The 142,473-nt window shown below is 38.3% G+C and overlaps 6 protein-coding genes across 10 annotated transcripts; 4 read left to right on the forward strand and 2 right to left on the reverse strand.

Moving 5' to 3' along the window:
• Positions 1-3,399: 3,399 nt before the first annotated feature.
• LOC128373955 (glycoprotein-N-acetylgalactosamine 3-beta-galactosyltransferase 1-like) lies at positions 3,400-5,003 on the forward strand. Its single transcript, XM_053334158.1, has 2 exons — positions 3,400-4,035; positions 4,839-5,003. Exons 1-2 carry the CDS (start codon positions 3,430-3,432, stop codon positions 5,001-5,003), a joined length of 771 nt encoding a protein of 256 aa, XP_053190133.1. The 5' UTR covers positions 3,400-3,429.
• Positions 5,004-10,245: 5,242 nt separating this feature from the next.
• LOC128373956 (glycoprotein-N-acetylgalactosamine 3-beta-galactosyltransferase 1-like) lies at positions 10,246-15,197 on the forward strand. Its single transcript, XM_053334159.1, has 2 exons — positions 10,246-10,893; positions 15,033-15,197. The coding sequence occupies exons 1-2, from the start codon at positions 10,288-10,290 to the stop codon at positions 15,195-15,197; spliced, it is 771 nt and encodes a 256-aa protein (XP_053190134.1). The 5' UTR covers positions 10,246-10,287.
• Positions 15,198-19,992: 4,795 nt separating this feature from the next.
• On the reverse strand, positions 19,993-48,305 carry col28a1a (collagen, type XXVIII, alpha 1a). The gene is made up of 34 exons (XM_053334161.1): positions 48,179-48,305; positions 46,740-47,305; positions 45,790-45,810; positions 45,636-45,695; positions 44,484-44,537; positions 44,342-44,386; positions 43,225-43,251; positions 42,911-42,955; positions 42,758-42,802; positions 34,472-34,525; positions 34,304-34,372; positions 34,126-34,194; positions 33,943-34,011; positions 33,663-33,731; positions 33,493-33,561; positions 33,326-33,394; positions 32,183-32,251; positions 32,012-32,083; positions 31,509-31,577; positions 31,072-31,143; positions 29,955-30,023; positions 29,677-29,745; positions 29,378-29,446; positions 28,491-28,559; positions 26,999-27,067; positions 26,826-26,894; positions 26,576-26,644; positions 26,400-26,480; positions 25,393-25,428; positions 25,259-25,295; positions 24,429-24,983; positions 22,473-22,621; positions 20,891-21,167; positions 19,993-20,165 (listed from the first exon to the last, which is right to left on the reverse strand). Exons 1-34 carry the CDS (start codon positions 48,303-48,305, stop codon positions 19,993-19,995), a joined length of 3,531 nt encoding a protein of 1,176 aa, XP_053190136.1.
• A 10,694-nt stretch (positions 48,306-58,999) lies between these two features.
• Positions 59,000-61,081, reverse strand: rpa3 (replication protein A3). The gene is made up of 4 exons (XM_053333797.1): positions 60,918-61,081; positions 60,741-60,815; positions 59,311-59,422; positions 59,000-59,215 (listed from the first exon to the last, which is right to left on the reverse strand). Exons 1-4 carry the CDS (start codon positions 61,014-61,016, stop codon positions 59,133-59,135), a joined length of 369 nt encoding a protein of 122 aa, XP_053189772.1. The 5' UTR covers positions 61,017-61,081; the 3' UTR covers positions 59,000-59,132.
• Positions 61,082-61,529: 448 nt separating this feature from the next.
• On the forward strand, positions 61,530-79,090 carry umad1 (UBAP1-MVB12-associated (UMA) domain containing 1). Its single transcript, XM_053333795.1, has 4 exons — positions 61,530-61,634; positions 61,975-62,063; positions 68,734-68,819; positions 78,681-79,090. The coding sequence occupies exons 2-4, from the start codon at positions 61,982-61,984 to the stop codon at positions 78,960-78,962; spliced, it is 450 nt and encodes a 149-aa protein (XP_053189770.1). The 5' UTR covers positions 61,530-61,634; positions 61,975-61,981; the 3' UTR covers positions 78,963-79,090.
• Positions 79,091-82,551: 3,461 nt separating this feature from the next.
• glcci1a (glucocorticoid induced 1a) lies at positions 82,552-113,731 on the forward strand. Of its 5 annotated transcripts, none has more exons than XM_053333789.1 (8): positions 82,552-83,278; positions 97,730-97,881; positions 105,295-105,384; positions 109,511-109,666; positions 111,134-111,286; positions 111,404-111,614; positions 112,794-112,914; positions 113,003-113,731. In XM_053333789.1, exons 1-8 carry the CDS (start codon positions 82,918-82,920, stop codon positions 113,319-113,321), a joined length of 1,563 nt encoding a protein of 520 aa, XP_053189764.1. In that variant the 5' UTR covers positions 82,552-82,917; the 3' UTR covers positions 113,322-113,731. The 5 variants fall into 5 exon arrangements, with proteins under 5 accessions (XP_053189764.1, XP_053189766.1, XP_053189768.1 ...); XM_053333791.1 differs by having other exon boundaries at positions 113,006-113,731; XM_053333793.1 differs by having other exon boundaries at positions 111,137-111,286.
• Positions 113,732-142,473: the final 28,742 nt, after the last annotated feature.

Here is a 142,473-nt window from a genome sequence, read left to right on the forward strand (position 1 = left end):
AGCAGGTGTGACAGTGTGAACTTGTCTGTGCACTGATCTGTTGTCCTCTGGGGGAAAAACAGAAAAGAGTGCAGCTTGGGTAAAGTATTATTCACTTTTCTTCAGTTGTTTAAGGTTTGTGATAACATGATCAGTTTATCATCTATCCAAGAGTATGTCCAAGTTACCATTTAAATCTTTGTTCTCGTACTTTTAGAGCAAAAGTACGCCTGTATTTAATTGTCTAATCACGCATGTGCCTAACAGAAAAATGAAGAAGAATAGAAAGTCTAACCTGATCTTCAGCATTGGACTGATATTTGGATTCCTCTCCCTGCGCTGTGTGCTGGACTCAGACCTTTCTGCACAGCATATTGGGAGGGAGGTCACAGGTACGCGGCTCACACCAACTTGCAGCCATTTATTTAAGGTTTGATTTACTTCATTAAAGTGGATTCCAAAAAAGAAATACTTAAAATAGTCCTTTGCATCGGTTCTGCAAGTTGAAAATACATTTTGCAAAAACAAAAGGAAGAAGCATCAGAACAGTAACTTGTATAAATGCAAAATGTAGGCTAAAGGGTTTGGTTATATAGCCATGGGACGCAGGGGCCCTTGAGCAGAAAGAAGCCCTAAATGATTGGAGAAAAGTAAGTGTGTGTGTGTGTGTGTGTGTGTGTGTGTGTGTGTGTGTGTGAGAAATATGACACAAGGCTTGACACCCATTCTCTTGATGTTGATTTAAAAATAAACCTAGTAAATACAAAAACAATATATGAGTTAAATATTAGATAAAATATGAGTTACAGAATTTCCAACCAGCAGCAGTGTTATCCAATCAGAATGACATGAGCTTCAGTGCCCAGGGGCCCCTCGGGATACTAATGCAGCCTTGCACATAGCCTAGTTTAAATAGACATATTTAATTTGGAGATGTTACACATGGAGAAGCCATTATTTAAAGGATCTCTGTTACAGTTGAACTAGTGTTGATTCAGCTGCTCATATCGTGCAATGCTGTGGTTTTTATGGCGTTTATGACTGTTTCCTGGTACAATACAAAACAAATGAATAAAACTAATGCCAGGAAGTCTGAGTACACACTGGTCAAAGAGAGACCGGATTGTAACAATCTTTCTGCTCAATGATTTGATCTGGGTCTGAACTAGATGTGACAACTTTGATTTTGATGAGACAGGAAGGTTTCCAAACCACACAGTCATCCCATATCTGACAACATGGTTTGGAAACCTTCCTGTCTCATCAAACTCAAAGTTGTCACATCTAGTTCAGACCCAGATGAGAATCATTGGGTGTAGCTCTGCTGTGGTGCGCTGATGTTGCAAGTGAACAGCCAATTAGCTCTCACTCCTTATCAATGGGTTCTTTAACCAGGGAATGACAGAGTATAGGGACTGCTTCACTGCCTGTTTAAAACACTGCAGACAGGAATAAATCATATCATGTCATGATTAATCTGGGTATAGGATTTAAGGACTGGTTAATACAGTGTGCAAGTGAAACAATGTAACATGTATCTCATATTTGGCTTGAATGCAGCAGGGAGTAGCAAGTATGATACACTCATTAACTCCATCTGCCATCGATTGTGTTTTGTATGAAGGGCCACAGGCTTTTATTTCTCTTACTATGATATTCTACACCATGCAGCACACTTAAACATCTGAATTAGACATCACTAACTTTAATTTAGTGAACAGGAACCAAAATCAGATAACTGCATTGGATGAGATGAATGCAATCACTACTGATCAGGGCTGCATTCCAGAAAGCAGGTTTAGTGAAACCTCTGAATTTGTTAACCCTGAAATGAGGGAAACTCAGGTTTTGTCAGTCCCAGAAACTGTGGGATGGTAACAGACTTTGAACCTAACCTGCTCACTATTCCCTTCAAAAAAACCCTGATCTGTCTGTCACCTCCCTTTTTAACAGAGTTCCATTTCCTCATTCATCTGTGTCAAAGTATGTATCAAAGCACATTCCTTAGCAGAGATTAACTGTCTGTCAGAATCTAAGTTCTGATTGGATATTAGTTTGTAACTCAAGGACATTATAAAGTTACAGCTTTTATGTGCATCAGTCATTTCTTTGAACAGTGTTTTGCCTTCACATTCAAACCTCTGTATGACTTCCTTTTATAACACACCGGTTAGAGCAGCTCCTGCACTAAAATCTTTATTACACATAATGTGTAACCTCAATTTAAATTTAAGCCATCGTTTATGAAGCTTGAGACACGTAGGATCTCTCTCACGATGTGATTGGTCACAGTGATGGAGATCTTTATGTTTATATATCTGAGTGAGAAGGATCAAACATCACTTACTGCTGTTGAGTAGAGATACGAATAGATGACAACACTTTTCAAATCTACTGTATTTTAACCTTGACAACCTTTTGCAAATCATCAACACATTATTACTGGATCAGATTATGAGCATACAGTTATGTCCCCATCTTTGATCTAAATGCTTTAAATCTTAGATTTTTCGTCTTCAGCTGCCTCCCGTGTTTTGTTCCTATCAGATAAAAGCAGAACAAGTACATTTAAAATGTATCTATGAACTAAATAGAATGGAATAATGTGTACATTTAAGAGAATGTTCAAAAACCTATTTGAAAGACACAAAATATGTATACAGAACAAGAAATGACTCACAATCATGATCTCTGTTTTATTGGTCTCTTTTTTTGTTGTTGTGAGGTTTTCTTTATTCTGTTCTTCCTGTGTGTTTTGTCTCACTGCTGTGTTGGGTAGAGTAATGCACAATGACTTTTCTCCAATCACAATATGTTTTTGGTTTATTTTTTTTAATCTAACTTTCATAACTGTATGGTTGGCGTGTCTCCTCTACATCCTTGTGCATGGATGTTTTTGGCAGAGATATGTTGTCATACAAGTTCAATCTGTAATTAAAGCTTTCAGCAAACATAAACATAGTAATTAATGCTTTAAATAAACAGTGTGTGTGTTTTTTTTTTCTTGGTTCAGTCTGGACAGTTATTATAATAGAAGTATCTGATTACTTTAAGTGAAAAACAATATGTATTGATAGAAAAATACAAGGACTATAAAGATGATACAGGTGTCTTTCACCATAAGTTCCAATTACAGCAAGTTTAAAAGTGGACCCAGGTGAGATGGCTGCCGTATGGTTCCATCCCAGAATGGCAAATCATTATGACACACCCATCTAGTGTTTCATATCTAAGATTCAGACATGGAAATAAAATGGTGCTCGGTAAAAAAAATGTGCACTTTATAGTGTAGCGAATGGCAGCATAGGGCTTAGGTGTCTTGGATGCTGCAGATTTAGGTCATAAAATATCAATGTAATACATTTCTGATATTATGTGTTTGTGACACCTCCAGGCGAGATCAGTTCCGGAGATAATTCCTCTCGGCCACTTCGGATCTTGTGTTGGATCATGACGACACCAGACTTCTTGGAATCCCGCGCCAGGCACGTCAAGGAAACATGGGCCAAGCGCTGTGACGTAGTGTTGTACATGAGTTCAGTCGAGACCGACTTCCCGACCGTGAGGCTGAACGTGAGTGAGGGGAGGGAAAACCTTTACTGGAAGACCATCCGAGCATTTCAGTACATCTACGAGCACCACCTGGACCAAGCCGACTGGTTCCTGAAGGCAGACGATGACACGTTTGTGGTCATGGAGAATCTACGCTACATGTTGTCCAAGTATGATCCAGAAAAGCCTTTGTACCTGGGCAGAAGGTTTGCCCCTTTTATCAGTCAAGGCTACATGAGTGGAGGAGCAGGTTATGTTCTCAGTAAGGAAGCACTAAGAAGATTTATCAAAGGGTTTGATACTGGAGAATGCACCCACTTCTCTGAAATTGAGGACATGGCTCTGGGGAAATGTATGGAGACGATGAAGGTGGAACCAGCGGACACACGAGATGTTAACGGGAAACAAACATTTCATGCTTTCCACCCAAAGCATTACCTGGCCAGACAGTTCCCAAGGCCTCGGCCTTGGTTTCTGCTTTACGAGCACTACACTCCAACAGAGGTAAGAACATAATACACAAATTACAGAGAACCTGTATTTGACCCATGCCCAATGAAATAAGCCCAGTGTTTCATCATGCCAGTAAGAAGCCCAGTGTTGCTTGAAATTCTGTACATCTTGGAGATATCTGCACCTAATGATTTGGCCTACATGTCAATGCATGAAGTTGTGAATGTAGAGGTGGGAAGTAAAGATATGGAGTTTAGGCCAGTGTATGTAGAGTGTCCAGCTTACCCTGCAGGAGACAAGAGTTTGTATTCTGACCATCATAGACCTGCAACAAATGTTTACCTTATGTTATTTAGACATGCTAGAAACATGGCTCTAATATTAGACGGACTACTAATTTTGTAAGGACAACTCGAATGACGCAACTTGAGGCAATTTTATCAGATTTTCCACAGTTACCTCTGGAACTCCCAATACCTGAAAACACTTGGTACATGTGATGTCTTCACAAACCAGTTGAAAAAATATTACATGAGACATAATGTTAATGTTTGCAGAACAGCCGGTGTTCTAGTCTGGCTATAAAACAGCTGGTACTAGGTTTAAGTGGTGCTGTGGGGGTTAAAAACACACCTGCCACAGCCTTTTTTCCTCAAATTGACCAACCTGACCCAGCACCCATGTAGAATAAGATGGGGAAATAAAACCTTCATAATTTGAATAGTGATGGTAATGTTAAGTGAAAAAGAATACAGATTAGAAATAAAGGCCTTTGTCTAATAAAAGCCTCTGAGGTAAATAAAGGCCCTGGCCACTATTTGTGAATTAACAGTAATGTGTTTTTCTCTCTCCAGGGTCCAGGCTGCTGCTCAGATTTAACGGTGTCATTTCACTACATACAGGCTGACCAGATGTATGCTTTGGAGTACCTGACCTACCATCTGCGGCCGTATGGATACAAATACAGATTTGATCCAGATAAAAAAATTGAAGTTAATACCACAAAGATGTCTATGTAAAACATTTGTCTGCACTAACTGGAGGAGAGGTCAAGGATATGCACAGTCAGTGTAGTTTCTGTATCATATTTAATCCTTGTATAAAAATCTGTAATTTAATAATTAAGGGTTAAAGACCTGGCAAGGCCGTGAACCTGCTCACATGTTCTTGCCAAGGTCCGATTTCAACTGTGAAAACGTGTCTGGGAGTGAGAATGTTTTCTAAGCTGTCTCATTGTGTGAAATAAGAAAAGAAACTCATTTTAAGATGGTGTCTTCAATCTCTTATTTTTGTAATTAATTAAGATGCAATAGACTTATGCTGTACTTTCACATTATGAGTAAGTTTCTCATATTCAGGTCTCCCCAAATAAATCACTGCCTACAGCCACAGTACTTAAAGGACCAGTGGATTTAGTTCCATTGACTGGTGAGGTTGCAGATCTTCTGATTCAACCAATTGATAACCCCTTCCCTCGCCTTTCAAGCATATAGGAGAAACTATGTTGGCCACAAAAGTTCCCTTCCAGAGCCAGAGTTTGGTTTGTCCATTCTGGGCTACTGTAGAAACATGGTGGAACATGGGGGACCTTGTAGAAGATGACCTGCTCCTTACGTAGATATAAAGGACTCATTCTAAGGTAACAAAACACCATTCATATTTGCAGACTAATCAGTTGTTGTGATTTTATGAGTCATCCATACATTGCTTAATATGTCTGTTGAATGTTATGTTGGCATGCATGTATACATACTGCTGAGTCGTGTGTAGTTTCATATGCATTTTACTGTTCAGTATTAATTAGCTTTTAAAATGCATGAAATGGCATAAGTGTATTATGAAGGGATCTTCTAATGGTCAGTATGAACAGGAGGAATGATTACAGCAAGATAAACAGGTTTCAGTTTTCATTTGGGCTCCTGATTGTTGTCCATCAAAGACATGGCTTTCTTTGACCTGGGACATGTCATGTTTTCTGAAGTCTGTCAGTTAATTTGTATATTATGATCCTATCGCAGTGTGGGTAGAACTGACAGTAGTGCTTATCAATACCAGATGTAAATGCAAGTGCTCATGGGTCACACCAGCAGGAATGATAACCAGCTTTTATGTACTCCGTCTAATGATATGTGTTGAATGTGGGTGGCACTTTTGAAAACAAAATATATTTTACAGTCAAGTGTGTCTTTTTAAAAAAGGTTAAGTTTACAGTCTGTTGGACAGTTCTCACAATGACCCACAAAAACTGAACAACAATACACAATTTAATCCCAGATTTGAATACCCTTAAGTGAAATATATCATGTTTCATATACTGTCTGGGTCCATAGACTACATATTTATTCCAATAAAAAAACTGCATGGAATAGATAGTTTGTTGAATGAGTTGCACTGTCAGAGGCACACTATGGACTTTGACCCTCATCACTTGGACTGAAAGCCCATAAAATTTTAATATGAACAGGAGGAATGATTACAACAAGGAAAACCTCTTTACTGTTCATTTAGACCTGACTGCTGTTTGAAGATAGACTTCAAAATTGTGAACATATACTTTAGTTTCAGGGGACATCATTTTATTGTTGTTTGGTTGTATTTAAAAATGTATCAATCTCACATGTTGCTATCACGTGGCTCTGGCTTTTCTTTTTCTTTTTTTTTTTTTTACTGTTGTCAGGCTGCTAAACTAGTTCTTCAGCTCACTAAAACACCTCAGAGTAACAGCATACAGTGATGCTTCTGTCATTTCTCCTTCACTTGCACCACTTGCCCACGCCTCACCCAGTGGATGTATTATAGACTACCTCTTCCCGCTCTGACACAAGGGGACCTGTTTGTTCTTCACTTTATAAGTAGTTTGATGACGTCAGGTCGTACAGTAGCTATCCTACCTATGGTTCCGTAAATCTGGAGCGATGTAATCAGTGTTACAGTGGGAACACCTGTGTGAGAGCTCATTCCTGTCCGGGTAAAGTATTCACTTTTCTTCAGCTAATAAGATTTATTGTATTATTATCATGTTCAATTTACCATGTAAAGCTTTGTTCTCATACTTTTAGAGGAAGTCGCTGAAGTATTATATTTTAAACTTTCTTCTACGCATGTACCTGATAGATAAATCAAGAGGATGCGGACCATTTCGCGTAATATAATGTTTACCACTGGACTGGTAATGGGATTCCTCTCCCTTCACTATATACTGGACTTAAAGCTCTCCGCACAGTTCTTGATGAGGGACGCCAGGCATGGAAGCAGGATACGCAACTTACAACATGAACACCCAGGTACAACCATGTGGTTAATGTTTATAAGTTTTCTACATAATTTGCTCAAATGTAGGTTAAATTGTCAGCAAAGTCTAGGTTGATGTTGCCTAGTTCAAATGGACATATGTGGAATGCAGATCATCCCTGTCAATAGGCTATGTGTAGTTTATGACTACAAATGGTAAAATGGACTGTACTTACAGTATATAGCTAGTCTTTACGACCACTCAAAGCGCTTTACATTACATCTCATTCACCCATTCACACACATTTATACACTGATGGCAGGAGCTACCACGCAGGGTGCCAACCTGCTTATCAGTGGGCATTTAACCATTCATTCTCATTCACACACCGTTGGCGCAGCAACGGGAGCAATTTTGGGGTTAAGTGTCTTGTGTGCTCAAGGACACATAGACATATGGACTGGAGGAACCGACAATCTTCCAATTGGAGGACGAAAGCTCTACCTCCTGAACCACAGCCGCCGACTACAACTTCAAATTGTCTTTAATAAATTCGGATTTTATTTTTTTAATTCATTCATTCATTCATTCATTCATTTATGTTGCACCCCCCAGTTGCTGTTATGTATCTAAAGCTGGAGTGAGTGTGGACTGCGGTGCGTAATTGCGCACTTGAAATGATCTTGCCAGTTAGAGAGATTATCCTCTCATTTACTAATTTACACAGTTGAAGTTTATCAAAACTAAACAAACGTGTAGAATGTTGCTGTAAACAGTCATAAAACTACAGTAGCCTATGTTCTATAGCAATTACTTATTCAGCAGTTAATTCTACTCTTTGAGATGGTCCAATGCATCTTTAGTAGTAGGAGGAGACAAAGAAGTGAGGGGAAATGTGCACACAGGTAGTATGTACTTATGATCAGTGGTGATTTATAAGTTAAGCAAACAAAAGGTGTGTGTGTGTGTGTGTGTGTGTGTGAGAGAGAGAGAGAGAGAGAGTGTGTGTGATTAGCAGAAACAGGAATGGAATTTAATGGTATGTTGAAACGTTTTTCATGAGCAGACAGTCACTTGACAGCTACTCATGTACAATCAAACGACAATATTACTTAACTAAAACATTATAAACTCAATTTTATTAATTTGATGACACAATGGTAAGACTTTCTCTGACCTGTAAAAGAGGGTCCAGGGTCTCCAGGTACCGTTAACTTCAATGTGAAAATAGCATTTTACAAAAGACTAAAACATACTCGGTTATACTATACTATACTATACTAATTTATAATTACAAGTGACTTTATTTCAATCAGGAGAGACCAGAGAATGAAGTAAAATAATTATTTTACAGATGTTATTAATGATTAGGTATTGTATTTGGTGCTTAGACTCTGCAGGGAGAATCTTAGAATCAAAGGAAGTCAGTCCTGAGCAACAGCATGATAAATTCCTCCATGGAGTCCGGACACTGGTGGTGGTGGTGGCTGATGACTTCAATCAATCAATCAATCAATCTCAGGCCAAATCACATCAAAAGTCATCTTGAGGCACTTTTGCATGGAGCAGGACTAGAGAGATTATCATTTTAAAAATGTTCTCCTCAGGTCAGTGTCATGAGTGTTTGCAGACAAGTGGTTTTAGACTGAATAATTCACATTCACCAAGCCCAGCTGACTGCCAACCATCAATAAACTTGTTTTGAGCAAGGGCTCACTCATATAAAGAAATAAATAAATAAATAAACATAGTCTTTTTCCCATATAGATCATTTAGTGTCTTTTTTTCTTCACCAGGCTTCATGAATGAGCACAGCTATTTAGATGCATGTTGGCTTGAATGTTTTACATTGCAGAAGGAGGCAGAAGTCACGATGGTTTGGAAACAAATGCGCTGGCATGGAACAGGAAGGTCAGAGCAGAAAGATATATATATTATATGGCACTGAAATGCATTGAAACATTTCCAAACACAATGAAGAGGAAAATGAAAGTAGAATATACAGTAATGACATAAAAATTGAAAACATGCGCAATTAACTATGATACAGCTTCAGTGCAGTAACATAGTCCATAGTTCAACAAGGAAATAAAGGTGCAGTAGAAATAAACATACCAACACCATGTGGAACAGCCTGAACTAGCTCAACAAGTTTCTGAATGGGTCAGATAAGTTTTATGAACAAACCTGTGCCAGCCCTCATATTTAACCTGTTGATCTATTTACACCTCAATCAGAGGGTCCTGGGTGTAGTGTGACTGTAAGCCACTGAAGGGTTTGGAAAATGTCCAAAATGCCATTTACAGCAGTTAAGTTGAATATGTCTATATAATCGACACAAAAGTTACTGTCTGTGGCCCCTGGGCAGGTCAACAACTTAGCCAAGCAAAGAAGAAGAGACAAGAAAGAAAAAACATTACAATATACAAACAGTGAGTAAAAGCATTGTCCACAATAGAGTCTGATGGTGATGTACACAGAAGCTAAAGGTTTAGTTATGGCTGCAGCTCTGGTGTTTGAGCCAGAGTTTGAGTTATTTTAAACAGTGAGAAGATTGGGTGGGTTGGATAAAGAAGGCTGGACATCCAAACATACTACCTCTACAAGGAACAACATAGTCCCATCCAAATGTGGACCTTGTGTTTCTGGTCCTTTCTGGCCACAAACTGGATCAGTGGTGGATGGGGCAAGACCATGTAGGATTTTAATAAACAAGGCAGGCATTATTGTAAAAGCCTGAGACTGTCCAAGGTGAGAAGATTCTACTGATGATTGACTTATTCAAATCAGAAATGTATGTCTTATTGTGTTATCACTGCCAGGTGTAAGAATTGTATGACTGTAAAATGACACACTGACCTGTGTGTGTGTGTGTGTGTGTGTTGCACCACACAGTGTAGTGAGTAGTATGATTTCAGGCATCGCATGGGGCTTAGGTGTCTTGGGTGCTCCAGATTTAGGTCTAAAATAATCATATTATACATTTCTGATATTTTGTGTTTGTGACACCTGCAGCCGAGAAAAGCTCCAGAGATAATTCCTCTCAGACAGTTCGGGTCTTGTGTTGGATCATGACGGGGCCCAAAAACTTGGAATCCCGCACCAGGCACATCAAGAAAACATGGGCCAAGCGCTGCAACGTAGTGTTGTACATGAGTTCAGTCGAGACCGACTTCCCGACCGTGAGGCTGAACGTGAGCGAGGGGAGGGAAAACCTTTACTGGAAGACCATCCGAGCATTTCAGTACATCTACGAGCACTATCTGGATGACGCAGACTGGTTTTTGAAGGCAGACGATGACACGTTTGTGGTCATGGAGAATCTACGCCACGTCTTGTCCAAGTATAATCCAGAAAAGCCTTTGTACCTGGGCAGAAGGTTTACCCCTTTTATCAAACAAGGTTACATGAGTGGAGGAGCAGGTTATGTTCTCAGTAAGGAAGCACTAAGAAGATTTATCAAAGGGTTTGATACTGGAGAATGCAAACACTTCTCCACCATAGAGGACATGGCTCTGGGGAAATGTATGGAGACGATGAAGGTCGAACCAGCGGACTCCAGAGATGTTAAAGGGAGACAAACATTTCATCCTTACCCACCAGACTATTACCTTCTCAGACAACTGCCAAGACCACGGCCGTGGTATCTAATTTATGATCACTACACCCCAGTAGAGGTAAGAACATAATACACAAATTACTACTAAGAATCTGTATTTGACCCATGCCAAATGAAATTCCATGAAATAATCCCTGGTGTCTCAATAATGCCATCTTGACACACCTGATGATTTAGCCTATGTACAATTCCAATGCATGACATACCTTTTTTAATTATTGGTAGAAAGTAAACATGTGGCTTGTGGATGTGTACAGTACCATGTCCAAATTATCACTCACTCATTTTATTGTCATTTCTTCACCAAGGAACATGGAAAAAAACAAAACACAGTGCTCAGGTCCCGGTCCTAAATTAAAAATATATAAATAAATATGTTTACTAAAAAAAACATATGAATATGTATATAAATATAAAAGAATCACTAAAAACTAAACATCCAGACTAAGACTAAGAGTTCAAGTCATAGCCCATAGCAGAGCCTCATAAAGGGAATGGACAGTAAAACCATGCAGCAATCAAGGGCGTGGCATTGTTGAGCTGCCTGGCCTACAGCTTTGCGGAAGTTAATTTTATGCAGCGTCTTCCTCACCTCAGCTGATGTTACACTGTGAGGGGAGTCATCAAGTGAGATTTTGAACCTGGTGATGGTGCTGGAGTTTGATGCCTCGAATCGGCCATTAAAGATGTTGAGAGCATCAGGTAGTGATGGGTCAGGAGGGCATTCTGCACTCTTCCTATTGCAGTTCATGATGCCACATGCTGTGTGGGTCATTAGATGAGAAATGACCCTGTATTTGACCTAAGCCCCCCCCTCCCCCATTTTTGGAGGACAACTTGTGTCTGACTAAAAAGTCAGACAACATAAGTTACGTAATCAAACAGAAAGTAAATATTTACATAGTAATACACAATGTGTTAATATTGATCTTTGATGGTAAACAAGTAGGGGGAGGGTTATTGTGTGGCTTTACATATATACTGACAAACAGACCAGCAGGCAGACAAACAGATAGGTAGACAAAACAGACGGACGAACAGTCTGCTGGCGCTAGCCTTTAGCTTGGCTGGCAGACAGGCTCTCTTGCCCCTCTTCTGTTTCCTCGTACACCGCCTCCGCTTCCCCCGGAAGCGGCGTAGTCTGCACCTCCACACCGATGCACTCAATAGCTGCTATCTGTGGAGTTGCGCTTTAAGTTCCGATGTAAGCAGAACTTAAAGAGCTGGCTGGTCGGTATTTAGTTCCAAAAGCAACAACATTAACAATATTAGCACCGAGAACTAGAGAAGCCGCTGCACAGGTCTCACACTGCCATCTTGCTAACCTTATCTTCAGGAGACTGAAGTTGACGTTCTTTACACTTGTAACAAATGTTTGCCTTATTTTATTTAGCTTTGCTAGCAACATGACTCTCATATCAGATGGACTACCAATTTTGTACAGACATTCATGTTCCCCAGACTATGAATCCTCCTGACATTGGTAAATTAAATAACCACAAGATTGACATTCATGACTGTCTCAACTATTGGATGGGTTGCTGGGATACTTGGTACACACATTCATGCCCTCTGACTTTTCATTTGGTACTTTCAGTGCAGTGCTAATTAGCAATTTTTGGCATGTTAACTAGAATGATTAACATGGTAAACACAATGCCTGCTTAGTATTAGCATGGCAGCATGTTAACTTCAACATTCAGCTCAAAGTACAGCTTTGTCTACATACCACCTTACACAGGTGCTAACATGGCTGTGAGTCCTTGACCCTGTTTTTCCATATCCACAATATTTTCCCTAACCACCTGCAACCCTGCGTTCTCATATGGGGACATTACATTTTGGGTTTGCTGGACCTTATACTTCACTTCTTTTAACTTTGACCTGTTGTCCTTGTTCATACACTTTTTTCGTTCCACCTAGTGGTAGAAAAAGCACAAGAAAATGAGATGGCACTCATCAGTCAGACAAAAATGGACCAGGTACAAAACCTTGTCTATTTATGCTTAATAATGTTTGTAGTTTAATATGCTATAAAAATGTCTAATTTTAGTGATAGCAACAATCTATGACACCACTAATCAGGAAGTGCTCATAATAGGACGTTGGGACTTTAAAATGTAAGACACCTGGAAAAAACTTGGTGAATGTCATCACATTCTTCATAAACTACTTGAAAGAATTTGCCCTCTAAGAAAATGTATTGCTCCTCTGACAATTGTAACCATATCATGGTGGAGGGGTTTGAGTGTCCCTGTGATCCTGGAAGCTATGTTGTCGAGGGCAATAGCCCCTGGTAGGGTTTCCCAAGGCAATTTGGTCCCAGGTGAGGGTCCAGACCAAGAACAATTCATAGACCTCAGTGAAGCAGCATTTCAGGCATGTTGGAACCTTGCCCTGAAGAAAGAGAGTGGGGCACCCTCATGGAGCCAGGCCTGGGAGGGAAGTTTGTTGACAAGCATCTTGTGGACAGGCCTTGACCTCTTGGGCCCAGTTGGGCACAGCCCTAAGAAATAACATGGAGCTGCCACCCTGTGGGCTCACCACCTCAGGAATAAAAAGTGGCTGAGCACTACAGTATTGAAGTTCTCCCCACCAAACGAGAAGTTGATCTCCTTGTGGCTATGTGTTGCTGGGATGAAGCCTCTGAGTGTTTGTGCTTATATACCCAACAGCAGTTTGGAGTATCCGGCCTTCTTTGAGTTAGTCGGGTGGGGTCCTGGAGGGGTTGGGGCCTGGTGAGTCCATAGTCCTACTGGTGGACTTAAATACTCACATACAGAATGACTCCCATGTATGAGGAATGGCCTGCTAGATCTGAATAATGAACAATTCTGTCCTGGCTGTGGAAAAGTGAACCAGGTCTTGACCCTTCAAGGAAACTTGAGGGGTCATGGGAGTTCACACACCCAGTCTACAAGGCTTACAACAGTAGAGTTTTATTCCTGGTAATTTAAGATCACTCAGGGGAACAAAGGGCAAAGTGAAGCACCTGATAAAACTATACAGACAAGTCAGCATGGATGAGATGTTCAGTTTATAAACTGGTGGAAAAAGGGATTAGAATTAAAGGCCTTTCTTTAATAAAAGCCTCTGAGGTAAATATCAATCAATCAATCAATCAATCTTTATTTTTATAGTACCAAATCACAACAAAGTTATCACAAGGCACTTTACACATAGAGCAGGTTCTAAACCGAACTCTTCAGGTTTAACTTTAAAGAGACCCAACATTCCCACATGAGCAACAGTGGCGAGAAAAAACTCCCTTTTAACAGGAAGAAACCTCAGGCAGAACCAGACTCAGTGGGAGAACATCTGCCTCGACCAATTGGGGTTGAGAGGAGAGAAAGGAAGGATAGAGGAGAGAAGCACAGTGAAAATCAACAATGAAGCTAGAAGGTCCGGGACTGGAATCTGTCATCCAGACGTCTACAGGCCCAGATTACCTGTGAGACGAGAAAGCACAGACAACTCCGGGGAAGAAGTTTAGGTTATTGAATGCATTAATAGAACATGAATGTTAATGATATAGATAGATGGATGGATAGAGAGAGAGAGGAGGAGAGAGGAGCTCAGTGCATCATGGGAGCCCCCCGGGAGTCTAAGCCTATAGCAGCATAAGCTAAGAGCTCTAGGAGCCCTAACTATAAGCTTTATCCAAAAGGAAAGTTTTAAGCCTACTCTTAAATGTAGGGAGGGTGTCTGCCCCCCGGACCCAATCTGGAAGATGGTTCCACAGGAGAGGAGCCTGATAGTTGAAGGCTCTGCCTCCCATTCTACTTTTAGAGATACTAGGAACCACAAGTAGACCTGCATGCTGGGAGCGCAGTGTTCTAGTAGGTACATAAGGTACTATAAGCTCTTTAAGATATGATGGAGCCTGATCAGAGCTTTGAAGGTGAGGAGAAGGATTTTGAATTCTATTCTGAATTTTACAGGAAGCCAATGCAGTGAAGCCAAGATGGGAGTAATATGATCTCTCTTTCTATCTTTTGTCAGAACACGAGCAGCTGCATTCTGGACCAGCTGGAGAGTCTTTAGAGACTTGTTAGGACAGCCTGATAATAATGAATTACAGTAGTCCAGCCTAGAAGTTACAAATGAATGGACTAGTTTTTCAGCATCATTTTGAGACAGGATAAAGGCCCTGGCCACTATTTGTGAATTAACAGTAATGTGTTTTTCTCTCTCCAGGGTCCAGGCTGCTGCTCAGATTTAGTGGTGTCATTTCACTATATACATGCCACCCAGATGTATGCTTTGGAGTACCTGACCTACCATCTGCGGCCATATGGATACAAATACAGATTTGATCCACATGAAAAAATTGAAGTTAATACCACAAAGATGTCTATGTAAAACATTTGTCTGCACTATAACTTCTGCACTAACTGGAGGAGAGGTCAAGTCAGTGTAACTTATTTATATTCTTTTTAATCATTGTATAAAAACCTGTAATTCAATAAGTAATGGTTGAAGATCTGGCGAGGCCTTGAACCTGCTCACGTGTTCTTGCCAAGGTCCGATTTCAACTGTGAAAACTGTCTTCATGTTTGTGAGTTTGTGAGTGTTTACTGATCTGTCTTATTGTGTGAAATAAGTCTTCCTTAATTTTGTAATTCATGAAATACAACAGACTGATACTGTACTTTCACAATATCTTTGACACAGATAATGTTTACAGGTAAAACTTGAGAAAACTCTTGATGAAGGATTATCTTTCATTTATATTTAACAGAACATGCTAACTGATCCAAATGGCAAACAATGAAAAATCATAAATTAGTCAACACATACATGAGTTAAGTTGCAGTACTTAAAGGAACATTGTGTTGGATTTAGTGGCATTACACAGTCACATATGCAAGCTGTACAGTGTGACTATTTGAATATTCCTGATAGCTTAAAGGACATGTTAATCATTTTCCAACTGTCTTAAAACAACAGTCAGGTGTACAGTGAAAGAGGTTCACTTCAGTGTAATCATTCCACCTGTTCATTTAAAGAAAAAGAAAAAAATACATTTCTGATACACTTGGTTCTTAAGGAGGGAGCAGTCATGAGTAATCTGGTGCTTTTATGGTATGCTTGTTTATGAGTTGTGTTTTGGGCTGCTTTGTGTATATATATGATTAGTTTTATATTACCAGGTATATGTACATATTGAGTCTTGTGCAGTTTCATAATGTATTTTACTTATAATTTTGATGTATTTTAAAAGCCCATTTAGGGATGGGCATTGCAAACTAGCTTGGGTTTTCATTCTTTTAAACCTTCTTTCCTGACATGTAATCCATTCTTCTCGCATTTTGTGCACATCCATCTCTATGTATTTTTGTAATTGTTCATAAATGAAAACAAATACCTGATCAAAACTGGACAAGACAAAGTTTGTTTTTAAATGTCATCACAGACATAACGGTGACGACGGTCATTTACACATGGAAACATTTCAGGCTAAAATGCACTGAATGTTCTCCACACCAGACATACTGTGTGCACAACATACTTCTCTCATGAGCAGGGGAAACTTTTTTGTACCCACAGAATAGTATCTGGTAGCATCAGATAATTTGTATCAGAAACTTTTTTTTTTTGTCCTTGTCCCATTACAGGTGCCTTATCAATATAAGTGATGGAGGCCAACATTCAGTGTGTCCACACATATTGTACAAAAATGCATTTAAAAGTAGATGTGAAGCTTAGGAGGTTTCAGCAGTCGGAGTTAGTCATATCATGTGGATATCTAGCTTCAGATTAGCATCAGATCAATTTTTAAATACATTTTTCCACAGGAGGAGGACTGTGGGTTTAGTCCTCCATCACTTACATTGTAAGAACATTATGAAGGGATCTTCTGATGGTCAGTATGAACAGGAGGAATGATTACAGCAAGAAAAACAGGTTTCAATGTTCGGCACCCATCAAAGGCATTGCTTTCTTTAACCTGACGTCATGCTTGCTGAAGTCTGTCAGCCCTGCCCAATTAATATGTATTGAGATCCTATCAGTGTGAGTAAATCAACAATAGTGCTTATGAATAGCAGGTGTATATGCAAAGGCTCATCAGTCAAGATATCATTAATTGGAAGGAATGATAACCTCCAACTTTATACTTCGAGTCAAATGTCTTATGTGCTGAATGTGAATAGCACTTTTGAAAACTGTTATTGAAATGGACAAATCTTTAAGAAATTATATTTTATTTATTGAAAAAGTTTATTTTGTTGAACTACAAAGTTCTGAATTTTTCTATTCCTTCTGTTAAACAATAAAACAATATATTTTACAGTCAAGTGTCTTTTTTCATACAACATTTGTCATATTGGAGGTTAATATATTGTGTTAGCATAAACTACAGTAACATACAGTAAGGCTTGAGAAATGAACATCAAAGCAGCTACAACATAAAAAGGTTAAGATTACAATCTGTTTAGTTGGACAGTTCTCACAATGACCCACAAAACTGAACAACAATACACAATTTAATCCCAGATTTGAATACCCTAAAGTGAAATATATCATGTTTCATATACTGTCTGGGTCCATAGACTACATATTTAACAGCAGTATATACAGTACAGTAGACTACATTCACATTGCAGGTGTAAGTGCTGCAATTCAGATTTTATTTAAATATGTGATGTTTTTAAGTAAGAGTGTACAAGGGTTTTTCAGATTGATACTTCATACTGCAAAAAAAACAGTATAACTGAAGTCAGATAAATGTTAAATTGAACTGTAATACCTCTTTCTCTATTGATGCACTTTTTAGTTCTTTAGTTGACCTTCCTCAGTTTGCTTGCTGCTGTTATTGTAATGTAATGTAATCCTGCAGAGACAGACGGTGATGAACTAAAGATAAACAGAATGAGCTGCACTTTCAGAGATTTAAACCATCTTCTTATGCAGTGTAAATGTGATAAGTAAAGCCTACTGTCTCATTTTGGTGTTCAGATGTAGAGACACAATCACCTCTTTATATTTCACACGTGTGCACCAAATGACGGCTATTGAGTTTCATTTTCAGGGAATGTTGTGCATTGTGACAGTCTGGCGTTCACAAGACACTAAACAATGAAAGAAGAGAGTGTTGTGTCCTGCAAAAGACTGAATAACACATTGTTTAGTCTTGCTTCATTAGTCTCCTTCTTAACAAAACACCTTTGGAGTTTGCAATGAACGCATGATGGACATGATCAAATATATGAAGACAATCTGATATCTGGAGAATGAACATGAAAAGAACCTCATTTTCATTATTTTAGAATCATGTGGTAGCAGCAGTCGGCTCGTTAAATTGGGAGAAGGATGCTGAGGAAGGAGCTGCATGGCGAGAGGAAAAGAGGAGGATTATGGGTGTGGTGAGGGAGGACATGTAGGTGGTTGGTGTTGGTGACAGAGGAAGCTGCAGAGGACAGGAAGAGGTGGAAATGGATGGATAACAGAAACAGCCCAGACAAGAAGAAGAAGCAGTCAGCTCACATATCACATTTAAAGATGTAGAGGTTTTATAAAGAACTTTTCATCATATTTAAGACATTGAAATGATAAAATTAGGACTTTTCCTCAAATATTATGGCTTAATTTGACTTTACTCTCAAAATATTTCTCTTTTGTTCTTGGAAAAGTATGACTTCCAATAATAACTGTAAAATCATAGCTAAATGTGATTTTTGTTTCATAAATGTACAACTTCATGCTTAAAATATAATGACTTTTTACTTGTAGAATTACAACTTTATTCTTGTAATATTAAGACACATCCACAGCGTTTGGGAGCACAGAAAAGGGCTTGATTTCTCACGATTTTGAAGACTAATTTCATATATTTGGAGATTTTCTTTTTTTTTTACAGTCCTGAGTTTGATTAGAAAGAAGAGGAGTGAATAGATTAGTATCACTGTAGTACTAATGCTGTGCAGGTGGAGTGAGGGAATTTTTCCCCCCATATGTTCAGATATTATTCAGATATTATCAATATAAAAAAATGATGTCACAGAATAGCAGGTAACAGTTCACTTTTTGCAGCATGCTCCAGGTCACCATGACATGACAAGTAACACTTCATTTTTTGGCAGAACACTCAAGCCATGGGTGAATTTCAAGACTCAAGGCCATAGTTGACGTCATGTGTGAGAGAACGGTCGGGGTCAGAGCAGATAAGCTCAACCTTAGATGGATGCACAAGTCGCAGGTTGTCATTTAGTGCCTAGTCTTACTTATGTGATGCACAGTAATCTAAAATTGCATTGAACTCATTGGACTCTTTAAGGTCTTTAAAACAAATTGAATTGTTTAATTGAAAATACATTTTGAGAAGAACCTGAAGTTTTAACCGGCCCAAACTGAACAGGAGCTTAAAATCTTTCCTACCTCTAGTAGTCTCCAGCCACTACAGACACTTTGGATCAGGTTTTGAGATATCTGTCTCTGAGATTTCTTACCACTTAAATACAATGAAATAAGTTGGAATTTTATTTGCACTGAATAATGACATTACAAAAATATCACTAGTAAAAAACCTCTTTAAAGAAACAGTGTTCCTGTCAGGCTGGTAATTCACAATAACAGAAGGGACTGTTTCTTGGGTAGAAAGTAGATCCACTGTAAATCTCAGTAACAGTAACAAGATCACTGTATCTACAAAGTTGACTTTTTAAAAGAATTGTTTCAGTGCTGTGAGCTCAAACCAGTACTATGTTAGAGGCAGATATTCCAAAACTATCTGTGTGAAGGGACACCACTATAGATAAGATCACACTAGTTATATTGGTGACTAAATTGGAATAGATCTTTCAGAGGAAAATTCAATATGTAAAACAAAGCATTTGATGTGTGAACACAGCAAAGCACCAAGTATAAACTCAATTTATTCTGCTACAGATGTGACCAGTTGTCCCAAATAACAGCTGATACATGTGCAGCAGGTCAGAATTATGCAGGAGCACCTGCATTGTGAATGTAGCCTGAGAGACGATGAAGAGCTCTCCATCATCTCCTTCACCCGCAGCCCAGCAGTCCAGAGAGTTGTGACTGCAGTAGCCGCTGCTGCTCAAACAGTAAAGCTTACGTCATCAGTCCACTCTGCTCCTCTGTGACGCTGATGGAGCATGTTCGCTTTGCACACGCCCTTTTCTCCAAACACAGTCTGTTACGTATAGACACATGAATTCTTGCAAGTGGCTTCAGTCTCATAGTTGTTTGCGTTCCCCTGGCAGCCTCCGTACCAGAACTGGGCACAAGCGTTGGCCTCGGGGTCGTAGTACCATTTGACGACGTACTGCCGGCAGGGACCTGGGTCCAGAGTCAGACCACAGCCCTCATCTGAAAGGATGAGATGGGATGACAATGAATGAACGGCTCGTACACGTCATCTTCATTTCAGTGACTCTTTGAACATGAGGCAGGTCCTTGAATCACCAAATATAGTTTTCTTTTTTTCCCACAATGTGTACAATCAATACTGAGGTACTGTACTCTGAAAAGAGGTCTTTCTCTGATATTATATTCCTATCTAAACACCCCCTCACCCCTTTTTTTTCATTTGGTCGCAAATTGGTGGAGTAAGAGCTATCAGACGAATGGCTTAGTACAGGTGCTAATGGAACCACCAGTGTATCTGGTAAATGACCCCACTAATAATGCCTGGATTGTTATCAAACTTCTATAGTAGTACAAATAGAGTCTTTACTCATAAATCTGTCACAGCCCCAGCATTTCTATTGGAGGTGTGTGAGGTTTTATATTATAGAGGCTGAGTAATGACTACGTCTTTCCTATCTGGTTGTATTATCTTTCTATATTACTGTTAAGCTCATTGCGAAGACAAACAAAAGAATAGTATTTGACGAAGGGAGGTGGTAAGATTTTATGGATAAAACAAACACAAGATTACGATAAGACACATGTTGAACAACCTGAGAAAATTCCTGTCATTGATGGTGTGGCTTTAGTGCTGTAAGGAAGTAATCAGGATAATCCTTTTTACTGTATATAAGTATGTGTCAGGCTCTGGAACCTTCTCATTTGTTGCAGTTCTGTTTGCTTACCTGAGACAGGCGAGTCTGTCAGGGGTGGAGGAGAAGTGCTGGCTGGAGACTCTGTGCTCTCTGCCTCATACAGCCAGTCAGTTGGAGTCTGAGGACCTACCACGGACGTCACTCCAGGTCCCTGCTTCCCCCGTCTACCAGGAGAGGCGAACATGATGTCTGTAAGGTCATTCCAGGGCTCCACAAACAGTTTCCTGTCAACCAGGTTCTCATCGATTCGCCCTGACTCAGGGGTCTGTGGAGTCGGCGCTGTCACTGCCTCCACCGGAAATTCCAGCTAGGAAGTAGAAGAGCAGCCCAGATCAGACATAGTCTTATAGTTCAAACTCAAAAAGAGCAGTTGACATGACACTCTTTAATGCAAACTAATGCAGTCTTTTCAAAGGCAGTCAGCGCAGAAACTAACATCACAGTCTTTTACAATACTCCCTTTATTTCTATATGACCTCTACTTTAATATGTGGGGAGGTGAAAGAAAGTAGTTCCACAAAATGAAATCTAATTTTCTAAATATTAAATGTTAACCATTTTTATGAGCTCTCATAAATAACCAGCTAATGTTGGTTTGTATGACAAGTCCATGTAAGTTCACACAAATTTCATGTCTTTATATTGAACAGGTATTCAATAGATTTATTTTTCTTGCCTTTATTCAATCAGTAGGTGGTAGAAAGGCCAACAGGAAACAGGGAGAGAGGGAAAGAGGGAGAGAGAGAATGACCTGCAGCATAGGTCCCTGGCTGCCATTATGTAGCATGCGCTCCAACCACTCGACCACCAGTGTGCTCCAAAATATCTATATTTTGCCATCAAATATTCTACCATGGAATGAAAAAAGTGGTATCCATGGTAGGGTTTGGTGATCACACAAAATTATGATGATTAGTTAGCATCGGAAATAAGGGACACAGCCACAGTCAATGTGTCTGTTGCTAGCTAGCTTACAGCTAATGTACAGATGGTACAGGGGCTGCTCGGGCTAGATATGCGAGGCAAGACGTTGTAATACTACACTGAACATTTAAAATAACTAGCATAAAATCAAGAGGTTGTGAACGTAGCATAACTAGCTAGTGAAGTGTAAAACAACATATGTGCATTGGCATCAGAACTAAAAACGAGGCTCACAATACTTCTCAGTAGAATGAGTTGATTGTTTGTCTTTGTGTGTGAGCTTTGCTGACAATAAGAAATATATTGAAAATTACCAGCCTTATTTTTTAAGGTGGTTTCAGATGAAAAAGGCACATTTTTGAAGACGGCAAGATTGTATACAACGTCAATGGAATGATGTGACAAAGAATGTCTGGAAGTTATGAATCTGCTTCATAAACCTACAGACATGAATGGAAAAAAGATGTTTCTGGTGCACGTTGCTAACTGGCTTATAGCTAATGTACACTTGGCTTCTAACGTAATGTGTTTTGGGAATAAACACATTCATGGGAATGACACATGGCAAAATTTGGATAATTGAAGTAGTGATTTCTACAGTAATATTCACCACCTGAAGACTGAAGCGAACAGTATTTTTGTGTAGTTTCTATCATGTTTGCACAAGAGATGATGGAAGCAACATTACTCCTATGTTTTCTTCCTCTGGTAATTCCTCTGGGCGTCTGTCTTCTGGAGTCTCTGGCTGGATGTCCACAGGTGGAAACACAGAGTCTGGTAGAAACATCATTGTGTCATCCTGCTCACAAATCTGACTCAGTATCTTGCTTTCCAGAGCTGTACATAAAAGAACAAAGACATTATACAATTAGAAAAGGTGTCACAAACACATGAGATAAATAATTAATGTAATCTCACAGTAGTGATGCAGTGAGCATGCATGCAAGTGGCACGCTTTTCACATGTTGGGGCACATTCATCATACTGTTCATATGTTTGTTACAGGTTTAATTTCAACAAAGCCACTTCACTAAACCCATCACAGAAAAATGGTCATGTGACCAATACTGACTGAGAACTCTCATCCTATTTTTTGTTTAGAAATTTGATAGTTTGAAGTCTGAAGTAATAATAAAATGTATTTTCTAAAATGTTGTATTGTTCCTTTAAGATCTTACTATTAAAACCAGTAAACTCAGTTCTTTAAAGGGATAGTTCAAGATTTTGAAAAGTTAGAGGAGAAAATTGATGTCATGTGATGAATGATGAATCATGTGACTGTTAAGTATAGAGATAGTTCAACAGTTTGTGAAATGTGTGTGTGGTGGGATTTGGTTTGGGTCTAATTGGCACAGGTATTAGATGTTATCTGATTAATCTCTTTACTTTTTATTCAGTAGCATGCTGAACCTGACAGACACCCACACAGTTGGAGGAGGTTGGGTGTATCAGGTGTTCATTATAACTGTATATTGACTCTGTACTGTATGAAACTGGACTGTGTACTGTCTGGAGGAGTTAAGAGTGAATCATTTATTAATGTAATACGTGGTCAATGTATTCAAGTGTATGTATTCAAGTGCATACGTGGTCAATACAAAAGAGTTAAGGTGGACAGAATTGCTTTTGGGTGTGGAACCTCACAATGACAAATAATGTTATCTTGATGCTACTTTTCATCTGTGGTCATTAAACAAGAGCCATGTGATGCTAAGTCTAGCTTTATAGAAAAACTAAAAGCCGGTGGAAAGATCTAACCTGGCTTTGTCCAAAGTGAATAATGCACCCATACTAACACCACCACCACTACCACCTAAAGCTTACTGATTAACACATTCTCTCATTTGTTTCATTAGTTTTAGGAGGTGTAACATGCTAGAACTAGTTTTTGACAAACAATAGTGTATCCATCTGCCCAACACTTCTGTGCAGATTTTGGTGATTTTGGTTGGTGAGCACAGGTTTTAGTACAGGTCCAACCAACCACTGACCAACCACTGACCATATCTAAAGCAATACGTCTTAATGGGTTTAAGTCAGTTCCATTGAATTTCACCTTGCTGAGCACCTGTTATTAAAGACTAAGCATACAGTAGTAAGTTGCAGCTGACAGTGCTTGCCCAGGGTGTGTTGACTGAAATGATTACTGTGAAATAACTGCCTGTGATACTGTGTTTCTCAGATGATGGGGGACCTTGGGGGAGATTTTGAGGGGAGGGCGGCATTATTACTGTAGATAAGGTCAAAGGGAGGATGGAAAGGTAATGGGTTTTTGAATGGGGGAAAAGTGCATTATTATACATTACATTACATTACATTATTATATTACTTGTTTTCAAAAAGCTTGTTCAGATAAGGATCATTATCTGTTACTGGTTGCAAACAGGTGCATGTCCTATATGTCTGCACTAGTACAATATGTGTATGCATGTTTCAGTCTGTATTTTTCTAATTGTATGTAACTGTGACACATAAAATCTTTCTATATATGTCTACATGTCTAAAAGAAAGTCCAATTAAAACATGGTAATATTCACAAAAGCACTAATTTCCTAAAATGTTGAACTGTGCCTTTCGTAATATCTCATCATGCCAATAGTCAGCATTGGAGTCCTTTTCAGAAACTGAAACATTGTTTGCTTACTGGGAAGTGTCCTGAAGTCTTCTATGAGGTAGACATGCTCTTCATCAGGATCAGAGGCGATGACGTTCATCTCAGCCAGGAACTCTCTATACAGAGGGTCGGTCTTGTTCACCACCCCTATAACAAACATCTCGATTCCTTCATCGTGGGCCTCAGTTGCTGTTTCTTCAAACTGCATGACGTCACGTGGGTCGGCCTGACCGTCCGTTAAAACCACAGCCACCCTCCTGACGCCGGGCCGTGAGGCTAAGAACAGCTCGTTGGCTCGGTGGATGGCGCTTCCTGTGAAGGTGCCCTCGCCCAGGTAAGGCATCCTCTTGACAGCGGCCTTGATGTCTTCCTGGCTGGACTGCTCGTTCAGGCTGACCACCACCATGTCCACGTGGCTGTAGAGCACCACACCGATCCTGCTGGCTTCCCGGCCCACCGACACACGGTCGATTAGAGCGTTCACAAAGTCCTTCACCACTTCGAAGTTTTCGGGTCCCACGCTCTCAGAGCTGTCTATGACAAACACCAGCTCCAGAGGGCTCTCTCTGCACTTCAATCCACAGCCTGTGTAACAAATGGAAGAGATGAACTACAATGCAAATGTGGATACAAAAACATAGCCCAACCTGGCAACACTGGCCTTGACTCAACTCTATGTTGTAGTCTTGACTATACTACATGGGACTACATTATTTCATACTGGGTTTTTTTCATATTTCCTCTATTTAATTAATTCATTACATTTATCAGAAACATTAGCTGCCAATTAAGCAACACAACAGGATGACTAATGATTGAAGAATAAACAGCTGTAAAACATTCTAAAACTTATACTTTACCACAGATTTCTCTTATTATCCTGATGACCTCTTCTCTCTGTGCACAGAAAAAAGAAGGCACACACACACAAGGCCTTAAAGTTTAATGTTAAGATATACGACTCAGTATCACTTGTGCCCATCACTTTACTCACTGTCAGTCCTGGTTCCCCCTTTTCTCCGGGTCTCCCCTGTAAAATGAAACTCAGATTAGTTTAGTTTTGGGCTAATCTCCTTTGGATGAGTACATACTTGTGTACGGGATGCACCGAATGATGAGGCACCAATTGGTATCAGCTGATATTCATCACAAACTATTTGATACATTTTTGTATAATTTGAGTTTTGTGAGTTATCTACGAAGAATAACTGCGTAAATAAAAAACAGGTGCTACAGGGGGGAGACAGCAGTACTTAAATGAGGGTTTTGTGTCTTAATGGAGAGTTCGGACGAGCAGAAAGCTGCGTAAAATGAAATGTGATCAGGTTCTGGTGGAAGAGGTTAACTAATATATTGAGTTATAACAAAACAAATATTATTGAAAACCATCATATGGGAGATTATTAGTGACAAAGTCAATGCTGTTAGTAAAACCAAAAATATTCCACTCCAAAATTATAAAACAGGTGGAAAAACTCCGTCCTGTGTGTATTCTGTCATTGTGCCTCTGTCTCCTCGTCTCCATAGTAACAGCTGGTTAATATCTGTCCCTCAAACTTATTATTTATAGACACAGTTACTGTCACCAACATTACCTTCAGGTTTGGTAAATCACAATGCGTGTGCTAAATAACATATTTACATTTTCTCCTCCCTGTATTTTACACACTAGGGTTAAAATGGCCCATATTACATACTCATTATGGCAAACGTACTAAATAGACAGCGCGTACTATCCTGCACAGTTGAAAGATGCAAACCTCAGTGCGCTGTGTTAGTAGATCAGCTTGCACATTTTTTTGTAGTACATTTGGTAGTAGTAGCAGTAGTAGTAGTAGTAGTAGTAGCAGTAGTAGTAGTAGTAGTATCATTAGTAGTAGTAGTAGTAGTAGTACTAGAAGTGGTAGTATTAGTATTAGTATTGGTAGTAGTAGTAGTAGTATGTATTGTATGTATTTTGATTTATTTGGATTATTTCCTGGATGACGTGTGTTGTGTTACCATCGGTCCAGTAGTTCCTGGCTCTCCATAGTCTCCCTTGTCTCCTTTCTTTCCACGGTCTCCAGGAATGCCTCTGTCACCCTGTGTGTGTGTGTGTGAAGGCGATCTTTAGTACTGGTAATCAGAGGCAAAATGTGACAGGTCATTGGTACATGCAGAGGGTGTATTGTTTGTACCTTCTCCCCAGGAAGGCCGTCCCCTGATGCCCCTCTGGGGCCCATTGGTCCCTGAAACCCAGGCTCTCCCTAAGAATAAAGATTGATGGATTGGTAACAGTGGTTGGGGTAACACCAGCATATAGACTGATCCCGTCCATGAAGTGGAACACCAGAGGTTGAATGATTTGGCTGTGTAGGCTTATAATGACTCAAGAGGGGAAACATAAATAACACATAATAAAACACAAAAATGCACATAAATTATTACCTTTGGCCCCTGGATGCCCTCTCCTTGAGGCCCAGGCATGCCTGGTGGACCAGGCTGCCCTGCAGAGCCCTGGGAATACAATAGATGACATCACTTATCAGATTCCAGGGCTAATTTCATTTTGATAAATGGATTGAAAGTGTTCAGCTCTCTCCATGTATACACACACTGACCTTTGGTCCATAAAGTCCAATTCCAGGAGGACCTGATGACCCTGGGACCCCTGGTAAGCCTCTGTCACCCTGATACACAAAACAGACAATAAAACTGAGCTAAAATGACTAAATAAATCCTTGATATACACCTCATGGAGCTCATCCATTTTTTCAGCCACAGGGTCAAAGCAGTCAAAGTGTAGTCCGTTCACCTAACCTGCTCTAAATGTTCTAAGTTTTATAACAAATGAATGAGCAGGTTATATGGCCTGACACTGGCACATCCACCTAACTTACTCTAATGGTTAACTTACCAGTGTCACTGTGCAGCGACGCCTGCACTTTATTGAGTTGTTAACATTATAAAGTCATGAAATCTCCCTCGGTTAATCTGTGGCTGTTTCTGTAAACCACCAACACACTCTAACAAGCAGATCCAGCTCTATGAGAGAGCACTGGTCTGAGAAGTGGTCTGTGTTTGCAAGACTGCTGTGTGACAAAGTTTCATTTTCTTTCCAGCGACAGGAGTCTTCACTACTACAGTTTATGCTATGTTGTATACCCCCCTTGTTCAAATGTAGTGCAAGCAGGGAACACGTTCAAACTCCTGGCATAGACTGGAAATTAAAAGAGACAATATTGCGGGGGCACCATTGTTTCTGAGACACACATGCAGGATCACATTCACAGTTGGACATTCTACTGAACACATATACCTGAAAATTCGTTTCCTCCTGATACGTAATGCATTGTTTTTCATACACTGCGGTCAACATTTATGTACTTAAACACATGGCCGGATCTACCATACAGGAATCTGGGCGAGTGGCCAGGGGCCCTTGAGCAGGAAGAGGCCCTCCATGATGGGAGAAATAAAATGCACTGTTTTTTGTAAGGTTTCCACAGAAATATGACACAAGGCTTGACCCATTCTGTTGACGTTGTGAGCTTTAGTCGCTTTTGGAAACCTGGTATGTCCAAAGTGAATGGAGTTACAAGGTTTCCACTTGACATCACATTAACATAAACGTTGTTTGAAGGTAGGGAAGTCTCATGAGTGACTGTTTTATTTGTCAATTTGATTGCTTGGCATGTGATGATTGGTTAGCAGGCCAGATCGCGCTGTGGTTAGTTTGTATTGATGAGTGTTTGGGAAAAATGATCATGTAGCAGAAGGAGTACTGGAGTACTAATCCAGTTTTGCCTAAATAAAAACGACAAAAACAGATTAAGCAGCAATCAAGAACCAGATAATGAACTGTTACTGAATTGACCCAAAATCCCCAAAATGAACGACTCGAATTGAAAAACTGGTCCAATGAAGTCTCAGCTTTTAACCTCAGCCTACCATCAGCCACATGGCAACTGAGCTTTTTAAGATTCCGTGCTGCTTATTGTTCAAAACTGACTATGTAAGTGTAACTATGTAAGTGTTATATCAGGTAGATAGATCACACCATTTTTCCTCTCCTTCACTTCATGAATTCATGATGTAACACTTGTGTCTTACCTTAGGTCCAGGTAGTCCTTTTCCTTCAGGCCCAATCTCTCCTTGCACTCCTGGTAAGCCAGGCAGCCCCTAAAGATCAAGCCAAATATGTTTATTCTTACTTTCTTTCTTTTTCCTAACCCTTTTTTCTCTGTATATGAATTTGAATGTGATGACTTGAAATCATGTTTTTGTTGAAAACATTTTCACTGTGTTTTGGATGAGGAAATGTTGTACTAACCAGCATCTGCTAGCTCTCTCTATAACAGGGGTGTCAAATATATGGCCCTTGGACCAGAATCGGCCTGCCAAGGGGTCCATTGCGGCCCAAAGTATGACAATTGCAGAAAACCAATTCTAATGTTTCAATATAATGAAATACTATTCTCTTATTTTTGCTCACCATTCACAATCAAGGCTTCTGATCTGCCTGTGGACTCAAGATAATTGACTTGCAGTGTGATTCAGATTTGAAGGACAAATTTGCACACATTTTATCTGTACTTCTATCCAGGGTAAACCCAAATTGACACAACTAGCTGCAAAAATGTTGTGCATGTTTGGGACGACTTATGTTTGTGAACAAGCTTTTCCGTGATGAGCATCAATAAAAGGAAACTGCGTTCCCGACTGAGACATCATATTGTTGAAATTGCACTCATTTTCCATCTGTTTGGTGAATAAATAAGTATCGTTTACTCAAGTCTTTGTGTGTGTGTGCGTGTGAGGGGTGATGTTGATCTTTATTACAGTTTTCTAAATTGGGTAGGAGCTTTATGTGGTGTTTGTTGCAAGTGCCTCTATTGTATTGAAGGACGTCAAAAGTCTTTATTTCTTTCTCTTCTTTTTTCTCCCTTACTTTCTTTCATCTACTTCCTTTTGTTCTTTCTATGACCGCACCCTCTCACCTGTGGTCCTGGGAAGCCATCTCCTTTCACCCCCGGTGGCCCCACAGGTCCAGTATTCCCTTTGTTACCCTGAATAAAGATCAATAAAAGAGTCAGAACACTGACAGCGACAAACACAATAAGACAAAGCTGTACAGTTGTAATAACAGTAAACTATTCCACTATTCATTTTCATTACCAGTGTTTTAGTTGTAATGTATATAATGTACAGCATGTCAATATACAGTATGTCTGTACACAATGCACCTGCTATTTGAAGCAGGTGTGATATGATAGCATCTTATCTGTGTTTTTGTCACCTTTGGTCCAATGATTCCAACTCCAGATTCTCCTACAGGTCCAGTTGGTCCTGAAGGTCCAGGATCTCCCTATTATTTATTAACCACAGATTCACTATGAGTCATTCATAACAAAATACCTGACAGACTGTAACATGTAATTTCATTGGGTGCGCCACAGAAAAACTGGGTGTGCCACATTTAATGTTCTCTATACCGACTGCTTGTTTGCACCGGCGCACCCGTGGCTACGCCAGAGAGTGTGTGTGAATGTGAACTTCTTTACTGGATGTCATCACCTTCGGTCCTGGTAAGCCACGGCCAGCAGCTCCAGGTAGACCCACCATTCCTGGGCTGCCAGGCTCTCCCTGAACAAAATGTCAGATATTAGAGAACTGGTTCACAAGTCTTCAAGTCTATCTTAAAACAACAGTCAGGAGCCCAGATGAACATGAAGTGTGTTTTTCTTGCTGTAATGATTCCTCCTGTTCATACTGACCACTAGAAGATCCCTTCATAATGCACTTACAATGGAAGTGATGGAGGACTAAATCCACAGTCCTCCTTCTGTGTAAAACTTTGTTTATAAGTTGATCTGAAGCTAATAAGAAGCTTCAGCTATTTAGTACCATAGTTCCTCTTTTTGTTACTATACTTCCACCACAGCTTAACAGGGAAACACTAAGAGGGAATTTGATGCTAAAAAGACTGTAAATGTGTCAGGTCATCATACAGAAATGTTAGAGCCTCTATTTAAAGCCTCTGGAACACTGAATTTCACACTCTGTTTTATGCACTTAAACAGCAACGTTATCCTGTCATGAATCCTATTATAAGATATTACCCACAGATGCCCCCCTGTCCTCTCCTGCAATGAGGATGAGGATGCAAACCCTATTGTAAAATAATCGAGAGTACTGTAGGTGTACCAGCTTTTTGCTCAGTGGTGTCAAAGAGGCTCAAGATGTTTCAGGCCTAGAGAATGGTGTTGCATGGTGAATGCACATGAATGCACAATATTTTACACTTTTCACCTGAGCTCTGTAAAGTGTTTAAGCCTCTTTTAGCTGTTTAGTGTTTTGGTTTTACAGCCCTCACTGCTTTGGTTGACTCTCTGTGCTTTCATCAGCCTCACTTGTTCTTGTTTCTTCATGTTTGTTCTTCATAGCAAACTGTGGACTTCAAAAGATGAATGTTTTTAACTGATGTGTAGAATTACTCAATCTCAAACTTTATCTCAAAAACTACAAACTACATAACACCTGTATAATTTAACCAACAATAAAATATGACCAGATCTTAAACATCTGTGGTACTGTGAGAGTCATCTGAACTTGACCTTTGCTTAACACCTCCAGTGCTAGATTCTCCACATAAAGCCAGCAGTACTTCTGGGTAACCAAGTATTTAACAGACCTTAGCTCCAGCAGGTCCAACTGGGCCTGGAGACCCTGAAAGTCCTCTCGCCCCACGGTCACCTCTGTCTCCCTGTGGCAAAATATATACACATAACATGACACATTGCAGCACATCTAGTTCTGAAAGACTAGGAAGGCATTGTAAAAAGTTCATTGACGCCACTGTTGTCAAAGTTAAATACAACTTGATACAGCTGGCCAACCTTGTAATTCCGACTAAAGCAATAAAGCCATTGTCAATACAGGTATGTAAATATGTAACAGTTGAATGTTTGGATACACCTTCTAATTATAGCTAGTACAAAATTGTGTGCAAATGTTTGATTGGAGTTGTAGCTACCTAATCCACTTTAAATTCAAACTATTTGCATACATGACCAGGATATCATTTAAGATATTGCAAATGCTGCAGCAGCATGGATGATTAAATAATACCTTTTCTCCTGGGATGCCTTTCCCCAGCGCTCCTGCTAAGCCTCGCTGGCCTGGCAACCCCATCTCTCCCTAGATTAAACAAGAGCAGTTTGTCAACAGCATTAAACAATCCAACATTGTCCAGTGAATCCAGCTTTTATGTGACAATTGTGAGTATCCTGAATGTAGCATAAATGATAAACAGATCAACTGTGAGCTGTCATCAGTGTATGAATGAGTGTGAATGGGTGAATGTGACTTGTAGTGTAAAAGTGCTTTGAGCGGTCAAAAAGACTAGCTCTATATAAGTACAGACCATTTATCATTTACTATAAAGCAAGAAAATGAAGGTATATATATTATAGAGCTAAAGGAATCTGGCTAAATTTGGATTGTGTGCAGAGCAGGAAGCTCAAGCAGTATTTTCAGCTTGGGTGTAGTTACCCTTTAAATTCACTGTGAATCTGATGCTTTGCCTCCTCAATATGGTGTACTGATGCATGCTTTATATCTCAACTTCTTACCTTAGGCCCAACAGCTCCGTCCTCACCAGGAATTCCAGGTATCCCAGAAGCCCCGTCAGGCCCTGGCTCACCCTGGAAATCCATACATATATAAGTTCAAAATGTCTATTGAGATCCATTTGGAGTTATTGTCCATTCTGGTGAATGCACTTAATCAAGTGGCTGAGTTACCTTAGGCCCTGGCTCACCAATACCCCTCTCTCCCTGAGGTCCAGGCTCCCCGGGGAAACCCTGGTCACCCTGGGAAGCAACACAAATCATTGACTAACAACTGAAAGATGTTAAAAATGCTAATTGGTGTCAGAGTCAAGCTGATCACCGCTGAGTGATGAGGCTCAAGTGATAAGACATTACTTATTCTCTCAGGCTTGACATAAAGAATGATGTGCCTAATGAATGCTGATCAGTGGACCTCTTAATGACAACATTTGAATAAAGACAGACATTTAGTGTATAGAGACTATAAAGGATATACAATATGTATGCATGTTTGCTAGATGTGTAAATTACCACTACTATTACAGCTGTCACTGATAGCACTAAACTATTTATATGAAATCTCAATTTACTGCTCACTATGGAGAAAACATATTCTTATTTTTATCATATACAGCAGGGAGTGCTGAAAGAATCAGAGAGGGCCTGCACCTCCTCTGTGGCCCATCCACAGTATCTGTGAAGGCCTACATTATTATATCAGTACTTCTACATCACTACTATGTAACTTTTTCTCAACAGTAGCCACTGCTGTCACAATTACAGGATAATGGCAAAGGCGGGATTTTGAGCGTACATGATTTGCGACCTTTCAAAAATGCAACTACACATTAGTGCTATGATAATTACAGAGATACCACACGGAGACCACAAGAACTGTGATGGGTCAGCTTGGGTTGCTGGTTTCTCCTACAAGTCTCTCATGCCAGTCCAGTTGTTGGGAGCAAAATATATTTTCAGTGCTAAAATGTCGTATAACAGTAGATTGAGTATAGACAAGTCATAAAGTTGGCAAACTGACTCAGTGATGCCAATTATATCTATCTGAACACTAACCAACACAAGCTACTGGTAATACCAGACTGAGTAAGGCTGCCAGAGCAAAACCCCTGATAGTATTAAAGTGATTTGTGGGAGACAGCATGTTATTTCCTCTTTTAAATGTTACATAATCTTGCTTAAAAATACTATATTTTGTCCATATATTTCTTATAAATATCACATAAATCTTACAGATGAATTAATAACTTTTAAACCCATAACTCATTCCTATAGAAAGCCAGAATGTCAACTTTCTACTGATACTCTGCTACCAACCTTTGGTCCAACTATACCCAGTCCAGTTGGTCCTCTTGAACCAGGGGGTCCAAATGGTCCTTGGTCTCCCTAAAGCCAGAGAGAAAAAACAGAATTTAAAATTTAAATAAAAAAACAAAAAAGGATATTTAGAAGAAGCAAATTCCTAACATTTTCATTGGCCTTGCCTTTTCTCCTTGGATGCCTGCCCCTGGAAAACCCACCAAACCTGGCAGCCCGGGGGCTCCTATGTTTCCCTGAGGGTCAGACAGGTGAGGGGTCAGACAGGTCATTCTTTATAGCATCACTGGTTTTTAACTGTCTGTGTGTCCCGGACATATTTAACTCCTAACCATACCTTATCACCTTTGTACCCGATTCCTGGAGGTCCACGGCTGCCCTTGGGACCCTCATACCCCCTGTCGCCCTGGAACACACGCACTGAGCGTAAGGACAAGAAGCCAAACCATACAACCACAATCCTTATGATATCTTCACTCTTTATTTAAAATCTAATGGTTTTGTGTCACAGGTCACCAGGGCAGTCAGCAGTTGCATTAGTATTTGACTTTCTTCTTCCGTTATTAGTACATTAAAAAAATGCTAATCATAGTGAACAAGCTTGTCCTGGAACTTACCTTGGGCCCTGGGAGACCCTCACCTTGAAACCCTGGAGATCCTTGCATCCCTGGTGGCCCTGCTGGTCCCTAACATCAACACAGAAGTAGTCAGTATGAAATACTGAATGAGCAGATATAGAAATGTCATGATAATATCATTGAGTAGTGGCGAGATTAAGTTTTTACACTTTGTGAACTCACCGGTGTCCCTGGTTCACCCATACCCATTGCCCCTGGTGGACCTGGTCTTCCTTGGTTCCCTTTGTCCCCCTGAAAAATACATTTTATAGATCACATATAAACTGGAAGGACAAACACTGGCCTTCCAACAAATAGGTGTTCCTTATTTGATCGAATACTAAACTAAATCTAAATTTACTTTGGAACCAGGGAACCCAACGCCATTATCTCCTGGAGGTCCTTGTGCACCCCTCGGTCCTCGGTCACCCTTTCAGGGGAGGGAAAAAGGAACTTACAAATGTGCCCATTGCTTTAACTTGTGAACATTTACGTGATGTACTTGAAACTTGATTGGCAATGTTCTTACCTTAGATCCAGATGGCCCCTCTGGACCCTGGTCTCCAGCTCCTCCTCTGGCTCCCTGAGACAAATACAGAACAGGGACAAGCCAGCCACACATTAAATTGCATGAATGACACAAAACAAATTAAAAAAATGAAAATGAAATGAAATTTGTGTCAGTTTTCACCATTAATAAATGGTAGATATCCATGGTATCTTTTGGGCTTATGTGTCTTATTTGATGATCCTTGCTCTTAGTTAAAACAAACGTTAAACAGGCAATGCAAGGTATGTGTTATTCCTTTTTCTTTGATTTACTCCTGTAGCCCAACTTGGAAAGGTCAGATCCCCATTTTCTACCATTTCTGTCATTGCCAATTATCTCCTTTGATACACACTGGGTTACTAGCCCATGATCCCTCACTAACAGTGGTCTGTCCTTCCAAAACTTTATGCCATATGCCCAGACAAATTTAAGTTGATTAAACACTACTCTTCTACCACCAGAAGAGTGCACCTTGTACAGAAGGCATCCCTTTACCTTAGCAGATTAAATCCCATTTCAATCTTTAAAAATAAAAAAAATAGCTTGAGCCCCTCCTATAGCCAATAACTATATTTTCATTCCACCTACAATTGACAGGACATTGAATTCACAGAAAAAAGGCTGGTACACACCCTGTAGAAGACATGAACATATACATTTACCATACCTTTGAACAACTGAATAGAAACTACCTCCTTTCAAGTCATTTAAGGAAGATCATCTCAAATGTAACCCTTTAGTTGCTTTTCATAGCAGTGCCGCTTTAAGACCCTTTTTAGGGGGGCTCAAGCACCTCTAAATTTGATCTCAGCACCCCTAAAAAATAAATAAATTACCATTATTTTATACAACTTTAATTGTTGTTGTGAGCCTGTCTGTTAGAGATGGGACAAGCACTTATGCTACAGGTTCAAATGGTTTTATTTGAACAGGTTTAATGTACTTTGGATAAATCTGTCATTACTATTGTCTTTCCCTCAGAGTTCATTAATTATCTTTCTGTAGAAATCTGTGATTGTTTATTCTAAACCATTATTGTTATACACTATAGTAGACCACTCTACTATGTATTAATATTTCTTGTTGTAATTTACGTTATCCAGTGAAATTTGTCATTTAACAGGGGGACACTTGCAGGGTCAAATTCTCATTAGGAGCTGAGCCCCCCTAAAGGTCTGATCCTAGAATCTGTTTCATAGGTATGGATTTAGAAATGGGGTGTTGCAGAATAGTCTCTACCAAATACCATTTTTTTTACCAATTACAAATGATGTTATCATTTCAACTCCACATAATGTCAACAGTGAAATCTATCTGAAGTTGCCAGGTTTGTGTGTTTTCTGCAGAAACATGGGTTATTATGATACAGAATGAAAAAACAGGATATAGGGGATACTTGACCTGATGATCCAGCAACACTCAACTTCTAACAGTACATATCATTGACTAGCTGCAGCTAGGCATTAGTAGTGATAGTTACTAAGTTACTACAGGGGCCTTTTCTGACTAGGGCCCCTTAGTTGTGGAACTTGCTGCCTGACTATCTCAGACAAACAGAATCAGTTCAATCTTTTAAATCACTTGTTAAGGCTCAATTTTATACAAAGGCATTTTTATAGCTTTCTACTGTACCTCCTGTGATCTTACATCCTCATATGGGGACATTTTGGGTTTGTTGGACCTTATACTTCATTCTGCCCAACTTTGACCTGTTGTCCTCATTCATACACTTTTTTTGTGTGCCACCTAGTGGTAGCAAAATCACAATACATCAATCAGTGTAAAAAACTAAAAAGCAAAACAGATGGCAGGCATTTTGGCCAACAGCCGATCAGCCCCAGATAAAAGTGGACCAGGTACAAAACCTTATCAAATTTTAGGGTTGAAACTTGTTTGTTCTTGCTTAATACTGTTTGTAGTTTGATATGCTATACAAATTTGTCGAATTAACTTTTTTTTAATTTAATTTAATTTTTTACATTGTTTCAAGTTTGCATTGTTTCTTCTTTGCTTATCAATAAAAGACTTGACTTCCAGATGACTGAGAAGTGGATCAAGATCAGAGTTTATATATTGTACAGATGGAAATAAAGATCTCTCATTAAGACTTTGCTTTTTTAAACTGAACCAACTAAACCAGCATAAAGCTGATAACGTTTTATCGACCTGATTCACCGGCTTTCTTGTCTGTCAGCTCTCTCTCTTCATTCCGCAGCGTCCGTTGATCCGGTGTTTCAGTTTAACTGGTGACCGTGTTAAGTGGTGACTCTCACATTACAAGATACGCTACGAGAGGTGAATGTGTCTTCTGAACACAATTTAACTTTAGCGTAACTTAGATAGTAAACACAGATAGGCTAAGTATTTAAAAATGATTAAACTACTAAAGAGAACACCTACCTGAAAGTCACCATTTAACACGGTCACCAATGAAACTAAAACACCTGTTCTATGACTACCTCTGTAGCCGCTTACTGGCGGGACAACTCTGTCCCCCGTTCAGTGTCCGGACCTTTTACACAGAACAGTGAGGATGAATAAAGTAGCAACCGAAGAGCAGCCACGAGAAATGACAACAAACTATAACAGAAACTAACGTTAGCCTCTCGACCTCTGCTCTGTCTCAGCGGGGCGGAGCTGAGTCGTCCATGTGAATCACAGACAGAGACACATGGATTATATAGACTGTGGGCCGCCACAGTCTATTGTTAATGGGAAACACCAATAATGTATTTTATTTTAAAGGTGCTGAGATCAAATTTAGGGGTTTACAATGAACAGTGTTGAATTTGAAGCAGTTAGTATCTATTTAGCCTATAGTTTAAACGTTTCAGACATCACAGAGAAACCATCTTCACTGGAGAGAAAACTAACATCACATTTCAATTTCAGGTGTTAGTTGCTAGCTCATTTGTAGGCTAATTGTTGCTCTGATATGTCATTTTGTTAAACAACCCCCAAATGCAAATTAAGACATCTGGTTCCTTTTTAAAGAACCAAAATGTCAGTAGAATGTTCTGGAATCCATCTAAACATTCATCTTTGGCATTAGTGGGAGAAATACTGACTACTTAATGCCATCTCTCCCCTTTTTCATGAGTGGATCAAGCGCAAAAGAGTTATTATTGCATAATGAGTCATTAAGACATGAACATTATTTATTAAAGCCATATAAATAACACACAGCCATAAAATTAAAGCCAGGGGCAGCTGGTTTCAGGCTGAGAAAGGTCACTTCAGCTAGATTAATTTAAAGGAGTGAGATCAAGCACATACTTGTTTCATCATCATGAAGCCTGCAGCATTTCAATAATTGCGCACTCAAAGTTCCACCATTCTTCATCACATCTGAACTAAACTCAGTGTGTATGTTCAGGACGTAGCACATGATGTCTCCAGAGAGTTTAATCAGGATTGCTCAAAGGCATCTGGAGTTATGAACATGTGATAGGCCACTGGGATCATATTTCTTGAGAAGAATATGAACATCATTTCTAATAACACATCCTTTGTAACTATTATGTTTTCTTCACATGTATCAAACCGCTCAATGAAAATATGTTTGAACAAGCTGAAGCTAGGGCTGAGCATGTTTTCATTGAACTGTCGACCATACTGTACATGACAGACATCTTCAACATGTGGAACATTGGAGTGCAGGTGTGTGTGGCACCGGCTGGTGAGATGTGACTGCCCCCTACTGGAATCTAAGAGGGGTGTGACTGCAATTTCATCTGTCTGCTCCACATGAAACTCATAAGACACACAATTCTGTCCTCAGCTAGCAAAGTCCACATAAATTCAACTTTATATCACAAAAAAGTCTCCAAACATAAGTCTGATCATTTATTTAAATTCTCAAAACTATCAGAGCTATTACCAAATGCCCAATTTATTATATATCAAGTCGATTTCCACATCAAATGCCAGATGGAATGACCGCAAGCCACTGGTTATGTGAAAGATCAAAAAATACAGTAAAATACCTAGACTACATGTTGTTATATGAGTTATATGAGTTTGCATATCATTGTTATGAGCAGTTATTTTTTAACCTTGCTATAGCAACATGGATGTCTGTCTCTTTGGTCCAGGCTGAAATGTCTCAACAACTACTGGATGGATTGCCAATCAATTTTTCCCTTAATATTTCATCTGGTGCCATCATCAAACATTTTTAATTAGCTAATCATAATTCTGTCAATGACCAAATACCTGAAGTATGTCTGTGCTTTCATATGCATTATTGGACAATAATATAGCTTGTGATAAGCAGACATGATGTTGACTGTGATAGACTCCAGTACAAACCAAAGACTATGTGAAAGATGGACAAAACACAGTCAATAATCTAAAATACAATTTCATGGAATTTAATTTACTAAGTATTATTAAATAATAAATCAGATATTTTAATTTAATAAAACTTTAAATACAATATATAACAGACTTTTTATAGCTTGTTTGTGATATTATATATATATATTTGTACGTCTGTGTCACTTTTTGGCCACGTGATATCATGCATGAGATAGTTGTGACTGTATGTTCTAAACATTTAGAATGAGTTAGGAAAGGTATGTTGTCTTCTTTATTTAACATTGAGGGTTTTTTAAATACTTAATTTAAACTTTGATAGTATTTTGTACAATGGTTTTATTTTAACCACCATGATGTGATTGGCTAATTGTCAATAGATTTGATGATTGAAGTATAATTACATTTACTTAGTCATTCAACTTATACCACCCATGCTTGCTTGCATGTTTTGCATTGAATTAATTATATAAGATTACTGGTGTTTTTAAATCAAAATAAGAGGGGTCAATATGTAAAACGCTTTATGTTGAGGATCATTCATGTCCAGGTTTTCTTTGAGAGATGAAATGAACCTTATTGTCTTCCCAGGTCTATACCATCCAACTTAACCGTTTCAAGAGGTGGTCAGGTCTAGGGTGTTTGGGCATACACCAATTACGTGACTTACCCACCACCACTCTGGTTTTGCTATTTTATTTTTTGAGATAAAAAGTGAGTTTATTTTTGTCTGTCAGTGCCCATGTTCATCAAATGACAACTTCTTTGTAAAATACTGAGCGTGTCATCAATACTTCAGATGACGAAGACTATAATTACAAACTAAAAGTGTTTACAGCAGAGTAGCAGAGTGACACATCTGTGCTCCCTCCTGCCCTCTGTGGTAAATACAGGTTGTTGTAAGCGAGCAGCTGCTGTCTCCCCAGCTCTCTGTGCTTGTTTTCGGCAAGACCTCTTCCTCTCCCTGCCTGCTCAACCTGCTCTCGGATGGTAGCTTCAGTGTCACTCTCTCTCTCTCTCTCTCTCTCTCTCTTTCTCTCTATCTCTCTCTCTCTCTCTCTCTCTCTCTCTCTCTCTCTCCCTCTCCCTCTCTCTCTCTCTCTCTCTCTCTCTCTCTCTCTCTCTCTCTCCCCCTCTCGACTGCACACTCTCTACACACTGAGCTATTCCTCAAAAGGACCTACGCCGCCAAGTTTCCCAGGCAACGACACAAAGGTCGACTCACGTTTCGGACACAAAGAGGCCCCCAAATGCTACTGACTTCCGAATGAATGGATATTTGGCGTTATTTTTGGCATTTTGAAAAAATATTTTTTTGGCCTAGCAGGGATTCTTACAAGTCTGGCTGCCTGCCAGGCCTGTACAATTATAGGAGAAACACTGAATTTCATGGGAACTGGAGACAGATCAGAAGGACGTGAAATCTAGTCACACTCTAACGACTGCTGTTGTTCTACCGATGCTGAAGGGGGCAACAAGCGTTTAAGGAGAGAGGGAATGGATAACATGTGCCCAAATGTTAATCCTCTGGAATAAGGTCTGCTCAAAGACTACAACCAAACATTGCAAGCTTGGATTCCCCGCTTTAGAAAGGCTACATTAGGAAGGGGATAAGACCTAATCCACAGCTCACATTCCACAAGTGCAGAGCAGAAGATGGACTCAGAGTGTGTGGCTCTCAGCACAGCACTGATTGTTTCAGCGCGGATGTGGATGGACACAGGAATCTTTCAATTTGACCACACACCCATTCAGGTATGAAGGCCCATACAGACATATCTTCACTTTTTGAATGGAAGCATTTCTGTTCCATAGGGGTACTGCAGATGGTAACATCAAGCTTTTTAAGTTCGACAGAGAAGTCAAATGAAAAAGGCCACACATTTACTGTTATGACAAATTACCATGAAACGTTTGTCCACTACTTTAAATGATTATAAAACACACATTTATTAAATAATTAGTTCAACATGGTTAATACGCTTTTCTTTTTTTACCCCAAGAGTGAGACAAGATGATGGATCAGTCTAGCATAAAGACTGGAAGCAGGGGAAGGCTAGCTTGGCTCTGTTCAAAATAAAGAAATATGCCTCCAAAGACTGATTCACTGAAGTTCACTGATCAACACAATGTTCTTTAATCTGAACTCAAACTGAATGTAAAAATGGAAAATCTAGTTTTTATAGAAACTTACTTGCTATAACTATTTCTTAACAACTCTCCTACCCTTTCTCCACAAAATCAATGTGACAAGATTTCACAGTCACTGCACTCAGTTGTTGTTCAGCAAGAAAGTAGATCCATGATATGACTTTCCCTAAATTGGTGTATTAATTATTATACTTATTATTATTTTCCTATATTTCTGTTTGTGCGCAGATACATAAATGAGATATGTGCTATCACATCACAATAAGTCTGAATAGTTTATAATTGGCTTCTTAATTAGGTTGTGAACCCTTTCTAAATCATTAATAAGCTGCTATAACTCATTGGTAAAAAAAAAAAAAAAAAAAAATCTGCATTGCTAAATTTCAGATTGGATTCTTAACTTTGTCTTCATCAGACAGCATCCTTGGTTTCCACTGCTTGTTGAGTGGATTCTCTTCATGTTTCTTAGCATCCGATTATAAGCATTTATTTATGAGTTACAAACTATTTTAACATTAAAAGGGAGTGTAAAATGTGTAAAAAGACCATCACCAATCACCATTTACTAATGATTTATTGATATTTATAACTCCTAAAGGGGAGCATTATTGTAAAGTGTAAAACACATCACCATTTACTAATCTGCTGACTGACAAAGTGACAAAATAGCTAGATGTGATAGCCTATTTAATCTAGATAGATAAAAATGTAGTAGTACAGTCTACCTTCATCTGGCCAAATAGTGATCATGCATTGATGTATGGGAAATTCAGTTATAACTCATTTACAGCTGTTATTCAATGGTTTATGAAGTGTTTACAACCTAGTTAATAACTGACCTAGAACCATTTATAAATCCTTTATAAGGGTAGTCTTATGGTTTAGTGGTACCAATATGTGTTAATGAATCAGCTTTAAAGGTGTTGATTTGTGTTATTTTTTAAACTTTGCTCAGGCTAGCGGTTTGTTACCGTCATGCCAAATTACACTAAAACCGAGCCTGTATTCACTGACTGTATCTGACAACCAGCACTAAGTAATGGGGGGATGGATAAACTGTTGTTAGTAAAGAAATAGTTCCAGCAAGTTACTTTCTATAAAAACCAGATAGCACCATTTTTACATTCTGTTTGAGTACAGATTAAACAAACATTACACCTGGCGGTAATAAGTGAACTTCAGAGGTGTCTGGAGGCATATTTCTTCACTTTGGACGGAGCCAGGCTAGCAGTTTCCCCCTGCTTCCAGTCTTTATGCTAAGCTAGGCTAACCATGCCCTGATACCAGCTCTCTTCACACACAGACATGAGATTAAATTGATATCAGTCTTTTCATCTCGCTCTTGAAAAGAAAGTGACTATGTGTTCTTCCCAAAATGTATTTAATCAATTATTTATATCTCATTGTCCTCCATGTAAATTTCAATTCAGCCAAGTTACTGTGTTCCAGAATTAGGAAAGTGTTCTGAGATGAATTATAAAGACATACAGTTTGTCAATGATAAACTATTATAATCTCAAAATTAAAGTGCCAATTCCAACATATTATTTAATTCATGTTGATGAGATTGGTTACCAAGGTTACAACAGGAAAGCATCCTATATGTCTTATTAAAAGGGGATCAATAACAACATAGACACTTTCAGTTGTACTGTGTGAATATAGCCTAAACCACCATACACCGAGGCTCTCTTTATATGCAATATAAATGTACTGCTCTGCCACTCATGTATACACTATATGCAGAGACTATTGGCTCAAGATATTAAAAATAAATAAATGAATTCAAAACATCACCTGCTCTCCTTTGGGGCCTCTGGGGCCAGAAAGTCCATCTGCACCCTGAGGAAAGAAAGTACAGTATCACTGATAATACAGCATAATAATATAATACAGCAAATAGTCCATGCAGCAATTTCAAAAATAAATACATTAAAATATAAAACCTACTAGTTCTCCCTTTTTACCAGGGGCGCCACATTCACCACTTTCCCCCTAGAACATACAACCAGAGAAGACACAGGTAAGTTAGGCTTCAATCAAACATCACTTTAACTGTCAAACTGTCTGACATGCAAGCTTTATTAGGACTGACTAGTTACATTTGTATTCACAATTGTAACAACAACGATTGTATAGAGTATGTTGGAATGCAAAAAAAACAGAGAAGAGATGCCCCTTTTTATATTTTGAATTTGCATATTTTATCATATTTTCACAGGTCATCATATACTATAAAAATCCAAATGAAAAATAATACATACCTTTTCTCCTTTACTTCCAGGTCGACCCTATGAAAAGAAAATGGTTAAACTTAAGTCAGACAGCCGACTGTCCACCAACACTTCATACGGATGGAAAGTCTCTCAACCAACCACTATCAACACTACTACATGTAATGCACATATCAGCACAAGAGATTTCGAAATGTTATATATTGGGAACTCTTTCATATTCTAGAAAATGTATCAAATTCGCCATAATTTCTGTTGAATGTTCCAAACCTTGTCAATATCTAGTCTGTAGCCACTGCTTTTACAACTGACAAACTAGCAGAGAAACAGCTGCTATAGCTAACTCTGTAGTCTGGATAAATGTTGAGATATTTCAACTGTAATGTGACCTCGACAGTCACATTATAGTTTCATCTGAATGTGAAAAAGTAGTGTAAAGTGTTTCGTGTCTCAAGAGAGAGTTGAGTGAAATCTGAGGAGTTGCTTCAATTGAGTGAGACCTTTGTAGCCCACTTCTCATCTCTGCTTGAGGCTAGCAGCTCATGACTACATGATTTCCCACTATCATAACACCTCAGAATCTCAGCTCATTTACATTGTGGTACATTGCTTTGCAAATGACACAAATGCGTGGTATAAAAAAGATGGTAGTATGTAGCCGACTGTATCTAACCCTAATCTGCTTTAGAGTCCAAATTGCTCCAAAGAAGTGCTAGCTGGAAGGATAAACTGTTGTTTGTCAAGAAATAGTTCCAGAATAGAAGAAGAATAGTCTGTCCGGCACATTGTCATTCTCATATGTATAGATTTCTCAAAAAAGGTACAGAAGTGTTAATTGGTGAAATTTAGAGGTGTTTGCTAGGCTAGCTGTTTCCCCAAGCGTCTAGTCTTCATGCTAAACTAGGCTAATCACCTCCTGACCCTTGCTCTGAATTTAATGCACCATCATTACTGACATTTCATTTCACTAAATTAGTTTGTCAAATGTGAAACAGACATGACCTGACATCTAAAAGGGCATCATCCAGAATAACCAAAAAACTAGACTTGAAAGTTACAACCACTACTGCCTACTAGACTGCACTAGATGGTCATAAAAAAAGAGTTCCAGGAGAGAAATGGATGAGAAAGAATATTTGATTATTACCTCAAGGCCCTCCATTCCTGGACGTCCATTAATGCCTGGTTCCCCCTACAGTGACCGAGCCCAGACAAAACAACACATCAAAAGTCACTTCATGGATTCTTTCTGTTACCAGCGGGGGATTACAGAGACAATAGAGACTTACGCGAGATCCCTTTGGGCCTGGAGCTCCATCAGTCCCCGGCTCGCCTGGCTTCCCCTAGATGAAAGTAAAGGGAGAGATTGTGCAGAATGAGAATATTTGGGCCCCTGTTTAGTTTTGACTGTTTGTGTGTATAGTGAAAGGTTAGGTGGGGCATTCTCAGTTCGACCTGTCTGTAACCTCTATACAACATAAACCTCCACCTCAGTGCAGCAGGTTCTCAGATCATCGCGGCCTATGTGTTTTCTCATGTTTAATCTTCCATCCTTGACCTTTGCTTCTTTCCATTGGCCTCTCTTTAGCACAGCTGCCAGTGAAAGCCCTTTAGCTGACCCTCTCGCCACCTGCTACACTTGCTTTGTGGGAAACATTTCCCGCTCTTTCACATCTTTTTCCCCGTAGTGTTTTGGATGCAGGCCAGATGCACCTGCTGGTGAAGGCCGACAGTCTGGATGCTAAGGCTGGGAGAATGCCTGGCTAACCAGGGATAACAAGGCACTGTGTGGGGGCTACTGGGCTCTGTGTGGCTGTGAAAGTGCCTGGTAAACCTGAAGCAAGCACACTAACACAGTTGGTGGCTAAGGTAGTATAAATATATTGTTACTTTTTCCATAAAAGGTGGAATGTCCCATCATTACCCAAAAGTCTGCAGGATCTCAAGCCAAAACAGTACAGTTGCTTAGTCTCACTACTTTGGTAAGAAAGTGTGGAAAAGTTGTCGGTAAATGTAGCTATCGGCATGGTCTAAGGATTGGGAATATGCCTTTCTAGCCTTTGATCCAAAGCAAGATATCCAAATTGGGCACACATCTATATCAACAGAGTTTATGGTTGAAAGCTCTGGCAAAAGCCAAAGGATCATAAATTGGGAACGCTTTGAAACCTCAAGCCAAGGATGACATATTTTTTTACCCCACTAGCAGTAAGGTTCAAAGAATACCAACATCATGATTATCTTTGTGCATTTTTCACTTAAATATTGCATGTTGTGATGAGATATTCCAGCTTCTAGTGACCAGTAGACTTCAGACAAAATGTTTGGTTTGCTCATCGTTCACTGTAAAAGGACTATCTAGACCCAGTCATACGATTTAAAGCAGTAACACAAACACAATACCTATGTAATACCAAATAGAGACCAAATATATTACTCACTGGGCTTCCAGGATGACCCCTCTCCCCCCTCTCACACAGGCAGGTCTTTGGCTGTGGGCACTAAGCAAAGGAGAAAATATGAACCAAACTCAACAAAACAACATAGATAAATAATCACAGGGTTGATATTTTAAATAAATCTCATAATACTTACCCCAGTTTGAATAACTTTATGCTAAGGGGAAGAGAGGGAAAATTAAGAATCAGTCAAGTTTTAAGTTTTAACACAAGTATTGAATGTTTATGTTCAGTGATTCATATTTTGAGGTACCCTGTGGAGTTGTCACTGTAAAAAGACAGTTTAAACAGATCTTTTTCACAGCAGACAGTTTGACTTGTCATAGTAGAGTTACTTATACCATTAAAGATGGTTCCATTATTTTCCAAGTGTTCCTGTAAGTACCAGGACCCTGAAACTGAAGCAGCTAAATGGAATTCAACCATCATTGTCACTTGCGTCAGTACTTTTCCAACTGTGATTATGTCATAATGTCTTGTTACATTCATTACAAGTACTGCATCAAAACAAACTGCGGTTTTAGTTATACATTTGAGAAATACACTTAACTTTCTGGTAGAAAGTTACATGAGTGAGTTCAATACAAGAGCTAACCTGACTCTGTCCAACGGAAACAAAATCGAAATAAAGCTCACCAATCAACACATAATATCCTATTAAATTTGGACAAAAATCAATACCTCTTTGTGTTGTTTGGCTAACAAAGCTAACCAGCTGCTGGCTCTGTCCTTATAATGAATGGATGAATGCAAGAGTGGAATCAATCTTCTCATTTAACTTATGTATTTCCCAAAATGTCTCGCAATTTTCTGCAACCCCACAATAAGGCAACACACACTTACTAGTTAAGCATCCACACTCTCAGTATAAGGCATGTTTATGTTATCATACAGTTTCATTGTTTTCAGTATGTATTTTTATTTAATCTATTTTACCCGCTCATTCTATCTTTCTGATCATCTTTTTCCCCAACAAATGTGATTGTGAAAGCAACAGTATTATTTCCACACAGAATCAATGAAGTTTTAGTAAAAACACAACATAATGAGCAGACTGTTATACTGGTGCAACCTATAATCACTGACCAGTTCATTGTAGAGTCTGTCATCCAGCTGGCTGTCTGTGAGGCTGAGGACATGCTGATGTGGGGGGGCACTGGCGATGGAGCGCAGCTTTGCACCCATGGGAATGTCCCTGGGCAGGCCTGACAGTCTTATAGTGAACACCCTGATGTTGTGCTGTTTAGCCTCAGCAGCAGCCGTCACAGCACTGGGGCTGCGAGGATGGTCTGCTCCATCCGTCATCAACAGTGCAATCCTCAGGCTGCTGGAGGACGTCTCACGGTTGAACACCTGGGTGGCATTGGTGATGGCGTAGGCGCTGTAGGTGCCATGGCCGATATAGGTCATTGACGCCACCCGGCTCTGGAAGACGTCCAGGTCCTGCCAGTCTCTGAAGTTGTGTTCCACAGACACGGTGCTGCTGTACTGTAGAGCAGCCAAACGGAGCCGCAGGCGCCAGCCGGCCGAGTGGAGCTCCATGAGCTTAGTACTGAAGCGCAGGACGAATGCCTTCTGTTGCTCAAACAGCAGAACTTTGGCGTTCTCTGAGCTGTCCACTATGAACATGATCTCCACCGGACAGATCAGGACTAGGCAAGAAGCAAAACACAGCAAGCTTACAAACAAACAACAACCATTAAAAAAAAACACACAGTTGGTGCATTAGGTCATATGTGAAATATCTGCTTGTTTTTTGCCCCATCAAAGCCTGGATGCTGATGTCAGTTGGTCTTGCCATACCACCAGAGCAATACTGTTGTACTGACCAGTATACATACTATGTACTACTATATACTGTACATACTACTGACTAGATAGCTCCAAAATGTGAATTATCAGATAATGTTTCCTAATGATTCTAGTAAACCTCTGACCTTTCATCCAACAATATCTTTAGTTGAAAAGACCATTTCCATCAAGGTATCTCGAAAACTAATGGTATTGGTTGTAAATATTGGTGGCGCCCAGAGCATTTACCCTAATGTTGAAACTTAGTGACTATAACTCTAGTGCCACTGCAAGAACTAATTTTCAACCTGTATGCAAGAAATATCTTCATGTTGATCAGCAGACTGACATGAAATTCAGCACATTTCATGAACACATTCAGGGGTAAACATGAGGCAGAGCTATAGACTTCAAATCTTATTATCAGCTTTACTGCATAGACTCACTTTCATCTCACTTCATGACCAGATAACATCCAAATTACCAAGAAAGGCTGGCAAAACAACCTTCATATTGAACACAGAACATTAAACATGATCAAGGGACATGAACCCCCAACTGATCTTAACACTTAAAACACAAGGCTTTGCAGGAGTTTAGATATGATGTTAGACTTTAGAGATAGAGAAGTAGCGATTATGGTCCTTTTGCAGACTTCATCAATACCCCATGGAGATCTGTGAAGCTGTGTGGATGGATGTACAACACAAATCCTGTGAAAGAAAAGCTCTTACCTTTTCCCTCATTAACAATGACCTGGTTATCATCTCTCTGTCCTTTCTTCCTTCTTTTCTGGCCTGTGGTTAGACTTGGCAGAGCCAGAAATAGGATCAAAACCTTCAGGAGCCAATGCATGGTCATTGTTCAGTCCAGCTGCTGAGCCCGTCTATAGAGGAGAACATAAACAGAATTATGGGTAAACACGCTTCCATTTGACATCATCAGTTATTTGTTAACTAAAACATAGCATCATTTCATCCACTCAGTCAACAGTAAAAGAGGCATGCAATGATTTTTATTGACACTAGAGGGAGACAGACTGCACAGACAGCTTAGAGACGCATTCCATCAGAGGGCAGTGCATGATGATGGTAATATACTGTTCAGTGAGCAGGCACAGAGGTAACACAACTCTGACTTCACTTCCATAATGACTTCTGTGGAGATGGGATATATGATCATATAACTGTCTCTTTTATATCTCTGCTTGAATTGGACTATTGTGGGCAATGTTTAAAATCAATAAGCAGGAATGTTTTGTAGTGATAATGAATTTATAGAAGATTTTGGCACAATGGCGATGATTTGTCAGGTTTTTCATTTGCTGGATTAGCCTGAAACACATTCCTGTCTGTTCGTTTTATCCATTAAGAATGTATCAACTCATGTTCCAGATGCTGCATTACATCACAATATATTGATATTGTTTTATGGCATTACATATATTGTGATATAGAATTTTATCACCTAAAATTACTACCACTACTATTACTACTAATATAACTACTTCTACTACAACAAATATTATCAAGTACTCTTGTTATTACCAATATAGTACTTATATTATTATATGCAGATATTAGGACATTTAAAATGCTTATTAATATACTGCATTTGACAACAATTATAACTTTATTATCTCTTTATACAGCAGCCTCCACTTATGAGTGACTACAGGAAGAGTTATAGTTGTTGACTAGTACATTCATAAACACTTATAACTGCTTACAACATTATAGAGTGTTATAAAGCATGAATTAAATGATCATATATTGCTTATAAATGCGAAAAGGGGGACTTACTTCCATCAGGACTCTATTACCACAACAGCAATACACTACTACACCATTACACACCAGCAATAGTACTTTAATTTAGAATACAAGTTGTGTATTAAAAGTGAAATACACATAAAGCAGTTACTATCACATCACTCCTGTTCTTATAAACTGTAATGATAATAATAATAATCCTGATATGAGACTGCTCTTGAAAGCTCAACGTTATCTTGATTAATAAACGCCTGTTAATTAGTTTGGTACGTGCATTTGATCATTCTTCAAAGTATTTCAACTACAGTATGATCAATCAACTTGGCCATTAACATGTCATTAGCAGTTTGACTAATTGTCCTCCTTCACTATGAATAGAAGTGAGCCACTGACCTGTGTGTTGGTGAAGTAAGAGTTCCAGGTTAATCCATCAGTGAGATGAGCAGGCGCTGCTGTGCAGACAGAGACCAGCAGCTCTGATGGTCACAGCACACCGGTGACATTTCACTGCATTTACAAGTAATAGTACTTCCTCTCACTGCCTTCAAAATAAAATTTTACTCAAGAAATGAAACCGTAATTCCTTTGTAGGCTGTGTATTTTATGTATATATAAACTTCCTTTTAAAATAATATATATGCTACGTCATGATCTCATTACATATTTAGTAGTATATTTCAAGACAATAGTTGTACCTCTTTGGGTTAGGGGTCCCACAGTTTTTCCACATCAGATTTTATGCTTTTATTTTGAAAGGAAATTGTTTTCTGCAATCACAGCTGCGGTGAAAACCAGTAATAACTGCTGCTGATTGAAGAGAGGGAAAAGACTATTAACACAGCAAACTGATTATCTGCATGTGAGCTTTTATAAATACTGCATTAAGACTTAAGATCAGCTGGTAAAAGTGAGTGTAGTGAGTGTGTGTTTACTCTACCTGATTATGGGCAGAGAGACAATGGTTTCACCTGGCTTCATAAATGATTATGATTGGGTATCATCTGTATGTCTGCTGGATGTTTAAATAGGCAACAATGGAAATGTATGGTGTCCATCCTAATAATATTACCAAAAGGTAGCATATAGTAAATGGACTGTACTTATAGCATTTTTCTAGTCTTTTGACCACTCAAAGTGCTTTTACACTACATGTCACATTCACCCATTCACACCCATTTACACTGATGTTAGGGTGCCAACCTGCTCATCAGGATGAGACTAACCATTCACTCACACATTCGTACACCATTGGTACAGCCATCAGGAGCTATTCAGGGTTAAGTACCTTGTCCAAGGACACATCAACATGTGGACTGGAGGAGCCGGGAACCAAACCGCTGATCCTCCAATTAGTGAACTACCACTCTACCTTCTGAGCATATCTAAGGTGAATAGTATTGGAACTCCATGTATCTTATGCATCCACAGAGGATTCATCATGAATACAATTTAAACCAGTTTAATACGGTTCCTTTAATGCCAATGAAATGTTCCGGTATCTGTAATAGGATGTGATGAGAAAGGGTGTAAAATGTTGCACCATCTATCTAACCATCTAACAAGACAAGTGCAAAGAGAAGTCCTTTGTCTGGTGCAAAGGGGTCAATTTGTAAATTTCACCACTATGATGGGCTCTAAATCTTGACTGAAAATCCTCAAACTATTGTTATGTAGAAAGTTACACAACTAATTGTGTGTGTGAGTGAAGAGAGAAGAGGAAGGTTAGATTTAGGTCTATAGTTGGCTAAAACTCCTAAATCAAGAGTATGCTTTTAAGAAGAGATTTAATTACAGCTATTTTGAAGGACTGTGGTAAGATAAGATAGTCCTTTATTAGTCTCATGATGGGGGAATGTACATAGCCTGTTACTGTTACTGTTAAGATAAATTGATCATATCTAGTAAAAAAAAGGTGCTAATGATAATACTTCCTTAAGTAGCCTGGTTGGGATGAGGTTTGAGAGACAGGTTGATGATTTAGATGGAGAAACTGTTGAAATTTGTTCAGGAAGATCGATAAGAAAAAAGAAAAACAGTGTACAGGGGTAAGACTGAAATATGGCTCACTCAGGGTGGGAGTGACAAAAGGGAATATTTAGGATGTTTTAAATCTGATCTTTACGCAGTGTGGCAACCTGAGAATGTGGAGCGGGTATGAGAGACCTTACCTGGAGGATGTCTGTATAAGAAACTTCTATTAGCTGCTCCCATAATTCATAGGCTCAGACAGGCTTAGATAAGGGCTCATCGCCAATTACTCACATAAATCAGTGACATGTCTGAGATCTGCCACTTCTCTGCAAAAAGTTACCAATCATTTAATAAATATTACCTGAAACCTTGGAGAAAACATTCCTTCAAAGAAGATCTCCTTATATAGCGTAACAATATGCCTTTGCTTTGAATAACTTTGTACATTGTATTTACTGTATTTTGTATAATTGCAGCTGGCTATATATAAGGCGGATTCAAAACCTTTACAATTAAATCCTTGTGTTTTGGGTAAAATAAATCTCCTTAACACTGTAGTCAAAAGATGATGATGCCGCTGCTGTACAGGGAAAAAAATGTACACAGCAGCCCTATATACAGAGACCATGCTGAACAAATATTTTACTCAAAGAAGTAACGCAGATAATATTATGTCCACTTGGGGGCAGCAGAACAAGCTGTAAAAACATTTTTTACCTACTGCCGTCTTATGAAATTGTTATAGCAAACGTACTAGTATACAGTTGCCCATTTGCATATGCAGTACACACAGAGAAACATTAATACTCATTTAGAATCATGTTTGTGTCCAACTGATGAATATAAGTTAAATATTCAGTCTCCTTTTAGTTCTGATTTGGTCTCCACCAACTCCTGAGAAAAATATCTGGCTCTTAAGCTGCTAAATGCTGCACTAAGTTCAATAGCTAGTTGCTGCTGACATTGTCTGTCTACTGTTTGCTGCTGGAGCTTTTTAACTGAAATCTGCTGCTTCTTGCTGCTGGAAACAATTTTGATGAGACCAGTGACACCAACCACTTTTTTTGTTTTACTCCCTGCAGACAGGCAGCAAGGACACCCAGCAGTCCTTGCTGCCTGCTGCCGCTGGCTTTATGGGAAGAGACTGGTAGTAATGCTGGCTGTGGCACTGTCTGCAGACAGCTCTGTGTTAAGACAACACAGCCAGGCAGCAACAACACCAATACCAGACTGAGAGTTTAGAGGGCGCTTCCTGCCACAGTTCAACATATTATGATAAGACCAGCGGGCTTTAAACAGCGCACGGCTGCATGGCCAGACGCTTTCTGGACACAAGCATGGCCATGTGGAAACCTGCCACGGCCTCACAGCTCCGACATGTGCATGAATGATCCAGAAAAACTGAATAAATTAAAGGAATGTAGATGACGCATGTAAGCAGACGCTGACATAAGATTATTTTTTCCTTTTAAAATAAACAATAAAGGATCATTGATATTTTGGAAAGAAGGCTTAAAGCCACTGCATACAGCAACAATACATATCATGTATGAAGCAAAGGAAACACGAGGATTTCAGACAGACATTAGAGCTGTGTAAAAAAAAATGCCATCTGTCAAGTCATCTGGCACCAAAGTTGATCCTGTCTCAGTCTTCAGCTCTATGAAACATCATCCAGCAATCACCTGCTCGGGCTAATCAACTTTATGCAAACACACATTATTGGTTCATTACTTTGTCATTTGAATGGTTGTAGTGTTTACCAAGCAATCTGCAGTCTATGTTAAATTTCATTGAGGCACTACTCAAATTGCACTTTCTGTATCATATATAATTACAGCTGCAACGATTAGTCGATCACAGGGCTGGGTATCGTATGAAAACATTTCGATACCAGTACCAATCAAAGTACCCTTAAAGTGATAGGGTTAGCAACTGAGTACTTCATTCCATACCAATTACACATTTTGTGCACTTTGGCTGTGAGCAAGCCCATACAAATAGTTTTCAAATTTTTTGCAAATTTTCTAGCTCTGGGTACAAAAAGGATCGATTGCAGGTATCATTTGATGAAAGACGGTTCGATACTTATTGGTATCAATTTATTTCGGTCGATACCTTAAAGGTATCGAGTACAGATACCCAGACCTAGTCGATCAAAAGAAACTATTTTGATAATTCAAGCAAAAATGCCAACCACGCTCCTGTTGTAGCATCTCAAATGTGATGATTTTCAGTTTTTCTTATGACAGTCAATTGAATATCTTACTGATTTAGTTAGTCATTCTATCTGCATGGTTATTTGAGTGAATTGATCCTACAAATGTATAAAACTGAATCTTCCAACAGTATTTTTGCTCGTTCATTTAATATCATCTCCATGAGTGGACAGTTCTCCATTCAACAGGAGCCAACTCCAAATTTGTTTGACATGAAACATTATTCATATGTAACTTTTGCCAAGTGTGCATGTGTCTAACACTAACAACCAATGCATTTAGAGTGATTTTAGTCAGTATAGATTTCAAACTATTTGTTCAAAGAACTGTGCTTGAGGCACAAATACAAACACACAGATTGACCTGAACTAAAGGTTACACTTTAAAAAAAGAAGCATTGTTTAAACGTGACTTCAAAGTGCCACATACCGCTATATCTACCGAGCCTTAGAGCCTGGATGAGCCACATGCAAGTATGAAGTCGTCTTGAACTTGCCATGCTCAGATCATTTGTTAAAGCTCCCTGTGGCACTTCTGACTTTGGCAGGTCTGACAGCTTGATACGGTCGCTCCAAAATCCCCACTCAGGGGCCCTGATAGGCATGTGATAGATATGTGGAGGTTGTTTTAGACATGTTGGCTCACATTGCATCATGAGGAGCTGCTGCATTTGAGGGCAAACCTCAGTGAAAATATCAGTGTCCACCTTGGTATGTAGAATATGAACTAATAACCTCTGGACGTGATTTTTTACAAGATCCACAGCTTGGTCTTGCAGTTATTGTGGTCACTTCAGGGTTAACAAGCAGAACAGAATGGCATCATAAACACTGTGCCTCCCAACAGAAGAAAACAAGTCTCTGGAGCACTAACCATAAGGAGGGAATTTACTATTATGACTGATGATGACATCTACTATACGACAAAGGCAAACAGAAGCAGGCTTCGACTGATAAATGGGCGTGATGATGAATTGGGTAGATATAATTAATAGATAGTAGATAATTGCTTTTTAAGATGAAAAAGAAGTTTACCAGGTCAGTATAGACCCACCAACAGAGAGGATAATTTTATTTGACAGTTTCAGGGGTGTCAGTCTGTAAAACCTGCAATGAAACCTGCCTCGTTCTGCCTATGGCACTATTCACTCAAAGAATTTAACCTAATAGATTTTTAGAGCCCCATTAAAGGCAGAATCAAAGGCTCCTGCAAAATTCTGAGGGAGTAGCGTCCATTCTTGGTATGATTCATTTAAAGGTTAGTATAAGTATTTTATAGTACGAGTGGATTGAATGATAAAGTGTGATGTGAAAGGTGTCGTTTATAGCGACAAACTGACAGACAATGATCACCAAACTCAACAATTCCCTTCAGTGCTACACCCCTTTTTAGCCTCTTATAGCATTTTTTTTGGTTTGCCCCATACTCTGCTTTAATCACCTTGTCTTCAACAGCAGGGAACTGTTTTGGCAAAAAAAGCTCAGTGTATCCTGCCTGCCTACCATGAAACAGCTGCTGGGGTTAGTGACAAAGATGGTGAACACAGTGGACCATTTAGTGGCTAAAGAGGAGCTGGTGGATACCCAAACCAGAGCTAAAAGACTAATTAGGCCTGTCACCATAACTACTTTTGTTGGACGATATATTGTCTCCGAAATAATCACGATAAACAATATTATTGTCATTTGAAGATAATTTTATACCACTGATATAATGATAATATAATAGTATAATAATGGCGAGGGGCGAATGGAGGGTGGGATGTAAAAACACAGACTGTCGTGTATCATATAGAGATATGATGATGTTGATAATTACGTTATTGTACGATAAGGTGATAACGTTATTGTGACAGGTCTAAGACTAACATTCATCCAGTGGACAGAAACTTGAATGCTAATATTACTCTGTGTCTGCTGGATGTTTAAATAGGCAATTCTTTGCTAACATGTTAGCCATAACACTTCTATAAGGCGATAATGTGTTAATGTTGAGCTTCAATTTGTTTTCCTGGTTCCAAGTGGCTTAATGAATGAATGTATGCAGCTTCAAAATATCAGCTTTTGCCAGTCTCTGTTCAAAAAATTATTAATAGAGTAATTGTTTCTAGGCTATAAAATATCAGGAAATAGTGAAAAATGCCCATCACAATTTCCGGGAGCAAAATGTGAGGTCTTAAATTGTAGCTTGTATTTTAGAATGAAAAATGACCAAAATAACAGCCGATAATTATTTTATTTATTATTTTTAATAAAAAACAAAGAAGAATAATATAAATAATTTCTGATAATGATCTTTTAAATGTGGTTATTAAAGAATTGTGGTCATTTAGATTCTGTATCAGGATAAAATGAAGCCTTCATCTAAATCTAACATATGATCTCAAGCTTTTGGGGTCTAAAACAAAAGCTAAAATAAAAAAGAATGAATGAATGAATACATGTGTGTGTGTAGACGTAACAGGGATAAGCAGCAGAAAATGGAGATATTTCCATGACAAACTGTTGGAGATGGATGTGATAGTGTCCGTGGATGGCAGCAGATGGAGCAGATGCTGCAACATTGAAGAGCGGTGTCTCGACTTGCTGGAACACGGCAGCTGCCTTCCTCCAGGCTACTCCTCTCCCACCCATCATCACGCTGACTGTGGCAGGGATATACTTAGCTCTTTTACAGCAGTTGACACCATCACCTTGCTTCTTTTGTAACGACATACACATCCATACCAACAATATTTTACAGTGATCATTTCCTCCTTGATTACATTTTACGTCTCTATTTGGAAGTGGTTGGCATTTATTATTCTGTTGAAGGATGAGAGTTACAAATTAAAATCCTGTCAACATCTACTCAGCCCCAGGGCTTCGAAAAAAAAAAACGAGTTATGTTACATATTGATTGATTACAAAGGAGATATATCAAAACAATTCTGGTCTTTATATTACCTAATAACCTAATAGAAAAGGCAGCAAAAAGTCATTTTTTCCAGTTATATTTAGTTAGTTATTGAAAAATAATATTGAGGAAATGTGGGCACATCTAATTGATTTGTTCAATGTAACTACTCAGTACTACTTATATGGGAGAACAATCACCTGGTGATATTGTTATATAAATGTGTGTAATCTGCATATTTATGATGAGCTATTAAGCCGTTTCTCGCAATGTTGATCATAAGAGACCCAAGAATGGAGCCTTGAGGAACTCATTTTTGTACACTCAGTGTAATATACTGATCAACATAATATTCAAACCACTACACGTCAAATGCAAATATTGTATTATGTCCTCTACTATGTTTGTCTGTCAGCTATAGTTACTTTGAAGACTATGATTTTTAAAATGGAGCATTGTCACACAAAGAATTAAACAGCCCACTTTCTGTTATACTGTATGTACTTTACTAATGTCATGGTGGAAGAAGTAACCAGATCTGTTACTTAAGTAATAGTACATAAGTTATACCACTTAAATATAGTTAAAAGTATTAAATAAGGTACGTTTAATCAAATAAAAGATTAATACTGATGAATCAGTGTGTAAGCAGCATACTGTTGTCGATGATTGAGATGGAGCTGGTTCAAACTATTTTGATTTGAGTTCTGCGATGCTACATGAAGTTTGATTTACTTTCACTGTTCTCTTATCTTTGCTGTCCTGTCTGGATATTTTTTTTAAACAAAGTTTAGAGGGAAAATGTACTTTTGGTGGAACTACTCACAAACCAGAGGCATCTGAAATGAATCCACACTGATTCTATTTTTGTTATTGGTCACAAGCCAAAGGTTTTTGGAACTACTGCTCTGCATATATAGTCATTGTAAATTATTTTTAATAATATTTTGGGGGCATTTTACAACTTCTTTTGATAGCTACAGTGGAGAGATGACAAGAAAAATGGGGAATAATGTGCAACAAGCAGTCAGACATCAGCCAGCATTGTTAGAACACAATACTAACTCACTGGTGTGCCCTTTTAAAGACTGATTTTAAGGACCTCCAGAAACTGCATGTTCACTTTGTTTAGAACATTTGGAACCAGCAGAGTGTGCTATAACCAAAGTGATGATGCTGTGATCCTGGCGCTCATTCAGCTTTACAGGGCACCATCACTGAGGAGCACAACACTCGGAAAACATACAGAAATGAAAAGAAACAGTCTACAGTCTGTGGACTCTACTGGAAGGATGAAAACCATTCTTCCAAAAGATATTCCCTCATTTAATGTTTTGACAATGGTGGTGGAGAGCACTGTCTGACACGTAGGTCCAAAATCTCCAGTAGGTGTTCAGTTGGGTTGAGATGTGATGACTGTAATGAACCTGTGTCATAGCATATGATTCACACTATTTTCATACTCATCACACCATTCAGTGACCCCTCATGCCCTATGGATAAAGGCATTGTCACTGTGGAAGAGAGCACTCATCGGGATAAAAAATATTTCATTGTTACCCTATCAACTGTCAGTGTGGTTTGTACTTAAAATACCACTGTGACTTTGTTTTCTTGAGATTGGATACAATTAGATATAATTTGTACTTTTGTTTTTTTATTTGAACAGGGACAGTGCACAATAGCATATTAACCTTGTATTAAACAAGGAGAGATGCATTACACTGGGCTTTTGGGTGGATGGTCAATACAGAAACGTATAGGTTTGAGTATAAATGATTTCTGTAGGTTTTCTGGCTCTGGCATGACTTGAGTATTACTGTGGCTTGAGTAATACTGCCACCTGCTGTCCATTATGATTCATGTACACAGAGGGAACAATTATGTCTGCTGCTTGTTTTAGAACTATCCAGTTTTCCATGTTAATACACATGCATTTATATACTCAGTATGTAGTGTTTTCATTATGTATGTTTGAATGCTAATATAATGCACACTAGGCATACTTACACTGGACTTTTCCAGCAATATCACTGATAGACACTATGTGCATATGACCCATCACACAGAACCTTACCTGTAAATTTGCCACCTGCATTCCCTGTACACATGTGCATGGAGAATAATGTCTGATTCTGATTATTTAAAAAAAAAAAATCATTATATTTAACAGCACACCTAATGTTTACTAGCTACTGTATGCCACTCCTTATAAGATAGATAACATCTGTGATGATAATGATATGTACTACATTATAGTTCTGAACAATGTTAATAGGTTATTACATTAGTCAGCATGACATAAAAACAATTATATCTATTAAATGGAGTAATATTCAATTAATGTGAAGTGGAAGACAATAACCAACTTACTATAGGTTTGACCTAATTCAACAATGATTTACAAATGTAGCATTTATTATGTAAAGTACTGTAGGAGTAATTTGAAGTCAAGTTATTCCTTGTATTTGTTTTTTTTCCTAAATGTCTCTCCAATAGAAACGCTGAAAAGCTGGGCAATAAACGTTTTTTCTACTCAAAGGTCCATGTGAAGAGATGCAGTTGAAAGTCTTGATAAAGCTAGTAAGAGGGTTATTTTGTCACAGACAATGACCCTTAATGCTCAATTGAAATAGCTGCTTTGAGTGATTTTATGAGTGTTTCAGTTAAAAAAAAGTAAAATCATTTTATGGATTAATTAAATTTATTGCCAAAACTTTCTTGATATTACTTTGTACAAAACTTTTACAACAAAAACTGGTCACAGAAAGAAAACAAACAAACCAACAATTTTCCATGATGAACTGAGAACATGTTGACACGGTGAGTGCTCATCCGCTTGCAGCCACGTCAAAAGGGTAATGCTGAGGGAAATCATGGATGACTTTCAGAGCTTCATTATACAGCTCTAACTCTGTGGGACACATGGACACAACACACTGTTAGTCACCACTGATCAGTGTTACTGTGTGTAGCAGACACATCATCTGTTAAAAGAAGAAGACCTACCAAAAGGAATGCCCTTGTCCTCTTGTAGCATGTTGTATGTTGTGGCCATTATTGTCCCTTTGTTGGACACCATACCAATGAGCTCCACAATGCCGCTCAGCTCTTCTTCAAGCTGAATGAGGAGGGGGACAAATGTAACACCATTACCACGTTGTTTGGTATGTTAACCCCTCTTCACCAACAAAGAGATAACTGGTCTGACTGATAGTGAAGTGATAATACTACTTTTTTCATTGATCCACATAATAAATCTGCATAATTGATACATTTGGACTATGGCTGCAACTAACAATCATTTTTGACTCTCCTGATTAATCGATTGTTTAGTCCACACAGTGTCAGAAAATGGTGAAAAAGGTTGATCACTGTTTTCTAAAGGTCAAGCTGACATCCTGAAGTGTTTGTTTAATCCTGATCCAGTCCACAACCCAATGATATTTAGTTTACTGCCATAGAAGACTAAAGAAAACAGAAAATATTTATATTTGAGAAGCTGGAATCTGAGTTTTCTTTTAAATTTAATATCTGACTCAAAACAATTAATCCTATCAACATAGTTGGCAACTAATTTGTTAATTGCCTAATTGTTCAAGCTCTAATTTAGACAGTGAGAAAACAACAGCATGAGTCTGAATTTTAAAAAACACACTGGTGATGAGTGATAAATGACAGTGGAAAAGAGGACATGCTGTTTTATGTACACTTTTCTTAGTGAGAAAGCAGGGACATGCCACTAGTCAAAGTAGTGTGCCACTAAGAATCGACATATGGCACTAAAGCAAAAGGCGAAAAGTGGCATCTGCTGGTGAAATGGGAGTGATAGGCTGTTTATAAGTGTCACACAGCATGAGTGTATCAGCAACTGAGAAGTGGCACAAGACAGTGGATCATACCACTCAAAGTGACATATGCCAGTAGAACAAGAATAACATAACAGCAGCCACTTTTCAACCTTTATGCAACAACTGCAATGTTTCAACTGAAGCACAGATTCATCTCTGTGACAGGAAGGACATTAAATACTTTGTTAGTTCTCTAATTCAGGAAGACTCGGTTCTAAGTGTTCACAAACATGTTTCTGTCTGATATCCTTTTTTAGAAATATATATTCCATTTGACATTTGGCATTTGAAGTGAAACATTGTTTCACTTCAAGCCATTTACATCCATTTCCCAGTAAAGGAGACGATGCAATGTGACAAGTACCAAAGTTTCAATAGCATTTCAAACCCATATAACATGAACCATAATGAAGTTGTCTTTATTTATTGACTGCGTCGTTTGAACTCAACTGTACTTAATAAACACCACATTGAAAGTGTCTTTGACGAATTTTAGCTAAAGACAGACTGGTATTTTTGAGTTGAGATGTTGATTAAGTTGCAGATTGAAGAAGCATCAAGACTGCTACATAATGTAACATTACTCACAGGTTCATTAAGTTCAACCGTTGCTATCTTTCCTTCTCCATCCGCCACAGTGAAGGTTTTCCCGGTTGGGTGTACCTGACAACGTAGAAAAGAACCGCTGTGTGTTAATGACACGTTTATAACACGTTCAGCACGTCTGCTACTGCCCAGCATCATGTTAGCTAAAACAACACTGACCTTTTCAACACGACCAACGAAGCACACCGCTCTGTTAATATGCTGTGACAGCATGGAGCAGTTGATTCTTGGTTTAGGGACATCCAGAACACCTGACATCTTGGCAGTTTGTTGTAATGGCGTTACTGAACAAAGCTGGACAAGCACAAAATACTAAAGCTCAGAGCGAGAGCGCGGGAAATATTTAGTGGGCTACTTTTATTTTACATGGTAGCCCGCGCGGGCGGAGTATCTAAATTCACGTAGAAACCCGCCTGCTTTTCAATAACGGTTCACCCCGTAAAAAAATCGAACATCCCCAACCTTTTAAACGACATATCCGCTGTGCTCCAGCATTTTCCTCCCCGTAGACAACAGCGAACAGTTCCGCTGCATGTTGCACATAGAGTCATGTGTAGCAGAACTGTTTGGGTTCAGTTAAAGTTTCTACACGGACACGGACAAGGACAACGTTCAGGTCAATATGACGTCAACATCTGATCATAACATAATAACACGGATGATATTACACGGAAACAGTAATGACGGAAGCTTAATGAGGTTATACTATGTCGCAGCATAGCCTAACGTTACATTAACTACAAAGTAACACATTAGTGGAGTCATACTTATCAGAAACTAACGTCATGAAACAATAGTAACCCAAACTAAAAGCTTTTGGAGCCATTAAGTGACTTTATTGCCATATTCTGAACTTCATGAGAAGACACAACGACAGTAAGACTCTAACCCTACTTTACAGAGACAAAAGCGTCTGACTTTGAGTCGAATTTCCTTTAAAATGTGGTTATTCCTAACGAGCTAGCTCTTTAGCTTTTGTACTTTAATATCTGGCATTAGATTTTATCAAGTCATATTTACTTATGCTGAGTTTCCAGGTAGCGGTGTGTGAGCTAAAGGTGTTTCCTATCAGACGTGCAGCAATAAAGTCACATTTCAGCTATTTCACTCTTCAAATGAAGCTACCGCCACTTTAACTTGAATAGTGACATAAACTTTGCTAGCTGACACACTGTAATAACTGTCAGAGTAACCTTTTCTTATTTTGTTAACGCAGGATAACCATGTTCAGTTTCCTTGGACTCCGGAAAGACTCTAAGAAGCCAACATCCGAGAAGGAGGCAGATGGAGGCTTTGTTATCGTCGGTGAGAAACATATTAACCTCATATTCAAATGAAAGTGACACGTTGGCATTTGGTGTAGTAGAACATTAGTTAATTCTTGGAACACCCTGTTAGCTAGTAGAGCCCTGTATCTGCTTACAAATGGAATGTCAGGCCAAATTCCATTAAAAAATCTAAGAAGTTATTATGACCCTTTTCATAGCAAAGACAAGTCATATTTCATGGGCTATACACCAGTGGTCAATAGACAGTTTGCACAACATTGGTGGAGGAAAGTGATGTGAACCATTTATTTTGTGTATCTTTTGATTAAAAGATCAGAAAAAGTCTATAGATGTCACATTTTTTATTTACCATCATCTATAAACAGGGCTTTTGTTAAGTCGTCAGAATTTTGAATGGAGGTTGGTGTGAAGTTCCCTTAATCCTTGTTCATATATCCTGTTTGAGGAACAGGTTGCATACATGGCAAAGTAACTCTAATGTTAAAGATTTGTTTCATTATTATGAATCTTTTCACTGAGGAAAGATGAATGGTGATTAGAATAATTGAATATTTAATAAAAATGACCACTGAATAAAAAAAATCCAGTTGAGGTTGGTTTCACTTCTGCTTGTCTTGTGATCATCCATCATGAGTTGACAGAATTTGAAATTGATTTCACAATTTTCTGAGTGAGTGACTTTGTTTTGTAATACAGTGTATCCACATGTTCATATCTAGATCAGCTAATTGATGCCACCTGTTAAAACAAAGGTTAGAGACAGCAAACATTTAACATAAATTTAACAGATATGTTATATTTTGTGTAACACCAAACACGTTTGCCTGTTAGTTCCTATCACCTGACATGACTTCAGATCTCATCTTTCAGCAAGTTCGGTATTATTTCCTCTCTTTAATGTGAAGAGCTGGTGGAGCAGACACAGATGGTCAGGAGCCGCGTGTTATTTTTGGCAGAGGAGAGCAAGTGTCAGAGCCAGACTTTCTCTTTCAGACTGAGGCAACCAACTGAGCTCCCAGACGTTCACTGTAAACTCCCTGCTTACCATTTAGTCACGTCCTCTCATTAAAGATGGCCGTATAATAAGCAATGTGCTCGGATGAGTGATTAATATAAACCCAAAAGTGTCAGTGATGACAAACACGATCGCCCAACCCAGTCTCATGGCAGATTGTTAAACAGTCACGAAATGTAGTCCCTAGATTCAATTTCCCATTTTCATCATCATTATCGTACTCAGGACAACTCTTAAACTAATGTATTTCAATTGTTATATATTGTTTTTTTGTTTGTTTGTTTTTTTGTCAGTTGAGACTGGACCACAGAAGCTGTAATGTTTAAAAAAAACTAGAACAGCTACATTATTCAAGGTTTAATCACAAGATTTTATACTTGTTTTTATTACTTTATTTGAATGTTATCAGTCTGCTGGAAGGACTGGAGGTCCTGCCAACTGGAAGTCTTTTCTTCACTGTCCATTTAAGGTTTTTTTCATTTTTCATACAAAAACAGGAAAGTGTCCTTCATAACTCAACAATGTAATATGTTCATGTGAAGGCTCTCAGTTTGAATTATTTCCATTCTGGGAGATATATTTTTTTTCACAGTTTTTGATAACAGCAGGCAAAATGAGAGTGTTGTGTTGTGGGTGGATGTGGCACGTTTTACTTCTGTTTAGGCTTGTCTGCTGTCAGTGAGCTTCATTCCATTTCTCTGTAAAGAAAAGGCACTTTATAGTCTGTAATTGCTCATTAAATCCCTGCACTGTCACTTTCATACACCTCATCAAACTGGACTTTACATTGAGCATTTCATTCAGCCTCCACTGTTACATAATAAATGATTTTTGCACGTCATATTTAATCGTTGATTTTGTCACCTTTTATATATTTCAGACACTTCATTTATTGGTCCATAGCACAGATCATATTTCCTTTGTAGAGTCACTGTTTCATTTCATGTCTTATATCCCATTTACTATAATATTTTTAAAGTTTTTTAGATGATCCATTGTTAATGAAAAGTAAAGCTGTACATTTATTTAAGATATTTTAGCCAAAACAGGAGTCAAACGTGGTGAGGTCAGCCCATGCCCTTCCATGGGCCACGTCATCCTGTGTGTGTGTGTGTGTGTGTGTGTGTGTGTGTGTGTGTGTGTGTGTGTGTGTGTGTGTGTGTGTGTGTGTGTGTGTGTGTGTGTGCGTGCGTGCGTGCGTGTGTGTGCGCACGAATGGGAGGGGTGAGCGTGTGGTGATTCAATGAACCAGCTGTACACAAAAATCTTGATGAGTTTGGAATAAGTTCAGTAATTAAAAAGTAACAAATGTAATACTAAATATAAGCTTTGTAGTGTAATGAATAGTGTACTGTCTGTCACCATAGCAACGGTTGCTAAAGTAAACTGGTAAAGGTTAAGCAAACTAGTAAAGATAGACAACAAAGTGTCCTGTTCCCTCATGGAGCTACTCAGTGGTAGATTGTCCTCCTAACAGAACAGATGTCCATGGCTGAGCTGAGGGTCACATGCAGGAGTAAATAAACAGGTGCATGGCTCTTCACAGTGTCAGGCAGGCCAGACCAGACCAGGCTGAGGCTGAGCAGGGAGGCTGCTGGTCAGCTCTGCCATGGCAGTGTCCACACTTCTTTCTCAATGTGCTCGCCCAGGCAGAAGGTTGTTCTGACCCTCGTCACTATGTGGAGATAAAAGTAGTTATGGAGCATGAAGGTTTACAGCACCTCTTGTTTCAAACACAGTAAAAGGAATGCAGATCAGAAGACGCTCATCATGAGTGAATATACTGTACAAATGACTCCTCAAATGTTCAAAACCAGCCGTTCTAACTTGAGGTTAAAGGTCACACTTGAGAAAGCTTGAGTTGGATTCTAGTTTGAAAGCTAATAGAAAGCTACCAATAACTGCACAGTCATGAAGGATGTAGTTCTAAAAGCTTCATTTAAAGAAGCTACAATAACAATAATGTGATTGAGCAGTTTGTTTCTTAGAAGTCTATCAGCAGAGTTAAGAGCTGGAGTCAATTAAGTTGCAACTAATTATTATTTCCTGAAAAATTAATCTGCCACTGACTTACAGTACTGGAGTAATTGATTAATAGCTTGGTCTATAAAAAGTCAGAACACAGTGAAAAAAATGGCCGTTAGTGTTTCATACATTCAAAGGTCTTTTGTCAAAATCAACAGTCCAAGCCCAAGATGTTCAATTTAATATTTGTATGACAAAGAAAAGTATTAAATGATCACATTTAAGAAGTAGAAAACAACATATTTGGGGTATTTTTGCTGAAAAATGGTAACTAACTATTAATCTCTAAGCTGTAGAAAAGTGTAATATCATAGTCTAACCTTGAAGTTAGGTAAATGTGGGGGCAACCTAGTTGTCAAAGCCAATACAGGTGTTTACATTTAGGTCAAATGAATATTTAGTTTAGGGTATTCATGCTCCACTTATTCAAGGTAATATAATCATTTTGGTCTTTTCTAATATTTGTTAAAATGATGCTCCTGTCTTCAGTTTGGCTGTTTCTGGGTGTGAACAGTAGTTAAAACTAAAATGTTTAAAACTCAATGCAACTCAATTTTTTGCTTATATAAAGAACATAATCTCAGCAATTTATTCACCACTGTACCAGCTGGTTAGGCTTACATGCAAACATTTGGACTGTGTGTCGCCAAATTGCCATGACGACAGAAACCCCTGTTGTTTTCCTAGAGGAAAGAACATTCAAATGAGTTTCCTGGTTAGCAACATCATAATTACAGTAATGCTGTTTGATCTTTTAATTGGATTTTTTGTGTTTTGTGGTTGTTGAGGCTTGTTATTTTGACTTCTATTGTAGAACTAAACCAACAGCAGTGTTGATGGAGTCAAATACACATGAAAAATACCACAATTGTCCAGATGGGGGCACTGTAGTAGTCTCATATGTCCTTTAAAATGCAGTTGAATGAGGGAAGTATTGTGTTGGTTTTCTACTCCAGCACATTCAATATGAAATAAAAAAGTTTTTTTTTCTTCTTTAACATGAACATGAGTCCTTCACTGTTAACTGAATGTAGTTATGAACATTCCCAATTTACCTTCTAGCTTGAAGCCATTACTTTAACCCCACAGTCATTGTTTCATGTAGTAAACACGGCAGACAAAATGATAACAAGTGATGATAGTAGATGATGATCTACACACACAAAGATGGCTTCTGGCCTCATGCTGTCCCAGAGGAAAACACTTCCTCTTCCATTGGAAAGCTGCCGTTGAGAGACACACACGGAAAGCTGAGATCAGAGACAATGACATCAGCGTATGATTTCACTCTGTGGACAAAGCCGATCTGGCCACCTACTCAGTGTTTCAGCCACTTGACAAGGTAGATCTAATTAATTGGCTCGGTGACAGCTGCCAAGCCCCGAGCATAGCCTTAAAATAGGTAGAGATGTGGAAGAAGGATAAATGAGTTTATTTCTAAGCTCTGACACATCTGTTGCATATTCATTATATTGGTATCGATGGCTTCAATGCGACAATATCTCTTGACTGTAGTGAAGGAAAGAAGAAACAAAACACAACAGCTTATTTCGAGGCATAAACTTCAGCTCTGAATACTTTACTACAGGAAAAACTGTGTTTGCTCATTCCCAGCAGCAGCTCTAATGCTTTCTAATCTATAAATGTGACCACAAAACCACTTGTTGAGCACAGATGATCTCACCTGTCTGACATGGTTTATGCTGTGGGAGTAAAATGAAAGTCAAGCAGTCTTTAGGCAAAGCAAAGCAAGGCAAGTTTATACAAAGCATATAACCATTCATAGTGTTTAACATCAAACATAAACAGCATCAAGACAGAATGTAAAAAGAAACAAAAGACACAATTAAGTACAGTTAAAAAGAGTTAAGCTACCTATTCTCAATGTTCACATTCCTAAGCAGGGTGATAAAGCCAGTGTGCTTCTTCAGAACTGCTTATTAGCTGGTCAGATGTCTTCAGAAACCCCCTATTCTATCTCACATCAGATTGTGTATGGCCATTTCTGAATCTTTCCAGGGCTGCAACTGACAATCATTTTCATTATCCATTAACTGATCAGCTGTTTGTTCTGTAAAATGGTAAGAAATGTCTGTCACTGTTTCCCAGAGTTCAAGATGACATCCTCCCATGCCTTATTTACCCTGACTTACAGTCCACAACCCAAAGATGTTCAGACTAAAGAACCCAGAAAATATTCATATTTAAGAAGCTGGTATCAGAGAATTTGGAATTTTTATTCTTAACCAATGACTTCAAACAATTAATAGATTATCAAAATAGTTGGTGGTTGATTTAATAGCTGATGAGGAATTAATGAATTGACTAACTGTTGTGATATGAACAAGCAAGTGCAACACTATGAAGGAGAGAATATCCTGAAAATATATTTAGATAATATAAAGAGACACTTTCACACTCTCTCTACTCACGTTCATGCTGTAGTTACTGGCTGTGTACATGGAAAGTTGTGTGAAGAATGGAAAAAAAATAAAAAGTTTAAAATAATCCAAACCCCGCCTACTTTTACACCTCCACACAACTGACCAATCATGACGTTTAAGTGAGGATAACTGACAGATATCTGCTCTGGAAACTTATTAAATGTGATGTTGGAAAGGTGATCAAGCAAGCAGTGAGTTTGAAGCATACTTAGTCCTTAAAAGTCAAGTCAAGACATTAGATCTGATAAACCTGACCTCTGAAAACACACACAGTAGTCAATTATAACTCCATGTATAATATTTTAATCTTCTAGTATCTGTTAGATTATTTTCTCATGAAAAATAGTTTTAAAATGCACCTCACAATTTCCCAGAGCCCAAGCTGACTTTTTCAAAGCAGCGAATCCTCATTCATTTGAAGCTGGATCGACTTATCGATTGACAAATAGGTCCAGATCACACTATTGTTTCTGCATGTTGTAGTCATTCCATGTTTCCCAAGCTTACTAGAATGTTATTGATTTCTGGCACCTCGCAGGCAGCAGCTGGTCTTCATGCATTTCAGCCCATGTGTGAAAAGCATGCAGACACATTTTTTTATTGTTTGCAGTTCAATTGGAAAAACTTGGATGAAGAAGGTGTAATAAGTACTTCAAAAGAGTGTCTTGCTCCTTTAATATTTTTGTACTAATAAGTCACTAATCTTAAAGACTGTGTAAAGTGAATTCAGACATTTTCTTCTAAACACATTAAATAGGTTAAAATGTATTTCTAAAAAACTACACACTACTACAACTACAGTCTACAGTTAGCCAGTTAGCTGAGTTAGTCGCCGAGTTAGCTGCCGAGCTAGCTGCTGAGCTAGTAGCCGAGCTAGCAGCTGAGTTAGCAGCAGAAAGCTCTCAGACGTAGCATCCATGTTTCTGGTAGAGGTGGTGACTTTGATTGACAGCTGACACTTGGTAGGGGGCCGGGTTTCAGCGGACTCTGCGGACACTCCCACAGTGTTTGGTAGCAGAGAAAGAGGCTGATTTTTACACAACTTTGAAGCCTAATTTCATATATTTGGCGATTTTTTGAATCATTCAAATTTGGCAGGGTGGTTAACAACACACTTTTCTGTGGTATGTCAAACTCAGAACACATATTTATTCTTACTTTACACGGACTTTAAACTGCCATCTGTGTCATTTTCTGTGCAGGAGAGACAGTTGAAGAGCAGAGGAGGAAGATGCAGTCCATGAACATCGCACAGCGTTCAACAAACGTCATTGTGCAGCCATCAAAGGTAAGCCTGTCTGCACTGTACATGGATTTTCACTTCATAATGTGAAGCTTATCCTTTGGAATCATAATGAGTGGCGTGGAAGTGGATGATCAAAGCATGGACAGAGAGAGAGAGAGAGAGAGAGAGCATGTTTTCCTTCATATTCTGAGTGTTCCAGCTCAGGGAGGAGAAGCTGAGAACATCTCAGCTGGACTCATCCCACACGGTTCATACTCAACAATACACACTACTGTGATGATGACAGGTGCAGGAGCCCCCCCCCCCCCCCGAGCTGAAATGTGCCACTGCCATTCACCACACTGCGTTTACTACTGCGTGCAGCTTTGTGATTAGTATTATTTGCATTAATGAGCATTGATACTTCAGCGATTAATTGTTGGATTTCTAAATAGGGTCATTTTTGTGGGCAGTGGTGTGTGTGTGTGCGTGTGCGTGTGCGTGTGCGTGTGCGTGTGTGTGTGTGTGTGTGTGTGTGTGTGTGTGTGTGTGTGTGTCCATATGTCATCCTGGAGCTACCACATGTCACACAGTTTGCTTCAGATCACACGGTGCAGGATGAAAAGCTCACTCCACTCAGAGCCTACATGTGGACCACACACACAAGCACACACATAAAGCAGTTATTCCTGCTGTCAACAAAACAGCTGGAAAATATGTCCAGATGTAGATTGAAAGCCACTTCTAAAAACTACCAGCCTAAGCATTTATCTTTCTCACTATTTTTGACTTTTACTTCAAGCTCCATTCTTCAATGTTTTTATATTAATAATGGATCCGATGTGTGTGTATGTGTGTGTGATGTGAAAGCTGCCTCTTGTAGTGATGAACCCACAGGGAATTACATTCTTTAGCATGTTTTAGTTCATTGTTTTGATTTATGGCTGACAAACTCCACTCTCACTCAACCGTATATTTTAGCCAAAATATCTCTGTTGCATAGCAATGAATCATTATTTTATTATGAATTCATATGTGGACTAGGCCGATACCTTTGAATGAAAAAAATCCAATATAATCCAAAATATATTGGCCAATATATTGTTTATACACAGAATACATACACAAACTTTTTTTTGCAATGATCCATGAAATGTGGTTATCAGACATTTGTGACAAAGCTATGTAATAGAGGTTCAACAATCAACTTGAAACAGTAAACTTCACTGGGAATTTAATTATTATAAACAACTATAAATAAATAACACATTAGGGCCCGACCCATACCGGATTTTAGGGGCAGATGCCGATACCAATACTAGGGAGCCAAAAATTCCAATATTAATATATTGGCCGATAATGTTTATGTACAGAATGTATAGATACATATGAACACATTCATATGTGCACATTATTTTTGCAATGATCCCTCAAATGTGGTTATCAAGCACTTTTGACAATACATAATAACGATATGTAACAGAGATTGATATATTACAGTTTAATTATAAACTTTATTTTATAAAATGGCAGTAAACTCCTCTGGGAACTCAATAATTATAATAATTATCTAAAAAACATATGCATATATTGAATTTGAATTAAGAAAAAGGATCAAAAAATTATATATATATGTATATATAGATAGATAGATACATAGATAGATAGATAGATAGATAGATAGATAGATAGATAGATAGATAGATACAGTAGATAGATAGATATTGGCACACATGGAACAACATATTCGCTGATACAGATATATCTGTGATAGGCCAATATCGGCCGATAATATCAACTGACGGATGTATTGGTTGGGCTCTATAGCACATAAAACAAAAAGACGTGTGCATTTATATATTAAACTTGAATTAAGAAAAAGGATCAAATATACATAAAACACTGCCCATATAACTATATAAAAAACAATGTATCATACACAGCGATACTGATATATCTGTCATAGGGCAAAATCCACTGACTGATACATTGGTCAGGCTCTAATGTGGACTATTATCTCAATTAATTCACCCTTCTATACAATGTTACAAAATGGTGAAGAACACCTGAAATTTCCTGAAGCCCAAAATCTTGAAATCAGCTTGTTTGAAACACAGGCGCCCATTTCACTAAATACATGTGCAAGCTCTGCTCACATGCATTTTGCAGAGTGCAGATGTATTTGTAGTACTGCAGTCCTCTTGCATGTTGATGCACAAGTCACAGGTACTGTGTTTGTTTTGATTAGTTCAACGTGTCAAAATCAACTCCAGTGGAAATAATCTCATGTTGCAAGTTGCAGCTCGTATGTTGCAATTTTGGTGAAACAGGCTCCAGGTCGGCACATTGTGTTCTTTAGATTTGGGAGGTGTGTTTATTGGCTTAATGTCAGTTTAGGACAAAAAAGGGGCAAATCCTCAACCTTTGAGAAGCTAGAACTAGGTAGCAGGTAGCACCCAGCTGCTCTGAGTCAGCAGTCTGTCTCTGTATTCAAAGAGGATTCATGGAGGGTTACAGACACACTTTAATGATGCAACAAGAATTTTGAGGAATACTGACACTTCTCTTCTGCCTGCCTCGACATGTGTTTCTGACCATAATCCTTTTACATTAGCTCTAATATGATTGAGACCTGTTTCTATTCTGCCTGAGATTATTACAGCCATCCTGTGCAGTCAGCAGAAATATGGTGTGCACGTGTTGTTGCGTGCACTTTCTAACACCGTACCTAGCACAAATCATTTTGGAATCAAAATATCACTCTAAAGCACCACTAGTGGTCAAAAACGTGACTTGTACTACAAACTAAGGGTCACAACTTGACCAGTAAACATGATCCAGTAAAGTGTGTTTATGGTCTTCATTGTGTCCTTACTACCACAGCAGTCTTACCCAGGTGTAAGATCTTTGTTTTATGCTTTGCCTCATAGAAACTGTGTTACAGAGCATAAAAGAAAAGCAGACCTGGGACCTGGTTGGTCCACCCTCCCTGTCCCAAAGTCTCAAAGGAACTCTGCCTCTTAATTGCAGAGGAATAACCATTTCCTGTAACAACATCTTTTCTGGATTTACTCTCACATTTTCCTTTAATTATATGATAAAGCACAAAACAAAGTCTGCAATCTGCAACTCTGTATGAATTCCTTATCCAGACCTGCACAAGTCAAGCAAATGTTAGGCTGCATTTTGTAAACCTCCACCACAGCTCATCAAAGCAACCTCAGTCTCAAAAATTATTTTCCCACCACACAAAAATGCGTTGTTCAAACTAGTGCAGTGCCTGTTCAAAGTGGGACTCATAGAAACATGAGTAGAGTTAATGTGAGGTGTGAATGCACATACACATGAACAGTTGTTAAGAAAAGGACATGCATGTATACAAACATAAATACATTTATGGAGATGTATAGACATACATACATACATACATGTATACATACATGTAAACATACATACATACATACATACATGTATACATACATACTTACATACATGTATACATACATACATACATACATACATACATACATACATACATGTATACATACATACATACATACATGTATACATACATACATACATACATGTAAACATACATACTTACATACATACATACACACATGTAAACATACATACATACATACATACATACATACATACTTACATACATACATACATGTAAACATACATACATACATACATACATGTAAACATACATACTTACATACATACATACATACATGTAAACATACATACATACATACATACATACATACATACATACATACATACATGTAAACATACATACATACATACATACATACATACATGTAAACATACATACATACATACATACATACATACATGTAAACATACATACTTACATACATACATACACACATGTAAACATACATACATACATACATACATACATACATACATACATGTAAACATACATACATACATACATACATACATACATGTAAACATACATACTTACATACATACATACATACATACATACATGTGAACATACATACTTACATACATACTTACATACATACATACATACATACATACATACATACATACATACATGTAAACATACATACTTACATACATACACACATGTAAACATACATACATACATACATACATGTAAACATACATACTTACATACATACATACATGTAAACATACATACATACATGTAAACATACATATATACATACATGCATACATACATACATGTAAACATACATACATACATACATGTAAACATACATATATAAATACATACATACATGTAAACATACATACTTACATACATACATACATACATGTAAACATACATACATACATACATACATACATGTAAACATACATACTTACATACATACATACATGTAAACATACATACATACATACATACATACATACTTACATACATACATACATACATACATGTATACATACATGTATACATACATACTTACATAAATACATACATGTATACATGCATACATACATACATACATACATGTAAACATACATACATACATACATGTATACATACATACATACATACATACATGTATACATACATACATACATACATACATACATGTAAACATACATACATACATGCATACATACATACATACATACATACATGTATACATACATACTTACATACATACATGTATACATACATACTTACATACATGTATACATACATACATACATACTTACACACATGTAAACATACATACATACATACATACATGTAAACATACATATATACATACATACATGCATACATACATGTAAACATACATACATACATACATACATGTAAACATACATATATACATACATACATACATGTAAACATACATACTTACATACATACATACACACATGTAAACATACATACATACATACATACATACATACATGTAAACATACATACTTACATACATACATACATGTAAACATACATACATACATACATACATACTTACATACATACATACATACATGTATACATACATGTATACATACATACTTACATAAATACATACATGTATACATGCATACATACATACATACATACATGTAAACATACATACATACATACATACATACATGTATACATACATACATACATACATACATGTATACATACATACATACATACATACATACATGTATACATACATACATACATACATACATACATACATACATACATACATGTATACATACATACATACTTACATACATACATACATACATACATACATACATACATACATACATGTATACATACATACATACATACATACATACAAACATACATACATACATACATACATGTATACATACATACATACTTACATACATACATACATACATACATACATACATACATACATACATGTATACATACATACATACATACATGTATACATACATACATACATACATACATACTTACATACATGTATGTATACATGTATACATACATACATACATACATGTATACATACATACATACATGCATACATACATACATACATACATACATACATACATACATACATACATACATACATACATGTATACATACATACATACATACATACATACATACATGTATACATACATACATACATACATACCTACATACATGTATACATGTATACATACATACATGTATACATGTATACATACATACATACATACATACATACATACATGTATACATACATGTATACATACATGTATACATACATACATACATACATACATACATACATGTATACATGTATACATACATACATGTATACATACATACATACATACATACATGTATACATGTATACATACATACATACATACATACATACATACATACATACATACATACATGTATACATGTATACATACATACATACATACATACATGTATACATACATACATGTATACATGTATACATACATACATACATACATACATGTATACATGTATACATACATACATACATACATACATACATACATACATACATGTATACATACATACATACATACATACATGTATACATACATACATACATACATACATACATACATGTATACATACATACATACATACATACATACATGTATACATACATACATACATACATACATGTATACATGTATACATACATACATACATACATACATACATGTATACATACATACATACATACATACATGTATACATGTATACATACATACATACATACATACATACATACATACATACATACATACATACATACATACATACATACATGTATACATACATACATACATACATACATGTATACATACATACATACATACATACATACATACATGTATACATACATACATACATACATACATGTATACATACATACATACATACATACATACATACATGTATACATACATACATACATACATGTATACATACATACTTACATACATACTTACAGGCATACAGACAGACATAGACACTTTCCATTTAAGTTAGATTGAGCTCTACTTTTTGAGGTCTCATTCAGACATTGCATTACCCTAAAGCTGCTGCTGCTATGTGCTTCAAGGTTTGTTGTGTGTCTACACTCAGCTCACAGTTAACAGTTGTGGAAGCACAGTTGGCAGGTAGAATGATGGGTACTATGCCTTCGCAACTTCCTTCCTTAGGATGTTACAGAAGTGCAAAGCCTTCGATTTTGATATCAGCACTAACTTAAATATGTTGCTAAACTTTGGATACTACTCAAGCATATTGCTACAGCAAATGAGAAGATACAGTATCCTAGAATAAGCCCTGTATTTTAAACAAAGATAACATGACAGTATGAGTTCAGTACATTGAGCTAAAAATACACACCATGAGAACAACAGAATAAATGTGGTTTTTATGTTTGGTAACAGTTGCATATGTATGATTCTGTTGACTCTGGAAATGAAACCATATTCTTTGTTTGGCTCTAGTGTGTCCAAGTAAGAGCACTAGTTGTAGGAAAACACTGAGACAAAACATTTTCATTGTACAATATGTGGTTGTTTGTGCATTATGCATCGCACAATGTTCCTGTTGGATTATCTATCAGTGTCCAAAACCTCCTTTCAGATGGTGATATCAGGGATGCAGCACGCAACCATTTTTCTACCAACCACTTTTCCAAAACACATTCAATATTCAAGACCTCTTTATACAGTCAGTGATATTGGAACTTCATGCTTTTCTTTTTTTTTTTGTTTTCCAAAAACTTCTGCCATAACTTTTTATTTGTATAACAGGACACAACACCATGACTGTCTTAGTGGAGAGACCGTCTGTAGGTATGCTTTATTATCCCCATTGGTACAACTTATCACATTGAGATTCAAAGAGGCAGTGGGATGCAGTCAGGAGGATTCTGCACCTTTATACCAAGTACCAAAATATTTTGCCTTTAGACTTGGCCAGCTGTGTTTAAAGACCTAGTTTGTTTGATGGTGTGAATGCAGTTACATCAGGAAGTGGCACAGTGAAACTCATTAATGCATCAGCTCTGTGATGTTAGGGCCATGTGGGCTGCACAGTGGTTATGATTCAACACTTCCTCATAATTAAACAACCACACAGGTCGTTTGTATCTACACACCAGAACAACCCATAAGAGTGTAATATACTGCTTTCCATTTCCTTTACAAATGTTACTGTAACATGTTATATACCCTGTTAAAGAATAATGAAGGTTTATGGTGTGGCAGTACTGTAAGGTCTAGTTAGGTTTGGGTAGTAAAACCACTTGTTTAGAGTAAGGGAAAGATCATGGTTTGGGTTAAGACAGTCCTTTGAAATGTGGTTTGTTCCTTTAAATTATACAACGTGGCAACAATAAACACCATGACAATGGTTGTTATGGTTTTTTTTTAAAAAGTCCTGATTCGCAGTTGGAAACAGGAAGGGAACAATGGCATCCTGCAGCGAAGTCTACTTTTTGCCAAACTATTTAACCATCCACCAATTTTATAAAGCAGAGTGTCACCTTATGGTAAAGTTATCTGAATGGTGACACTTCCCTGGGTCATCATTACTACGGCTACTAAACGGTGGAAGTCAATGGATAAACTAGTTATACCCTCAAAGTTCAGCACTGTCAAACTGGTTTCCAGGTAGTGCGAGTTTGCATGTCGGTTGACCAAAGAGAACAAATCCACTGATTGTAGCAGATCATTGGGTGCATTTCCATCCACCCATTGTATGTGCATTTTCATTTTGGAAAAAAGTTGGAATATGTCAAAAAGATATTTATGCTTGCAGAGAGGGAAAAGTTATCTAATCTGATCTGGTCATTACTCATTGTGTAAAGATTATAAATACTTCAGTTAAAAACATATTTGACTCCTCCACATACAGCAGAACACTCAGCAACTTTATACATTCAATAGAGGAGTCAACAAACCTTCACATGCAGTCTGTAACCATGAGGAACAACTTCCATATGCACCATTATAGCAACAATAAATTATGGTCACTGTAATTCACCAACATGCTTTCAGATCTTGACAGCATTAAAACTTTGTTTTTGGAAAAACTACACTAATGAGAGACAGCATGTAAATCTAAAACATGACTTTGACAAAACTAACCAAATATCACTATCCAGGAAATCTCATGCAGTCAAAACGGAGTCAACAAGGCTAAATATCTAGAATATGGAAATATCTAGGTGGCCTTGGTTTGACTCAAATATGGAAATATCAGGAGCAGGCATGGTGATTCTGCTACTCTTAAAAGCTTATCTGTAGTGGAGTTCAAATAAAATGGCTTCAGGATGACACTACAGATTAGGTCAAGGAGTCATCTGGTTAAAGTGCTTCCTCTCTCTGGTGACCATGAGTATATTCAGCAAATGTCACGGCTCTCAGGCTGTTACACTACGCAGTATGTTTTTGTCCAAATGGAAATTTTGTTGCAGGAGTGTTGCTAAGGCCAGGTTTCACCATCTGGGAACTGTAAATATCTACCACCAATTTCACGGCAGTCTAAAACAAAGCTGATGGAAAAACAAACCAAACCATTTGCACTTGTGTCTTCTTTGCCAACTTTATTGGTAACCAAGAAAATCTGCCAAGTAGACTTTAATCATTTTTGTGTACAAGCTGAAGTTTTGGCATGATGGATCTAGATGAAAGGTCAGGGGATCACTAAAAACTGAGGCTGTGTACAAATTCTTTACTACATACTCACTCTAACTGGGTTGTGACTGTGTAGTATGTTCACAATGGGGAAATGACACAATCCACCCTAACCACCATTAACGCCTAACCCTTTTGCAACAGTTGAGAAGTGAGAATCTTGTATATACTAACCCCAACCCTGTCAGTGTGCATACTATATTTACTTAGTGTTTGCATGTACTATTGATGTACTATTGTTCCAAAAGATAGATGTTTACCTATGTAATGCAGATGCTACTCTGTGCTGCGGTAATTACATTTTTCTCTGTGCTTGACGAGTCAAATTGTTGTTGCATTCCAAAGTTGCAGTTTAACATCTGTCAGTATAATTTCCTGTTAGTATAAAATGGTAAGGTACACTAATTGATAAACAGTATAGAAAATGAACCTTAGTGCATACTGTGTGCACTACTAGTTGATAGTATATGATTGGGGAATAAGGTTTAGTTAATGGGGAGATGTCTCACTATGTGTGTGAATGAATGGACAGTTTGACAGTGGGATAGTGAACCATAGCCCTCAGCCTCACTACTTGTGTGGTCTAAATACTAAACTAACAGTGAACACAGGCTATAACTAAATGTGTATCTGAAAGGAGAATCCAACCGGAAGATTGTACTGATGTCAATTTTGCCTTTTCTTTTTCCACAGTCCTTCTATACAACTCCAGCTCAACCCATGGACACAGGTCTGCCTCCAGCTTTACCTAGCACAGCACTGATAGCCGGACCACCAGCAGTGGAGGCTGCTGCCACTCTTCCAGACCTCCTCGGGGATGTCCCCTTCACTTTGGCGCCTCATGTCCAGGCTATGCAAGCAGGGTTCTCCCTCATCCCCGATGTGCTGCTGTCCCGGGACATAAACTACAACCTCGCCAATTTTCAGTACGACTTCACTTTAGAGAACTCTGTTCTCCATAATACATCATCTTAGATTCTAATATGAAGACTGTCATCCTGAGTTCACACTGAGGGGAGCTTGGCTGATAGGTCACTGTATTGCAGCATATGGTTATGTCAGAGGTTGCAACCTCTGACATAACCAACAACTGACAAAATATAGAGCAGGCAAATGTGATTTGCAGTTACTGTAAAAACAAATGCTCACTAAAATTACCTAAAACTTCAAATACATTTTAAGAAAATACAGAAGCATTAGATTTTTGTAAATTACTCCTTGTTCATTTTCTACTTTTAAGTTAGAGCCATTGAAAACAAATGAAATTACATTGAATACCATGAGAAGCTCACTGAATATATAACAGATGACCACAAGTTCTAATTTGATAGTTTAATAGGTACTGAATCATGTCAGTCAGGGCCCCTGCTGTTCACTTTCATTTTAGAGCCTGTCTGTGATGGCTCCTGTTTCTCAACAGAGCTTAAGACTAGTCCTAGACTAAAACCAAGATTGTGCAAGCCTTGAACTAGACTTAATACTTGTCCAGAAAATTGGCCCCATAACTGTCAAGTCCTTATGCATGCACACACACACACACACACACACACACATAGACAGTACAGCACAGTACCGTACAGTCTGTTGTAATGGTGTCTAACAGTCAACAGTTTTCCTTTATTACTACTTATACCCCATAATTTGACCCTTGTCCTTTGTTGTCTCTTCCAAATAACTGACTAATTTGAGTAATTTAGCAACCTGTCTGATCATGTGACTACTATTGTTTTCCCACCCGACTGAGACGCAAAGAATCACGTTTCAAATTTGAGCCATTTAGTTGCATAAAGCGTCAAACAGGGGTCGGGTTAGGTTTTGGCTATTTTCCAGTGTAATTTCTATGAACTGTCTCTTTCTGGCTGTGCCAATGATCCGAGTCCATACATGTCATGATTTCCTGAGGACATGCAGAAGAGCGTAGAAGGAAATATAGCCTCAGGTCTCAGGTTGGGTTCAGGACACAAAACGGCAGCAGCAGTCGCGTTGTGACATGTTGGGTACCACCTGGGTTCAGGTCTCAGATTTGGGTCTGTGGAGAACTGTACTGACTGCAATCCCAGATACAACAGTGAGACCCAGGTTGTAATAAACTGTAATAGTGAAGATTGATTATCCCTGTATGAACTATCTACTGTTTAGAATAGACTGTCATTTCAAATGGTACCAAATACTTTTTTTAAGGTAAGGCTCGAGGATGTGACACGTAGATGATGAAGCAATAACTTTATTCAAAGCTTAGCACTTGGACAATAAAATGCCTACCTCCCACTGAGTTAAACCCAAGTATTTACTAGAAGCATTAAATGGAAAGTACTAATTCATGTCTGGCCCGATATGAACTGCAACACACACAGATTGTTTAAATAATCAAGTTCAAATGTGCAGTAAGAGTATTTTTACCAGCTAGAACTCTTAAGAATTTAATACGATGCCATTTATATATTTCACATTATGTGTCGCAAAACCACTTCTTGTTTATATAACAACCAATCATGATGTTTAAATGTTCCTTCCTGAATGTAGCCTTCCTTTTGATCCAGCATCAGCACATTTTACAGCCAGCTTTGGGTTTATTTTGTATTATTTATTCTCTCTGAATTTTCAGTTGGACTTTGCTGTCTTGTGTTAATGTCATACATGTTTCATTAGAATTCTGTCAAACTAGTTTCTTTGCTTTGAATGGTTGGTACACTTTTTATCTCTATAGAAATGATGTGAAGGAATGACAGCTGATATTGTACAGAGTGTACAGAGGCTTAGAGGTTCAACTGTATGACCACTTTTTTTTATTGTAAAAGAGATAGAACAAGAGTCCTGTCTTTTTTTCACTGATTGAAAAGTTATGCAGTATTCCACATAATGTGAAGTGACTTCCCAGGTGTTTGGGATTCACCTTACACAAACTGTTTGGCTTTAAGTCAGCAAAGGGTGAACCTATGGTGCTGATGTACAGTAAATTCTCAAATAGTAGCCAGGCACTGTACTGACTAGGTTTTGAACCAGGCCTTTATTTGGAACAGGCTTTTCCTGATTTCTCCTGTTCCATGGTTAACAAACTCCATGTTTATGTGTTGGCTTGATTATGACATGGCAATTAGATGAATACTGGCTTTTATATGAGAATTTACAGTACTCACATGAACAAAGTTACAATCTCTTGTACTTTATCGCTGGTAAATACTGTAAAATATACCAAGGATTTCACCATTCATTCATCTGTAGCTCTTGTTTTGAGTGGTTTTCTTAGAATGACATGCACATCCTGGTTTGTATAGTTGAAGTAGTTTGTATGGGTATATTCTCAACAGTTTGCTGGATTTGTGTCTTTACCCTTCAACAAGGTTTTTTTCTTTCTTTCTTTGTTTCTTTTTAATAAGCATAGACATTTTGCTGAGAAGAGGAAATTCATTTGTCATGAGCTTACCAAATATGTTATTTGTACTGTATTTGTTTGTACATGATCAAAGTTGGTCTCATCTTAACCTCCTGTGCCTTTAATATACAGTCAATATACCTTTCATTGGTAGGGACACACACCTGTCCATCTTTTCACTCCTACTAAAATCTTTTTCCTGAACCGTCCTATTCCCTGAGTGAGTGTGTGACAATGCTGGTAGAGTGTTCTGTTTTGGTAGCGTTGTGGACAACAACTATACAAATAAATTTGAAGAGTGTTGATTAATTTGTGACTGTCTTTGCATATGATGGGGATGTTTTATCATCAGTTATGATCACATTGAATCATTTTGTGATTTTATTAAGATGATTAATTAGCATAAATAACATTGCAAAAGTAGTAAAGGATATGAATTGAGCAGGTAATACTCATCTACACTTCTGAGAGTTACAAAGTACTTGGTTGTATTGCAGGTTACATGCATCGGAATGGTTTTCAATCACATGACCTGGACTCAACTTGAGTCCGCCTTGTCATTAATCTGATTATTTAAAACTTGATTTGACAAAATCTAAAAAAGACTCTGGTCCACCTTCTTGAGGAAAGACTTCTGACCTAATTTAGGATTTGTTAGTCTTCACTTGGGACTGGTCACAACTTGGGATAGTAGCCTGACTAAAATTGGTCTTAAATTGGGACTTGTTACCCTTGACTAAAAATGTGCTGGTCTTGACTTGAGACTCAATAGCTAAACCTTGAGACTTGTTCATGATGAAACAGTGACTTTATCCCACCTATGGAACATGACCGGAATGTGTGTTTGTGTGTGTTTTTTGTTTTTTTTTAAAGACTGAAATGTTAAATGACAAAAACTGGTCACTTATTTTAGCTGATATGTTGCATTTAAATATAATAAACATGTTACACTAGTTAATACAACTACTTATGGTCCATGCAGTGGTTATTAACCAACATCAGCCCTGACCTCACTTCTGTTCTGATTAACCTGCCGTCCATTTACATTGGGTGAAGGCTCAATGCAACCAATGAACAAAGCATTGACATACCCAGGAAGTAGTCCAAGGCCAATCAGAGAGTAGTCGTATTGTTTTGGCCCAACCTCTTGTCAGTAGTTGCTTGAACTGACAACTGCGGTCTTGGAAATTGTGGTAGAGGAGTGGAGACATGTAAGAAACACGGGCAAACAATAAGGACATTTAAACTAAACTGTAGTCAGCTGTAGGTCTACAGGTGTGCTGTTTATGTTTGTGCTCATCAGACACGGAATTCAAGAAGTAACTTTATAGTTGTTGTGGATAACATCGCAGAAATGTAACTGTTCGGAAGCCTGGACGTTGTGAATGAACTTCAGAAACTTTTGACAGCTGGTAAAGTGAGTTAAACATGGATGGCGTATATGTCGTATGCTGAAAAACAACTACGTCAAGTTAAGTTGTAGTCTAGTCAACAGGACATTGCACTTTTTACCACTCACACTGTTACATAAACAACTTTTATCAAGTGAAGTAGCTGATGATGTCAGCAGCATCAGCAACCGGCTCATCCCAGCAGCAGCGGGTTAAACACAGCGGCTCCCCGACAGCCTCCTGCTCTCCCTGCACCAACAACAACAACACCGCGGTCCGGTTGCAGCCTATCCGCGCCACGGTGCCGTACCAGCTTTTGCGTGGAAATCAGCACAGCCCAACCCGCTCCTCTTCCTCCTCCTTCTCAGTAGCCGGGAGCAACACAGGACCGACGACGTCCCGTTGCTCCAGTCCCACCAACCCGGCTGGAAGCGGCTCGGACAGCAGGCTGTTCCCCAGGCAGACACTCTCACCTCCGGACAACAGGAGCTCACCAGAACGCTCTCCACATTCTCCCATTTCCAAAGGTAATGTCATCATTTCAAGTAGATGAAGTTGATGTTTAATGCACCCATCATCGTTCAGATAGCTTAGTGCTATGCTAAGTGGCGTTGTGTTTCGTATGGAGCGAGCGTCACGCCAAACTAGCTTAGAAAATGTGACAATTGAAGTGTTGTGCAATGAATGAACACGATACGCTTATTGGAAAACCATAATCAATACACATTCGGATAATGACAATGTGATGTTATATTCGGCGTATGTATAGTTCACCATTCAATACTAAACTTCAATAAAATTTCAACTTTGACAATTGTTCCTACGGCTCGTCATCAGGCGCCACGTTGTGTTTTGGAGAGAAAAGCTAATGGAAAATAAGAGACCAAATCGCTTATAAGATGACATTTTTATTGAAATGAGCTCAGTGTTATGAGTTTGATGCATGCCGAATTTTAAAGCGGACTGTAATCATTCACCACTAAGGTCAAGGATCATTTGTAACGCGTCTATACCTTCACCATTTAGACAGATAAGCTAAAATGGTCAAGTTTCCAAACGTAGCTTCAGTTTAGCGAACCATTCTCTCTAGCTGCGATGGAACTGCACATATCGGGGCGAGATGCTAGGCTAGTTGGCTAGCTGTCTTAATTGGGTCATAATAACTTCCATTAGGGAACTGATGCTTAACGCAGAAACACCGAGATGACACATGTTATCTTTAAATTTCCACAATAAATGCCACACACACGTCACCATGCCTTTTTATAATATAGCTCATATTTTAGCACTACACAGCTTAAGCAATTTAGTTGTGTTATTCTAATGTGTTCCAATGAAGATGTAAAGAGAGTAACGCAGTTGTTATTGCATTACAGTGATATGATCCGTGCTGTAAGGTAAATATGTCAGGATATGGATGCCTGTGTAGTGATGATGCAGCTACTCTGTCGAAGATAAACAGGCTTTACTGATCTCCATGAGACGGATGATTAGCCAGATTTTCGGCATTGACGGTGAACACGAAAAGCTCACTATTAAATCGTGTCATTGTGCTTGTTTACCATCATTGAAACGGGGGAAAAAATACGTCGTCAGCTGGTAGGTCTGTGGCTCCTATGGCAACATTGGGGCCTAGCAGTCTCTGAGACATAAACAGAGCCCTCTGGGCAAGCAGGCCAGCCTCTGCAACTACATGCATACATATAAAATATCATTCTGTCTACCTGAATAAACGGGGATAATCAGTTCATGAGGAAAGAACACTTTGTCCTTCCAAATTCACCCATTTATCTGTGGTGTTTGTGCAAAGCAGACAACATATAGCATGTGTCATGGCTGCTACATTGTTACTATATAGTATTCAAATTTCAAGAGCTGCCAGATCTCTTTTATTATCATATGCACTTTGCTTTTTGTTGTTGTTGTTGTCGTCACTCTAGACGTGGTTGTGTTTAGCAGTGGCGTGTTCAGGGTATTGTGATGGTGATGGTGGTGGTGGCCAAGGTGGGGCATGCATGAAGCCAGGGTGGCACTGAGCATGGCATTTTAGAAGCCTGCCAACAACCAATAAACACACACACACACACACACACACACACACACACACACACACACACACACACACACACACACACACACACACACACACACAGAGAGAGATAACTAACTTTCATTTTGATGACCTTTGCTAAACAATGACAGTGGCTGTGTGACCCAGCTGAGCCCATAGACAGCTAGTGCCAACAGTTTTTTTTGTTTTTGTTTTTTTTTACAGTCATACAGATAGATAGACATTTGTACATTTAGTTGACATTTTAAAGACATTTTAGTCTATTTGGAAAAAGTGTTCATAATTAACTGAAGGCATTTTAGTCCCATATAGTATTTCAATCTATCATAAGGTCACTACTTCCAGCCAAGCTACAAGTTTGTCATTTTTTATGACTTCTTTTTACTAGTCCAAGTGCAGACTGGTCATTCAACGCTGTAAACATGTGTGTTCATTCCAGCCAAAGGTCATACTGTTGCAGGTGATTGTGATTTCACTAATGAGCACCACTTAGCTGGAAGGGAGCTAATCAGTAAATAATGACTGGCATTTATCTGGATCATTTTTAGGGATGTAAAGCAGCATGTTATTCAGATATGAACATATTATATATAGTGAAGAGGTGCCAGCAGCACTGAACTTGTCCACGATATTTGTTTTTATTCATTACTAAGTCAACATTTGCTTCTTCTCAGAGTAGTAACTCAATTTAGAACACACATCATGCACACAGTGTATTGAAATTCATTTTACGTATTTTCATTGGCTTTTTCAAACATGTACAAAGCCACACAACAATACAAAACAACTAAAGAATGAATGAATAAATAATACAGTTATACAACGTCAAATTAATATCAGTTAAATTAATATTCCATTGAGGTGGGTTAAAAACACTGAGCTAGCTACAGGACCAGAAATAAATGTTACTTGTTTCATACGGAGTTGCATTCAGAAAGTGGGGGAGTTAGAAGCTTGGCTGTAGTATAGCCTATAAATGTTTGCCAGGTTCTGACAATATGTAGCGGAGGAGATACATATGTGAGTTCCAATTTCTTTGTTGAAATTATAAACCAAAATTTTTCCTTACAACTTTTCAATATCATCATTAGAGTTGCAACAAAAAAATGAAAAGCAACTATGATAATCAGATAATTGTTTTAGCCATTTTAAAGAAAATGCACTTAATAGCTAACTGAATATCTTTGGATTTTGAAGTTCTGATCAGACATTTCAAGATGTCATCATGAGTTCAAAGATATTATAACACGTATTTTTCACTATTTTATCAACAGATTCATCTATAATAAAAATAATCATTAGTTACAGCTTTAATCACCATGTTTATATGTGTTTATATGTTCATTACATCCATGGTTACAGTGCAAACAGGAACTCACTCAGCATCTTGTTACAGTACAGATATGCCAAACACACAAATAAATAGTTTCAAGTTCAGTATTCAGGCACTTGGTGAGGTGAATTCTCACTAACATTGAAATAAGATCATCAATAGTCACCAGATTTGTTATGCAGAGCAGGATAAAACTGCCACAGGTGATCTGATACTGCAGTATGGAATTATACATAATTGTGAATGATTTGATAGAAGACAATGAGTTGCAGTTAGGGACTGTCTTGTACATGCAAAATGGCCTAAGGAGCTGGACCTTTTCTCCTTTTAAAACACTCATCTCTAAATTTGTAACTCTTATTTATTGTGTACATAACCTTGTGCAACACTTATAACCAACTTTATTTTCATCTGGACCTTCTCACATTTTATGCACAACCCCAAGTTATTTAAAGAAAAATCATCTCATCTGACCCACTGCTCTATTTTATTATTTATATCCATCACAACCATTCCCAGCTTTTATTTAGATTCAGTTTAGACTTTTATTTTTAGATTTGTGGTTCAAATACAAAAGTGTATGATTCTTAGTTGAATTTGACACCAAAAATGTGGCAGTCTAGATGATTTCCAGCAGCGTCCGGTGTAGGCCCATGTAAATCTGAATACACATACCATATGCTGAGTGGTGTATGAAGCCAAAAAAGTTTGACTCCCTGGTATAAAACTACCTGGATATTCCACATCTGTGCAGTTCATAGAGCAAAGGCAACATCATTTCCAAGACCTCCACCAGATGAGCCACCTAATTCCCAGTTTAGCCCCTCATTAACTTCAATGGTAAAAACCAAAATTTTCCAGATATTATCAAACCAAATAGATCAAATTCTGATAATGAAAGGTGGTTACGAAATGTATCCACCATTTTACAGCCGTTCCTTTCCCCGTGATTATGTGTGGGAAAAGGTCTTTTTTGGGCCAGTGTGCATCACATGACAGACCTGGAATTGTAATTTAACGGTTTGGCCACTATGTTAAATTGGCTTCAAAGCCCAGTGCTGTTCCTGGAGGGCTTGGTTGAGCCACCATTTTTTTTCTTCCCCCCAGTCTGTTTTTGGGTCAGCCCTTAATTTGTTCGTGTTAAGAACGCCCCCACCTCCATTATCAGAGACCTGACGTTTAATTTACTACCGTCTTCTATTTGAGGAAATACAGTATCAGATACAGATAGCCGCTTTGCATCACACATCAGAGAAACAGACACAATGACCTACTATTTTGCTTCAGTTTAAGCTAATGTAACTCACTAGCACACCGCAGAGGTTTTAGTTTTTAATTATTACCCAGCTTTGGTTGTTTGGCAGCTACAGAGTCCTGTTTACTCAAGAAAGTGGACCAGAGAAGTTTATACGTTAGCTTGGTAACATAATGACTACTACTAGCATGGCTATTGGCAAGCTACCGTAGCTGTGGAGCTAACAACTTATAAACTAGCAACTTTGGGAACATGCTAGCGCTAATCAGTCACAACTTACTAGCTGTCAATTGGTGGTTTGTCACATTTAAACTGTATAAAAAGTAGTTGTGAATGTTTAATTGATGTCTGTCAGTGAATAATTTGATTTATTTGAATAATTTGACTGTTTATCTGATCTTGGCTAATGCTAATGTATTTCACTGTCATGACTCTACATGGCTACAACATTACTGTAAGCAGGGGGATAAAAGAGAAGATTTTAATTGTGCATGGTAAATGTAAGATGTGTATACTTCAGTGTAACTCAACTTACCTCACTATAAACCTTTCCCAGCTATGGTGTAGAAGTGAGAAAGCAAGAGAATTACTGTGTGATGTATAGCACAATGACAAATCCCGTACATAGAAATGAAGTGCAAAACGTGTGAAGTGGTCTTTAAATAGCACTTTCTGAATTATGCATGAGACCATGGTGGGACTGTTTCTCCTGCGGTTTGACATGGTCATATGAGTGAAAGTCATGCTGGATGACCTTGTTATCCCTTGAAAGTTTTCAGCATCAACCACATGAGTTTAATAGTTTACTTAATCTTTTTACTACTGTCCTGTCTTATAGTCTGTATTGTTATGTACCACAGTCTTGTTTTCTTGCACTATCATGAACTAATATGTACAGATATGATCAGTTTATGTCCTCATGTTTTATGTTGTATATTTAATGTCTCGCAATGTCTACCTGTTTACCTGTTGCACCATAGGATCCTGGGGAAAAAATGACGATACTAGTACACGTCCAAGTACCCTTAAAGTGATACCAATACCAATTGAGTACTTCATTTGATACCCATAAATAGACATATTAAATTGGACAAAATGCCAGCACTCTTCCACATCTAAATGATTAGTTTTTTACACAAATGCATTTTGAAGGTCTTTAAAATATTAATATTTAACGCTTGCGTTGATTGGCTGTGAGCAAGTCCATACAAATAGTCATATGTTCTAGCTCTGGGTGCAAAAAGGATCGAATGCAGGTATCGTTTCACAGGAGACATTTCGATACTACTTGGTATTGATTTATTTAGGTTGATACATTTTCAAGGTATTGAATACCGATACCCAGCCCTAGAAATGATATTCCATGCCATATGTATATATATGCATTGGTTGACAATAAAGTGAATAAGGTTTGAGTTTGAAATGTAAGCATGCACTTATGATACCCAAACAGGCCTGGAGCAAATTTAACTAATACAACAACACTGTACAAATCACACAGGGCCTGTGGCTCTACAGATTTACTGGAAATACTGTAGTATCCTTTATGAAAACACTGTACAGAACAATACATTCTGTTCTAACTTGAGTCATCTGAAACATTGGTCATATATATATATATATATTAAAAAGTTTCTATCAGGAAAACATGATTGATTTTAATTTGGAGCTAAAGCTAAAAAATGCTGAAAAACTATAAATCGGAGAAGTCTAATCACTCACAAACAACCGTAATCTTACAATAGAGACAAACATTTCATTTTTGCTTTCAGCTGCTGATTCTGATTCAGATAATATGGAATTAATGTTCATTTGCAACCACTGACTGTCGACTAGAGATAAGAATGTAATAACTATGTTTTTTCCATTCATCTCTTTGCCTATAGAGAGTGAGGAGCAATATATAGTTGCCATGTATCGATTATTTGCCAACTATCAAAGTAATTGTCAATCATTTTGATAATTGTTTAATCAGTTTTGAGTTTGAGGTTTCTTTAGTCTTCTAGGACAATAACTGAATGTGTTTGGGTTGTGGACAAAATAAGACATTTAAGTATGTCATGTTGAGCATTGTGAACATGTTTCACCATTTTATTGATAGCTAATTTAGAACTTGATAATGAAAATAAGCATTAGTTGTAGTCTTAGATAGATAAAAGGTTTGATAAAAGATTAGTTAGCTTAGCAAATGCTAGCTCTGTGTGGCAGCAGTGTTTTGAGCTAAATGCTAACGTAAGCATGCTAACGTGCTCAGAATGACGACTCATTCCGTAAGGAACATACAACTCTTGGCCAGCTCATGGTGTCCAGTCTGCTGGAGAGAAGACTTCTTCTACACGTGCCATGCAGATTTTTAAAGCAAACACTGATGTTTCCTCTGGAGACGTACTGTAGCAGACATACCATCGTTTCCTGTTTCCACTCTGAGTGTGTTGTCTAAACCTATTTGGTGTAAACTGCTCAACTGAAACTGCGGTGGTCCTCCACAGCTGCAGACTGATGTTGAAAAGTACTACTATACTCAATAAGCTACTCTGTTATTAAGGTGGGATTGGTGGATTATGCCACACAGGTGGTACACTGAACATTTTCAACCCAATTTAATGCTTCAAATTTTGGAGCTGGGTAGTCCTTGCAGATTTCTTGGCTGCCAACGAGTCATTGTGGTTGTTCTTTGTTAGTATTGTAGACAGACGGTGCCGCCCTTTGTTGCTTATTGCAGAAGTCAGCAACACAGCTGCTGAACATCAACACTGTACACGGTTTCATTATGAGGCTTGACCGCAGTGATTACAAGATGCAAGACAAAGGCTACACATTACACATGACAGCTACTCCCACAGTAGTACATGTTATAGTCCAACTAAGTTTATTTGTGGTTTAGTTGAAGTGAGGGCAGGTCCAGCTGTGGATTTCTACTCTGACCACTGTTAAAGGTCAGGAGTTTGTCCTTCTGCTTGTTTAGTTTATACTGGGATCATAAATACAACGTGTGATCACAGATATTACTGCAGGATTATAATGACTACATGTCTGAATGATAGATTTCAAAACAAAACATGGCCACTTACTGTGTTTAAGTTCTTCTACATACTGTACATCAGTGGGTTTTTTTGTTTTTTGAACTTATACTCATACTCATACTACCTGTGTGTCATATTGACCCTAGGCCAGGGTATTTCGAAAAAGTGAAAGCTCCCATATTTGGAGATTCAAATCAGCTATAATATTCCAACATGAACCTTTTAACCCCCTTTTGTGTAATAATTCAATAACTCTCATTACTTGTGGTTTGTGAAAAGTTAGGGCTGAATGATATTAGGAACATCTCTACTTACAAACAGCTATTTTCTTTAAATAGTTGTATTTTAAGTGAATGTTTGTGGTGTATGTTTTAATGAAGATATATTTGTATCAAGTAACACAAATTCATCTGATCAGACAGGCAGATAGATAGTGTTTTCTACTTCACTGTATGGCATATTGACCAAAGACCAGAGGATTTTGAAAAAGTGACAGGCTCCCAACACGAACCTTTACCCACTTTGTGTATAAATACAATAATAATTATTTGTGCTTTTTTTTTTATTAAAGGGAAATGTAGGGCTGAGTGCTACTAGGTGGGATACTAGGAACATTTACCATTTACTTTCTTTAAATAAAGGCCTGTATTTGTGGTGTATGTTTTAAAGTTGTTTTCACATTACATCTGATAGGTTACTGTAGAAAAACTTGAACTTATGCCACATACTACAGCATTTATAGTCTAAAAGCTAGTTTGTAATACCCGTCCCTTGATTGGGCTTTTAAAATACATACAACTCAATGTGCATTACTCAGGTATATTCAAATGTAATCATGACATTCAAAAGTGGTGTTACTGATGTACTGATAACAACAGTTAGCAGTTATTGTTATCACAGTCCCAGCCTGTGACTTCATACAGTACTGGTATCTAATTAGGTTGTTATCACATACTTTAAAGTTAACACAGAGAATGAAAATTATCAGCTGGTGGATGATATTTGGGATGGTCCCAAACATGACTTGTTATTTCTCCCATTGTTCACGTAGTTGTTTTTGGTGTGCAACATCTCAGTTCAGTGATCAAATGTCTTGCAGAGGACAATACCTCAAAGCTGGCGTGTGTGTGTTTTTCTTCAGTGCTGTGATGATAACTGCATACTGTAGCTGTCACCGCGGGCCGAGGTCATGTAAGCACACATCAAATGACAGGAAGTAGTAGGCCTGTTTCAGTTTTAGCTGGTTATCTAAACCAGCAGGGTTATAATTGTTCATGAAAACTTAAAAAACAGTTTGATCTGTAAGCAGTGTTTTCCCCCTGTAGTTTGACTTCTTTTTAGTGGGCAGCGAGGGTGGAGGAAGCAGCAGCAGCGGCCACACATTTCTCTATTCTCTCTTTACATGAGGGTCAGCTGAGATTGACACTAAAAATGAGAATAGTTGGTCTACCTTAAAGGTCAGTCCACCTTAGTAAGCCTGGTCAGGTTAGCGGCTAACCTCCTTCACTTTTCATGCAGTTGGTGAAACAACAGACAAGACAACTTTTGTCTCGAGAAGCTTCAGCTTTTATTATATTTATTTCCTCACTTTTCTGTTGCCTGCTCTACTTGCTCAACCACACGTATTCTGTACACTACTCATATAACAGCACCTTTCATAAAGATATCTTTTGAGGAATGAGGAGAGGAAGGATTCAGGAGGATTTGATGCACTAGTCAATGATTTAAAACAATTCCACCAGGGTGCAAAATTAACTTTTTGGACCTTCAACCAAACTTTAGAATGTTACATTTATACACCAGCTGCTTGCATATTTGACCAGAATTTGGCTGGAGCTAATGCACTGAATTCCAACATAATGTAGGATGCTACAGTGCTCACACAGTGCGTGAATGAAAATCCTTAATAGCCCATTGATATTATTGATCAGTTGAAATTTTAGCAGTGGCGCCCCCCTGCAGAATGAATAAAGGGGAGCCTCTACCATAACACAATTTATTAGGTGTCCATATTTGGTTTGAAGTATAAACCCTACTCAAAACATTTCCACCAAGGTGCAAAATTCACTTTTTTGACCCTTAGCCATAATGACTACTGAATCTTACATTTAAGCAGCTACTCAAAAGATTAACATTGTTGTTTTGGCTGGTGAGTGAAGCAAATTTACCAGCTGCTTGCATATTTTACCTGCATTTGATTGGTGGCTGGGGCTAATTTGTTGCTCGGAGCTCCACCATAATGTAGGATGCTACCATGCTCTCACAGTCATTAAATAGCACATTGATATTATGGCATCCCCCTGCAGAATGAATAGAAGGGAAACGCCATTACACAATACACTTTATTAGGAGTCCATATTTGGTATGAACTGTAAACCCTGTTTCAACCAACAGAATGCAGACACATACTGTACAGACCACAGTAATGGATTTGTATTATTGTCTCAACTTTGCATTCCAGAGTCTAAAAGTAAAGATGTGGTTGGTTTAATACTCAGACAGGTTGTAAATAAACCCGTGGCCTTAACAAACTATTACTTTTGGAGTGAAGCTGCATACAGTGAATATTTAAACTACCACGTGAAGTCTACACGCCTCAGGCTTTGTTAACACACCCATGTCTGTCAATCTTCACAACTGCTTGTCCTCATTCTTGGGTTGAATAATGAATGGGAGTGTACTCTAAGCTCACTTTTACCAGAAGAAGAACACAACTGAGGATAGCCACATGTATTTGTAGGCTTGATTTATAGTCTTCATGCAAGCTTTGCTACATATATCAATGACCTCATTTGGATGTTACAAGCTTAAAACTTACATGTAGAGCTGTTCAAATTAATATTATGTAATGCAACACATTGTTCATTTATAGTACCAGACATTACATACAGTGTAGAAGTTTGGGGAACCAAATAAAGACTAAAACTAACCCACTAAAAACCCTAAATTTCAGAGACGTGGTAGATTTTTAAACTAAATTAAAAAAAAAAAAACAAATTGCCTAAAAATACTTGTTTAAAATAAGAGGAAGTCAATATGATGTTAGAGGATTTACATTGGCGTTACACTCTTCATTCACAACTACCAAGTTTCATTTTTGCCTAATTTAGCCATTTAAGTTACTTTTGTGAATTAACATTTATAAGCAGAAGCTGATTTGTCATTTTAAATGGCTGAAGTGATGATCAGTGCTGGCTAAAAACAAGAATATAAAATAATTTCACTTTTACTTTGTAGAATCTGTCATGAAATGTGCTGAGATATGTGCAAGAGTTTTCACTATCATTTCTTTTTTTTTTATCAGTTCAGCCAACCTGGTCTCATCAGCTTGTTTCCACAGGCCTGTAAGTCAGATTGAGGTTTAAGTAAACTGATGAACTTATGCTTAAATTAGTCAGAGGGTAATGTCTGTAGATCCTCTACTACTGCACTGATGGCTCATTTAAATACAGCTCTACATGTTATATTTTTAACCTCACAGTTCAACAACAAGCCGTCCTGCTCACTTAAAATCTAAGCGACCATAGTGAACGCTATGCTGTGAGCCTCTGTAGAGAAAGATCTTAGGTTACATCCACCACAGTTGGAGTTTAGACCATGTCATAACAGTTGTGCTTGTTACACTCTGGACAATCATGAGCACTGTCCTGCACATTTTTTATGACTCATCAAAAGACTTTAATATTGTTAACTATGAAATTGTGTTGAAATATCATCTACCCTTTTTAGTAAAGATTGATATTCATTTAATTAGATTTATGAATAAGAAATGAAGCTGAAGCTGTTTCCAGTGATACCAAATCACATGCTCTCAAAGTTAGTGATGGTGCTCCGCAAGGGTCTATTTTGGGCCCTCTGTTGATCCCAAATCTGTGTAACTTTGCACATTAAAATCATGAATTACATAATCTCTTGACCTTTAGTCTCTGTTGAAAAAGAGATCCTGATCAAGGATTAGGTTTCTAACAAATGTCTTAATCATTGAGTGTGTAATCAGGGATGAGTTACACTGTGGTTACATGGTGTAAGGAATTGATTTCCAGCCAGCAGTACTGTAGGTCCTGATAAGCAGGGTTACATGAAGCTTCACTGTGCTGATAGAACCTGGATAAATATTCAAATAAATAAACACTTCTATTAAACTGACCCAAATCATAACTCCTACAACAAGTCACCCAAAACTCAACTCATTATTGTTAACCCTGTAACATAGTATTTCTAGAGTCAGATCCTTGGCCTTTTCAGAATAAAATGCTGAGTTTTTAGGTCTATGGAAGTCTGGGTGTTTAATAGCTTTGTAAAGTCTGTTGTGGAAGCTAACAAGACAGACTGCGTGAGGAAGAGAGAGATTGTTCCTGTAATGCTACTCTTTTGGTACCTTGTTGAGCTACTTAACGTAGATAGAAGATCTCATCCAGGGCTAAATGAGTCCCATGAGTGTAGCTGTAATCCTGTGGATTTATAGCAAGTGACCCTACCTTCTACCTTGTTTAATAGGATTCACTATCATGGACCAAGAAGTCAAAACACCAGATTACAACCGAACTGTTGTAACCAGATGAGGTGCCATGTAATGAACACACATAAGGAAAGCTCTTCTGTCCTCTTAACGTGGCAGTTATAAAACATGTTTACCCTGCAGCATGCTGTCTATCACCAGCTGTGCACTCATATTATTTTACACAGGAGGGTTAGGCAACTGTCAGGGCTTTAATGAATCTGTGTGTTTGCCAAACCCGGATGTGCCCAAAAAAACTTTTCACATTCATACACTAAGTTTTAACGTATTCACACCAAAGTGGCCACAAAGGAATTATGAGAGTCTATACTGGTTTTCAAAAACGGTTGAATTAATTAATTATTAATTAATGAAGCACAGAACAACACACTGTCCTTTTGTTATGTCTTGAGTACATCCTGTTTCTGAAGTCTTCAGTAATCTCTTAGTTGAGTCAGCCTCTGCATTTTGTCCATTCTTGCACTATCAATTAGTCACGCATCCATTTGACTTTTTCTTTTTTCCTGATGCCATTTTATACCCAAACAAGCAGCAATATTATACCAGTGCGCTCTTCTTCCTAAGTATAACATCTTTTTGTTTAGATACTGTAGTGTATTTTCACTGCACACTTGAACACACTACTTTTGGGTATTAGTAGTAGGTATTTGAAGTTTTTTTGTCTGAAATGTGGATGTAGCTGCTGTAAACTAAGCAATTTCCTGTAAATAATAAAGTATCTATCTATATCTAATTCATGAATGTATGTGTAAGTTTGTGTGAGACCATATCTACAATGGAGATATTTATACCAACAGGATTTTTATGTTCTCATGTTCTGTGATGTTCTTTATGTTATTGAGAAAGTTTATGAAATTGTGTTTTCTTTAACCTGACATGTAATGCAGAAAATGTCTAAATCTAGTGACAGGAAAAACCCCATGGGGTACAATTGTTGGTAATGTCAGCTAACCAATAATATCATATAAACACCCCAGACAGGGATTAAGATTAAGATTTGAATCTTGGTGGATATTTTCACAGTATCTTGTCTTTGGTCTCTGTCTGAGAAACTGGACCCCTGAGTTTCACCTTAAACTGCTACAATAACCTTAACACTAAAATGCATTTGTTGTGAAACATGTAGGAAGTACCAGTGGTAACTTTACACACACTAGCTTATGGCTGTAAAAGCTGTAAAAGCCGAACACTGTATTTAGTAATAGTATGGCCCATACTGGATGATTACTAAGGTCAGTATCCAGGCAGATGTAAGTCCAACATGTGCATCTTGGATGTCAATACATTTTTACAAGTCTTCTTAACACTGACTTCTAGCTAAGAGGCTTTTCATGTCACATTGGCTAAACAAGTAGTGTCCTCCATTCCTCCCTGTGTACATCCTGAGTGGAGACTGTAGAAGAATTAAAAAGGTAAATAACTCTGTCCCCAACCATAATGATAGTCTGTTTTTACACCTCCCCTCTTGCATTATTATGTTATTATATTATCATTATATCAGTGGTATAAAATGATCTTCCAATGACAATAATATCGTTTATCGCGATTATTTCTGAGACAATATATTGTTGTAATAAAGTAGTAGTTATCATGACAGGACAAGTTGTAAGGTCAATAGTATATTTCCAACCTCTAACAATGGTTAATGAATGTACACTTGACAACAGCGATGAACATTTTTAGCCCTTATATTAAAGAATACAAAAATACTACTTCCTGTACTTTATTTTACAGCTGCAACCAACGCTTATTTTCATTTTCTTTTATTATCATTTTGTGTGCACAATGTTAGATAGAAGATGTCATAATTTCTTGACATCTTGTTGTGTCCATTCAGCAGTCTTAACTCTCAAAATATTCTATTTACCACCAAGTGACCATTCTAATCATCACAGCTCTGGTTCTGCCTGAGGTTTGTTCCTGTTAAAAGGGAGTTTTTCTTGCCACTGTGTCTCATGTGGGAATGTTGGGTCTCTTTAAAGTTAAAACCTGAAGAGTTCGGTTTAGAACCTGCTCTATGTGTAAAGTGCCTTGAGATAACTTTGTTGTGATTTGGCGCTATACAAATAAAGATTGATCGATTGATTGATTGAGCTCTAGATTGTATAGAGGATTGGAGTGAACCTTTTTCGGCAATCTGACTCAACTCTTAAGTGTATGAAGGGAGTTTTCTGCTGTGGTTACACACGGTAAACTGAAATAACAAGATTGACTGTCTCATATCTGATTGGATGATATAGAAATGCACTTTTTAGAAACCCGTCCTGTCAGATGAACTTTGCAGCACCCATGTATGCCTTTCAGGTTTCTGCTTTTCAAGTGTTTCTCTTAACACTCTCTGTGGGCTCATAAAGTTGAACTTAGGCTTTGTAAGGCTGAAGGGCAAGGAGGGATTACATATTACTGCTTGTGCTGGAGGAACACACGCATACTGTACAGAAGGAGGCATTGTCAGTGAAAACACAAGCTTTGCCCCAGTTCCTGAGGTCTATGAGAGGTTAGTTTGTTAGGGAGATATTTTTATCAAATTCGGGGTCAACGACAGCCACCACGAAGCTAGAGGAGGAGTGCCTCAGCTTTCCTGATGTTCTACTAGCTATGTCTGCTGGTTGTCATCGGGGAAAGTTCAAGTACTGTAGGTTCATCTGAGCCTTTCTGACTAACATTGCTGTTGTCTGCTGGAAATAGATGCTCAGAAAGAAGCAGCTCTAGATGACGATTCTCTGTGGCTACGTTACATTGAACCTGTGTTGCTTTGTCTCTCTTTATCTCTACAGTTGAAAGGATCAAATCACAGCAGGTGCGGAGTTCGGGGGCCATTCGGCGGACTTCCTCCCTTGGCGCTATCACAGGGCCCTACCTCACCGGGCAGTGGCCTCGGGACCCTCATGTGCACTATCCATCTTGTATGAAAGATAAGTCCACACAGGTAAGCACAACCCACCACTCCCACAATGATGGACAGCTTTATACAAGGCTTCTCTTTATTGTGGACATTGGCAGTTAGTTTAGATGTTTAACATAGCTATGTGACACCTTACTGTTCCCGGAATGTTTGGGATCTGTTCCCAAGAAACTAAATGTCAGGAAGACACAGTGAAATCTTCTTCTTTGCTGGTTTTCTATGGCCGACTTGCTTGTTTGTCCTACACACAATAGGAGAAGAATTACCGGTTTTGGTGTTTAATGAATAAAAAACTCCTGCCGTGGACACGTCACTCTTTCATAGCATGCTTAAACTCCTCAAACTCCTCAGTCAGTATTTGTGTTAATAAGAGGTTTCAGCTGTCTGAAACAGTTAAATCAAATGGGTATCTTTCAAAACCACAGTCCTTCTTGTTTCCGAACAGTGTCCACACCAACAGTAAACCTACATGTGACCACCAGGATGAAAATATCCACATGATCTGTCATGTCAGATACATCATTTGCCAGATAAACCTTAGAATGTGTTTGTACAGCTTGAAGGTTTTGGAGTTTGTCCCCTATCTCTTACAATCTCTTACAAGATATGAAGGTATCTGATCACAGTGACCCAAGTGTCTTCAAACATTACTCACTGTACATCTCTATATGTACATTCAAACACTTCTTGCTGCAATCATCCCTCCTGTTCATGCTGACCATTAAAGTTGTGGAACGGGGACAAAACACTGACTTCAGATAGAAAATACTATCCACAGATCAGAGCTGCAGTTGTCGGAAAGCAACAAATGGATGGCAAATGGACTGCCTTTATATAGCATTCATATAGTCAAATGGCTTTATATTACATGTCAACATTCACCCATTCATTCACATAAACATTCATTACACACACTATTTGCAGAGGCTGCCATACAAGGTGTCAACCTGCCTCACAGTGTGAAGTGTGGTAATATTGAGGTCATGTCCATGTATCACACAATATGCTGATGATATTGATAATTATGTTATTGTATGATAAGTCGATAATTATTGTGACAGGCCTAGTACCAACTGATTAATAATGATAAAGCCACTTATTATTACAGTTGTAGGCTATAACTCATATTAACTCTGATCTCTGAACATCATCCAGCTGTACAAACTGCATGGAGCACTGATAAATACCACCGACACATTACATGCTCAACTATCAGCATAATTACCAGCATTATTCATTCTGCCTTCCTTTTTTTTAGTAACTTAAAACATCATTGGTGAGTAATCCTTTTGTTTTGTCTAACTTACATAAGCCTACTCTATCGGTCTAAGAGTGAGGAGCTGCATCCCAGGGGTGTGCCAATAAGTGGATGATCTTCGTCATCATCCTCAATTTCACCATCTGCAGCCTGAGTCTTGACTGAGGACTGTATGAGTCACCACTATCAGCTTTTATTATCAGCTCTCCAACCAGCAGAGTATTTAGCAGCTCTTGTATCTTGTCTGAGTGTGGCTGTGTTTTGGAATCGTGCATCCACTTCACATCCATCTCCATGTTATCGCTGACTCTGAAAATATGATTATGCTTTTATTCTAACACTGTAGTAACTATATGAGTCATCTTTGACCTTAATTCGTGCCCACTCCTTCCTGCCCTGTGATCCTGTCATGCTGTTTGACCTCAGACACACACACATTCAGCTCTATACATCCTGTTTCTTCCAGGTTGCGTGACATTTACCGCCTACGCATCTGTGCCACATCAAAAGCCAGATGACCTCTTCGCTCTCAGCTTCCAGTTTATTATTAACTGTTGAAGCTGCACACACAAAGGGCCCGACAGTGAGAGTCTGCGCTCCTGTCCCACACATGTTTGAATATTCGAGGAGGAGGTCTTCCTCTTGCTCTCGCTTGCTTCGTTTTACTATCTATCAGTCGTCTGTACTGTAAGCGAGCGAATGAAAAGGAGAAATGAATAGGAGGAACGTGAAACAGAAACTAAGAGCGTCTGCGTCCACACCTAATCATCTGTCGGGTGTTGTATGCTTATTTAGTCATAACCGCCGTAAAACAATTAAAGAATAACATTTAATTTCTCTCGGTCATGGTTTTGTTCTCACTACTGCAGCTCCCCCTCTCTCTCTCTTTCTCTCTCGTTTTTATTAAAACAGAAAAAAGAGAACACCCACACTGTTTTCACTCACTCTATAATTACAGAAACAATAATAATAATAATATTCATGATAATAATGAACTTTATTTATAAGGCCCCTTTCAAAATCCAACTGACAAAGTGTTTCACAAGGCAGTAAAATACACAAAACATCAAACCATTCTGTTATAATAGATAACACTGATATAATAGATAAATGTAAAAAACAAACCAAACAAGAATAGATACATCATATTTAAAGGTAATAAAAAACAATTCAAGGAAATAGATATTCTACGTCTAATATGTGTTTAAATATGTGGAAGTGTAGAAGTTAAGGTGTTACATTAGATATGAGCTGGTGCAATGGGTGTAATTATATTTGTTCAGTTTATGTTATTTATCATTATTATCATTATTTTCGAATTATTTTACATAACCAACCAATCAGCTTATTAAAATAAAAAATAATCAGCAGATGGAACTATAATGAAACTAATCATTAGTTACAGTCCTTTATAAATGACTTCAATATGAGCTCCATTTAACCCACAACAGTCAAATCTACTTTTACATTGTTATATGTCTCATAATATATTATATATGAGTACAACAGTCACATGTGACACTTTTCTGCATTGACTACTTGTTTGACAAACTTAAAACATGATAATACAGACTGTTACTGAAGTGACAGTAGTATTTTTACATGAGTAAAGGATCTAAATACTTCCTCCTCCACGTTTTGCTGAGCAGTTTTATCACAAGAATATTTGACAGAGGAGAAAGGTTTTATACTTTATACAGAATAAAAACATACATTTATCCATATAGAAATAATAATATACCTTACTGGTGTGCTTATCATGTGATTGCATTGCCTATTTCTCACCCCTTTTTCATTTTCACTCATAACTGTATATACAGCAGTCTAATTTGTCATATTCTTTTGCAGCAACAATGGTTTTATTTTTTTAAGAGGTTTTAAAAATGTCTTAAAAGTCATTAAATTTGTACTTAAAACATGTGAAGCATACCCTGAACTTAAATAAAATCTCTGATAAAGGTATGTTTTAAGAAGGGACTTAAAAATACATTTCTTTTTAATAAATGCAACGTTTCAGTCACTTCAGATATATGCTGACAAATAAAACAAACCTTAAACACAACAGGCAGCGTTCACAGTTATATTTCCTTATCATCAACTAGGGGCGTAAATCTATATAGTTTATTACAATACAATATTATATCAATTCATTAAATAGACAATAATTGATGGACATATATATTGATATATAATATAACAATGATTGACAATGATGTTTGCTGATATCACAAAGTCTTTCATGATACGATTTCATTTGGATTGGATTCAGGAGGCAGCGATCAATATGAGATGATGTCATCAACTGATTTAACACATTCACTTCCATTTATATTAAAATATCATTACACATTTTTATTTCTGAGCTCAACCAGACATTTAACCCTTACAAACTGTTCGGGTCAAAGTTGACCCATTTTGACAGCTGTAAAAACATCCCAAATGTCTTTTACTCTGAAATTTGATGACTTTTCCTAAATTGACCCAAAATACTTTTGTATAGATGCTATATTGAGTGTCCATTGAGTGTGTTCTGGGTCAAATGATCTCTGTATCTATTGACATGTGTTTATGTTAAATGAATAGTTCATAGTTTGAATCATTCTTTTTATGATGTAGCAGTGAAGACTGATGGCTCTAATGATTATACAATAAACCCCACAGTTCATTTTCACTTTACATTAAATACATTTCCATCATTATTGCTATGTTATATTTTCATGTCTTAGGTCAAATAGGACATGATATTGTGTGATAGGAGATGTTTTTCTCTTTTGCTTTAAAATGTTCACATACCATAAAAGAAACCAAAATAAAAAGAAGTTCCTCTTTTTATACATTAAAGCCACGCTGGCTGCTGTGCTGTGGAACATAAAGGCTCCAGGTGCGAACATGTGACATCGCATCACTGAAACTCATCACTCTTTTTGAGTTGTGTTTTAGTTTTTCGTGGGCAAAAGCTGCTCAGGATCTTCACACTTTTTTTTTTTTCTGGCCGCTTACATTTTGTTTGGAGGTGTGCTCTGGAGACTGACCTGTCAAAATAAAGGTGCGTCTTGTCTGATCAATGTTTTAATTTTGCTAATTTCGATGCTATTAGCTCATTTAGTTTAGTTCATTTATTTAAAAAGGGACAGTGTACATTCATGAACATTTCAAATTAAAATGTAAATGCACCGGAATGAGCTAAAATAGCTAGTTTTCATCCGTTGATCATTGAATTGAAACTTTAATTTTAACGTTATCAAACAAAGAGAAATTTCCTTCCCTCGTCCTAAACTGTCTGTCCGTGACTCTGATTCCAGCTGTCATGTCGACCCTGTACTCAGCGGTCACATTATACTTTCTCATCATCCGTCATTTTAACGACAGGTTCGTAAGGATTCTGTCAACACCATTCATTTTCACTTGGATTTTTATACAGTCATTATACAACATATATAATAGCTTTTGTTTTCAGTCATTCATTGTCATTTTCAAAATATTTGGCACATCACCTGGATAGTGAGACACGTTAAGTCCAGTGTGGAGTTTGACAATGATGATAGATTTATCCTACTCTATACGTAATATTGGCAACATCTGCACGAGTGCGATGTCACAGAACTCGCCATCATGTGACACCTTGCTGAATGCAATTATCAGACTTTATGATCAGCTGTGACATTTTGCATTAGTATGTAGCGTTAGCTAAAGCCATCTAAACAACGAGGTCATGCCCAGTTAGACCAAAGATAAGACAAGACTAGATCATAGCTACTTAATATGCACACTCACCACCAACTGGACATGAGTGTGATTAACTTAAAGTAACAGTTGATCACCCTCAGGAAGTAATCTGTTAAAATTGTAGACGACCTTCAGATTTTTTGATTATTGTTTAAAGAATTCTGTCAATAATATTATCTGTAATCTAGATAAAAATCCACCATTAGGCCTGTTACAATAACTCCTTTTATTGGACGATATATTGTGTCAGAAATAATCCTGATAAACAATACTATTGTCATTAGAAGATCATTTTATACCACTGATATAATGATAATAGTAATGTAAGCGGGGGGGGGAGGGGGAGGGGGGTGTTTGGAGAGTGGACTCTACACAGACTGCCATTATAGTTGGGGACAGAGTTATTTACCTTACAATAATGCAGTTATTGACACAGGCCTATCCACCATTGATATGACATCTGTATTGTTTATATCAGAAGTTTCACTGTGTCAAGTTTCTACATCACATCTACTGTATATAAGTTGCATAATGGATGACTTTGCATTGCCACAAATCATATTGGTAGGTTTATGTGTTAAAGTCAGATTGAAGGTGAGAACAGAGAAAGCTTCTCCTCCAGATGAATGTGAAAGCAAACTGTGCACAGTGAAGAGAACAACATGTAGCTCAAGCAATAAGAAGAAAAACACGTTTTTGAATGATGATGTCACAATCAACCACAATCAGAATAGGAGTCAACAGCAGAAAATGGAAAATGTGTCATTTGAAATGTTTGACCACAGTGTACATGATTGAGATGGTTTTTAATGATGTATGAAGTTTTCAGCTCTAAGTTTCAGTCAGTGATGTTGCTCTCTAACTCCTGCTTCATTACTTGTATCATTTTCCATTCCTACATTTCAGTTAAGTGTAAGTTATCAAAGTTATTTGGTAGAGCTTAATCTGGTTACTTATGATAATATTATGCTCACCATTTTTATTGATGATTTGATGAAGCTGTGTGTCAAAGTTCACTTAAGGCCAAGGTGACATGTTGATATTGCTGTCTGACTAACAATCCAAAAAGCACAGTTATTCTTTTTTTAAATCATATAACTAAAAACAGCAAATATTCACTTTTGCGAAGCTGAAACCAGAGAATATGATTATAATACCATAATATATAATTATACTGTATTATACTATACACCATATATTCTATATATAAAACTGTTTAATTATACTATATATATATATATATATATATACTATACACCATATATTCTATATATAAAACTGTTTAATTATACTATATATATATATATATATATACTATACACCATATATTCTATATATAAAACTGTTTAATTATACTATATATACTATACACCATATATACTATGTATATACACTATAAATATACTATATAGATTATACAATATCATACTAGATATACTATACTATAGTATACTATACTATATAAGTGTAATATATACATACTGTACAATTATACTATATTTATATATATTATAATATATAATTATATTACTAAAGTAGTTATAATACTATATATACTATAAATGTTGCTTAAAAAGGGACAAATATTTAAAATAGTTACTGATTAATTAACTAAGAGATGAATTGAATACTTGTGTCAGCTCTGATTAGAAAATAAGATTTCTGAATATAACAGTGACAGTTATAGTTATTCAGTTATATGAGCAACACTCATGTTATTACCTCCTCTTCAAACTCATTTTATTTGATTTCACAGTTTTATAACACAAAGGGATGAGTATAAAGTGTATTTCAGGTGTGTTTACACTTCCAAACAAAGTGCTTTAGATCATTGGTTTACAACCTGCGTGGTCATGTGACTGCTTACACGGTTTTGACCTGGTTAACATTGTAAAGTGTGACATTGTGTCTCTCCAGATCTCACCAATTAAATCTACGAATAAAAAGTCAAAATTGGAACGATGGCCGAAACAAAAGCAAAAGTAGTACAAAGATGAAGTGATGACTAATCATGGGATGTGGTGATAACACAGATAGTAAAATGTCACGTCTCTGCTGTCTGATAGAGAGTGAAAGAAGACGACAGGATGCAGGATGAGGGAGACTTTTCATTCTCACTAGCTCACGGTCTGCTGCAAATTAAAAAAAAACATGTTTGAGTCGGACACATTAAAAAGAGAATTCAGTGTGTGTGTGTGTGTGTGTGTGTGTGTGTGTGTGTGTGTGTGTGTGTGTGTGTGTGTGTGTGTGTGTGTACGTGTGTGTCTGCCTCACTGATATCTATTGCTGGAATAATCAAAGGCTTTGTTAAAGACTTTCAGTGAGTTCCCTGTAATCAGAACTTGAGTGAAAATAATGAGCAAATCTACATACTGTACTTAAAATCCAAATGAGAACAAATCATAGTTAAACGTGTGTGCAGATAATAACACAAGCTGTGTTGTTCTTTTCAGACTCCCGGATGTTGGAGTGACGAAACAGGAGAGAAGAGGAGCACCCACCAGCGCTCTGCGTCCTGGGGCAGCGCTGATCAGCTCAAAGAGGCATGAAACTAATACACACACATCACATGATAACAGCAGCCAGCTACTGCCTGATGGCTGAAACAGCTGAGATTGAAGAGTTCTTACTCGAGATCAGAAGCACAGATATCATGTGTTAAAAAATGTCCTTGTTGTAACTTGGCAACTCTGACAGTGTGAAGGGGATTGAGGTGTGTCATGCTAGAAGTGGCTAATGTGAAGTGGCTGCTAACCTCACTTCTTTAGGGGACGATACTGAATTCATTAGCAAAAAACGACTGGATCATTTAATGTTATATGTACAGAATACATGCATTGTGCAGTAAGCTATGTATTCATCAAACATATTTAATGGAGGCATGTTATCTGTATATATGTATTTGTATTATATAAAATGACATCAGTGCACTGAAACAGTAGCCTAAATACCATTGAGAATTTAATAATTATAATTAGCTATGAATAAAGAACACAGAACAAAAAAACACTTGAATTAAGAAAAAATGATCAAATATACATAAATTGCTGCTTATATAACTTAAAAAGTAAAAAAATACAGTGTGTACATATTTCCTGTATTTTCTGTTTGTGTGATGGTAGTGGCCTAAGACTTTTGCACAGTACTGTATATATATTGATACATATTGGACAACATTTTCTCCAATACCAATACATCCGTGATAGGTCAATATCGGACGATAATATCATCTGACCAATATATTGGTAAGGCTGTACTCCAAATATCCAGATTTTTTTTTTCAGCCTGAACTGACGCTGACTCAAATGACATCACATGAGGCAATGTATCAGTTGAAAACACAAACTTTTTCACATTTGCCCAACCGATGAAACACACTCTGATGTGTAAAATCAGTGGCGTTCCCCTATAGGAGCTGTTTGAACTGTATAGCAGACATATGGAAACACCAGTTCATCAGGCAGAGTTGCTGCTGTATGTAGTTTAGACTGTATCAGCTCCTGTGTAAACCTCACAAGCCAAGCATACGTGGCTTTCTGGTGCTGATGGTGTAAAGCAGCAACAGTCTCACATCCTCTGAATCCTGCAGCCGGCACGACACTTATCAGAGCCCTCTCAGCTCCACCCGGCTGATACTCAGCGGCAGCAGCAGGGAGGTGGCAGATAACGCTATCTCACTCTTAACTACCCACTTCCCCTCTTTGCAATGGCCATAACCCGCCGCAATTTATGGTCAGCCAAGCCCCAGCTGGCTCCTCTCTGCCTCCTGCAGCAAAAAGGGAACAATAAGAGCCAGCCGGATGACAACTCAGCCCTCTCGCTAATGTGTGCACAGGCACATTACTGAGTTACAGGGCTGCAGAGGAGGAGCGGAGCTGACACACATTCCACACGTGTCAGTAGAGCGGAGACAAGGAGGAAGAGGAGAAGGGAAGGAGCCGAGCAGTGCGGCCGGATTAGAAGAACACCGGAGATGTTGTTAGAGTGTGTGACGAGACTCTCCTCTCTGTCTGAATGATTAACTGCAGGTCTGCGTGTCAGAGGAGGTGTGTTGTCACTTTTAGTGGAGAAATACACTCTGGATGTAGTCTTATCTCAGTCTGAGAAAATAATGAACATCTTACTGTGTTTGGCAGACAGTACAGATGCAGAGAAAGTCTGAGAGTGCCAGCATGCATCATTACATCCGTTGGTATCATTGAATTTAGAATTGCAATGATAAGCCAATGAATTATTTGACAACTATTGATCAATTAAGTGTTTTGAGTAAGTTTTAACAAAAAAAGAACATCATCTCTGAGTCCAACTTCTTAAATGTGACTACTTTCTGACATTTAAAGACATCACCTTTGGCTTTAGAAAACAATGATTGACATTTTTACCATTTTCAAACATTGTATGTATCAAACAACAAATCGATTAATCAAGAAAATAATCAATAATGAACATAATCATAGTATAGCATAGTAAAGCCAAAGTATCCTGCACAGCCTGGACTACCTGTTGTCCATAAACCCAATTTTTAGTAATGTCATGTAATGTAATAATGTAGTTTCAGTGTGAGTTGGTGGGTCAGTCCACCACTTAGTTCCACATTGAAATATCTTGACACCTATTCCATGGATTGCTATGAACTTGTGTACAGATATTCATGGTCCTCAGAGGATGAACCCTACTGACGTTGGTGATCCTCTGACTCTCACTGTGGCGCCACCATGAGGTTGACATTTGTGCTTCAGAGTGAAATATCTCTACAACTATTGGATGGATTGCCATGAAATTTGCAACAGTTATTCATGGTCTCTAGAGGATGCATTCTAACAACTTTAATGACTGTCTGAGTTTATAAGAAAAGTTGGTTTCAATAAATTAAGAGTTAATTGCAGTGAAAATCTTCATTGAAATATTTAGTCAATTATTGGATGAATTGCCATTCATGGTCCCTAGAGGGTCTATTTTAACCACTTTGGTCACCGTCTTTATTGAAGTATCTTGAAAACTATTGGATGCATTGCTGTGAAAGTTGAAAAAACAGCTTCACATTCCCACAGAGAATGAGTTATAATAACTTTGATCTTCTGTCTTTCCATCTGGTCAAAATTTCATAATGTCTTTTATCTTGGTTTATGAGAAAATACCTTTAATACTAATGACATTCCTTCTAGCCTCAGCTGTCTTTTGTGTTTAGTGTTGTTCATGCGAACGTGCTAAGCCAACTCCATCAACATTAAACCTGCTAAACTTCATAATGTTGGTGAGAATGTTAGCATTAAGGTCAACTGGAGCCTCACAGAGCTGCTAGCATGGCTTCACACTGTCAGACTTTGAATGTCTTTGCATGTGTTTGATGAATGGACAGCAGTGTTATGACAGGAAGAACATTGAGCTGACACTAACTGTGTCCACACTGCTAGCTGCTAGCTCCCTGCAGTGTAATATCACAGCACTGACACTCACAGAGCGGCTGACAAGGAAACAAAAACCCTGCAGGACTGCACTGTGTAAACTGGTTCAGTGGCCCAAATACTGTGATCATATAACAGCTGTTTGACAGAACGCATGAACTGAAAAGTCCTGCAAGTGTTACAGTAAAGAGGGGCCAGTCAGTAGTGAGGGTGGGAACATGTACTGACATGTTCTGATTTACTGGTGTACAGTAGGAGGACGACTGGGAATTCCACTATCTCTCTATCTATCCTTCTCTCTCACTCACACATATACAGACACACTTAGAGAACAGAGGTTAACATCTACACATTAATACATGCAGATATTCAGAACACATATACTCTCCCCTTGTACAGAAACACATCATCACCTATAACTACTATAAGTGAAAGTTTGATTAAAAATGAAATGAGTCCTGTATGAAATGAGTTGATGACTTCCTTCTACATACTAGATAACTGCAGAACAGTGCAGTTGATTTCTGCCAGCTGCATTGGAAACACTGACATCTGGTGGCTGTGTAGCGAGCCAATAATGCTCCTCCATGTTGTATGTTTATTATCCAAGACACAACGATGCCTATGTATGTAAAGGATCATTCCAATTTATTACAACTTGGTTCTTATTTTTATAGTCTTGGCCTATATTTCTACCAGTCATGTAGAGGATGTGTTTTATTATAGGCCTGTATTGGTCAATGAAAACCTTGACTAGAGCAGTCAGGTTAGAATTTGGTCTGAGGACACACACACAGCCACAAAATGTCAGACCAACAAAATGTAGAAAGAGTGTAAAAGAATTAAAGTAATACAGTCAGACATGAACCATGTGTTGATTCATAATGGATGCAGACTTTAATAATTGATGTTTTCTTATTAATGTATTATGTCGACTCTTAGGAAAAAAAGTGAATGAATATGAATACATTACTTCAGTTTTTGCGACATTGTAGTTCCTCTCATCAAACTAAGTGCTGAGATTTTGGATCACAGTGACATATTTAATCTGATTGGTCCACGAGCAGTCAGCTGATCAGAGCAGTTGTAAATTAGCCAATAGTTCTTTTTCTATCCCAATTACCTAGACCTGTCATGATAACTATTTTTATCGGATGATATATTGTTTCAGAAATAATCGTGATAAACAATATTATTATCATTTAAAGATCGTTTTATACCACTGATATAATGACACCTTTGTTATCTCCTGTTTCCTCTTCAGCAGATTTGGAAGCTCCGGCAGCAGCTCCAGCGCAGCAAACAAGGAGGACGCCACAGTAAAGACAAGGAGCGACTCTCCCCGCTCCACTACACCATCACCTACACCCCCCCCACCAGCACCACCAACACCACATCCATCACAGCCAGCCACGTCCAGGTACTTCACTTTTCCGACTTTTTAGACATTTGTCAAGGTGGTAGGACAGGACAGGACAGGACAGGACAGGACAGGACAGGGCTGATGCTGGTGTTAGTTTGTCATTTACATACATAGAAAACATGTGAAGAAAAATCCAAAACCAATAGCAGCTATTTAACCATGTAATATAACACATTTGATGAAGACAAAGGGGACGAGAAGCACAAGCACAGAGTTTAGACTGATGAGCAGACAGTGGACAAGACAATAAACACAACACCGAAAAATGAGAGGAGCTTACTGATGATACATATTGTTCAGGGGGCGGCACTGAATCCACTGAGACCTGTATGTTTGAGGACAGATTACTGCCGCTGCACGCCTGCCAACACTTTCTAAACACTGGATCATTCTCAAAGTTCCATTAGACAAGTGAAGACAGTCACTGTGTTTGTTTGTGTGTGTTAAAGACGACACAAAGTTTACTGTTTCAGTCCACTGATGTCATTTTATACAGTAAAGTTTATTGTTAAACTGTAAAATATCATACCTTTATTACATTTAAGTAATCACTACAAAAAACAGTGTTTATCTATACATTCTGTACATATAATATTATCAGGCATTATATCGATATGGGATTTGTTTTACTGGGTATTGGCCCCAAAAATCTATTATCAGTCCCTCCAGCCTATAATTGAGAATAGAATGCGGTTAATAAATAGTTAAAGCTGAAGTTGCACCAAAACTATAGAACACACAACCATTAGATATCAGGGAACCACTGCACTAAATATCTTTATAATATTCTGAAAGCTAAAACTTAGCTCCTCACTTTAGCATTTAACCAATTTTTCCATTAGTCATCTTCACACTGATCTTTTAAAATATTGTATTTTATATATTGTGTGCAGTTTGATTACTAACCTCCCTGTTTCACACTGCATGACATTATTATTATTATTATTATTATTATTGTTGTTTTTCCTTTTTTTTGTCAACATGTTTATAACTCAACATCATTGTAAATGAGGGCACATTCCAGTTTAAATATAGGTTTGAATTTTACTAGATGTTATATATTCTCATTACTTTTTTTTAGCTAATTTTACTATGTACTATTTTTTTTTTTTTTTACCATTTTAAATTATTACTATTCTTATTTTCCATCTTATATTATTATTGTTGTTGTTTTTTACTCTATGCTCCGTTTAGGCCCTTATGTCATTTCTTTAGTTGTAACAGCACTCTGAGCTGCATTTCTTGTATGAAAGGTGCTATACAAATAAAGTTGTTATTATCATTATCATTATTATTATTATTGTTCTATAGTTCTGGCTGGTACAATTTCACTTAACTTTTTAATTCACTTTGAATAAATACAATTTAGAAAAGTCTTTATTTGTCATAATAAATTGTAGGACACACCTCTGTGTGTGTGTGTGTGTGTGTGTGTGTGTGTGTGTGTGTGTGTGTGTGCTACAGCAGTTTTCCATGTCGAAGTCGGCCCAGATGCCGCTGTCCAACATCACAGTGCCAAAGCCCTCCATCTCCAGGGTTCCCAGCAGCATGGAAGGCATCAACCATGAGCTGGAGAAGGTCTTCATCAAAGACAACGGAGAGAAGGAGGAGCTGAAGGTGAAGATCGGTTTAATTCTGAATCCATACTGACATGGACCTGCTACATCAATCTGAGTCTTATACTAACTTGCTTTGTCTCAGTCGTGATTCGTTCTATGGTCTTTCTTTCTTTAGTCTCTGGAGGTTCCGGACGGTCGGCGAGCACCCTTCCCTCCCCAGCAGCGCAGCAGCAGCACCCGCAGCGTGGACACCCAGACTCCCTCAGCCCCCGGTCGCTCCAGCAGCTGCTCCAGCCTGTCGCCCTGCCCCTCGCCCGCCCACCCACAGGGATCCAACGACGGCAGCCCCTACTCCACAGAGGATCTACTCTACGACCGCGATAAAGGTAAAACTACATCCACAACTTGGACCAGAAGGGTCACAGGGTTCATGTCAGACCAGTCCAGTCTTGACCGCATCTTTCTGGCAGGTCCTCGAAAGCATCTTAATTCTTGGTCATTCAAAATCTAAAAACGTCTCTTGTTTAGAAAGGAATGCACGGAACTAAATCTCTGGTAGACGGAACTGTTATATTCACAACTGCAATTTTTCCATTTTCTATCCCACAGCAGCCACTTCCACCACTTTATTTAGCTGTTTTTACTTTATAGCCTCCATGCTATATGTAGATGATGCATTGTTATCTACATTTCAACCCTGAAGAAGAATGTGAGCTTCCTACTACAACTGACTCCCATGCTTATTTATATCGGAAGTAATTTAGCACCAAACATTGAAGATTTGGGACGATGGACTTTCAGGCTCCTCATTCGAAATCAAGAGACACTATGATAACACTTAACAACTCAATTGCTTAACTTTGAGGTCATTTTGGAGACTGTAATTTGTGATTCTGATTAATCCAGCCTGACCATTTAATTTTTTTCACATCAATAAGTGATTTCTAATATTAACATTGGTTCTAGAGATAGTAGTGTCAGTTGGTGGTTGTACCACTTGGTCCAGACTCAAGTATCTCAACAACTGTTTGAACAACTACTGAAAATATACTGAAAATATACTAAAAGAAGGCATTCCTACATGGTGAAAAGATGCAAAGCAGCAGAATGATTTCTCCGCGTCCAAATGGATTTATTGGCTATAGATTATAGTAGGTCGGCATTTAGACATATTCAACAGCTGAATAACTCTGTGTTTAATTAGGATGAATGAATAATACAAACTCATCAGTATAGGTTGAACGCATCACAATTCAACAGCAGCACAAACTACAACCTCCAAAATGATCATACAATTAAATCAACACCTCTGTAAAAGTGAACATTATAAGATAAGGGTAAGATTTATTATTGTATTAGGCTGCATTAGTTGTAAGTAGGTGGACCTACTGGCAACTGAGTGAACGTTGAGTTTGTTCAGCTTATTTTGCTCTTATATTAGATCACTTGCACAGAAAATATGTATATTGTGCCACTCAAAAGGGACTTTTAGGTTTTAAATGTCTTCAAAGTACCAGGGACTTGTGCAGATAGTCTTTATAAGGCCTGTGTCTCTGTGTTGACAGACAGTGGAAGCAGCTCACCACTGCCCAAGTTTGCCTCCTCGCCCAAACCCAACAACAGCTACATGTTCAAGAGAGAGCCACCAGAGGGCTGTGAGAAGATTAAAGCCTTTGAGGAGATGAGGTAAAGCCTGTGTGATACTGGTGTTGAATCTGAACACTTCTCCCATGATCCACTCTTACATCACATATGTCTCTGTCTATGTGCTTAGCAGCTCCAGGCAGTCTGCGTCGGCCTCAGTCCCCCTCTTCTCCTGCCCCGACAAAAACAAGGTCAACTTCATCCCGACCGGCTCAGCGTTCTGCCCCGTCAAACTCCCCGGCTCCCTGCACCTCACCCCGGCCTCGGAGCCCGAGGAAGACGAGGACAGCGCGGAGGCGGGCGCCAGCTCCGAGCCCCAGGGGGCCACGTCATTCTACGGCGCCCCCACTCAGGTCTCCACGAGCACCAGCACAGACGACCCACCGGAGGAGCCCGGCTCGCCCTCAGAGACTGCAGACCCCCGGACAGACAGCCCGGCCATCAGCTAGACTTGAGCAGAGCTGGCCTCTGGCTCCAGGATTCACGCTAGCAACCACCAACCATCACCACTGACTGTCCCACCAACACCTCCCTCTGCTCTGCCAGGGGAGCCTCCGTCTCTCTGTGCTGACCCCCTCCAACCCTCCCCTTCTATCTCTGCATGACGTAGCAACAATGTCCCGAATAACCACCACCGCCACCACAAAGACTCGCCACTTAATGTTCTGTCCTGCATAATGTCTGAGCTGTTGCTGGCAGGGGAGGACCTGATGGTTAAAGGTTATCATATGCAGGCATCGGAGGGAAGAATGGAGCACTATGGATGGGGGGAGGGGCATGCATTTTAAACTGGTAGTATATTTCTGATTAAGTTATGTGTTGTGTTCTGTTTCAACATTCACAGTATGAATAAGCTCTCTAAACATATATATATATACACATATATCTCTATGAAAAGAAAGAAAAATGCTTGTTAAAAAAAAAAAAAAAAAAAATCCAAAACTGTGTATTGCTGTGTTATGTACCGAACAGGAAAAACAGCTGTACTGTTCAGGATTATGTTTACACTATCCAGGTCACATTGTTAAAACCCTGTCGAAAAAAAAAACGAAGGAGAGAAGAAAAAAAATCATTCGGGCAAAAAAAAAAAAAAAAGACAAAATGGCCACAATTGGTTGCACAGTGTCTGCATCTGGCCTTGCTTCAGGTATTTCAATCAGAGTCTATACTCAGGTAATTTGGAATGTATGTCCATACAAATATCTGTAGCTTGACAAAGCAGAACAGATTCACTGTCATTTTCTCATTCCTAGACAAATCATTCCTTTCTGTTCCAGAGTCCAGTCTGAGACTAGACCTGTGATAGCGAGCTGCAGAGAGAAAAGAGTTGGAAGTGGTGGGTGCCCCCTCCCCTCGGGGTGCCTTTTGTTGACTGGTGGTGGGATTTCTGTACGGACCACACGCACTGTGACCAATGGCATTTGTGGCTGTGTGTGTACTGATGGAAGCATGCTGGAGAGAGACTTGGGACGACGTCCGTTATTTAAGCCTGACGACAGTGCGCGATTGGCTCCGCTGAGCTGTTTACAGCAGGACACGAGTGGACGAGTCTGCAGCACCGTCACGTTAAGATACAATCAAACTGAAGCATTTGGTTCTTTACAGGTGCAGATTGAAGGTGGAGTTGTACAAACATTTCTCTGAGGTAGAAATGATCTTATTTGTTAAGTTAAACCTCAGTTTGCATAGCCAAAGAAACTTAGCCATCTGGCAAACCTGACTTAATCAAGACGAGAGCATGATGATACTGGATTTCTGTGGCCGATAGTGATATTTAAGAGGGGTTTTTTAAGTCCCATAATCATTTTTTTAACAGAATCACATAAAGTAACTTGAATTTGGTAGTTAATGAATAGTGACCAATATCCAGCATGTTCTAAACATTTCACCATGTAAAAACACACTTATTAGTGCAGACAAACTGTTTGTAATTTACCCAAACGTACACTATGTTGCTGCAGTTCCTTAAAACTTTTCAGCTAGCATCTCCACCAATACGATATAGCTGTGATAAGCTAATATTAGTATTTTTTTAAATTCACAAGCAGTCTAGATGTTGAGACATAAACATCAGACCTTATGAGATATCCTGTTGCAGGTTAGAAATAAACCTTGGTTTTAATAAGGCTTTAATATGGTAAATATAGTAAAACATAGTAGCACAAGCTAAACATTAGCCACCATAAGGTACTAGTCGTTCATGTTGTTATTAAAAAGTTTTACTTAATTTTTTAAAGCAAGTTTGAATTCATGAAGACAAACACAATTCATTAGAATGAATGAGCACAACCCACGAAACTTAATTATGTGGTGTTTATTGTTTATTCGTTGTACATCCGCTGCCTGACTTGAGTTAAGCTAACGTTACTTGACTTTGTTGTGGTTGTGTATTATTTTAGAAAGTCAGCAAACAGCCTCACCTTTATCCACAATATTTCTGTTTATGGTGTTAATTCCAAAATCTTGTACATTACTTCTCACATTGATCTGTGTTATTACTGTCTATTTAGCACGGCTCATTAGTATGTAGCCAGTTTACTGAAGGTAACAGGGTATGCTACAGATCAGTGCATTGTAAGAATACCCCTCCCTTAGCTTGCAGCACTGAATTTAAATATTACATATTTCCAGTGTTCTAACTGTAATTAGTTTAGATGTATCCGTCGGGCTCTTATGACCAGAATTTTGGTCAAATATATGAACAATATATACATTTTTCCAACCAAAATGTGTGACCTTAATAGTGACACTAGTGTTAATATGATATCCGAGTTTAACGACTGCTACCAAAACTTCACTTTTTCCATAATCATTACTTGGAATGTAAACGTGATTTTCTTCAGAATCCTTTTTCCATTTAATAAAAGAAGCCAAAGTTCACAAAGGTTAAACACAAGACACACAACACTAAAGTCTAAAATTGGCAACATTATGATAAAAGCTGCACTAAACTATATTTTTATATTAACTATGGATCAAATGACTAGTGTATTGTGAAAGGAAATGCTCATAGTATGCTAACTTCTGAGCCTTTTTAAGCCTGTTTTGGCTCATTGTTTTGATTTTAATCACAAATAAAAAAAGTTTGATAAACCGACTTAGGGTTAGCAGCTAGCTGGAGCAGAAACTTAGCATCCAGATAACATAACTAAAAGTAGAGTGAATTCAACACAAACAAAGACTCTACATCAGTGCTATTATAGTTCTATGTCTTCTGGATGTAGGTTAGCCTCTGTTTGCTAACCCTTTAGCCACAACAACTTCATATGGTCACAAAAAATAGTGTTGCAGCTTTAAATCAGAAACTGGTTGATGAAAGAACGAGTTAATCACAGTTTTGGATAATCAATGCCACAGACGCATTTTGGTTGGTACCAAAAAAGTATTGTGTATCTATACTTGGCCCAAGGCAACAGTTTACTACAAGCTCAGATTGCAGTCAAGCCATAGAAGATGAATGTTTGTACAACTTTGGACAATCTCCAATCTGCATTCAGGTGATATCCAAACTTAGACTGTTCTGATAATCCAGATAATTGCTATTCCATTAAAATGCATTCCATGAGATTTTAGCATCCAAGACATAAATAGACTCATGATGATTCATTCCTAAAATATCTCTCAGCCTTTTGATTTGATCGCTGTAAGAGACTAGCTACAGTACTGAGAGATGTTTGGTTGCAGATACAGGAGCGCCTTCATCTGTTTGATGCACAGATAAAAGGATAAAACTGGCCTGCCTCCCTCTCACTGTCTGTCTGTTATTGCTGAGTGTTGTAAGCATGCTGATGCTACCACCAAGCAAGAGAAACCTTCTTAACATTGCATATATTCTGTGCAAAAACACTATCCTCTAGTCTCAGCTGATGAACATCACCATGCCCAAAGTGTAAATGATCCGCAACTTTCATTTCCAAACGTCAAGAGTGAAACATAACCAACAGTTATTTTGATATCTCGTGTGCTTGTGGAATCCCTGCATTGATGCTCCATTCATATTTTGTATATATGTGGCTTTTAAAGAGGCTCAATGCAATGTTGTGGTTTCTTAAGACATTTCAGCACCTTACCAAAAGCTATAGCTTTCCCAATGTCCCGCATATACTCGGCATTGGTAAACTAGATGTGTGCAATAATAGGGGAAAAAAAAAAGGTGTTGTCCTCCCGGATGTTGTCCATTCTTTGACACGACGCGTCTCATCTTGCATTCCTTTGGTTTTGAGCATGGGGGCTGAATCAGCAAGTAGTTTGTTGCTAAAGCCATCAATCAATACAAAACCAGCACTGAGAGTGACCAGAGCACATCACTGGCAGGTCAGAGTGTTCATCAACTCCTACATGATACTCCTTGTGTAACCTGCAGTGTCAAAGTTCATGCACAATGGCAATAAAAAAAACTATTGGTTGCTTTGTCTACTATTTTATACGTAAGTGAAGGGACAGTCTAACATCACCGCTACTGATAACACCAGATGTGATCTAGTTTGTTTAGTTCTTACACAGACAAATGTAAAACTGAGATGATGTAGCTGTGCTGGAACTATTTTGGGTAATGTGACTGTGTGCAGCATCCCAGAGTCTGATCTCATGAGGTTGCCAGATTTGGTACTGTCATGTCTGTACATGTGCTCAAAAACTATTTCTGGCAACCCACAGTAGACACAGAAATACTGTGTCACCAATATATGTAGCTTTTAAATTGCCAGTTTTTGTAATGCAGTCTGGACTGGTGGCAATTCACAAGAAGCAAAAGAACATACTATTAATGGCCAATTAAGACGCTTGATTGACAGTACATGGACTCTAGTTATATAGCGCTTTTCTAGTCCTTTGACCACTCAAAGTGCTTTTACACTACATGTCACATTCATTCACCCATTCACACACATTCATACACTGATGGCAGGGTGCCAACCTACTCATCAGTGGGAAACTAACATCCATACACCAGTGGTATCTTGTCCAAGGACACATTGACACATGGACTGGTGAGCCAGGAATCAACCCGCCAATCTTTCGATAGGTGGACAACCGCTCTACAGATGCCCCATAGTACAAACATATGTGCAGTTCAGTGACTCAGAATTGTGTCCAGTTGTTGCACTCCAGAAATACCTGCAATTAAAGCTGCACTGCAACTATTTATTTTAAAATTCTGTGATGATGGATAAACTGACAAATAGTTTTGAAATTTCTGTTTGTGTGCAGATGAAACAACGAGATACAACATAGTAACTCTAGTGAGCTGTAGACTTGAGTCAGGCTAGCTTTTTTCCCTTGCTACCAGTCTTTATGCTTAGTCTATCAGTATTATAACTCAGACAAAGTAAATCAGTGTACTTCCTGAGATGTTGAAGTCTTCCTTTTAATTTGTAGTAGGAAGATTTTTGCCAATGTTACATATTCTCACTTTGAACTGTACGACTAAGATATTTAAACCTACATGTGACACGTAAGTCACTCATGAATTCATATGTTATGTAGAGTCTCCAATCAGTATGAATGAAATCACTTGTGTTTGGAACATCTGTACAAGCAAAATACTGCAGCAGTACATCCAGCTGTGTCACATCATGATAACTGATAACTGAACCTACAAGCTGTGATTAATAAATGCTGCAGGCTGCTTCTGACAGACCAGGTAGGTCTGATCACTTTTTGTATATATTATTAGTATATTTTAATGCACTCAGCTGACAGAGATGTGAGTATTCTAACATCTAATGATTTAGTCTGATTGAGGGGAGTGTGTCCTCTCCTGGTTATAGTCTGAAACTGCATCACTTAAATAGCACTGTGACTCTACAGTGATGATTTATTCATGTGTGAAATGATACAGAGGAAACATTTCAGCTCCCTGAAACATCACTGACACAACTTACTGAAAGTGTTTTTTTATTATATCAAATCTCTCACCTCATGACACACAAAGCATGACTGACATTTAATATGAATATCAGTGCATGTGTGTGTAGAGACAAAACAACAGAGTGCCAGGCCTCAGATGTATTTAATGTGATTTATTTATTTTATTAAGTAAATTTTAAAATTAATTTATATAGCACTTTTCACAGACCTAAGTCACAAAGTGCTCCACATATGCATATGCACACACGCATGTTACCAATCTCAATCATTTTATGTTCCGTCATGTCATATGAAAACATATGTATGTTTAGGTCTTTGATAAGCCACACACACTACAAACACATGATTTGTCATTTAAAAAAAGGAAACGTATTGAATAATCTGCTGTTGCAATAAGTTTCAAACATTTCAGTTTTCTTACTTGTTAATCATTAAAGACATTAAGACACGTATATATTAAAGTATTTTATGTATATATCAATTCATGTATTTAGATTATATGTTAAATACATTAAGACGTGTATATGTATATATGTCTTAATATATGCAATTAATTAACAATTCAGAAAGTAGAAGTAGTAAATAGTGAGTGAGAGCAGATATTACAACATGGTGTATCTAATGACATTAATGATGCTCTATTACATTCAGATCCACAATACTTTTAACTGTGGTAAATGGATATCAAAGTGAATGGTCATTAATAAGGTTATTAATATGACAAAGCAATACTCAGATACATCACTCAGAGCAAACTAAAGATTTTATTCACAATCAATTCAAATAGAAGATACTCTTCTCTCCCAGTAGCAGGCTTCTCACCAGCAGTCTCTTCTATATCAGGACAATATTCCTGTCATGGATCATCAAAAGAATGATAAGAGGATGGTGAAAGCCGGGGCAACACGTGTCCTATTTTTGATTGCTTATTCATTTTTATGATCCACTCTGACGACGCTTTCTGTGAGGGTTAAATGCTTTAACTCTGTTGTCTATGAAACTAATTAAAACTTCAATAAGGGAGTTGAATGATGAAACTCTCAGAAACAGGAACCATATCGTTGATCTGCAGAAGTGATGAAGGTGCTGCAAGTGAGAGTTCAGCCTTGATCTCTAGAGTAGTTTGACAAAATAGTAACTCAAGGTACACACTTACATGTCATTGCCTTTATATCAAAGAATGCAGTTTGCTCATTTGTCATTATCGGAGTATAGAACTTAATGTGAAAACTAGTGGCAATCAAATATTTGAATATGACATTTTACAAGTTAAAATTCAGTTACTGGAGGTGTTCATCTTCATCATCTTCACACACACATCCACTGAACTTACTGAACAACATTTTATGTGACTTTTCACTTCACTGCACATTTATAGCTCTGTTCTGACTCTTATTTCAGGCAGCAGTGATGGTATGAAACAGTGTGTATTCTTCCAGCAGATGGCAGTATATACCCACAATCCACCTGAAGCTGAGGCACAATTCCTTTCTGATGAGACTAAAATGTCCTCACAGTTTTCAATGAAATGTATAAAAAAGTTAAACACCTCTACCTGTCTACACTGAGTGCTACAATAAACACACATTACAGCTGCAGTACAACACAATATCATATCAATCACATTGTGCAATGGAAATATAACAGGAAATGGAAATATGTCTTTGCATGACAGAACAAATGTTTACTCTAAAATGCAGATTGTCTAATAAGAAAAGAATAGTTGGCCCTGTTTCAACTGCTAATCGGCTTTGTCACAAACTCGATTCTCTTTGCTAATCTCGAGCTCCCAGCACATCCTAACTGGGCACGTAGAACAAAGGTAAGACTCTTTTAAAATCAAATTATGGAGCAAAAGCCTCTTGTAATCCTCTGTTTCCTAGCCTTCTTAGCAATGCTGCCGTTTCTCCATTCAGACGTAGCTCTGTGCAACAAAAAAATTGCTAATCCCTGTTTATCAAAGAAAGAAAAAAGATAATGGAACACATCAAATCAGCATCACTCACACACACACGTATGACATGTGGCTATATGAAGACATTCAGAGTTCACTTGTTCACCTGTTCACACTCCGACCAATCAAGCCTTTAATTTAGCAGCTATAGTTAGTGAGAGCTGTCCTAAATCAGAGAAGCCCTCAAGCAGCCAATCAAGTCCTGCTGATATCCAGGCAGAGCTGCGAGGTTAAACACACACTTTCCACACAGCGCTCCTCCTTCTGGATCTGAACAGGAGGGTTGTGTTGTTGTTGCTGCAGGCTGCTTTTTATTCAGCCTCTAATGAAAAACACTGACTGGTGGTTGAGATGTGGTCACTTTGTTGAAGGTAGGAGGATGTCAACAGGTAGAGCCACAGTTCTTACACAACAAGGCACATGTGAAGCTGGAGACACATTAGAATGTCCAAATCAGAGGTCTCCCAAGTACTCAATATGTCAATCAACGATCTTAAAATCTTGGATTCATGGTCGCACATGAGAAGTCATACTTCTGTTACAAATGTGTTCTCAAATTGTGAATCTGTCCTTTAAAACTCTGTGTTCAGTCTTATGTATTTTGTATTTGTATTTCATATGGATTTTATGTGTTTTTTCAAAAAATAAATTTAAAAGCTATGGGAATGATCACACAGCCACAGTAGCTCACTAACCAATTTATATTGTAAACTACCACTACCTATCTGTAGGTAAATGACCAGTGATGTAACAAAGAGTCACAGGAGCATCTGAGCATGACACTAGATCATACTGTACATCATCAGAAGTGACTTTCACCTTCACTTTAACTAACTACACATTTTGTAATTCTGGGTAAAAAGAAAAGAAATTATACAACTCCACTGACTTTTTCTAATTCATCAACTAATTAACATGCATGATGTTGGAAATGCAGCAATTGCAAATGCGGCTAATTATGTTCAGATTATTCACTAGCTGATGTTATTCAATTCAATTTTATTTTATTAAAAATGCACCACATCACAACAAAAGATATCTAAAGGCGAGAGAGAAGCCTTTTACTATATCGTATTGTTGATTTTTGTATATTTTATATTTATATGTAATCATCTGTCAATGTTAGTAATTTTCTGTATTGCATTGACAATATAGATTTATGATTCGTCATGCCAATAAAGCTTATTTGAATATGAATTTGAATGAAAGAGTGAGAGAGAGTATGTGTGCCTGAGAGAGAGAGAGACACACACACACACAGACACAGACACACACACACAGAGTGTGTGTGTGTGTGAGAGAGAGAGAGAGAGGCACAGTTACAACAATAATGTCCATCTAGTCTACTTCTGTCTATAGACATAGAGGTCATAATAGAAGTATGACTAATGGTGATAATAAGAGCAGAATGATATGGTTGTCAAGCAGGATGGGTGAACGTCACAGCAGGCAGGCAAGTGTGACAAGAGAGCACAAACAAAAACTCTGGGGAAGAAGTTAGATTACTAACATGTTATAATGGTTCATGAATGTGAACACATAGAGAGGGGCATAAACTAGGAGCTGGTCCAAGCCTGGTCGACCCTAACTATAAGCTTTATCAAAAAGGAATGTTTGAAGCCTATTCTTAAAGAGAGGGGTTGTCTGACCCCCGGACCCAATCTGGAAGATGATTCCACAGGAGAGACTTGGGCTTTACTTTTAGAGATACTAGGAACTACAAGTAAGCCTGCATGCTGGTAGGACTGTGTTAGGGTTATGGTAAGGTGCATAAGCTACTATGAGCTCTTATTATTGTAATTGTACAGGAAGCCAGTGCAGCAAACTTAAATTAAAGAAACATGATCTCTTTTTCTAGTTTTAGAGTCAGTGCTCATGCAGCTGGAGCAGCATTCTGCATTCTGGACCAGCTGGAGAGTCTTTAGAGACTTGCTAGTGCAGCCTGATAATAATGAATTACAATCATCCAGCCTAGAAGTTAACAAATGCGTGCACTGAATCTTGAACAATGTGATAATGTCACAGTTTGCTGTGTGAACATGTGATTCACCTGTTTGTTGTGTTCACAGGTGGGTCCTCAGCACATCTGGGAACACCTGGTGCTGTCAGGTTATAAAGTTCTAGCTGCAGTCATTCTGTAGAATAAACGACTCTACCTTTAAATGTCTAAATAATGAGTCAACTTAAATTTGTGTTTGTCTTGATTAAACCATAAATGCAGGTGTAATATGTCATAATATGTGAAAGCAATGCTATATGTACTGGCTATTACGAGACATCACAAACTGTAATAGGGACAAACTGTGTGGTCTCACCCACTTTTTTCACAGACTGATTTGGGATAAAATAAATAGTTTGGAAAGGTTAGATGACCTTAGTAAATAACCAGGTGGTTAAGCTTAGGGAGTGATCTTGGTCATGGTTACTGTTGGAAATGGGAAACAGAGCACAATCTCATGTATTTAAGTGTCATGTTTTGTTGACACGTCCATCCACCCATCATCCTCCCTACATCTGTGCCATAATGTCGCTGTATAATAATATCACTTAATATCTTCCTTTGCTCCCTTCATAATTACCACGTCACGTCAACATAAATATGTAGTTTTGGGACACTTGCTGAAACTACTGATTCTGTTTTTCTTGTTGGGAGGACAGTTTGTCTCTTCTACACCTTATACTTGGAGCCATATTTATTTCCTCCTGTTCCTACAGAGTAATGTTTGAGCTTCACTGTACAGAATGTGCAGAGTTTGTTTTCACATTCATCTGCTGAAGACAGAAAGTTTCTCTCAGCCTGTGTGACATCACATTTAGTTTTAAATCCAGTATGCAACTTACACAAGTGTGATACAGAAGCCAGTGCACAAACACTGAGAATGGACTTTACAGTGAAGTAGGAGACATCTTGTGTCCAGAAATTTAAAAAAAAATCTGCATATTCATGATTTAGAATTTCTAATAAGGGAGATTTTAAGGATTTTAACATGATAATTTGAACTTCTTTATCAGACACATTATTATTCCAAGCAGAGTACTTTATATGTCTGAACCCTGTAAAGTCTGAATAATCAAATAATTGCTAGAAAATTGTAATTCTTTAAAACTGGAGTCTTTACTGGACCTTCTCACAAATCATTAAAAAAAATAATTAAACAACACTTTGCACATATGAGTTTTGTTTTGTATTATATTTGATACATCCAGAATTTATTTTTCATAGCATGTTTTTTTAAGCAAATAAAAACATATCAAATGCTACATTTTTAAGCCCTTAAAGGTCCTTGATAGAGCTCATATCAGCCACAATATAAAATGCAATAAAACTGTTTTACAGATTTACAGATAAATGAGCTTCTATACCTGCTGTATCTAATCTGATACACATGTTCAACATGTCCATGTGGGCCCCACATGGGTTAAATTTGGGCTACATGGGTACTGAGTGGGCATGGGCTTGAAATGGGCAAATTTTGTGAGTCCCACATGGTTTCAGTAACATGGGCCCCACATGTGTAACTCCACTTGAAACCCAGTCAGAACCCACTTGAAACCTGTAAACACAGGCGGGGCTACCATGGAAACTGCGGACAAACCCATGTGGGACCCATATTGCAGACCAAATTTAACCCTCCTGTGGCCCAAATGGACCTCCTGGCTGGGAATTTATTATAAAATAAAGTACAACATATTTGACATTGCATCAATCCAGTAACTATTCCTATTAGTATCAGTTACCATTTGAACGTTTTTCTTACCTTAGCTTTATCCAGGCCTCAAAATTGTGGCTCACTGATTGACAATGTCCATCTTGGATGCTTCAAATAAAAGGTCCCCTGGTGGTTGATCTGTGCACTACATGTATCTGATCGTCTACATCAAGTTTTTACAGTTTTTGTCACTTTTTGTTACACGTCTTTGGTGTTACAGGATTAATACATGTCTAGAGGCAATGTTTAGGTGACTCTCTCCCTCATTGTGCACTTTGGCATGTGTGGACTAGTGTCTGTCATTTATATTTAGATGCATGTTTAATGAGTTTGAGATGATGAGATGATCCATCTTCTGCTGGATTCTTTTGTCCAGATGTTGTACTTATTACATGCTAAAAACTTGCCTGTTGTGCACTTTGTTTCCAAGCACACAGGCTCAGACGAGCTCTCTGCATGGCTGCACATGGAAACCCATCCCAGACAGACGTGGACACACACTGTAACGTTTCCACCCCCCCCCCACTCCCTCCTCCTCCTATTTAAATGAGTTTATTCCCGTGTGGCTGCAGCTCTGTGAACTGAGTCTAATGTGTCAAATCTGTCAAATATTCAGTACAATGCTGAAGGAGGCTTTTGTGAAGGTGGAGGAGCCGGCGGCCAGCTCGTCATCTCTGGAGACGTCGGCCCGGCAGAGTGGCCTGACTGTCAGATTCAGCTCTTTTGTGTGTCCGTCTCGTCTCGTGGGTCCATTGTGGAGGCTGGACAGGCAGATCCCACCTAGAGAATCCAGCCGTCCTCCCTGCCTTGTATACATGTCAGCCTTCCCCCTCTTTTCCTGGGAGGGATTTCATTGTCCCCCTCCCCCCTTCCCTCCGTCCTCCCCCCCTTTTCAAATCAGACGCCTTGAATGCTACACTGATCAAGGAAAAATAATCAACTGCCCTTTTGTTTTAGCAGCCGTTTCAACAGGAGAAAATAAACTTATGGTAATGAAGCCTTATCGTGTGTGGTTCAGACGGTGGGTGTGATGTGATTTGCCTTCCAGTGGTGTGGAGCCGTCCAGCCGAGCCTCCCCGCTGTGAGCTGAGGCCTGCAGCCAGCTGACTGCGCTCCAGCACATTCTAATGCTCAAGTGCTGCTGCTGCTTCCACTTTTCACCAAAATCCTACAGAGCTGCTACCTGCAGCACCTGCTGACTAATAATACATGCTGCATAGAAGTGGAGAGAACAAAAATACATTCTAACATTCTCAGTCCTTTATCCAGGTGTGCCTTGTATAGAGAACTTACAGGATCTTAGAAATACTGCCTCCACAAAAGTCTCACATGTTATTATTATTTGGACTTAACACTTCAGTTTGCAATAATAAACAAGATTCAAGTTAAAATTTGCTGCCATGTTGCATCTCAACTTTGAATTCAGATTCAGTGAATGACATCAGCATTTAGAACAGAACACAACAGAATAGAATAGAATAGAATATAGAACAGTTTATTGTCATTATACACGTGTACAGTGAAACTTCTGTTGCAGTGGAGCGCCAATAGAAAGAGACTTAACAAGTACAATTTAAATTTAAATAAAAATTCCTCATAGACACACACATAACACTACATGTTACTGTAGATGAAGTGGTAGTGTATGTGATGACACACTAGTGTCCACTGTGGTGGCTTTAGTGTAACTATCATCATGCATATGTAAGAAAACAGCTTTTTAATAGCTGTCCACTAGAGCTGGGCAATATGGAGAGAATCATATATCACAATATTTTTTGACCAAATACCTCGAAATCAATACTTTGACAATATTGTAGTGATGTCTATTGGTGCAAGATGATGATGCAATGAGATTTTTGATGAAGCTTTTTGATGATGATCAGTAATGAGGATATGATGAGTGAGTGCAGATAATAGAAAAGTTCAGAAAATTACATCAATTTACTGTAATGCAGCCTTTAAAAGCAGGAAAAGACACTTATGCCATATCATGATATTACAATATTCAAAATCTAAGATGATATCTATGAAATATCACAATATCGATATAATATCAATATAATCAATTTATTGCCCAGCCCTACTGTAATGACCACTACGCATGAAAGGGTTAAAATGATCAGAATATTGAGATGGGAGCAACATGATTAAAACAAGTCAATATACTGTGAAGAGACAGCAGATAATATACAGGTTTAAAAAATCTATTATATCTATGAAATACAAATTCTGATTTATGAAATCCACTTCAACATTATGATTGGCTCTCTTTAAGTAATAAAAGATTAAAAGTTGTGGAGTGTTTTGAAGCTCCAACTCAGCTTTGCCAAACACCAAATACATGGGTGGTGTGCTCCCTGCTCTGGCTGTGTGTTCTCAGCATGTTTAGTAGTTAGATAGCAGTCCTGAGTCACTCTTTGGAGAAGCGTGTTTGAGTGAGAGAGTCGGGGTGACGACCCTGAGAAAAGGCCTTTAAATGAAGCTGCTACACACAATGTAAGATTACAGATGTGTGTGTAGGACATGCTCTGCTCATACGGAGCCAAACCAGCTGAGAAGATAAAGATGAGAAAACGTAGGAAAATTACAGCGCACCTTGGTGCTATCACCCCTCTGCAGAGCTGGAGGTGAGAGATAGAACTGTACTAAACATGCTGGGCAAAGAAGAACGACCTTTCACAATATTATACACAGGCAGCAAGCTGAGCATCAGTATCTGTCCTCTGCACCACGCTCAGCTTAAATGGCTGTTTTTCCTCAATGTCAGCCTGTGAGTATTGCAGTAAAAAAAAAAAAAATCTGCATCCACTCACTACCTTGAATATTATTAAAGCTATCATGTTGAGAAGATGGAGATTTCCTTTTTTTCCTCTGTGGCCCTGAATGGAGCCTGAACAACATCATCAATGATCTTTAAGTGTGCATAAGTAGCTCCAACTTCCTAATCAACATTTCTATCTTCACACATTAGATAGAAAGAAAAATACACATGAGCACTACTTCACTCTGTTTTACAACCTCAATCCTTAAAGCTGCATTTATTCATAGTTTCAATATTAAAATTGGCTCAAATGTGAACATGTAAAAGGTTCCTAGATGATGAATCACCCAATTCTGCAGCTCTGTGGAGCTTTTTTGGCCTCTTTCAGTTTGCTGTTTTGGCTTTACAGTACATTACTGCTAACTATATCACCCTGGAATCTGTTGCTTTATCTTCAACTGCAACTCAATGACATTTGTAAATCCAACTGACTTCCTGTGAAAGAGAACATGTGCCAGAGAGTGGTAGGACCAACCAAAGTATCTTCTTTCCTAAAGTGCCTTAGCTTCCCCAGGTATAAAACGGTTCTTACAATGACAAGTAAACACACATTCATGAGTGCACCAAGTTTAACAGACTTACTAAAGAGTTCTACCTTTCCTCCTTCACCCTAACAGAGTCTTGTGACTCATAGCACATCATCATGCACAGCTGTTTTCACTTTCACTGATTAAATAGATGATCTACACTAACATCACAATAAGCCTGAGGCCTTTCAACAAAATATAACCTTGTGAAACTAATTACTCAACAGAAACTTGTATTGTATTATTTGTCAAACATGACGCTGTTAACATTGAACTTTTTTGGAGTTATTAGGGTTAGAATCACTCAGATCTTTTCTCCAATTTGGATCTTCTAAAAATCACTTTTTAAATTGCATGATATTAACATTTTCTGTAAATGGAATTTTATACATAAACTGATGATGATGATGATTTCAGGTCAGATTTACTCTGACTCCTGTATTGGTTTCTGCTCAATGAAAACCTAAAGGCACTGACTGTGACTAAAATCTGTTCCCTGGACCCCGCCCACCCCAAATGCACTCTGTCTGTGTAATATCAGATATCAGCTGAGTTATAAGTGATATTGAAATGGGTAGTAATGCATTACTTTGTACTTTGTACTTTGTAACCTATTCATGTGATTACATTTGTCAGGGTAGTATAAGGGGTTACATTTACTAATCTCAGTTACATTGTTACTTTGCCATTTAGGGGTCAACGTACGATACAATACGTTACATTGCGATACGATACATTACATCACGATACCATACGCAGCTGCACCGGGGCGTGTGCAAAAGAGGAAGGAAAGAAAGAAGCAGGATGAGGATAAAGTTAAAATGACCAAATTAGACACGTTTTTTACTCAAACCCAGACAACCCAGGCAAAAGCTAGCAGGCTGCCGGAAGCTAGCAGTAGCTTGCCAGCTAGCTCCATAAATGACGTGGCATTGACCCTACTGCCGCGTCCCACTTCTCCGGACTCAGTGGACTGGCTATACTCTCTATTGAGAACAGCAGAGCTTCTCTGGACTCAGTGGACTGGCTATACTCTCTATTGAGAACAGCAGAGCTTCTCTGGACTCAGTGGACTGGCTATACTCACTATTGAGAACAGCAGAGCGCTTCTCTGGACTCAGTGGACTGGCTATACTCTCTATTGAGAACAGCAGAGCTTCTCTGGACTCAGTGGACTGGCTATACTCTCTATTGAGAACAGCAGAGCTTCTCTGGACTCAGTGGACTGGCTATACTCTCTATTGAGAACAGCAGAGCTTCTCTGGACTCAGTGGACTGGCTATATTCTCTATTGAGAACAGCAGAGCTACTCTGGACTCAGTGGACTGGCTATATTCTCTATTGAGAACAGCAGAGCGAGGACTTTGGACCTAAGCAGCTTTGCTGAGCGCAAGGCCCATAAGATGAGCTTCTAATGAGTGAGTACAGCTTCTCTTTGTTATGAAGTGGAATTAGTGGGATTTAAATCTATGGCAATGTACTTGTACATCTCTGTTTTTTATTAAAAGGTGATCCAAAAGTTCTTGTTTTAATCATTTATAGACCTCCAAGATACTCAGGAAAATTCATTGATGAGTTTGCTAACCTGACCTCTTTAATTTGCACTCTATGCCCTTTTAATGATTTTAAAGCTAATTCATAATTTTATGCTGCAATCTTATATTTAATGCTCAATTCTAGCATTTTATGTATGTCTTTCTATTTTTCTGTACTTTGTTTTTATTATGGGGGGTGGGGGGGGGGGGGGGGGGTTAATTGTATGTTTTAATGTTTCTGTTTTATGTAAAGCACATTGAGTTGCCATTGTGTATGAAATGCGCTATATAAATATAAATATAAACTGCCTTGCCTTGCCTTGTACTTGCATGTTGGAAAAATGATTGTGTGATATAGGTGCCACATCCATTCATTAATTGTAAGGCATATAATGAGCTGTGTTTTTCTTGATGGTTATGTTTATGACATACTGTGCAAGATTTGTCTTGGACATGTTTGATGTCTTAACTGAACTTAACTAATTGATGAGTTTGGATATTACCAATGTGCTAGTTTGGCAAAGGAAGACAAATCAGGCTGCTATTAATTCCAAAGTTGTTTTATTGACATGTTGTATGTTCCTAGCTTGCTTGCTAACATTAGTCATGGGTCAGGACTTCTTCAGTGCTGCAGTCACTGAGGCTACGCTACTGCTAGCTATTGGACAGTCAGTAAATCCTTCCAAACTGTTTCCTGCCTGCTTCTTCAACCACAAACTTCTGATTTTCTATTTCTACACGTGTTAAATAAAAAAGGTGCAGCTGGTGTAGCTGTGGAAGATTCACAGATGTTTATTAAGGGCAACTAAGATGGAGCTGACAGCTGAGTAATGAAAGTAAAGTAACAAGTAATATAATGCATTGTTTGCTGCTGAAGAATGTGTCAAAAGTAATGTGTAATCACTATCTTATTACAGTTTTCAAGTAGCTTGTCAAATGTCAAGTGGTGAAGTGTCCTCAGTTGTGAGCAGCAGTTCAGAATGGAGTAATAGCTGAGCTGTACTGTGGCTGTGTATGTACAGACAGTCTATCACTCCAATCAGCCAAAGATGACATGTTTCTGCTCATCAGTTAATACAATAATAACTTGTGACTGCACCTGGGTGAGCGCTCAGGCAGAAGCTGGGTAAAAAAACTGTCAGCGTCCCTCTAATTCAGTGATGAATCACAGCAATTGTGTATTTTATGGTGGCTGAAATGAGCACTGTGGTTGAAGAGAGGAACAAACTGCTCATAAACAAGCAGTCATTGACAGATCAGCCAATTCGTGAAAATGTAGGAACGCCATTACCTCTACTTGTAAAACCACCGATGACCTTTAAATATGTGCAGAGCTGGAGATACGGGCTCTGCCTCTGGAAGATTATTATAGATTCCTCAGCCCTTTTTTTCCCCTTTTTTTTCCAAGAGCTGCTTTATCTGCAGCAATGGAAAAGTTCTTCACTTCAGAGGGCATTTTCAAGTACCCGAACCCTACTCTCTGAACACAGAGAAAATTAGGGGCAACCATGTTAGAATTTTGGACTTCAGGTTATATCAATGTACTTTACATATAGAGCACTCTTTACAATATTATTTACAGAGACCCAACATTTCCCCATGAGCAGCACTTATAATAAGAATTGTAACCTTATCAGAAAATGTTTTCTTTTCATTTACAGTTGGCATTGAATTTAATTTTGGGTCAAGTGAGAAATGGAAATGATTGAAAAGAAGCTAGAGATATAAAGAGGCTACTTCAGCCTAAATGAATTTAGACTGTCAGGCACAGTGCTCTGTATTGTCAGACTGCCTCGGTTCTATTTCTGTCACTTCAATATCTGGTTTTGTCATCATGTGTCCAACATTTGTGTGATGGCTGCTTGGCTAATGCTGCATTTATATCATATTTGAGTTACTGATATTACAAGCTTCCAATTTGTAAACTGCATTCATGTATATCCAGGTCCAGTATATCTCCATTACATCTAACTTTGCATTTAATATAGAAGTGGCTGAAAACCAAGATAACATACTGTAGATGGCTTACGTCAGCCAAAGTGTGCCATCCAATGTGATTAAATCTAAGTCAGGAACTCTGGTCATATATCAAACTATTTATTGCTGAAGGCTCCACTCTTAGATGCTCCCTGAATTAGCCAGCAGCATGCTAAGCTAAAACAGTGAGAACAATGCAAAACCCCTATGCAGAGAGGGCCAAAAGCAAGACATGACCCTGAACCAGAAAGGTGGAGGCTGGGGTGGTGGAGGCAAGCCTTACCAGCAGCAGCGGCAGTGTAAGTGACAGAGTTGGTGTAGAAAGATCAGTGTAGGTGGGAGTCATATTTAAATGGACAACCTTGTTGGCTGTTATTGGTGTGTGACTGATAAGGAATGCTGATTCAATTATGTAACTCTCACACTCTCTCACAGGACCAACTCTGTAATACAACCTTCTTGAGTTGTCAGATGAGGTGAACACTCGCAGGTCACTCTCTAACATCCAGACTATATGACATACACATGGTATAGTCTCATAAATCTCACAAAAACTCAGGGTGTGGTTTGATATTTAATTAGATAAATGCTAATACTGTCTTCTTGCCTCGTTAGCAGCCAGCCTTAAAGATAGCAAAGTGGTCTGTTTGTGCATAAGGAGTGTTGGTATTTGATACCTTTAAGGTATCGATTGAAATAAATCTATATCAGATAATATTGAAACATCTCCTGTCAAACGATACCTGCAATCGATCCTTTTTGCACCCAGAGCTAGACTTACTATCAGTTGTTAAAATCCCCAAAAAATCAAACATACTTGTGTTGTATGATGGATGTGATGAATTTATGTTATTAACAGCATACTGTACCACTATAGCCATTGGTCGGCTTATCTAAACAAGGTCTTTAATGTAAATAATGACAAAATGAATATATTTTAATCTTAAATATGTATCAAATGTTATCAAACACCATCATGTCAGTATTTCCTTCATAGCCATGGCAGTCCAATGTAAAATGAATGCAAACACACCAGTTCTATTAGACATTAAGCAGATCAGTGAGCTGCCTGGTGTGCAGAAGAGATGAAAACAGCAATAAGTCAAAAACAGACTCGTGAACCAGCGTTGAGGGGTTTCAGGCTGATGTGGACCCCCCGTCTCCTCGAGAGCCAATCAGAAGGCCTATTTTTAGAGGTTGTGAGCGCAGCGCAGTTCGGGCAGCAGATGGTATTTGAGAGGGAGTGGGGTGCAATTTACAGTAAACAGATTTTTTATCCTTGGCAGGTCATGGAGAGAGCTACAACAGTATGGCGATTTAATAAGAGTGCTCAAACAAACTCTGGCAGGACAAGACTTAAGTGAGATAGAGTAACCTCAGCACGACTCTCAAACAAGCCCCGAAGCCACCGACTTGTTTACTTTGGTAAATTGTCTATCTTTGGATGCAAAAGGAGGGTTGAAACACTGCTCAGCCAACGACAGCAAACACTAGCACCCTATCTTCAAAAAGACACTACAGGATGACAAGTGACGTCTTGACAGACAGGAAACACATTTATTCTTTTGGAATGAAAAATGACACGTTCATGTGCTCATATGAGTTTGGAATTTTAAAAGCCTTTACCTGCAAAGCATTGACATGCATTTTATTAACTTTGAGGGCATATTTGGAGCGCATTAATAAGGCTTCAGGGAAATCATATTCATAAATTCACAAGAAATCAAAACAAAAAGGTTTAAGAGGGTTTTTAGATAATGTAATGTACCATGTGAAAGCTACAATAAATTATTATGGTGCCAGGACGACATCGAATGTACTGTAGTTAATGTCTGATGTATTATCAATTATTTTCAAATGGTGGCTATCACACCAGGCTGTAGTGCATGAGTCACTGTGTTTGAATAAAAACTAGACAAAATAATGGTTAAAACACAGTAGTGAAATTTAACACGTCAGCGCCATGGTAGTCCAGATGTATCATGATAGCATCAGAGCAGTGCTGTGGCAAGTCTCAAGTTCATTTTCAAGTCTTTCAGGACATGAATCTCCAAGTCACGTCACAATTAATTCAAGACCAGTCTAAAGCCAATGCTGTGTCTCATATCGAGTACTTCTGTACTTACCCTTAATATTTTGAATGCATGAGTATGTTCACACTGAGAAGTATGAAAAAATGCAATGTACTATGAGTACCTGGATAGTGCACTAAAAACAGTCAAAAAGTTGAGTGTGGAACTATGGATTCCATGATTTGGTACTGTGAATGATGACTAATGCTAACACTAGCTTGCTAACTAGCTAATAGTAATTTCAAGTAAGTGCGCAACAGCCATGTTTGATTTGAGACAATAATAACCTGTCGAAATGTGTGCACTACACAATTACATAGGCTAGTGTACACAGAGTACTAACAGAAGTGTGTGTTTGAGACACAATGTGAGACATTTAGCTAACTGCTGTTTCCATGCCTGCAGTCCTCATTCTCAACATACTAACAAGCTAATGTTCAATGTCAAAAGTATGAATTATGGATTTAGAATTACGGCTTGTGTGGTTTTAATATTTCTTTTAGAGATTTTAATCTACCAAGACAACAACTATGCTAGCAGTTCTGCTTTTTAGTTTTTATACCAAATTTAAGGTCAAACTAAGAAAATTGAATGCAGGTCAGAAAGGTAAATTAATGGGAAATAGCAGGTGAAAAAGTTGTACTAATCCATGCAGTAGGCCTAGATAGTAAGTAGTTTACTACAAAGAAGTGTACCAGAAGAAGAAGTATGTGGTTTGAGACACAGCGCTGGTCTCAAGATACTTCTTATGTTAAGTCGAGACTCAAGTAATTCAAGACAAATCTCAACTCTCAGGTCTCAAGTTTCAGAAACTTAGAAACTAGTCAAGTTTAAAGAAATTAAAGTCTCAAGTATTTCAAGACATGGCTCAGATACTCTGGTAAAGTCTAAGTCAAGTCTCAAGTATAGGTCATTCAAAACGAGTGTCAGCCTCAGTCTCAATCATTAAAGACAGTCTCTAATCAAATAAAAAGCCTCAAAGGAAGTCAAGTTCAAGTCTGTTATCAAGACAGTGGATCAATTCAGAATCACAGCAGGGTTTAACTTAGCTCCTCCTCCATCATATCAACAAGACACCATCATATTTTATTAACCCTTAGCTATTCCCTCCACACAGATAGATCAGTGTACTGTACACGGCTGTTTTCTAATGAACAGTAAAGTGTTTGGACCAGTGTTTGGAGGGAAAGGCAACATAAGTGATGTATGTGTGTGTGTGTGTATGTGTGTGTCCTTGGAGGATGGAGAAGAATGGCAGGGGGTGGTCTGCCATGCTCAGCAGCTGTGTCCTCTGATGTGGATGTTTTATGAGACGGAAGGGGAAACTGTGTGACTGACCCCCAACCAAGAGCCTCGGTCCTACCGACACACACACACACACACACAAACACACACACACACACACACACACACACACACACACACACTCAACTACACATTCATCAGTCACCTACAGCGTGTGTGTGTGTACGTGCGTGTAGTTTACTGCTGATACGTGATTCTCAGATGGTGAATTTAAAGCTTAAACATATTTCATAGAAAATAAGAATAAGGCTGAACATCAGACTAACCACTGTGTTTTTCCTCCCCATGATACAGAATTAGAAATAGAAGAAACCTCCGCTTGCATCAACAGATAATGTGAGCAGCATATAATTTCCCATCATCTCACCCACTCCTCTTTTACTGGTTGAGGTATTTCGGAGGTACCGTATATGGGCTGATAATTTTCAGAAGGGAGACAATTCTCGATTAAGGCTCACTGGTGGGTGATGTCTGTATGAATTACACCTTCCATAAAGCTGTAATAGGAAAGACAATCAGCAGCTTGTATCTGTGCAGCCTTGCAGGGTATTTACCTTTTTATGTGGGTGTAAATTTGACATGTGCCAAGGACAAGCTTCTTTCCAGATGTCTTTTCCCTTTTTAGTATTAGCTCATAGGGGCTCACAGTACAAACACAGAGATATGCAGTCTGGGTCATTCATGATAGTGTTTCAGATTCATTTTAACATCACAAATCAAGCGTAATCAGCCTTTAATGATCACAAACATGAACATAAAAAGATATTTTACCGCTCCACCAAAATCCAACACATTACTTATGCAACTAGAAGAGTTTTTTTTACATGTGCGACCGTATTATTAAACTAATATATGTGTCGTTCAGGTGTTAATATGACATGCTGGAGGTATATAAAGTAAAAACCAACAGACTAAATGTATCATAAGTATAAAGCTGTCTGATTGCCGCTTGTTGGATCTGTCATAACAGCAGCAGGTACAGGAATAGAGGGAATTATGGGTTGTTGGCGTGATGAGGATAAGAACAGAGGTGAGGGGGAACATTTACGGGGCTCGTCGTCTTACACGTGACGGACATGCATGTGGATGAGAAACTTTGACAGGAAGTTTGAAAAGTGGATTAAATGTTCTAAATTTCATGTGTTATTTGTAAGTTCACTTCAGAACAATACATTGTAGTGTACCAAAGAGTAGGTCCATTTTTGTCAATTTATGGTTTTTGGTTGTGACTAACCCCGAAACAATGGAAAAATGTCATAATGTTAGCAGATTGGAGCGGTGAACTAGCGCACTGTCTGTTCAGTAGATGACCATATAATGAAATCTGAATAAAATATGTCACTGGTTGATAGAAGAAAGAAATCAAACGTTGGAAACCAAACGTTCAGAGCAATGTGAAAGCTGGTACTTTTTGCTCACAGGGATTACTTTTACATACATTTATCTTATTATTTGACACTTTGGCCACGTTAAATATGAATATCAAACATTGTATTGTACATTATATACTCAATGTTTAAGCTCCTGAAGAAGATGGGAGTTCAATGCCACAAATCTGGCTTCAAAGCAAGGATCTCAACTGGGCTGCAAAATGACCAGCAAGAGGAGTGAAAGCAGAGGTGAGCACATCTGGGAGAGTGGGTGTTGCTGTTGAGCCTTCTGGAAGAGTCTTGGGCCTATCAACGAAACACCAATGAAGGAGGTTGCCCACCTGATGACTGCGATGAAGTAATTAGCCTCTTCTCCACTCAAGAAAAATCTGAACGATTGAAGCATTAAGTCCTATGAGCTCACCATGAACATGACTAAAAATGAGGAAAAGCATAATAGGTCCCCTTTAAACAGAACTCATTACAGCAACACTTGGTTTAGACGGTTTGGAGTTTTGGACCTAGACAAAAACAATGTGTTTCACAGTGATTGCTAGGTAAGGGATGATCATGGTTTGCATTAAAATAACTATTTTATTCAGGTTTGTTAAAGTAACTGAGGTGTCCTGTGTTAGAGTCTGACACTTTTCATTTCTGCAACTCCCCCCCTCCCACCCCCCCGGAATGAATTTTCCAAGAATGTTATTATCATCATTATTATTATGATATATTAAACTCTGGGTTCTTTTTCAAGAAGGTTTATTGTTGTGGTCTGTTCTGTACATGAACCAGACAAGTTATCCTGATAACTCAATAATCATGATTGGATATTATAGTTTCTACAATACATGCTGCGTATTGTTATGTGAATCATTCAGAGCATGGATTGACTTAAAACTTAGGAAAAAAACAGACCTAGACGAGACACAAGTTGTACTAAAGGAGACCAAGCACAGTGAATAGGAGTGGGATCCATAATGACGTGGGGGCTGGGGGCTAGGGAAAAGAATTGCATCATGGGTAGAGCAGTAGGTCTTCAGATAAGAAATCTGTAGGGACTAAAACTGTCTATCATAAGTCCCCTGACTTTAAAAATGTTCAGTATTAATCTAGAGGAGACTCTAATATATATACTATAACATACTATACTATCTAGCTGATAATACTTTTACAGTGTGTATGAAGTCATTTATTAATAAGTTCAAAACAATATTATACTTTTATTTAAAGGTACTAAAGACAAATAATTAATGAACTGTTTATAGGAGTTATAGTTAAAGATAAAGATATTAATACACCCTTAAATACATCTTTATATCCTGTGGAGGTGAGCGGTTTAGGGTTAAAATAAAGTCATACGCCTACTGTAAGAAGTCCTCCTCTTTCCCAGCAGCCTCTGCTCCTCTGATGCCCACCTGCTGTCTTCACCATGAAGCCCAAACACACACGACTGCAGCAATCTCTCTGCTTTCAAGAAGTGAGTCAAAACCTTTTTACAACTCGTGTAAAACATCTTTGAGTATCTTGAAAATCGTTCCATAAATAAAATGTATCGTATACTCAGACACTCTTATCCATTTACCAGCAGATGATTACAGACTAACACAGGTTTCAGTTTATTTGCCCTCCATCCAGGCAGCTGTTTGTTATCATTCATTTTATTCTCTTTGAAACTCAACTTGACTTCAAAACTTGCTTTTGCTGTGAACTTCTGAGCCAGTCTGAGCAGGCGGATTACACACAAGCAAATCCTGCTTACCTGTGATATCAAATAATAATCAGTGCAGATCATGGTGAATATGAAACATACCACATTTATACACATGATAAATAAAAGTTCAAAAATGGTTCTGAAGGCTGATAATACATCCAGCATCCTGCTTCCATGTGTGCTTTGGTTTAGCCTTTAAAAGACTTTGGTTTTGGTGAAATAAAATAGATTAAACAAAATCTCAAAATATATTTTATATTGAAAATGTGCAGAATAAACACACACACACACACACACACACACACACACACACACACACACACACACATAGAGCAGCAGCCGCAGCAGCAGCAATAAAGAGCTTGTCATAAAAGTGAAGCGGGAAAAGGTCACCCAAATATCTTGAGTACATGGAAGAGAAGTTATCTGAAGAATTATCCTCAGCAATTAAAAAGAGAGAAACACAGAAGAAGAACATACTCAAATCTCTTAGCAAATGTCACCATGAAAGCAAACAGGGCCGAAAGGCACAGAGGTCAGAACACACACAGCTAATGAGACACAGCACACTGATCAAACTGCTGCATTCTGCTGCGTGACGTGCTGATATGAAACAATACTCTGCATCTTTGTTGCTAAGCACTTGTTGCTGTGGTTATTATTTCCCTTATCATTATTATTATATTATTATTACTATTATCATTACTATTATTATTGTTGTAATAGCTTACTTGCCTCTGTTTGTTCTGGACAGTAAGATTCAATGTGTGTGCACTTTGTGATGGAGTATAGTGAGTGTATACAAATGTGGATTAATCCACCGCTAAAAATAGTCCCTGGCAAATGTATTATTTTCTCCTGTTTGAGTAACATTTGATAAATACTGGTGACTAGGAAATTTTTTTTGTTTTTGTAAGAAAAGTGACCTATATATTAATGAATTGTTTTAGGAACTAATGCTGACTGACACACAAAGCACTGACTGACATAATAATAACAGCAGATTGATCCTTTAATGTTGCCACATATTTCACATTCCTTCACATACATTCATATTCATGTTAATACTCCTCATCATATTTCTGGTTTTATCCACTTTATTTTATACTGACACAACACTTAAAGATGTTCTTAAATCTGTTTACAACTAAACTTAAACTAACAGTGGTATATAATTAAAATTCACTGAGGTCCAATTAGTGAACATTTCCTCAAGTGAAGGACAGAACATCATAATGTCTGTGTTGTTTTTCTGTAGCTTGAAGTAGCATTGTAGTTCCATCAGTATCTGTTTCTAGTGGCTAGATTGTAGACTGTCAAATAAATACAGTAGAATTCATTCATTAGTATTTACACTCTACTTGTGGGATTCAAATAAATAATAAAATAAATAAAATGAGAATAAGGAATAATATTTTTAAATAAGGTGCATTACAGAAATCTTTTGATTATGCTTCTTAAATAAAGTGCTTAGTTTTAGAAAAATAAAATATGATCCCTTTTTACTTTTAAGCTTATCTTAAACTTAAACCATAAACTTCATTTCACATATAATAACTTTATAACAAAACGAGGTCATGTTCCCACAGCCGTATGTTCCCTCATTTCTAACAAATATTCCTCCTATCCGGCCTACAGTCCCACAGCACAGGTATGGCTATTCCCTAATGCGCATAACATGTTGTTGATTGGCTGATTAGTGTCACGTGAGAAAAGTGCACTCTGTGAGTTTCTGAGGGCTGCTCCACTTTTACCGTAATTGCTAGAGAAGCTGTGTCTGTTAAAATAGAAACACTCAAAATTTAATAATCTTCAATATTTCATTAATTACAGGTCTGGGTCTGGATAGGACAGCGTGTGGACTGCTGTCCGCCTATTAGTGTCCTCTGCTATAGTGTGTTACAATGAATTTATGATCTGTTTATATAATGCTTATAAATAGTGAATAACACTCCTGTTGTCCATAGGGAAGGATAGTGGGAAATAAGATATAGTTTAGTTTAATTAGGCCTATTGAAGATAATATCCAAAAATAAGTGTAAAACCTGTTGGAATAAACAGTCAAACCAGACCAGGTTCATTTTGATCTGAGAGGACAAAAGCTGCACATTTGACAGAAAGACACCAGGATGGATAGGAGGGTTCAAATAAAGTAATAGTTACATATGATATATAAAGAAATGAGTTGAAGTGTAACAGACAGCAGTATTTGCTCTGTGTCCACACACTGGCAGCATCAGCACTGTGAGTGATGTGTGTTGTGTGATGGAGAGGATGTAACGTGGATGTGAGGACACAACAAAGCTTCCTTTGTTACTATATGAGAACGAGGCTGTTAAGCACCGCTCCTGCTCTGCTCTGCTTACTATCATCATCAGGAGCTGTTTAGTATGCCGCGCTTGTAAATGGGAGATTGGCGGGGCACTGGGTGGCAGAGCGGGCCACTCTGTCATTAATGTACCCATCGCTGTTATCATACACCTAATGACATCGCTCCCAGATGGCATGCTGGGAGCTCGACCGCAGGGAGCCTGGCTCAAACGTCTGCGGGTGCCGACGCCTCCCATCATCAATTTAACATGTCTGCTCACCCAAATCTGAGGCCTCCAGATAATGTCTTTCACGGTTCAGCAGTCTTACAGGGCTTCCCTCCTGCCTGGCCTTGAAATGGGCAAATTAATAGTTCCTTTGAAACAAATTGGAATTACACCCCTCGATGCCTTAATGTCAGAATGTGAGAGTGTTGACGTCCCGGCTCTGACTGTTGATGGAATATGAAGATCTGAGCCACAGATGTGTGTGTGTGGGGGGGGGTGTAAAGATATTCAGAACCCCCCCATCTCTTACACACACACATCACCCCCCCACCTCTTCCCCCCCTCAGCATGGACCGCTACAGTGTGTAGCATGTGTGAAAAGGACGGCTGGAAGTGTTTAATCCTCAGCATTAAGAGGGAAACCCCTCAGCCTGAATAACACTGAATCATCTCAGGAGACATTATCTGCTCTGACTCTTCACATCATTTTTCACGGAGCACTTTACATTACAACAAACACCATAGAATAGCTAAATATGAACCTCTGCACTGTGCTTCTATATGCTTTTCAGACATCTTTAAGATTCCTCTTATTCTTTCTTTTCAGCTATCCAGACACTTTGGCTACAATCCCACCTCACTTTTCTTAGTGAAATGTTATTGTAGCTGTTTCATGGTAATGTGTAATCACTTAAATTCAAGTTCAACTTCAAGTTTATTTATATGTCATATCTATTAAATACATACAGTGGAACGGAATTGTGTTTCTCAGGACCAGAGTGCAAAAGAAACTGAATAAATAATTAAACATAGCTAAGAAACACATAGGATGTAAACTAATGCTCGGTCTGTTTTTTCTGACTTTTTACTTCAGAAAGTTATAATTTATCCAAAATACACTGTAAATAACTCATTCTTCAAGAGTACGTTGGGGAGTTTAGTAATTTTTTGTGAAGATTTGTATTGAAAATAAAGAAAGGTCAAATTTGACACCAAGATCAGATATCCCAACTTTAATCCTCTGTGTGCCTCCAAAATCCTGGATCATTAATTTCCCACAATGTAACTATACACCCAACAAACCAGTGGCGTAAACATCGACGGTGCAACGGGTGCAGCTGCACCGGGGCCCAGACGCCGCCAAGGGCCCATGAAGAAAGGGAAAAAAAAGCAGCTGTCCATTGTCTATTGTTTTTGTGAATGAAATAGTGGCTGGTATGGGAGGAGGAAATGATAATTTGTCCAATCACCTTGATAGCTGTCAGTCATGATGAGTCGCGATGACGTGACGTGAGTTGTTTCTCCTTTCAGCAGGAAAAAAAAAGCAAGTGGATGAAAGTTGTATGTTTAGCAAGCCCAAACACAAAAGCAGCGTGCAAAAGAGGAAGGAAAGAAATAGGCAGGATGAGGATAAAGTTAAAATGACCAAATTAGACACGCTTTTTACTCAAAGCCAGACAACCCAGGCAAAAGCTAGCGTGCCGCCGGAGGCTAGCGGTAGCTTGCCAGCTAGCTCCATAAATGACGTGGCATTGACCCTACTGCCGCGTCCCGCTTCTCCGGACTCAGTGGACTGGCTATACTCTCTATGAGAACAGCAGAGCGCTTCTCTGGACTCAGTGGACTGGCTATACTCTCTATTGAGAACAGCAGAGCTTCTCTGGACTCAGTGGACTGGCTATACTCTCTATTGAGAACAGCAGAGCTTCTCTGGACTCAGTGGACTGGCTATACTCTCTATTGAGAACAGCAGAGCTTCTCTGGACTCAGTGGACTGGCTATACTCTCTATTGAGAACAGCAGAGCTTCTCTGGACTCAGTGGACTGGCTATACTCTCTATTGAGAACAGCAGAGCTTCTCTGGACTCAGTGGACTGGCTATACTCTCTATTGAGAACAGCAGAGCTTCTCTGGACTCAGTGGACTGGCTATACTCTCTATTGAGAACAGCAGAGTTTCTCTGGACTCAGTGGACTGGCTATACTCTCTATTGAGAACAGCAGAGCTTCTCCGGACTCAGTGGACTGGCTATACTCTCTATTGAGAACAGCAGAGCTTCTCTGGACTCAGTGGACTGGCTATACTCTCTATTGAGAACAGCAGAGTTTCTCTGGACTCAGTGGACTGGCTATACTCTCTATTGAGAACAGCAGAGCTTCTCTGGACTCAGTGGACTGGCTATACTCTCTATTGAGAACAGCAGAGTTTCTC

Source organism: Scomber japonicus, chromosome 15, assembly GCF_027409825.1.
Source record: "Scomber japonicus isolate fScoJap1 chromosome 15, fScoJap1.pri, whole genome shotgun sequence".
Lineage (NCBI taxonomy): Eukaryota > Metazoa > Chordata > Actinopteri > Scombriformes > Scombridae > Scomber > Scomber japonicus.

Coding starts and splice junctions, on each gene's coding strand:
- LOC128373955 (XM_053334158.1), top strand. CDS start 3,430: ATGACGACACCAGACTTCTTGGAATCCCGCGCCAGGCACGTCAAGGAA. Junction 4,036..4,838: donor AGCACTACACTCCAACAGAG/GTAAGAACATAA, acceptor TTCTCTCTCCAG/GGTCCAGGCTGCTGCTCAGA.
- LOC128373956 (XM_053334159.1), top strand. CDS start 10,288: ATGACGGGGCCCAAAAACTTGGAATCCCGCACCAGGCACATCAAGAAA. Junction 10,894..15,032: donor ATCACTACACCCCAGTAGAG/GTAAGAACATAA, acceptor TTCTCTCTCCAG/GGTCCAGGCTGCTGCTCAGA.
- col28a1a (XM_053334161.1), bottom strand. CDS start 48,305: ATGACCATGCATTGGCTCCTGAAGGTTTTGATCCTATTTCTGGCTCTG. Junction 42,956..43,224: donor CTGGAAGTAAAGGAGAAAAG/GTATGTATTATT, acceptor TGTATGTTCTAG/GGGGAAAGTGGTGAATGTGG. Junction 30,024..31,071: donor TTGGACCTGCTGGAGCTAAG/GTCTGTTAAATA, acceptor CATTTTGTTCAG/GGAGAGCCTGGCAGCCCAGG.
- rpa3 (XM_053333797.1), bottom strand. CDS start 61,016: ATGTCAGGTGTTCTGGATGTCCCTAAACCAAGAATCAACTGCTCCATG. Junction 60,816..60,917: donor TCGTTGGTCGTGTTGAAAAG/GTCAGTGTTGTT, acceptor CTACGTTGTCAG/GTACACCCAACCGGGAAAAC. Junction 59,423..60,740: donor CGGTTGAACTTAATGAACCT/GTGAGTAATGTT, acceptor CTCCTCATTCAG/CTTGAAGAAGAGCTGAGCGG.
- umad1 (XM_053333795.1), top strand. CDS start 61,982: ATGTTCAGTTTCCTTGGACTCCGGAAAGACTCTAAGAAGCCAACATCC. Junction 62,064..68,733: donor TGGAGGCTTTGTTATCGTCG/GTGAGAAACATA, acceptor TTTTCTGTGCAG/GAGAGACAGTTGAAGAGCAG. Junction 68,820..78,680: donor TCATTGTGCAGCCATCAAAG/GTAAGCCTGTCT, acceptor CTTTTTCCACAG/TCCTTCTATACAACTCCAGC.
- glcci1a (XM_053333789.1), top strand. CDS start 82,918: ATGATGTCAGCAGCATCAGCAACCGGCTCATCCCAGCAGCAGCGGGTT. Junction 83,279..97,729: donor ACATTCTCCCATTTCCAAAG/GTAATGTCATCA, acceptor TTATCTCTACAG/TTGAAAGGATCAAATCACAG. Junction 109,667..111,133: donor TCACAGCCAGCCACGTCCAG/GTACTTCACTTT, acceptor TGTGTGCTACAG/CAGTTTTCCATGTCGAAGTC.